The 144,179-nt window shown below is 40.8% G+C and overlaps 1 protein-coding gene and 2 pseudogenes across 1 annotated transcript; 1 reads left to right on the forward strand and 2 right to left on the reverse strand.

Moving 5' to 3' along the window:
- Positions 1–19,746: 19,746 nt before the first annotated feature.
- INTS6L (integrator complex subunit 6 like) lies at positions 19,747–82,024 on the forward strand. The gene is given in 19 exon segments (XM_033201634.1): positions 19,747–20,210; positions 20,346–20,423; positions 45,120–45,269; positions 46,079–46,168; positions 46,397–46,580; positions 46,839–46,967; positions 49,314–49,477; positions 51,648–51,800; positions 56,098–56,230; positions 69,766–69,860; positions 70,872–70,982; positions 73,205–73,423; positions 74,325–74,448; positions 75,455–75,597; positions 77,585–77,819; positions 80,180–80,239; positions 80,242–80,553; positions 81,423–81,516; positions 81,901–82,024. Coding segments are annotated over 19 exon segments (2,694 nt in total). The 5' UTR covers positions 19,747–20,099; the 3' UTR covers positions 82,010–82,024.
- Positions 82,025–84,061: 2,037 nt separating this feature from the next.
- On the reverse strand, positions 84,062–85,563 carry LOC117078458 (annotated as a pseudogene).
- Positions 85,564–97,763: 12,200 nt separating this feature from the next.
- LOC117078459 lies at positions 97,764–110,517 on the reverse strand (annotated as a pseudogene).
- Positions 110,518–144,179: the final 33,662 nt, after the last annotated feature.

Below are 144,179 nucleotides of genomic sequence, written 5' to 3' on the forward strand. Positions count from 1 at the left end.
TAAGGGATACTGGTTTATAGTTATGTGAATTTTTTTTGTTTTTGAACTTTGTCTGGCTTTGGTATCAGGGTAAAATTGCCCTCATAAACAGAGTTGAAAAAGCATTCCCCTCCCCTTTTCTGGAAGATATGTGGATAATTAGTGTGAATTGTTCATTAAACACTTGGTAAAATTCTCCAGTGAGACCACTGGACCAGGAGATATATTTTTAGGGAGATTTAAAATTATAAATTCAATCTCCTTCATATTATAGTACTATTCAAATTCTCTATCTTACATTTAGTGAGTTGGCAGTTGTGCTTTTCAAAGAATTGATACATTTTATCTAAGTTCTCAAATATATGCATGTACAGTTGTTTATCGTATTCTTTTATGTTCTTTTAATGGTTATAGAGTCAGTAGTGATACCTTGTTTCATTTCTGGTGTTAGTAATTTGTGTCACCTCTTTTTTTTTTCTTTTTCAGTATTGCTAGAGATTTGTTAATTTTATACATCTTTTCAAAGAAGCAAGTGTTTTTTTCATTGATCTTCTGTACTTTTTTTCTATTTTCAATTTCATTGATTTCTGCTCTTTGCTTTTTCTATTCTTTTCCTTGCTGGCTTTGTTTTGCCCTTCTTTTTCTAGATCCTTAAGGTGGAAGCTTAGATTATCGATTTGATCCTTTTTTCTAATGTAAGCATTTAGTTCAATACATTTTCTCTTTAACTCTACTTCAGTGGGGTGCCATAAATTATAGTATGTTGTATTTTCATTTTAACTTAGTTCAATGCATTTTTTATTTCTCTGAGGCTTCTGCTTTGATCCATGGATTATTTAGAAATGTGTTCTATAGTTTCTAAACGTTTGGACATTTCTGCTATCTTTCTCTTACTAATTCTAGTTAGATCTCATTGTATCAGGGAATAAACTCTGAGCACTTTTAATTCTTTTAAATTTGTTGAGGTTTGTTTCATGGCCCAGAGTATAGTGTATCTTGGTAGTATGTTCCATGGGTGCTTGAAAAGAACGTGCATTCTGCTGTTGCTGGATAGAGTATTCTATAAGTGTTGATAAGATCCTTTTGGTTGACGGTGTTATTGGGCTCTTTTGTGTCTTTGCTGATGTTCTGCATGGTCATTCTATGCTTGTTGACAGGGGTGTTGAAGTCTCAACTACAACTGTGGACGTGTTTTTCCTTTCAGTTCTATCAGTTTTCGGTTCACAAATTTTTCAGCTCTGCAGTTCAGTACATACATATTTAGGATTCTTAGTGGATTGGCTCTTTTATCATTATATAATGGTCCTCTCTGTTCCTGCCTTTCTGTAGATTATTTGAACATTGTTTTAGAATTCAATTTAATTTTCTACATTAGTTCTTAGTTTATCTCTTTGTACAACTTTTAAGTGGTTGTTCTAGGTATTACATTATATATACATACTTATCACAGTCTACTAATGTCATTATTTTACCAGCCTGGGGAAATAATAGAAACTTGATCTCTCTTTGTATTCCTTTACCTTCCCTCATTTATAATATAATTGTCTTGAATAGTCCCCTTGCCTGTATTGGCAATGAGTTCAGGGTAGTGTTATTGTTTTTGTTTCAACCATCAACAATAATTCAGAAAATTCAAGAGGAGACCAAAAATCTATAGTATTCACTTTTATTTTTATTCATTATTTTAATCTTTCTTTCTTCCTGATAATCTGAGACTCTTTTAGTTATTATTTCCTGTCTGTTTATAGACGTTCATGAACCATTTTTCCTCACTGGCATCATATTACCTTAATCTTCATGTGAAGATTCATGTCTTGAATTCACCTTCATTCTTGGAGGATATTTTTGCTTGATATACAATTTTGGATTGATAGTTCTTTCCTTTCAGCACTTAGGTCACTTTTTTCTGTCCTCTATGGTTTCTAATAAGAAAATCATAATTATTTGAATTGTCTTCCCCATCTGTAAAATGCCATTTCTCCCTTCATGATTTCAAATTTTCCCTTTTCTATTTAGTTTTCAGAATTTTTAGGGTGATTTGTCTAGGCCTGGATATCTTTTGGTTTATCTCATTTGGGTTAGCTCAACTTCTTGATTTTGTATGTTTATTTCTTTTGTCAAATTTTGGAAATTTTACCCATTTTTTTTAATACTTTTTTCAGCTCTTCGTTTGAGACTCAGGGGGAGTTGACATGAATGCTAGATCTTTTGTTACAGTCTCACATGTCTCTGAGGTTGTGTTCAATTTCCCTATCTATGTGCTCTCTGTTATACAAATTGGGAAGGTTTTATCGCTCTATTTTCAACTTCAACGATATTTCCTCTGTCTTGTCCATTCTGTTGTTAGGCCACCCATTAATATTTTAGATTAATTTTTGTATTTCTCGACTCTAAAATTTCAATTTTGTTTCCTCTTTACATCTTTTTTTTCTGATATTTTCTATTATTTTAAGTTTTAATTTAGGTTCAGGGGTACATGTGCAGGCCTGTTATATAGGTAAATTGCATATCACAGGAGTTTGGTGTACAGATTATTTTCTCACCCAGGTAATAAGCATAGCACCCAATAGGTAGTTTTTTGATCCTCTCCCTCCTACCACCCTGCACTCTCATGTAGGCCACAGTGTCTGTTGTTTCCTTCTTTGTGTTCATATGTTCTCAATGTTTAGCCCCCACTTATAAATAAGAACATACATTATTTGGTTTCTGTTCCTGTGGTAGTTGGCTTAAGATAATAGCCTCTATCTCCATCCTTGTTGCTATGAAGGACATGGTCTTCTTCTTTTTTATGGCTGCATAGTATTCCATGTTGTAAGTATGTATGTATGTATTTTAGAGACAGGATCTTGCTCTGTTACCCAGGCTGGAGTGCAGTGATGTGATCATGGCTCACTGCAGCCTTGAACTCCTGGGCTCAGGAAATCCTCCTGCTTCAGCCTCCCAAGTATCTTGGACAACAGGCTTATACCATCACAACCAGCTAATTTTTCAATAAAAATTTTTGTAGAGACAGAGTCTTGCTATATTGCCCAGGCTGGTCTTGAACTCCTGGGCTCAAGCGATTCTCCCACCTTAGCCTCCCAAAGTGCTGGGATTACAGGCATGAGTCACTATGCCTGGCCCTTCTAGAAGTATTTTTATAATAACCCCTTTAAAATGTTTTTTGGCTAATTCTAACATCTCTGTCATCAATAGTAGTTGGCATCTACTGATTGTCTTTCTTCATTGTTAGAGACCTTCCTGGTTCTTTGTGTAACAAGTGAGTTTTTAATTGAATCTTGGACATTCTTATATTATGTCAGAGACTTTGGCTCTTACTTAAACCTTTGGTTATAGCTGGTTTCCTATGACACTGTTTTAGCAGGGAAAGGGGAGACATTGCCTTCTTACTGAAAGATGGAAGAAATCCAGGCTTACCAGTTGGTCTCCATTGATACCAGTCGGGGGCAGTGGGGTCATTACTGCTGTGAAACGTTGGTAGTTCTAGGTTCTCATATGTCTCCTTTATACCCAACTGTCTGGGAGGGGTTAGAATGCCTTAGTACAGCTCTTCATCTGGAGTCACTGACACAGGCAGGCATAGGAGTGTGCAGTGGATTATTTTCCACTGGGTAGTGAAGAAGTCCTGACTCTCCACTAGGCCTCCTCTGCCACCACCCTAGAAGGTGCGCTGGAGCACCTTGTTACAGCCTGTTAAGGATGGAAGTCTAGACACCCCACTAGGAATTTACTTGCTTGTGCTCATTGATACCACAGTATTTTCTATGGGGTTTGGTTGGAGTAGAGCAGTTATTACCCAAAAGTTTCCACTCCTGCTAGATTGCCCCTTTCCTTGTCCTCTAGCTAAAGAGACCAGGCTTTCCTTGGGGCTTTTTTGCCTACATCTTTTGGCACTTGGGGTTGCCAGTTCCCCTAGTACTCAGTCTGGGATATATGAAGCAAAAAGGAAACTTACCACCAAGGTTCCTACCTTATTTGCCACCTTCTCTCCACTTTCCAGTGTCTTATGTTTGTTTTATTTATTTATTTTTTGAGACAGGGTCTCACTCTGTCACTCAGGCTGGAGTGCATTGGCATGATCATGGCTCACCGCAGTCTCAACCTCTGAGACCCAAGCGATCCTCCTACCTCAGTCTCCCACATACCCAGGACTACAGACATGTGCCACCACAACCAGCTATTTTTTTTTTTTTTTTTTGTAGAGATGGAATATCACTGTGTTGCCCAGGCTGGTCTCTAACTCCTGGACTCAAGTGATCCTCTCACCTTGGCCTCCGAAAGTGCTGGGATTACAGGGGTGAGCCACCGTGCCTGGCTTGTTCTATTTTTTAAAGTCCAAAGTTTTTAGCTGTACTTAGTGGGAAGAGTAGTGGTGATGGGGGGAGGAATATCTACTCTATCTTTCTGTAAATGGAAGTCTCCAAATTATTTTGAAATTCAGAATTTGGGGGATTTTAAGATGTTAATGTGATGCACAATGGTTCTCAAATGAGTGTGCATCAGAATTTCCTGGAGGGCTTGTTTAAACAGATTTCTGGGCTCATGTCCCAGATATTCTGATTGAGTAAATGTGGGTGGGGGTTGGGAATTTGTATTTCTAACAAATCCTATCCAATACTGCTGTTTAAGGATCACATTTTAAGACTACTGCCTTAAGATATTTAGCTCAATGATTCCCAACTTTGACTACTTATTAGAATCATTTGGTGAGCTTAATTTTTTTTAAAAAACAGAATGTCCAAGCACTACCTATTCCCTATCCCCCAGATATTTTGATTCTGTTGGTGGAGAGTGAGACCTGGGAATTCTGTAGTTTTAAAAGTTTCCCAGACATGAATGTTCATAGCAGAGTTATTTATAATAGCTAAAATGTGGAAATAACCTAAATATCCATCAATTAATGAATAGATAATAAAAATGTGTTATATTTAGACAATGGGATATTTAACCATAAAAATAAATGAAATATTATACATGCTACAACATGGACGAACCTTGACAACATATGTAAAGTGAAAGAAGTCAATCATGAAAGGTCACATAGTACGTGATTCCATTTACATGAAATGTCTAGAATAGGTAAATCCATAGAGCCCAACCTAGACTTGTGGTTGTCAGGGCTGGTAGTGTTGTATGTGTTGGGGGGGTGCTATGGTTTGAATGTCTTCTCTAAAACTCATGTTGAAACTTAACCTCAAAGTGGCAGTATTGAGAAATGGGGCCTTTCAGAGGCGATTGGATCATGCGGGCCCTCCTGCCATGTATAGATTAATATAATATGGATTAAATGGTAATGGATTAATGGGTTATCATGGGAGTGAGACTAGTGGCTCTATCTATCTATCTATCTATCTATCTATCATCTATCTATTTATTTACTTGTAGACACAGTATCTCACTCTGTCACCCAGGCTGGAATGCAGTGATGGGATCAGAGCTCACTGCAGCCACCAATTCCTGGACTCGAGTAATCCTTCCACTTCAGCCTTCCAAGTAGCCAGGACTACAAGTGCATGTCAACATGCCTGGCTCAGTTTTTATGTTTTGTAGTGATGGGGTCTCACTATGTTGCCCAGGCTGATCTCAAACTCCTGGCCTCAAGTGATCATCCCACCTCAGTCTCCCAAAGTGTTTGGGTTACAGGTGTGAGACACTATGCTCAGCCAAGACTAGTGGCTTTATAAGAAGAGGAAGAGAGACTCGAGCTAGCATGCTCAGTCACCTTGCCATGTTGGGACTCTAGAAAGTGCCCACCAGCAAGAAGGCTCTCACCAGATGCAGTCCCTCAACCTTGGACTTCTCAGCCTCCGTAACTGCAAGAAATGAATTCCTTTTTAAAATAAATTGCCTAGTTTCAGGTATTCTGTTATAAGCAACAGAAAACTGACTAAGATGAGGGAAATAGAAAGTGACTGCTAGTGGCCATGGAGTGGTTTCCTTTTGGAGGTGAAGAAATGTCCTGGGCTTAGAGTTGTGATGGTTATATGACCTTGTGAACATACTAGACACCATTGAATTGTATTGTTTAACAAGATGAATTTTATGGTATGTGAATTTTGTTGTGATTAAAAAAAATCCCTCTTGGGTGATATCCAATATATTCCAGAAACTGAAACAACATTATGCCTCACAAGAAGTTGCAAATGCTGACAGGAATGATTGAGACTTTTTAAAGTCCAGGTAAAGGATTTGTAATTATTTCTTTAAGTTAATGTTTTCTAAACTTTTCTGAGCAGAAGAATCACCTGAGAACTTGCTAAAAATATAGAGTTCCAGACCCCTCCAGTGAGGATTTAGATCTCGGATTATGATCAAATTTAGGTTAAGAGTGATACCTGTAATGTGTGTGTGTGTGTGTGTGTGTGTGTGTGTAACAATACCTAGAGTGAATTTCAATAGATTTAGGGCTACATGTGGTTTTTGGTTACATGAATGACTTGTACAGTGGTGAGGTCTGAAATTTTAGTGCACCTGTCACCTGAGTAGTATACACTGTACCTAATATGTAGTTTTTATCCCTCATCCCCCTTTTACCTCCCTGCTTCTGAGTCACCAATGTCCACTATACCACTCTGTATGCCTTTGTGTACTCATAAGTTAGCTCTCACTTGTATTTTGGTTTTTCATTCCTGAGTTACTTCACTTAGAATAATGGCCTCCAATTCCATCCAAGTTTCTGCAAAAGACATTATTTCATTATTTTTATGGCTGAGTAGTATTCCATAAATACACAATATATACGTATTTTATTTATCCACTCATTGGTTGATGGGCACTTAAGTTGGTTCCACATGTTTGCAATTGTGAATTGTGCTGCGATAAATAGATGTGTGCAGGTATCTTTTTCATATAATGACTTCTTTTCCTTTAGATAGATACCCAGTAGTGGGATTGCCAGATTAAATGCATGGTAGATCTACTTTCAGTCTTTGAGAAATCTCCATTCTATTTCCTGGAGTGATTTTGACGTTCAAGCAAATTTGGGTAACAGCCTTAAGTGATGAGAAGCCAATGAAAGCTTTTTCTCTTTTAATTGAAAATGTTATTTTCTCAAATAGCTCATTGTTTTGGTAGTTTATTAGACTAGAGTTAATTTATCCAGAATTTTAATTTACCACACATGTTTGTCAAGGAGCAATTAAGTGTATTTCTGTTGTGTTAAACATTGGGAAATGGTCTGTTTATTTGTAAAGTCCATTCGATTTTAAGTCTACTCATGTATCTGTAGTTAGTTCCCACAGATAACAGATGTGAATTTGTGTCAAGTGCAGATTTCTAACTGCTTTCTCATTGTTTCTCCCATGTTGTTCCTTCTTCAGGAAGGAATGTGTAGCACATTTCTAACATTTACATCATTTACCCAATGTTTTGCAAAATGGAAAATCTCCCTTCTGACAGCTTTTTAAAAAATTCAAACAACAAAGAAAAAAATTAAAGTTATTCACAGACTCTTGCACTTCCCAGAAATAACTTCTGTTAACACTGTGGTATATATACTTCCAGATATTTTATGCATATATACAAAAATGGAATCATACTATACCTTCTGTCTTTTTTGTTAATATGTTGAACATCTTTTTGTGTCAATGCTTTAAATATTTACCTTGTCTACCTTAATGATTGCATAGTATTATATTGTATGTATACAACTGTCCCTTGGTGTCTGTCCACTACAGGGGACTGGTTCCAGGACCCCCTCAGAAAACAAAGTTGGAGGATGCTCAAGTCCCTTATATAAAATGGCAGTATTTGCATATCATCTACGCTCATCCTCCCATATACTTTAAAGATGATTTAAAAATCTAGAGATGTCTAGATATTTACAAAATGAAAGCAATGTAAATGCTATATAAATGCTCTACTGTATTGTTTTAAAATTTGCATTATTTTTATTATTGTATTCTTATTTTAAAAATATTTTCCATTTGTGGTTGGTTGAATCAGTGGATGTGGAATCCATGGAAATGGATAGCCAATTGTATATTAAAACTTATGTAATCAGTATCCTTTTGAAAGACTTAAATGATGGTACAATACTATACCACTTCTTGGATGAATGAAGTAGATCTGCATGTGCTGCCATAAAAAGACATCCAGGAAGTAATATTAGGTTAAAAGAAAACCCTAAACTAAATTGCAGAACAGTATGTGAGCTATGGTCCTATTATTGTAAAAATGTTTGTGACATGTATGTATATAGACATATACCTACATACCTAGAATACACACATACTCACACCTGGAAGAATGCCTGGAATGTAACATATCAAATGTTAACAGTAATTACCTCTGATGAGTGAGACATTTATTTTTTTGGGTACACATCTATATTATCGCAAATCTGAATTTGTTACAATGAACAAGCAAAGTATGTTTTCTGTAGCTATATATATATTCAGAATATATATGTTTAGAATATATAAATTTGGAATCGATTTATGAAATTCCATGTGGAAGTTGTGTTTTTGTGAAAGTTGACAGTTTTAGAGCAGGAGTATGTAAACAAATAGAGCTGAGCCTTAGTTTAATCTGGAGAAAGGCATGTACCAAGGACAAGGATAGATGGCAGAGACACTATAGAAAGGAAAAACCATAGGACCTGACAACTAATTCTATGTAAGTGCAGAGATAAGGGTGAGTTAAAAAAAGCTCAGTCACTGAAAGAACTTTGGAGATAGCATTAACCTGAGTAGGGAAGCCAGAGGAGCTGATTTTAAAGGGGAAATCATGACTTCAGAGCCTAGAAAGATGTATTAGTTTGCCTACTGTTACAAAATACCCTGAAACTTAGTGGCTTAAAACACTAATAATCATCTATTATTTATATGGCTTCTGTAGATCAGGAATTCAGACTTAGGCTCAGCAAGGAAAAGTTGTTTCTGTCTCATGATGTCTGTGTCCTCAGCTGGAAGATCCAAAAGCTGAGAGCTGGAAATCATCTGATGGTTCTTTCACTCACATTGTCTCACAATTGATGTCAGGCTGGTGACTGGTGTCAGCTGGGGTCCTAGCTGGGACTGTCAGCCAGAACATCAACATGGAGCCTCTTCATGTGGTCTGGCTCCCTCACAACATGGTGGTTGGGTTCCAAAGGAGAGTATCCTGACAGAGCGAGAGAGAGATCCAGGTGGAAGCCATATTTCCTTTTAGAAGCTTGCCTTGGACATCACGCAGCATTGCCACCGCTGTACACCATTGACCAGTGTGGTTATAGGCCCCCTTCCCCATATTTAAGAGTGGGAAACACAGACCCCACCTCCCAGTGGGAAGAGTGTTAGTCACATTACATTATAAGGGCATGTGGGGTGGGATAAATGTATAGGTATGGCTAGCTTATAAAAATGAATCTGTCGCACTGCATTGTACTTTAAGGTGAATTTGACTATTCATGGCTTAATGAATTATCACTTTGAGAAAGATGGGCATTTGGCTAAGGAACCCAGCATCCCCCAGTGCCTTTACCTAAATGAACAACTCACTAAAGGTGGGGAAGCTACATTGTTAAAGGACCATGATTTGAGGAAGGGTGCTTTAATCTTTAAAAGGCCCAATATAAAAATTAAAAGGACTCAAAAAGTCTTTAATACGGCATACAAAGTCCTCTATGATCTGGCTTTTTGCCTAATTCTTGGATTTCATCTTCCAACTATTCCTTAACTCACACCTTAAGTACAAGGTATGCCAAATGTCTAGAAGTTGTTTGAACATACTATTTGAGGTCAGGTTCTCGTAATTTACTACAGGAGAGTTTCCGGAAGAAGGGGGTGAGGGAAGCAGGATAGGGCAGGGGAAGAACCTAAGCAAGAATGTGGACTCACTTGGAGAGAGGGTTTGGCTGCTTCCCCAAATCTGGGAATCACGAATGACACCACAAAGATGATCCCATCTTTGTTAGGCAGTTGTTGGGTGCAGGTTGTAGGGGATGGCGGGGGGGATGTGACTTGGTACCAAAGAGGCTCCCATTCTTGAGGACAACTTTACAAAAGTTGTCCTCAAGAAGAGGAGGGGGCAGCTGACATTCACAGCAGCTGTGGGATGGGTGCAGTGGCCAATAAAGAGCACTTGAGCGGACTACTAGCTGGGGCTACACACACATTAATCTGTTTCAAGGCTTCAGACCCTGGCTCCTACTAGTCCCTTTATTTTGGGAGACAACTGCTTCTCTTTTTCTTTTCATTTTTTTGAGACCAAGTCTCACTCTGTCACCCAGGCTGGAGGCCAGTGGCATGATCTCAACTCACTGCAGCCTCTGCCTCCCGGGTTCAAGTGATTCTCCTGCCTCCACACCCGGCTAATTTTTGTATTTTTCGTACAGACAAGGTTTCGCCATGTTGACCAGGCTGGTCTTGAACTCCTGACCTCAAGTGATCTGCCCACCTCGGCCTCTCAAAGTGTTGGGATTACAGGCGTGAGCCACCACACCCGGCCTCAACTGCCTCTCTTTTTCGTCATGAATTCTTCCTTTCAGGACAAGTTCAGCTACCACCTCCTCCAGGAGTCTTTCCCTGATGACTGGCTAAGTCTTACCCTTCTGTGCTCACATAGAACCTTGTGCATTTCTCTCTCTCTCTCCTCTCTTCTCTCTCTCTCAGAGCATTTCCCACACTCTATTGAAAATATTTGTTTCTATTCTGGCCTTCCCCAGTGGAATAGAAGCTCATCAAGGCAGAAGCCATGTCCTGTTTATCTTTTCACCTCAGGCATTTAGCAAAGTGTCAAGTAGAGCAGGTCTAAGTAAATATCTGATGAACTGAACGCTAAGTAAGTGATTTCTGTGGCTGTACAAGGCCAGTCAGCTCTGCTATCAATAATTCTTCGTTCTCCATTTGGCAGAAGGGAAACAGGCAAAACTGGGAAAATTAAGTGATTTATGACAAATAAGCTAGGTATAGGGGTTCTTACTACACCTAAGTAAAAATATGATCCTTCTATTGTTACATTTTAAAGGACATATTTACAAAAAAGGGAACAACAGACAGTGGGGCCTACTTGAAGGTGGAGGGTGGGAGGAGGGAGACGAGCAGAAAAAATAACCATTGGATCCTAGGCTTAGTTCAACAAATTCCCGGGACATGAGTTTGCTATATAACAAATCTTCACATGTGCTCCCAAACCTAAAATAAAAGTTAAAATAAAATAAGGACATGTTCAAACATAGTTTAAATGTTGTCATTTAGAAAACATAGCCTTAAGGAGAAGAGGGAAGAATGATGAAACTTATGCTTTAGCAAGAATCAAAATGTTTCTTTTTTGTTAGTGGAAATGTCTTGGTATAGAAGCTGTTTAAGGATTTTTCACAATACTAATCCTCCCCAGAAGTTAAAAGGGAAACTAAAGGCATGTAAGTACTATGGACTAAATAAGTTGCAAAGAACCCAGCCAGGAGAAAAGCAGTGAGGGGATGAATTTAAGTGATATAGAAGGTAGAAATTCAACAGTACTTGCTGGTCTGGTAGATGTGGAGGAGGAGAGAGAGAGAAGCATCTAGGTTTCTGGAGGCAAGAGAGGCTGAGGCTGGCTGTGGCAAGGTCCTCCCCACCTGAATGCTTAGAATTCACTCTCTGTGCACTGCGTACATCCCTGGTGTTCCACACACAGAATAATGACCCTCTTGCCTGTGAGTTCCACAGTGGGCATGGGCAGTGGCTTCAGGGTGGTGAGGTATGAGGAGAACACCACAGAAAATGTGAAGGGGAAAGACCAAGATTCCAGGGCCCCAGCCCAGAGGCTCCAACACCCTGACTTGTGAGAGGAAGTTACCCAAGTGGCAAGACTCGCTGGGGAGCTTTGTGTGGGCTGCCCTGGGTCAACTTTCATCACCAGCTATTTTTATTTTTAGCCTACACCACCTCTCAGAATAACCAAGTCTATAAATGTCCATATAACTTGCTGTGCCTGAGCCCTGGGCAGAAGGGAGCCACTAAGCCCTGGGCAGAAGGGAGCAGTAAGACTGTGCTAGGCATTTGGCTGCCCTTGATCAACAGATGTCTGGATCTCACCTCAGCTCTCTGGGCACCCCAACACTGCCACCACTCCTCACCCTTCACCAGCCCTTCTCCCATCAGGTTTCAGAAAGAGGATTTCCTGAGCATGGGTAGAACAACTGTCCATAGGCAGATCACAGCAAAATCAGGTCCCATACAGTCCTACAAGATGGGTTATCCAAGGCCAGTCTTTTGTGGGCTGAGGGAGGGCAGTCTTCATGCCTGGATGACTCACTCTCTCTGGCCCCTCTGCATCCTGCTGCACTGCAGGGCAGTGCCCAGGTTTCCTGTGCTTCCCTGCCAGTGAGCTGGTTCCATGCTGGGCTTCTTCTAATGTGTGTCTGGGCTCTTAGACACCCAGCACATACCTTCTCGTTCTGGTATTGTTCCTGCAGAGTGGAGAAAAAGAGCTTGAGCTTGGAGGTCAGGCAGTTGACCAGCGGAGGGACCCCAGTTTCCTCACGTTCACCTGGGAAAAATAGTAGGCCCTACCTCACAAGATTGGTGCCTTGAGATAAGATGTGCAAAGTGCCAAGGCCTTTACCTTATACGTAGTTTGTGCTTAAAAAAACAAGCACTCCTGCCGGGCGCGGTGGCTCACGCCTGTAATCCCAGCACTTTGGGAGGCCGAGGCGGGCGGATCACAAGGTCAGGAGATCGAGACCATGGTGAAACCCCATCTCTACTAAAAATACAAAAAAATTAGCCGGGCGCGGTTGCGGGCGCCTGTAGTCCCAGCTACTCAGGAGGCTGAGGCAGGAGAATGGCGTGAACCCGGGAGGCGGAGCTTGCAGTGAGCCGAGATCCGGCCACAGCACTCCAGCCTGGGCGGCAGAGCGAGACTCCGCCTCAAAAAAAAAAAAAAAAAAAAAAAAAAACAAGCACTCACAACTGTAGTGTATTCCCCCAAAATCTGTCTGGGAAGCTTCTCCCCTCTTTGAGGCTTATTTTTATACTTTGCTCAGCCAGCTTGCTTCCTAGTAATTTTTACATGGGTGGCCCACAGACAAGTCAACTCACCTTGCCCCTTGTACAAAGATTAGCTTTTTACCTGACTTTATTTCTTCCATGGTAGTTATCACCATCTGACATACTAGATATTTACTTGTTTATTTATTATAAATGTGCCAAGACAGAGAATCTTGGCCTATGTATCTAGATCTTGGAACAATGCCTGGCACTGCTTACAAAATATTTGTTGAATAGCCTCCACCTGCCCCAAAATGCATCTCTTCCTTTGTCTTCTGTCTCAGTGAGTAGCCCCACAATTTCCCTATTGCCCAAGCCAGAATGCTGATCACCCTTGACTCCTCCATTTTCCTACATCCCATGTTCAGTCAATGGCTAGGACTTGACTACCCTACCGTCTAAATGTACCTGGCATCTATACACTTCTCTCCACCCTCTTGTCACCACTACAATTCAGCCCACCTAAATTATAGAAATAGACTCCTCGCTTGTCTTCTGGATTCCATTTTTGTCCTCGTCTAACCCATTCTCTGTGCTGAAGATAGAAGGATATCACCGAAACCTGATCTGTTGAGAATCATTCAATGGTTCCTCGTTGTCTCCACGATAAAATTCAACTCCTTACAGAGCCGACTAGGCCCTGCATGATCTGGCTCCTGCTAACCTCTTCAAACTCATTTCTATCCACTTCTCCCCTCTACCTATTCCCCCACTCCAGCTCCTTTGCATTACAGTCATACAGAACTTCCTTTTTTTTTTCCAAGGGGTCTCTGTCAGTCTCTCTCACCATCTCATCCACATTCCCCATTTCCTGCCTGGGACACTCTTCCTCCTTCGGTGTGTTATTCCTCGCCCCCCACCAGCCTCCTTCACCAGGATAATTCTTAAGCAAAGTCAGATCCTATAAGAAATCTTCTCTGTATGCGCCCCTGACATCTCCACCCTCTCTAGAATATACTTTCCTTCTTGGTGCTTCCATAACACCCTGTATTTCCTCTCTTATAGCACTCAATATAATATCACATCTACTATTTTGACTATTTTCCTACTAGAATGTAAGCTCTACAAGGGCCAGAACTATATCTATTCTTGCTTTTATTTAACACAAATAGAGCTTACTCTGTGCTTAGCATGTCTCTGAGCTCTTCATGGGCTGGGCACGGTGGCTCATACTTGTAATCCCAACATTTGGGAGGCTGAAGTGGGAGGAATGGTTGAGCCCAGGAGTTTGAGACCAGCCTGGGCAACACAGCAAGACCGTGTCTCTACAAAAAAAAAAAAAAAAGTATTCATTCATTTAATCATCATTACAATCCAAAGAAATATATTATTATTACCGTTATACAGATGATGAAGCTGAGGCAGAAAGAGGTTAAGTAAACTTGTCCCAGGTCACATAGCTGGTAAATGGCAGAGCCGGAATTTGAACCCCCAGATCCAAGCTCGTAACCACTACAATATGCTGTTTCCCTTTTTCCCACATGCATACTCCTTGCCCATCATATAGAAGGTCCACCCAAGCAGTATTTGAATAAAAGAAAGAAAGAATGACTAAGTGAATAAAGACTGTGGAAATAACACAGTCCTTTGTGGAGACAGTGAGAGGAAAAGAGGTAGCCATGGAGTGAGACAAAGATTAACAGTCAGTGAAGGTGAAAACAAATGGTCCAAGGTGTAGGAAGACCCCAGGTGAAATTGCAGGAGATGAAAAACAAGGTAGTTGGGAGTGGGAGCTCAGGAAGGCATGTAACAAGTAGCTCTGCAATCAACAAAGGAAATACAGAACACACCATTGGACTTGGCCAGAAGTAGGCCACTGGGGACCTCTGAGCAGTTTCCATGGAGTGCAGGGAAAATAACCAGATTGCATGGGCTTGAGGAGACAGAGGGTGCTGAAGAAACCAGACAGGGAGATTTTACTTCCCTCTAAACCAAGAAAGGCGGGCTTTGGGAGGGGGTAGTCACCAGGTTAAGTAAGGTCTTTTTGTCAAGATGTAGTGATTACGGCCGGGCCTGGTGGCTTATGTCTATAATCCCAGCACTTTGGAGGCTGAGTTGGGATGATCAGTTGCATCCAGGAGTTCAAGACCAGTCTGGGCGACATAGTGAGACCCCATCTCTATAAAAAAAATTAAACATTAACCAGGTATCGTGGCAAGCACCTGTAGTCCCAACTACTCAGGAGGCTGAGGTGGAAGGATCACTTGAGCCAGGGAGGTTGAGGTTCTAGTAAGTTGTGGTCACACCACGGTACTCCAGCCTGGGTGACAGAGTGTGACCCTCTCAAAAATAAAAATGAAAATATAGTGATTAGGGACTGCTTAAAGACAAGAGGTAACAAATCTTGGAAGAGTGAAAAATCAAACTGACTCTCACCAAAACAAAGCATCAGCTGTATGGTGGTGGACCACACCACAACATAAAATGTAAACATGGGGCAAAGTCTGTGATCATTTGTATGAAGGGAATGAAGGCCAGGAGAGCAGTATATGAAGAGCAAGGACTTGAAGGGGAAAGAGGAAACTCTTTTCAAGAGCTCACAATTTCAAAAAATGTTAGAAAATCGAAAAGAAGACAGGATGGTTAATGCAGGTCATACAGCCTGAAATTTGGGAGCAGTTGGAAGAGGATTTGACTGAAGGAGACAAACAGTGAGCAGTGGCCCCAGAAAGAGCCATTTCATAAGGAAGCATGAGTAGAACAAAAGGGAAGTTGCCAGGGTTCTGGGTAAGCAGTGAGGACTGTCAGTTCAATGCCTTGGCCTGAAGGGGCCTTCTGGAGCCCAAATCCAAATGGCCCTGGATCCTCAGGGACAGGGGAGCTGAGTCTACCACCCTGCTCCCATGAGAGATGGCAGGCAGGGGGCAACATGGGAGGGCTGGGTAACCCTAGGAAAGGAGCTATAGGATAATACCCCAAGCACCTGGAAATATGATGAAAGAATGAAAACCACAGCACATTTGACAATTTCTTTCAATAACCATTTATGGAGCAAGTACTTTGCACCAGGCATTGGTTATAGGCTCTAGCTGCTCTCAAGGAGTTTACATTCTAGTACAAAAACAAACCCAAGGCAGAAAGAACCTACAACACGAAGAGGCTGATGTTCTGTAGCAGAGAAAGATGTAGAAAGGGCTTTGTATGGGCTAGTGTTGATGTATGCCAAAGAAACACAGTGGAGAAGTCTACACACTTTCCAGCATAATACAGAGCTTACTTTCCTCCAGGAAGTGATGAAGAGAAGGTTCTTGGTGATAGCTTGGGGTCTGGTTTAATCTGAATAAGCCCATAAATCCATTACATGGTTTTTTTTTTTGTATATTGCCATTTTTGTAGTTTATACTGAGACGCAAATATTTTTCAATTCTTTGTTACATCACTTCAATTCCATTTGCATTTATGCCAGAAAGAATCATAACATGTCTTGTTAGAAAAAAAAAATACGTTAAAAAGCATTCACCTGCATGGGGAGAATATCTTGTCCCTAGAAGGTCACTCTGTGGGACCATATATATGCTCGACCACAGGAGCATTGTGTGACTGAGACTATTTGTGCTTCACTAATGCTGGTAAGTCGTTTTTGAAAACTCCTCAGTAATATTCACATTGGAATAACTTTTACAATACTTTTATGTATTTTTTTAACATAGCCCCTTTTCTGATTATAAAAGTAAGGCATACTCATTGAAAAGTTGGGAGGAAAGTATAAAGGAGATTTTAAATGTCATCTTAAAATACCATTTGTAAACTGGGGTATATCATGGCACAGTAGTCCTTATTCTTCTCTCTCATACACACATACATACATAGATATTCACAAAATAAAATATAAACTCCTCATGGGAGATCTTATGATTCTTCAACCAAAGGGTAGTCTAAGCAACAAATCAACCCAATGCATTTATTTGGTGGGCTGAAAGTTTGTATAGTATTACTCAAAATTGACTTTAACAGGCTGGGCACGATGGCTCACACCTGTAAACCCAGCAATTTGGGAGGCCGAGGCGTGTGGATCACTTGAAGTCAGGAGTTTGAGACCAGCCTGGCCAACATGGTGAAACTTCATCTCTACTCAAAATACAAAAATTAGCTGAGCGTGGTAGCACATGCCTCTAGTACCAGCTACTCAGGAGGCTGAGGCAGGAGAATCACTTTAAGCTGGGAGGCAGAGGTTGCAGTGAGCCGAGATCACGCCACTGTACTGTAGTCTGGGCGACAGAGCACGACTCGATCTCACAAAAACTGTGAACTAGGCAAAGTTTCTTTCCACGAAATAATCACATCCCCATCTTAATAATCCCATCCTATCTAATGTTAGGCAGAATTCTTAGGTGACCCCATGATCTCCAACCCTTGGTGTTACATTTGTATAATATTCTTCCCTTGAGTGTGGGTGGGACCTGTGGCTTGCTTCTAGTCAATAGAATATGGCAAAAGTAATGGAGGTCACTCTCGAGATTATCTACATTATATAAGGCTCCATCTTGGAGTGACAGATTTCTCTGCTGGCCTTGAAGTAGCAGCTATGTTGTGAACAGCCAATGGAGAAAGCCATATGGCACAGACCTGCAACAGAAGGTGGACCTGAAGGTGATCTCTGGTCACCAGCATACAGCCCCAAGGAAATGAATTCTGCCAGAAATCTGAAGGAGCCTGGAAGCCAATTCTTTCCCAGTTGAACCTCCAGATGAAAACAGCCTGGCTGACACTTTGCAGACTTATGAGACTAAGTAGAGAACCCAGGTAAACTCAGACCCCTGACTCATGGAAACTGTGAGATAGTAAATGCTTGTGTCGTTTTAAGCCACCAAATTTGTGATCATTTGTTACACAGCGGTAGAAAACTAACACACTGCCCCCAACAGTCCTATATTTTTTGTACCCTAGCCCATGTAGGCATTGCCCTTCTACATTGACATTTGTATTGGAATGGAAATGGTGGCTTCTGGTATCTTTTTCATACTTATTTCTTCATTAATTCCCTACATTCCACCAGAATGGCCTGAAATGCACCATACATAGTACTATCTTTGGCTGAATTTTTGTTCATACCATTCCTTCCAACCAGATTCCCTCTCTTCCACCTTTGTGCCTTGTTCATGAAATCCTCTGAATTTCTAGACCACTGGACGATTGTTTCCATAGCACTTTTTAATTTGTATCCTTGTTTGTCCCTGATTCATATACTGCCATAGACTTATTTTAAAATCGTATTTCTCTGAGAATGTATTGAATGTGTATATATAATATATAAAAATATGTAATACACAGAATATATATATATAATGTGTACATAGAATATATAAAAGACTTTTTATTTTTTTTGAGACGGAATCTCATTCTGTCACCCAGGCTGGAGTGCAGTGGCATGATCTCAGTTCACTGCAACCTCCGTCTCCTGCGTTCAAGTGATTCTCCTGCCTCAGCCTCCCAAGTAGCTGGGACTACAGGCGCCTGCTGCCATGGCTGGCTAATTTTTGTATTTTTAGTAGAGACGGGAGTTTCACCATGTTGGCCAGGCTGGTCTCAAACTCCTGCCCTCAAATGATCCACTCACCTTGGCTTCCCAAAGTGCTGGATTACAGGCATGAGCCACCGCGCCCGACCAAAAGATATAAAATATTATATATGTGTATGTCATCATCTCTCCTCAATGAAATTGCAAACTCATTGGAGCCCTGGATTCCACATTGTGCATAGTAATTGCCAGGAATACACAAGTCCAAATTTTAAAACTGTGTCATATGAAGTAGTCAATCAAGTGTGGTTGGCCACTTATTGAATCTCTTCATAGAGCCAGACCTGAGAGTATCCGACATTGTTACTCTAACCTCAGGGAGCTGCATTTTCCTTTACTGAAATAAATATAATGCCATCTGCCATAATTAATTCAAAGATTAAACAAGGCTACCGTGGGTGCCTGGCTCTTCATAGGTGCTCAATAAATGTGAGTTGAGAGCCCGCCCCTGTGGTCCCAGCTACTTGGGAGGCCGAGATGGGAGGATCACTTGAGCCCAGGAGCCCGATGGTGCAGACTGCTATGATGGGGCCACTGCACTCCAGCCTAGGCGATCAAGCGAGATCTTCTTTATTTATATATATAAATAAATAAATAAATGTGTGAGTTGAATCACAATCTAGGTTTGCAAACCTCCTTGTGTAAAGGCTGCGCAGAGAGAACAGTGGTGGAATTATCACAGGCAGGCCAATGTTTCAAAGAGCTTAGTGAAACTGAAGAAGCTTGTGCATACAAAAGGCCAGTTTAGGTAACTGTGTTTAAGCTTTAGTTTCCTTTCTAAGTAGATATATGTGGAATGCAAGGCCAGCAACCGACTCACAAATACTGATCAAGACGGGGGAGGGATCTAAAGGAATGTGAGTACGTCCTGCCAGGAAAGAAGTTTGCTGCTTCTGAAATATTTTCGTCTTCGCCACTGGCAGGATTGATCGATTGCAGTTAGCAAAGCGTTTTCTGTGCAGACTGTTCAAGCATCTGCTTCTGCACTTCTGTACAACTGTTGCTCAAATTCACTCTTCCTTTCGAATCACCATCTTTGAAGAGAGACAGAAAAATCCATCTAAACCACCCGAACTAATTATTTGAACTGCTTCCAAGTCCTTTAAAGGAGAATCCTAGCGAGGGTCCTTAACACTTCCCCTTACCCTCTGCCTGGGTTCAAACTTCAACTCCCAGGGTTCGCCCAAGTCCCTCCCCCAGTCCTGTCATCTAATGAATATGCAAATACCACATAATTGGCAGCCAATGGCTTGGGTTCTGGTCACATGGTGCCGATGGTAGGTGAGCAGACAGAAGTTGTCAGTGAACAGAGACGGCGCTCAGTCTGGGGCGAGCGCTCTAGTGAGCGCGGACGGATGCTTAGGCAGTAGTCCTGGCAGCGGCAGTAGTGGTGGCAGCAGAAGAGAGGAAGGGGGAGGGCCCCGAGGGCTACACACGCTCACACTTTCAAGTTCCCTTGGAGGGAGAGGAGGTGGGGCTGCAGAAAGAGGAGGCCAGGAGCGGTCCCATCCGTCCCGTCCCGTCTCCCCCTCTTTCTCTTGCTCCTTGCCCCCCGGCTCTGCGAGAGTTGAGGGTTCGGGTGGCTGTACGCGGCAGTGAGGGCAAGAGGGCCAGGAGAGTGGGGAGCGGAGGCAGGAGTGCGGGAGAAGATGCCCATCCTGCTGTTCCTCATAGACACGTCCGCCTCTATGAACCAGCGCACTGACCTGGGCACCTCCTATTTGGACATTGCCAAAGGCGCTGTGGAGTTATTCTTGAAGGTAAAGGGAGGGGAGGGGAGAGATGGGGAGAGCTCCCGAGGGATTTCGGGGTGTGGATTGAGGTGCTTCTGTAACGTTTGTATCGCCCTCCCCCCCTTTCCTACGCGACCCCCTCCGTCATCCCTCGCCCCGCAGCTGCGCGCCCGGGACCCGGCCAGCCGCGGAGACAGGTACATGCTGGTCACCTACGACGAACCCCCGTACTGCATCAAGGTAAAGGGGCTACGGGTGGGGGGACAGGCGGGAAGCGGGAGCAAGTCGGCGGGGGCTGCTTACCCCCCTGCCCCCGCCCGAGGCGGTCCTGCGTCGCCCGGCGGGGCGGGCGGCGGGGGGGCGCAGAGGGCGGTCGGAGTGGTGCCGTCGGCGGCTTCGGAGTAGCTGTCGCACCTGGGGTCGGGGAGAGGGGACCGGGTAGGAGCAGCCCCAGGGAGAAACCGCAGGAGGGCCGAGCTCGTGGCGCGACAACCGCAGCTGCCTCGGAACATGGCGGACATTTTGCTTTTGTATGAGCCTGCGAGAGGGAGACTGAGGGCGCTGCTGAGATGGAAAGGAGGGAGGGGAGGGAGGAGCGGGGAAGGAGGGCCCGAAACCCGGAGGGAGGCTGCGAGGCGGTCCCGCCCCTTCGAGGCGCACCGCGCGAGGGTGCGGCCGCGGCCGGGGGGCCGGGCGGAGCCTGCGACTCCGCCCCGAGGTCCTGCGGGCTGGGCGCGCGGGCTTTCCCGGAGCCTGGGCTCCTCCTCCGGCCCCTCCTTCCTCCCCCGGTCTTCCTCCCCCTCCTTGGCTCTTCGCCGCTTCTCCTCCTTCTCCCCCTCTTCCTCCCGCTCCCCTCCCCTTCCTGCTGAGAGCGTGGCAGAGCCAGCCGCCGGCCTTCAAAGACCAGACAACCGCCTTTGCACTCGTTGGCCTCTCACCACCCCCGCCCAATCGGAAATCTGTCCGCGAAGCCAGCCTCCCCACCCCCAGACCCGGAGAAAGTCATTGCGTTTCTCCTCCGGAACTGGCCAGGTTCAGCCCCGCTCTCAGTTACCTTAGCTACTGTTACTGTTTCATTGGAAATTCCAGCGAAGCAGCGACACGGAGGGGGACGTGCCGAGTGCGAACCCACAGGGGCAGAGCTTTTTAGGGACCCGCTCTACCTATTAACATCGTAAATTAGGTTTGTGCCAGCCACGTAGGAATTAATCCAGGGACAAGAAAGAAAGGAAGGGGAGGACTCAAATGTGAGCATTTGTAATAGTCAAGTTCGATGATTTGATTCTGACCTACAGGAGAAAAGTAGGGAGGACGGCCTCTGTGGGGTAATTTATGTTCCTATGCTGAGGAGATAAAGAACTGCTGCTTTGCCTGCAGTGGCCAGATAAAATGGAATTTAAACTGTTAAACCAACCTGCATAAGAGTCCTGCTTGCATATTGAAAATTTTAAAATACTACCACAATCCTTGACGTTTTTTGTTAGGCTTTTTCTTTTTTCCTCAGAATAATCGTTAATAGTGGTAGGGAGACGCAGTCTGGATGTGTTGTGATCCGTTTCTGTAGAATGAGGTGTTTTAATGAATGGAACCTACCAAGCTGAATAGTTGGCCAAAGAGTGTTCCTTCAAGCATAGGGAAACCAAAGAGAAACTAATTTTGTAACTCGTAGCTTCGGTTAACAGTTTAATTAGTAGGTTCCCCTTAAAACTGTTCTTTTTTCGATACTTTGTTTTCAGTTTGTGATTCTATCCATTTAGAAAAGTGGAACAAGTAGACATCTTTCGAAATGCCATAAGCTTTTTAAAAATGTCAGTTTTCCCAAAAGGATGTGATCATTTTTTTCCACATAGAAAAGGAGATGTTTATACATCCTAGGTCTGAATATCTACACCCTTTGACTAGTAATATAGATAAGAACCGACCATTTGTAGTGTGGTCATTTGAAGACATGCTCCTTAATTGGAAGTAGTAAAAAAGATAAACCACAAAACAGTGTGCCTTCTTTTCCTTAAAGGAACAACTTATTGGCTGGGTGCGGTGGCTCACGCCTGTAATCCTAGCACTTTGGGAGGTCGAGATGGGCGGATTGCCTGAGCTCAGGCGTTTGAGACCAGCCTGGGCAACATGGTAAAACCCCGTCTTTACTAAAATACCAAAAAAAAAAAAAAAAAAAAAAAATCTGCCGGGTGTGGTGGTGGGCGCCTGTAATCCCAGCTACGCGGGAGACTGAGGCATGAGAATTGCTTGAACCCGGGAGGTGGAGGTTGCAGTGAGCCGATACCATGCCACTGCACTCCAGCCCGGGCAACAAAGTGAAACGCTGTCGTCAAAAAAAAAAAAAAAGGAACAACTTATTTATCATTTTTCTTTTCTTTTTTTTTTTTTTGAGACGGAGTCTCGCTCTGTCACCCGGACTGGAGTGCGGTGGCCGGATCTCAGCTCACTGCAAGCTCCGCCTCCCGGGTTTACGCCATTCTCCTGCCTCAGCCTCCCGAGTAGCTGGGACTACAGGCGCCAGCCACCTTGCCCGGCTAGCTTTTTGTATTTTTTAGTAGAGACGGGGTTTCACCGTGTTAGCCAGGATGGTCTCGAACTCCTGACCTCATGATCCGCCCGTCTCGGCCTCCCAAAGTGCTGGGATTACAGGCTTGAGCCACCGCGCCCGGCCTATTTATCATTTTTCCATATGCCAAGAAGGATTGTTTAAAGATAGTTTTCCATCTATAAAACTTAACAAAACAGTAGTTACAGAAACTTGGGAAAGGAAATAAACCTCATTCTTAATAACCATCATTACATCTTTTAACCTAGCATTGTGATTACAGTGCACATATTACTTTGTATTCTGCTTTTTCCACCGATTTTTATCCCATGAATTATTCCAGGTCGCCACATAGCCTTCATACTTAAAATTTTTAATGGCTGTGTAATTCATTCATGCTATTTTAAAGGCTCCAGATAGTCCTATAGAACAGACAGGAAAAGTTGGATTTTGTTTTTAGTGGAAATTTCATCAGATAGCTCTTTTTATCCTGCCATTTTTTTCCTAAAGCAAAAAGCACGTTTCCAAGTTGAGTTTGATTATTTTTTTCGTTATGTAGGTCAGATATATGGGAAGATACTTTTTGTAATATGTTTATTAATCGTTGGTTATCTTCTTCTTAGTCTATCTTTCCGAAGTTTTTCATTTTAGGTGGTAACTACATGTTCTAGGAAAGGTTAATGATCTTAACGATGTTCTTGTCATTTTGCTCTCTATACCTGAATTAATAATATGCCATATTTTGGTAACATTTTCTTTTTCTGAGTCTCTTTTCAATCACTCTCTTGCCAGCCTGCCTCCAGCCCTTCTCTCAGCATGTGGCAACTATTTGTTCTTTGCTTTTAGGATCTAACCAGCTTGGAAAGTCTGAAATTTTAGAACATCTGGTGATTTTTTTTTTTCTTAAAATTTAGTCTAGTCTCACTTGCTAATAGCTGGGAGCCATAAATGTCTGTTTTCTGTCACACTGATTATCAAATAGGTCTTTCTTTGATTGTCAGCGGGCACCTTAGTTCCTACTTAAAAACTTCACTCATAAGGAGTCTGAGGTCTTTTCAGCAAAGTGATGTTGGCTAGGAATTTATTGGTAGCTTATTCTTTTGCAGAATGTGAGTGTATTTTTTAAAAATTTCTCCAAGGTTTGAGGACCATTGTTTCTCTTTTTTCACAGTAACTGCTTATTTCTTAGGTCTTGGTTGTATCCAAGTCTAAACACTGTAAAATGAACTTTGTTTTCTACTCGAAGGTTTGTTTCTATTGGTGTTATAACAGACATGAGTTGTGCATTTGGTTGGAAGATTTTTTTTCTTAATAGGCGTACAACTCTTCCCAGTATATCCACTTACAAGCTCCGACAATAAATCTTGTGAAAAGTTACTGTGACTGAAAATGTTCACTAATGTATAATGTTGAATATGTGAATATAGTATTTCACCAAAGACTTCGGAACTTTTTACCGCATACCCCTTACTTTATAGCTGTGTGCTCTTTTAAAATTAGTCATACTTGTTACTTGCAGTCCAGGTTTGCATGGATGGAATTAAGTTTGACTTAAGTACCATATAAAAAGTGTATGAAATGTAAGCACCATGTTCTACGTCTGTTGTGTTGCTTTCTAGACAAGTTTTATGCATAGTGTTACAAGTGTTAACCCCACCTTTATACCGTGGTATCTTCAGTGTACACAGCTAGCATGAAACCCTGTTTAACATTTAAAAATGTCTAATGTATCCTTGTAAAACTAATATGTGGTTTTTAAAAGTGTTATGTTTTGGGATGTTTTGGTATAATTGTTCTTTTTAGTCTTGGCTGAGGTTCTGCTGTCTTGTATGTTTTGTTTTGCTATGAATAATAATTTCCTTTTATTCAGTGAATAGAAGAGGTAGGCTTGTCACTACTATTACTTCGAAAGAAAGTAAGCTATTAGAGTAGGGTATATACTAACAAAGGTATTCAAAATAGTTTTATGTTGGAAGCTACTTTCTTAAAATTATTTCTTTTTCGTTGAAGGACTTTTTTTTTAAAACATAAAATGGAGTTACTTTTCTAGAAATAGTTGAAACATATGTATAAAATACTGGCCAGAAGATTTTTATAATGGGAAATGATAATGTTTCAAAGAAATATTCTAAGTCTGTAATTTGAAAACATACATTTGAAAAAGTAAAATTTTCCCTGAGCGTTGCCTTTTCACATCCTGTAGCTAGCTTTGCTTACTGGTGTCTGCATGCCTTTGACAACATGTATCAGAAAATAGCAAAATTTTGGCTTACAGATTTAGGAAGTAATCTAAGCTTTTAAAATGATATGTGTCACAGGCATTTTTAAGAATTTTAGCTAAGACATAACTTTTTCATATGCCCATGAATATATTTTATAGACCTTATTTGCAAAAGGAGTGACTTTTACAGGAGCCTTTGATTGTGGTTAAGACTCTATGGAAGAGCTTGTCAGTGAAATAGTAGCAACATGGCCTGTGAGAGCAATCTTAGACAATGAAAGATGCTTTTAAAACTCAAAATGCCACACAGGCAGTGCATTGACTTTTACAGTGAATTGCCTCTCCCATGATCTTGCTTTCTTATCTACCTTCCTTTACTGGCCATTTGTGGCATGCAGCAATAATTATTTTGAAATAAGAAAAGGGGAGAGTCAATAGTAGAAGATGAGACCTCTGGGCAATACAATCTTCAGACTAGGGACCAGCTGGAAGATGACTAGGGAATATGCCTGACAAAATTGTGGAGGCCTGTCTGTTCTGGATCCCCAACCTCTCTTGTATCCATTCATTCTTATTTGCTCCTCGTTTCAACCTTCATCATTTCTCACTTGCAAGCAGTCACTCAATTGTTCTCCCTACTTCCAGTCTTGCTTTCCACTGATTCCTTCCCCTCATTGCCCTCAGATTGATCATTCTTTAAATAAAGTCATTCCCCTATGAAAAAAAAAATCCTTCAGTGGCACTCCATTACATTTCCCAATAATAGTAAATTTCTTGGCCTGGCCTCCATGGCCCTTCATGATTTGGCCCTATTTTACCATGTCTCTGCCCTCTCTTCTCTTCTCATGGACCTCAGGCTTCACTCACAATGAAAAATTAGGTCCTCTCCAAACACACTATGCCAGTTGCTTCTGTGCCATTGTAAATGTTATTCCCTCTGCCTGGGACACATTGGTTGGCCTGACATACCTCAGTTCTTTATTCTATGTTCTCGAAAGTCATTTTGTCCATCTGCCTTTTCCCTACTCCAAGCAGTGTAACAATTTCCTCTGTGATCCTTTAATGTGTTGTCCACACTTAACTATACAGCATTTAGCATGTTATACGGGGACTATTAGTGTTCACATTGACTTCCCTAATGTGAGCTCTTGAAGGGCAAATATTTGAACTTCTAGGTATTTGTATCCCTAGTACCTAAGGGGGTATGTAGATTTTTAATATGTACTCAACAAATGGAAAAAAGGTTTCAAGCACTATATAAGTGTCAAAGCTACTCATTTCTCTCATGTCAAAGCTTACCTCATTCTTGGAACTCTTCCCCATAGAGTAATCACTATTAACAATTTGATATATTTAATGTTTATTACAGCTAGCATTTTCATATAGGTTCAAGTTTATAATATGGTAGAATCTTATTGTATTTTTTACAAGATAATTGTACATATTTCCCTTTTTTCCTTTTTTATCGAAGTATAATTTATATACAGAAAATACATGAATCCTGATGACTTGATGCATTTTCATATTTATACATTCATGTAACCACCATCCCAGGCCAAGATATATAACATTTCCATCAACCAGGAAAATGCCTCTTGCATCTTTCTGTAATCCATCTCTCCCCTGCATGTAATTACTGTTCTGACTTTTATCACCATTGTAGTGATATGATCAAAATGGTGTTTCCAAAAGACAAGTCTAACAGTGGATCAACACTACGGCAGTCTAGGCATTCATTTACCATATACTTCTCGAGCATCTCCTCTGCACCAGGCTCTGTTATAGGGGCCTAAGGTGAAATCAGAAAGATCTGGCCTAAGGAGGGACCAGAATAGTAAAAGACATGGTCCTAGTCATTAAAGGTCTTGAGGATAGTCACTGGAAAAAGCTGACTAGAGAAGGTTGCTTAGGATATGGGAAATGTCAAGAGCAGTGGACTCTTAACCAGACAATTGGAGATGAGGGAGGAGGATGCACAGGAGTCGGAGAATCTGATGTGTCTCAAGACTATAACTAGTTAAGACTGGACCACAGAAAGGCTTTGAAACTTACAAGCTAGAGTATGTACATTTCTTCTGGGATGCAGAGCTCTTAGGTAGAACTGAAGAGAAATAGGACAAAACTTGTTGTCTGTATGCTTGTTTGGTTATAATTACCTTTTAAGTGAGCTAAAGGAGGGGAGAATAAAAGGCTAGGGAGATCCAGAAGTTGTAGTTGAAATTGCCTAGTTTTGTATTAGTGCTTGTTGCTTGAGAGCTTTTGGCCTTATGGTTGGGATTGGGGTGGGGGTAGGAAGATGGTGAAGGGCAGGGCACAGGTAAGGAAAGGGCAGATATTTTTTTCTTTTCAGTTTGCCTTTGCTTTGGGAAGATAATTATAATTTAGAACACAGGATTCTCAGTTTCACAGAGTGAAAAAATATGGCAGTGGTTCCACATCTCAGGAAGAAATGTGTTTTCTAGAGAAGGATAGGATTGAAGGACCCTCCTTATGGGAGTGAGAAGGGCAGTGAAGAAAGGAAACTACATGTTTCATTTAAGTCCTTAAATGAAAAACTCTGTAAACATGGCCTCCTCCCAGTTGCCTTTTACCAAAAGAGTGTAGATGAGAGACCCAGGCAGTCCCTTTGTAACTGTGTATTGGGAACTTGGAACACATTATCTCCTGGATACAATGTTGGAAGTGGTGATTACCTTCCCAGACCTTCCTCCCAGGAAAGCCTTTTTAACTCTTAATGTCATTTAGCCATAGACCTATTGTGTTTATCATTGTTTCTAATGGGAAATGGGTTTAAGTTTCCAACTTGATTTGTGGAAAACATGCCTTCTCTCTTCTTCCTCACAACTGGGTGTGGACTGTGGTTCCTTGAGGGGTGGGAACACTGTAAATGTTCCAGCAGAGAGGGTGAGGGGCTGAGGTGGCAGTGGAGGTAGGCGTGGCTCTTCACATATGCCAGTTACTCCTATTCATAGATTGGCTACATTTACAGGGTTCAGCACAGCATCCACTTAGCCACGTATGGTTATTGAGCACTTGAAAGGTAGCTAGTCTGTCAGTCGGTGCTGCAACAGTGTAAAATATAATATTTTGGATATATTGAGTTAAGTACATTATTAATCTAACTTGTTTCTTTTTACTGTTTTAATGTGGCGAGTTGAAAATTTGAAATTCCATATGTGGCTTGCACTATATTTCTATTAGACAGCAGTATTCGTCTATATTCTTTCTTAAGATATTTTATGATGTTCATATCCTAGAAATTGTTTCTGAAGGAGGATCCTTTCTCTGGAAGTTCCATTTAAAATGAACACCCCCCCCCACCCCGTGATAAAAGACTCATTTGTGCATGAAAGGTTATCATATAGTACAGAGTTGATGGCTTGATAACGCTTGCCCATGGGGCAAAATATGAAAGCATCCCATTCTTATTTGTATTGAAAGCCAGTTGGTTGCTTAGTCTTTTGGATGCAGTTGGTGATCCAACTGGTTGGGTTAGAAGTCTTTTCCTGGGCTAAGTATAATGGAATATGTATGTGAATGAATGTAACTGCAGTAATTCAGAATTCCATTTATAATATGTGCTCACCAGTAGTACTGAATGTTTCATGCTTTCAGTGTTATTAGAAATATGTGACATGTCCCTTGTTAGATTTACATAGCTACTTTGCCCAATAATTCTCAGGAGCAGCATTCTTTAGGAAGCTTAGAGGATAAAGTTTAGAGGATAAAGAATAAATACTCTAGTTTGGCATAGTGTAAAACTTAACAAGGGGGAATTTGTATCACTACTGTTTTTGAAAACTTTATTGATGTTCCCCAGCGGAGCCCTTGTCTTACATCATGGCAAGTCATCAGTAGCGTTAAAATGAGGGAGAGGCCACATGACTGGAGGGCTCCTAGGATTCTTACTTCTGACAGTCTTTAACTTTTTCAAAACTTAATCCTCCTAGTGGAGGTTACAGGAGTGGTTGTTATTTTTTGGTAACTATAATGGCTCCCATTTAAGGAAGAAGCACCAATGTCTCATTCTGAGGCTGGGTGGATGTATAGATATGCTGATGAATAGCATCTATAAGAGGTAGGACCACTTTATATCCCTAATTTTGGATCCTACTAAATCCCATCTTATGGTCGAAGGTGTTATCTAGCTTGTATAGCATATCCCTGTATTTCAGATATGATTTGACTTATATTTGCTTCCTTATAATAATGAACAGTCACAAAATAGCTTTCAAATAATAGCAGCTGACATTTATTGAGTAATGCTTAGGTACAGGGCAATGTGCCAATTAATGTAAAATGTTTATTTAGTTTCTCTTCCTAGTCAGCCTGTGTACTGGTATTACTAGGTACTATTATTATCCTCGTTTTATAGATGAGGGAACCAGGGCCCAGAGAGGTTAAGTAACATAGCCAGTAGTAACCCAGGTCTGTCTCTATTCCAGTCTATTCAGTGATTAACCTCTTCACTTTTCCTATGAATTTTGACACAACATTCCTTTGATAACTTCTCACTGGTATTTTCTCAGTATGATGCATGTCCTAGAGCCATCATTTTTTAAACATAATTATCATGCTGTTATTTATAGCTGCTTTTAATGTAATAGTGCTTGGTATTGTAGCAAGCACTCAGTGAATGAAAATTATTACTGCTAGTGTTATTATTTTTAATATTTCTCTGACTTGCTGGGTGAGTATTGTGGTACATTTGTTTGTAAAACATTTTTGCCTTTGATGTCCCACAGTTATGCCCCTACTGATGACAGATACAGAGTTGTTGAGACTCTCAGTTGATGGAGTATGAGATAGTTGAGGACTGGAGGATGTGAACTGGTGGCCTAGGCTGAGTAGGCCCTATAGGAATAGTGGTGGTTTTGTAAAAGCAGCAGGGTAGTCCTTGGCTATCTATTCATAATAGCCACTAGAAACTGATATGCCTTCTTCACTTTACCAATCTCCTGATAAATGCTTTTCTTATGAGGAAAAGAAAGATATTCAGTGTACTCCACAGTAGCCATTTGTTTTTTCTAATCCACAGCCTCTGGAGGAGGTAGACATGGTTTTTAAAAAGGTTTGGATTACCATCATGCCTTTGCAGAGTTTTGTGTATCAGCCTGAGCCTTATCTGCTGGTGTGGTCCTCATTTCAACCACTTCTCCCATTTTCCTCAAGCCACACCTGTCATAGTCAGATCGTTGGTTTTTTTCCTCCTGTTTAGTTAGATGGCCTGGGGTAGAAGAGGGATTTTAGAGAAGAAATAGAGATGTCAGTCAGTGGGGTCTTAACCAGAAAAACATTGCATGAAGACTTTTGGGTGGTGTGCCAGATGTTTATAGAAAAAGTAGAATTCTGTATCTTAAACCATTTCCCCCTGGTTATACTACTCATTAATGTCAGTTGCTCTTTCATTATCTATATCCTGCCCTGTAGCTCAAATAGTTCAGTGAACTTAGTACCAGGAGCCAAACACAGGATTTAAATGCAATTGAACAAAAAGTCTTGAAACATTTTTGTTTGTGCAACTGAAAAACAGTACTGTTAAGAAAAGTAAATATGATTATTAAGATCCTAAGATTTATTGTCAAGCTACTTGGGCATAATTACTAATATTCATCCTCTTTGTCCTTGACTACATTTGAAACTAACTACTTCTCCCTTCCACAACTTATTACTTCCTATATTCTGTTTCTCCACTTCTTTCTCTGATAATTATTTCTCTGTCTTCCAAAGTCTTTCCCTTGGGGAGTGTATCCTGCTTCATTTGTGGTTCCAAATATTCCGACACACACTGATGCTTCACCATCTTCAGCTCTCACTCAGGCATCTCAACTGACTGCATTACATCTCCACACATCTCCCGTGACTGTCTGTGCTGCTATCAGCTCACAGTCAGACCTCTGTCATTACTCATCTTTGTTTGGTTTGTTTGTTTGTTTGTTTTGCCTTCCATCTTCTCTGGCCTATCTGCCATCCCTTTGAAATTTCTTTTACGTGTGTTCCTTCGACTCAATTTCTGTTGCCATCACTTTAATCTAGGTTCTCATGTTTTTATGCTTTGACCACTGTACCAACCTTCTAACTGGACTCCCAAGTGCCTCCAAAATTCCTGTCTTCACTTACATCAACTGCTAACTTTTGAAAAAAGTTGGTTTTATCATATCACCCTCCCCACCAGCCTTCCAGTCTCCCCATGCCTATGGGGTCGAGTCTAAATTCCCCAGCATGCCATTCTGAGCTCTCTAGTATCTGTTAAAAACTTATTTCCCATCATTTCCCACAGAAGCTCTGCACTGTCTCTTCTACTCTCCCCATTCTTGATGCCAGCCCTTAGAGCATCAGTTAGTCAAAGGAAGAAGAGATATAGAGCCAGGAGAGCTGAAGGCCTGGGGGAGGAGAGGAAGTAAACTGAAAGCATTCCATTAAGGGTGTGACTTGAGGGTGAGGACATGACAGAACATGCTTTAAAATGCTATTATAATGATGAGAAGTTGCAGAAGGAAGGAGGGTGGGAGCTGGAGTATGACCGTTAGGGTTTGATTAGCCTGAACTCTAGACCAAGATGTTTTAATTTAAATTGACCTGAAGTTGCCCGGAGGCACTGCTGTTTAATCAGAAGGGCCAGTCCCTCTGCCAAAGACAGCCCACATAACTAGACAGGGGACAACAGGATTCCAGGGAGAATAGCCTTTAATATAGCCATGACATTGGAAAGTGGAGACCCCCTCCTGTTTTATTTCTTGAAGGAGGATGTTGACGATAAGCAGAGCAAAGCTCTGCACTTTTCTTAATAGCTTATGTAGGTTTGTAAACTCCATTTCATAGTGATGCCTTTGAGTTGTGTGTTAGAGGTAGAGTTAGGCTATAGCTAGGTACTTTTATAAAATCAGATTTTAAAAAGTGGACATAGTACATCCTGTCTAGTAGATCATACCATCTACTGTCACGTAGTATGGCAAACTGTGTCATTTTTCACTTCAGTAGCTCTGTCAAGAGTGCTGGACTGGAAGGCAAGAGATCCATGTTCTTAGCCTGAGTCTGTTACTAATTATACACATGACCCCAGGCAAGTAACTTAACCTTTTATGGTGTCAGTTTCCTTATCTATTAAATGAAGGGATTAGACTAGATTATTTCCAGGGCTCCTTCCAAAAAAGTACAGGAGAGAGTTGTATAACTGAAAGACAGGAAGTGGAATAATTGAGGCTTGGAATTCAGGGTGACTTAAAAATTACTTTAGGCCGGACATAGTGGCTCACACCTCTAATCACAGCACTTTGGAAGGCTGAGGTGGGAGGACCACTTGAGCCCAGGAGTTTGAGACAGCCTAGGAAACATGGCAAGACCCTGTCTCTACAAAAAATAATTAAAAAAAGAAAATTAGTCTGGTAGAGTGGCACATGCCTGCAGCCCCAGCTACTCAGGAGGCTGAGGTGGGAAGATCACTTGAGCCCAGGATTACAAGACTGCAGTTAGCTATGTTCACACCAGTGCACTCCAGCCTGTGCCACAAAGCGAGATTCTGTCTCAAAAAAACAAACAACAACAACAACAAACTTTAAATTTTAGAAAAGAGGTCCTGGATGTGTTTAATGTGCTATATCACACACTTAGTGGTTAAATTGGTAAATGCCACTCCATCTTATTGATGTCAATTCTGTTTGCTGTAAACAATTTAATAATGTTCATGACAGAGTCCTATCAATACTTTGGAAGAGTGAGAGTGAGGGTTTGGTGAACAGACAGACTAACTAACTTGTATTTTGTTGGGATTTTTAGCAATGAATGCATGTTACTTTTACCATGTAAAAAGTAGCTCATAACAATTTTTGAAATTATTTATTTTCATCAACTTTTAAGTTCTAGGTACATGTGCAAGATATGCAGGTTTTTTAACATGTGCCATGGTGGTTTGCTGCATAGATCATCCCATTACCTAGGTGTTAAGCCCAGCATCCATTAGCTATTCTTCCTGATGCTTTTCCTTCCCCAACCCCCTTTCACAGACCCCACCCAGTGTGTGTGGTTCCTCCCATGTGTCCATGTGTTCTCATGGAAGAATTTTTCCTAAAAGAATTAGTGCTGGGGAAAGAGGTGCTGTGTAATCTTCAGAAAGTAATAAATGGCCATTCTGCTATCTCATATGTTCAACACTTTCTGCAATGCTTAGGTGGCTTAGTCTCACTCCTGTCCATGTATGTTTTTTCCAAGGCCAAACATTTTTATTATTTTGTGTATTGGTCCATAAAATGAACCAAAATGTAACCAACTGAACGTGTGATATGCGCAATAGTAGTTTTTTTCCCCCTGATAATAGGTATTAGTTGATAGCTGCAGTTGAAGTGGTCTGAGACTGGGAAAGGAAACTTTTCACATTTACATATGACCAAGTTTAGTAAGTTCTAAGATGTTTCTGCTTCAGTGGCAGTGCAATTGACTTTTGGAGGGAGGAGAAAAGCTTCTAAAATTATTAGTTTCTACATGTTACTGTCTACTGGTGAAGGTCAGATTTCTTTTGATATTATCATGTTTTCCAGTAAACTTTGAGAAGTGTGCTGCTTCACGATTTTATCGTAATTCCCTGGGGTAAGAATTGAAAACTTCATAAACATATTTTGTAAATTTTCTAGACCCTTATGATTGTTTGTATGCTTAAAAAACTTCATACTAAGTATTACTTTAAAGAGGTCAGTAACACAAAATGGTGAACTATGTGTCAGTGGAACCAAACTGTGAGTCATTTCTTTGCCCAGTTTCATTAAAATATATGATCACCTGAGTCTTTAACTGTCTGCTGAAGATCAGTGCAGCAGGCCACAGACTGTTAAATACATTTCTGCAATATACTGGGGGAGGTAAATTTCTTAATATCTTTGTTAAAAAGTAGAAGACACAAGTAAGCTAGATTTCATATATGTAGTCTTGGTTGGTAGTATCTCCTGAAGTGTGTGGAGGAAAATTGGTAGATCAAAACACAGAATGATAGCATTCAGAATTCTCAGGGAGAGAACCGATTTAATCAAATAAAATGAACTTTACACATTTTGGCAAGTTCAGGACACTAAGAAAAGCCCTTGGGGAAGTAACTTTTATAAAACTGAATCCAAGAGAGCTGGTTATTCTTTTTTTTTTTTTAAAGATAAGGTCTTGCTCTGACACCCAGGCTGGGGTGTAGTGTGTTATCATAGTTCACTGTAGCCTCAAACTCCTGGGTTCAAGCGATTACCACTTGGGACTAAAACACATGCCACTATGGTTGGCTAATTTGTATGTTAATTTTTTGTAGAGAGAGGGGTCTTGCTATGTTGCCCAGGCTGATCTTGAACTCTTGGGCTCAAGTGATCCTCTCTCCTCAGCCTCCCAAAGTGTGTTGGGATTACAGGCATGAGCCATTGCACCCAGCCTTGGATATTCTTTAAAAAGTAATTTTAAAGCTACACTATACATTTAAAACACACAACAGTAAAATACCTCCTTTGAGCGTTGAAGTATATTAGTACCTTGAGTCAAGTGAGTAAAGCACAAAAAAGTGAAATCCAGCCAACTTGCTAGAGTATCAGGAAAAAGTTGTGTCAGGGTCAGAAAATATAAGCAAGAAGGAAGCTTTTAGGGAGGTACAAGAAGGAAGACAGTTCTATTCTTGTAATGATATAGTGTATTCTTAGTGTGTACTTCATAATGTAACAACCTCCTTTATAGGTGTGCTAGCTGTAAAAATCATTTTACAAAGATATTTTAAACAGTTTAAAGTGATTAAGCTATCACAGTGTTCTGTTACTTAAGACAGCAAGTAAACCTTGTCTTTGTTATCAAAATTGAAGTCCATTGTAATTGTGAGAAGAAGATTCTTGAAGTTGAGAAGTTTTAACTTGCCCAAATATTCAGGGCAAAGACCAAGAGAAAAGTCATTTGTCTCCTCGGGAGACAGAGATGATTGGAAAAGCAGGGCTTCTTATTTTTCATGTCATTCCATCTCACTGGTGAGTTTACCAATGCAGGAACAGTTTGTGATGACAAAGATGACAGAATGCTAAATGAAGAAGAAAGTAGTTGGTTGAAAAACTGTTGGAATTGATTTATGCAAATTTTCTGGGTTGTTTCAGAGCAAGTTTTCCCCAAACTTATGGAGAGCAGATGGAAAAGGAAAATAGTTTATCTTTCAACAAGATAAATGATGGCCCTGCTAAATTTAGACTCTTTGGCTTTAACTTGTGACATCTGGGAAAAATACTCAATCTGTTAATCAGTTAGTTTGTATAACCACCTAGAAGAGCCCAATGTCCAGGATAGACCTCTAACATGGGCTTACAAATGGCAGATATTACCAGGCTGATTTAATTTCCTTTAATAAAAGATAAAAAGTCTTGTCAAGGAGAGGAAAGCAACATGCATTGGCTTTCTGGATGTCAACAAGGTTTTCATTCATTCATTGTGAAGGGCTTGCTAACAAGCTAGGAAGATTTGGACTGGACTGCGCTGCTCAGGGGAATGTCCAGATAGGCTGCGGGATGTATGTGCCTAAAACAAGTCAGTGCAGTGGCTCAGCACCAAGTCAGGGGGACACAACAAGTGGAGCCTCCCAGCAAGAAGTTCTGTCACTGCTGTGTGAAGGAGCCTGGCTTGTGAAAATTCATAATGTACAAAGATTCTTTTTACTGTTTGGAAAGATTCACTGCCAGTCCCTTTAAATAGCTACCATCCTAGAGAATATTAATCATTCAACTATTTTTTTGATTTATAAATAGTCAATTCACATACCGTTTGTAAGGTTTCTTTTCTTGTGGAAATTTAGGTACAGCTGCCCTAAATATTTTTATCAGTTACCTTGGCTGGGGAAATTAACAGCATGTTTATTGAACTTGTACATTATACTGTGTTATAACATTATACCATTTTCCAAATGTTAGTAAGGTTGCTAACATTTTGGAAAAGGATTACAGTGACCTTTAGAGATAGAACAGGAGTTTTCAGAAAGGCCTCTGACACCACTCCCACATCCCCTTCAAGGACAGTTGATCTGCTTTTATCTCTTTTACTTGTTCTTAGTCCTGGCAAGATTTCAATGGAGGAAAAGGCTTCTCTATTTAAAAAAAAATAAAAATCAATGAAAATCAATGAATCAGAGAAGTGGCCTGGCTAAAATGGGATGAAGTTCAGGAAGGACAAGTATTAGGATAGAGATACTGAGGGATACTGAAGTTTAGGGGAGCCGCTAAATAACACTCCTTCATTTCCCTCCTCCACTTGAAATCTATTGAGAAATAAGACCCAGAAGCCAACCAGAGTTCCAGATTACAGCTTTATTCCTGATCAAAGCTGGAGGAAAGGATCTAGCCTACATGTGTATTCATGAAAAGCTTCCAAGTAGTTCACATATTGACAGACCTACCCTATGGGTCTGTTGTAGGGGTGGAACCTACCCCTTAAGCACCACATGTCAGAGAACATACCAGAGTATTCAAAAGAGCTTCAGCAACAGGCCTGCAGAGAGCATGCCAGTTTCCTGTTTGCAAACCAACTAGTCAGATGAGAAGGTGGAAATGTGGGTGCAGAGGGTAATAGAAAAGAAAATATTGCTTTTAGGCTTTGCCCTTCTGAGGAGAAAAGTGCAAATTCTCTCCTTCCTGTGGTGATGTAAGTGGAGAATAAATAGCTAGTGGCTAGTCAGATCAAGCTGGGACAAGAACCCAGGTCACTTTCTGTCAGTGACAGAAAGGCCCATGTTTTTCTGTTGGTATGAAAAGACATTTTTAGTTGACTATGGAAACTTAACCCAACCTGAATTAACATATTTACTGAGACAGGAGGTGTTCTCTTTCTGTAAGTCAGATTTACATAAAGGATTGTTACAGGGTGTAGAATTATAAGATATATGTCTGATTTATATTAAAGGAAGGTATAGAATTATAGGATATAAAAACTGCAAGGGACCTTAGAGTTGGTTTTTCAGCCCTTTCATTCCTTGGGTGAGGAAACAGCCCCAGTGGGATTAAGTGACTTACTCTAGACCACTTGCCAAGCGAGTTTGAGACAGCTAGGAATAGACCAGGCCCTTCTAATTCTTAATTCACTGTTCCCCATACCTAATTGTTCTGTACTTAGATGTCAGGGAAAGTAGGCTTAAAGTGAAATTTGAAAATTTTATTAAACGTCTAAACTAATCTAACAAGACATATCTGTGAAGTGAATATAGGCTTACCATGAAGATAGTGCAGGTTCAATTCCCAGACCACCACAATGAAGTGAGTCACAAGAATTTTTTGCTTTCCCAGTTTACACGATACTGTAGTCTATTAAGTGTGCAATAGCATTATGTCCAAAAAACAATGTATACACCTTAATTGAAAATACTTTATTGCTAAAAAAAATTGTTAATGATCACCTGAGCCTTCAGCCAGTCATAATCTTTTTGCTGGTGGAGACTCTTGCCTCGATGTTGATGGCTGCTGAGTGATCAGGGTAGTTGTTGCTGAAGGATGGGGTGGCTGTGGCAATTTCTTAAAATAAGACAACTACAAATTTTGCCGCATTGGTGGACACTTCCTTTCAGGAAAGTTTTCTCTGAAGCATGCAGTGCTTTTTGATAACATTTTATCCACAGTAGAACTTCTTTCTATTTTCTTTAATTGGAGTCTGTCCTCTCAAACTCTGCCACTGATGTATAAACTCAGTTTATATAATATTGTAAATCCTTTGTTGTCATTTCAACAATGTTCACAACATCTTCACCATGAGTAGATTCCATCTCAGGAAACCACTTTCTTTGCTTATTCATAGGAAACAACTCAATCATTAAAGTTTTATTATGAGATTGAAGCAATTCAGTCACATCCTTAGGCTTCACTTCTAAATCTAGTTCTCATGCTCTTTCTACCACTTATGCAGTTACTTCCTCAACTAGACTTTTGAACTCCTTAAAGTCATCCATGAAGGTTGGAATCACCTTCTTCCAAACTCCTGCTAATGTTGATCTTTTGACCTCCTCCCACGAATCATGAATGTTCTTAATGTCATCTAGAATGTTGAATCCTTCCCAGAAGGTTTTCAACTTCGCCCAGATGCATCACAGGGATCACTATCTATGGCAGCTGTAGCCCTACAAAATGTACTTCTTAATAGCCTTACAAAATGTATTTTTTAAATAATAAGACTTGAAAGTCAAAATGACTCCTTCATCCATGGGCTGCAAAATGGATGTTGTGTTAGCAGGCATGACAATAACATTGATTTCCTTGTACATCTACATCAGGGCTCTTGGGTGGCCAGGTGCATTGACAATGATCAACAGTATTTTGAAAGGAATCTTTTTTTCTGAGCATTAGGTCTCAAGAGTGGGCTTAAAATATTCAGTAAACCATGCTGTAAACAGATATGCTGTCATCCAGGTTTTGTTGTTCCATTGCTAAAGCACAGGCAAAGTAGATGTAGCATATTTCTTAAGGGCCCTTGGATTTTCAGGATGGCAAATGAATGTTGGCTTCAGCTTAAAGTTGCCAGCTGCATTAGCCCCTAACAAAAAGTCAGTCTGTCCTTTGAGGCTTTGAAGTCAGGCATTGACTTCTCTTTCAAGTTATGGAAGTCCTAGATTGTGTCTTCTTCCTATAGAAGTCCGTTTCATCTACATTGAAAATCTGTTCTTCAGTGTAGCCACTCTCATCAGTGATCTTAGCTAGATCTTCTGGATAACTTGCTACAGCTTCTATATCAACACCTGCTGCTTCACCTTGCACTTTTATGACATGGAAGTGGCTGCTTCTTCTAGCTTCAAAGTTTTCTTCTGCAGCTTTCTTACCTCTCTCAGCCTTCATAGAGTTGAAGATTCATTCTGTCAACTCTAGGAAGAGTTAGAGCCTTGCTCTGGATTAGGCTTTGGTTTAAGGGAATGTTGTAGCTGGTTTGATCTTCTCTGCAGACCACTAAAACTTTCTCCATATCAGCAATGTGGCTATTTTTCTTCTTATTCCTGTGTTTCCTGAAGTAGCATTTTAAATTTTCTTCAAGAGCTTCCTTTGTATTAACAACATGGCTGTTTGGTGCAAGAGGCCTACTATCTCAGCTTTCGACATGCCTTCCTCACTAAGTTTAATCATTTCTAGCTTCGATTTAAAGTGAGAGAAGTGCAACTGTTCCTTTCACTCGAACACTTAAGAGTCCATTGTAGGGTTACTCATTGGCCTGATTTCAATGTTGTTGTGTCTCAAGGAATAGGGAGGCCTGAGGAGAGGGAAAGAGATAGGGAACAGCCGGTCAGTGGAGCAGTTAGGACACATACAACATTTATCGATTAAGTTCACTGCCATCTTATATGGGTATGGTTCATGGTGCCCCAAAATAATTACAATAGTAACATCAAAGCTCACTGATCACAGATCACCATAAAAGATATAATAATAGTGAAAAAGTTAGAAATATTGCAAAAATTACCAAAATGTAACAGAGAAACACAAAGTGAGCACATGCTGTTGGAAAAATGGCACTGATAATACAGGGCTGCCACAAACATTCAATTTGTAAAAAATGCAATATCTGTGAGGTGCAATAAAGCAAAGCAAAATAAAATGAGGTATGCCGATATCCATAATGTGTGGAAGAGTGGTTTAAATTGGTGAGCTCTGAAGTTAGGTTATCTGGATTCAAATCTTGGCTGTGCCATTTCCTAGTTGTTTGGCCTGGACAAGTTGCTTCGCTTTCCCAAGCCTCAGTATGCTCATGTATAAAGTGGAGATAATAACAGCACCTACCCAGAGAGTGGCTGTGAGGTTCATGTAAGAAGGATGTATATTACATGCTATGCTTAGTATAAGTGAGTTCCTAACGTGTAAGCACTGATAAATATTAGCTATCCTTAGTCATCATCATGATTATTTTACCTCGGAGAGACTTTTAAAATTTGACCTGTGAAGATAATAAACCCTTAGCTTAGGATTTACCCATCCCAAGTTACTCCTTTGTCCTAAACCTCCATTCTTTAGGCCTCTTGTAATCATCTTTTACTGTCTGTCCTTTGGCCCCATGCTCTATCACCAAGTCCTGTCCTATTTGTTTCACATGTTTCTCATTTAACTCTTTCATCTGTGTTTCCATACTAATTCAGGTCTTTTTTTTTTTTTTTTTTTTTTTTTTTTGAGACGGAGTCTCACTCTGTCGCCCAGGCTGGAGTGCAGTGGCCGGATCTCAGCTCACTGCAAGCTCCACCTCCGGGTTCACGCCATTCTCCTGTCTCAGCCTCCCGAGTAGCTGGGACTACAGGCGCCCGCCTCGTCGCCCGGCTAGTTTTTTGTATTTTTTTAGTAGAGACGGGTTTCACCGTATTAGCCAGGATGGTCTCGATCTCCTGACCTCGTGATCCGCCTCTCGGCCTCCCAAAGTGCTGGGATTACAGGCTTGAGCCACCGCGCCCGGCCCTAATTCAGGTCTTGATTCCCCAGGTGTGACTTACTATTCACACCTCTTAGCTGCTGCTCCTTCTCCTCTTCCTCGTCTTCCTCCTCCTCCTCCTCTGCCCCCGTCATCCTCCCCGTCCTTTTTTTTTTTTTTGAGACAGGCCCTGGTTCTGTCACCCAGGCTGGAGTGCAGTGGCATGATCATGGCACACTGCAGCCTCCACCTCCTGGGATCAAGTGATCCTCCTGCCTCAGCTTTCTGAGTAGCTGGGACCACAGGTGCGCACCACCATACCCGGCTATATTTTTGTGTGTGTATTTTTGGTAGAGACAGGGCCTTGTCATGTTGCCCAGGCTGGTCTCGAACTCCTGAGCTTAAGCAATCTGCCAACCTCGGCCTCCCAAAGTGTTGGGATTACAGGTGTGAGCCTTCGCGCCTGGCCTCAAACCTCCTAGCTTCTTCTGACTACAGCTTCACCTTCCTCCAGGCTGTCCTGTATGTAACTATCAGACTGATTTTCTGTTTACCCCTGCCTTGGATTCTGTAGTGTGTCTACTGTCTGCTGCTTTTAAGGCCAGGCTCTCATACCTCAACTTCAGGTCTTTTAGGAACATCAGTGTTCAATAGAAATATAATGCCAGTCATACACATAATTTTAAAAACTCTACTAGCCACATTAAAGAGTAAAAACAGGTAAAATTAATTTTACTAAAATATTTTATGTAACCAAAAATATCTAGGACATTATCATTTCAACATGTAATCAGTACAAAAATAATGAGATTTTGGCATTTCTTGTTCTGCATCCTCAAAATGCCAAATGCATTCTATACTTACATCACATCTCAATCCGAACTAACCACACATCAAGTGTTAAATAACCACATGTAGCTAAAAGCTACTGTATCAGATAGTGCAGCTGTAGAATGTGACTTGCCACCACATAAACAAGACATAACTATGTTTCACTTCTTCCTTGTCTGTTAAAATAGGGATGTTAATGCCATGCCTATTTTATAGGGTTGTCCTAAGCCAATGTGAAGTGGGAAAGTGCTTTGTAAGCAGTAAAGTTCTGTAAGAATGTATAGAAGTTATTATCAGGAGTGAAGGTTTTTACTAACATAAGAATACAATATCTTTGGAGTAAAGTAATTTAAAAGAAAAAACCATATTAAGGAGGCAAATTAGCTGTCCTGAATTCATTTGTGAAAAAAAATTAAGCAATGAACGGAGAGTATAAATGTATACTCACTATCTCTTTATAATTATCTTTTTGGAAGAAATTTATCACATTAATAAGATTCTCTAAATACTTAAGTAAATCTGTGGGCCTTTTTTCCTTCAGCATGTTGAGCAATGGACGTAGAGACATTTGGTTCTTCTCTTGATATAGGGAGCTGGACCCCTACCAAAGAGTTAATTGCTCTTGGTAGTAAATGTAGCCTACATACTTTGTAGTACTGAGGTAGGAGTGGCATTAAAAATTTCCCATATCATCCAGTTCATTGCAAAGAATAGGAATTAACCTAAAAACAATGTCAGAGATTTAGATACAGAAACTATTAATATTTGGGCCGGGCACAGTGGCTCACTCCTGTAATCACAGCACTATAGGAGGCCAAGGCAAGTGGATCACCTGAGCTCAGGAGTTCAAGACTACCCTGGGCAACATGGTGAAACCCCGAATATACTAAAATACAAAAAGTTAGCCAGGCATGGTGGCATACGCCTGTAGTACCAGCTACTCAGGAGGCTGAGATGCAAGAATCGCTTGAGCCTGGGAGGTGGAGGTTGCAGTGAGCCGAGATCGTGCCACTGCACCCCAGCTTGGGCTACAGAGTGAGACTCCATCTCAAAAAAAAAGGAAAGAAAAAGAGAGAGAGAGAGAGGGAGGGAGAGAAGGAGAGAAGGGAGGGAGGGGAAGGAAGGAAGGAGGGAAGGAAGGAAACTTAATATTTGTAAAATGCTTTCATTCCATATTCTAAAGGAAAATTTGAAGACAGATTGATGAATAACACCACTAACAATCAGGACACATTATTTTAAATCATGATGAGTCATGAAGTGGTACCCAAATCTTATCCTAGCCCTTTACCAAACCAAACAGTCCACTAGTTTTTAAAAATTATACCTTGAACTACCACATGGCCCTTCAGGAGTTCAAATTTGATATATAACCGTTGTTTCCAGTGTGGAAATAAGATTGCTAAACGAATTAACTCCAAAAACAAGAATCAATTTTATAGAATGGCTTCAGGGTAAAGGACCCCCGCCACCATTACAAGTTTGTGAAAGCCAGAAACTTCAACATAATGCATGACCCTTTCTCTCTCACCTGTCCCTCTAATTAGCTACTAAATCCTTAGGACTCCTCCTCTGAAATACTTCTTTAATCTGCAACATCCTCTCCATCTCCACTGCCCTAACTCAGGCTTTCATCACTTTTCTCATAATGAAGCTCTTTCAGCAGTCTCCAAACCAGTTTCCCTGCCTCAAGCTTCAGCCTCCCTTCCACCCCACAATTTATTCTCCAACTGCCAGCAGAGATCTTAGTGAAATACAGATCTGATCATACCACTCCCCGGATTTAAAACCTTGAGTTCTTCCCAGGGCCAGCAGATAAAATCCAATCTGCTGAGCATGGTGTACAAAGCACTTTATAGTCAGAACCCAAATTATCTTAATCAGCCTTGCCTCCTGCCATGTGCCCAGAGCAATGATAATCAGATTACTGGTGGTTCTCAAGTAAGTCCTATCCTTTTATCTGTTCTCTTCTCTTACACAGTCCCCTCCACCCCTCACATCAGTGAGTCTCATGATCTTCACTTCATCCCATCAGGCTTTCTCAAATGTCCCATTTTCAGTGAGAAGCTTTCCCTCACTCTCAGGTCACTTGTTCTTTCAGTCTCCATAAAAGCATTTCTTATTCCTTTGTGGCAGGAACCCCTCAAGAGCTCATTCCTCTCTATATCCCCAGCATGTAGCATTCTGCCAAGTATAGCATAGTTTGTCAGTAAAAAAATTGTTGAATAATACAAGAAAGAATTGATCCTCTCCTCCACCCAAATGTACACCTTTCTCTTCTACCCCAAAGAAGAAATCTCATTTCCTAATTCTGCATGATTTATAATCAACTACTGATAGTTCCAGGTATTTGAAAAGACACTTTAAACCATAATGCTTCCTTTTCACTATCTAGTCCAATAAGATTTTCCTTGGGCCATAAAGAGTTATTCTCATTCCCTATATTCCCAGTGCTAAAAGTCATATATATACAAATTGGCCAAAAGAGCACCTGGAAAGTTTTAACCTTTAAGTGCTTCGACCTATAGGATATGTTAGGAATATTAAAATAAAAGACAACAAGCTAAGCACATCTTTAATTTCACAAGAATCGCCAGCTATTGGGCCTGGAGTGAATCTTAACCAAGATCACCCTCACCTTGTAGGGTTATGCAGGTTGTGTTCTGTTTAACTCTAGGGGGCGCCACTCTCACAGATTACGATGTGAATGACTCTGCGAGGTGGTATTCTCAGCCTTAGGACAGTGTCCCTGCTTATCAGATCATCCTCCTTTTCAACTTAGGTCCTAATAAGCCGACTGGTTTGCTCAAGGTCACACAGGTATTTCATAACAGGGTTCATAGCCAATAACCTGACCCCTTTCTTACTTCTCAGTCATTCTACTAATCCAAATTGCTCTGAAAGACCATGAAACCAGAAAAGAGTGTTTGATGTAGTTGCATGGATAATGGACTATATGCCTTCAGCTAAATGTGAAATTCAAATGGTTTGGTATATCTCGGTACCATTTGCTCTTGTTTTCCACCTCCCGCTGTACTGGCCTGGTTGGCATAACTTCAGCATTTAGCATATCACACTGCTGCTCTCAGGCTCTCCGAGGCTCAAGTGGCTGTTCCACTCTGTTGCCAAGCTGTGCTGTCTTCTCTCTTTCTTGCTGGCCCATTCCTCTGTGACTTCCTGTTAGCTGCCACCTTCTTTTAGCTTCTCTTCTCAGCATTTTTTGCTGCTTTGTTTTTATACCCATCTCAGACCAGTCAGCACGATCCTTTCCTTCCTTCTATTCTACAGAGCAATCAATCACAGCATGTTGGCTGTTGACCTTGGATCTTTGGTTGTTTGCTGCTGTTCATAGCTGCTGGGCGTGGCTAGGGGACGCTGCTTCTTTGCCAAAACTTTTTGTTTCTTTTTCTTTCTCCTCTTATTCTAGATCTTGGGCTTTCTGAATGCTTGAAGATGCCAGAAGGGTTATATCCAAATCAGTGTGGCTCTATTCCTATTATTCCCTCTTTACTCTTGCTTAAAAGTGAAAATATTGCTTGGGTGGAAGAATCTTGGTTAGAAGAATTAATGTAGCTCAGACAGTCAATATAGCTAATTGTTTGTCTCTACCAAGGACAATGCATTTAAAAAATAACTACTCCTTCCTCTGCCCCTTACTCCATGCTTACCATCAATGTCAAGCTAGGGTAACAGGTGTGTTGGCAGGTTTGGTTGAGCCTGAACAGAAAACTGGACCTCTTGAGCCACAGTCCTTCAGCCATAACGGACGAAGTATTTTTGACTTCAGTTCTTTGCAGTTGATCATTAGAGCTAGCAGGTCTTTCCGAAACTGCTTGCTTTAGTTCTACCTGATCAGTGAAGATATGGAATAGAATTAGGTTAAGGAGTGGTTAATTTCTTAGAGTTTTGATACTTGCTGTTTATGTTCGTGCTTTATATATTTTTCATTGTGTAATTGAGAAATTCTTTGTAAATGTTTGGTTTGCAGGCTGGTTGGAAGGAAAATCATGCAACATTCATGAGCGAACTAAAAAATCTTCAGGCTTCTGGACTGACTACTCTTGGTCAGGCTCTAAGATCCTCATTTGATTTGTTAAATCTCAATAGATTAATATCTGGAATAGACAATTATGGACAGGTAAAAAAAAATTGGAGTGAGTACAGCTAATTTATTTTGGTGGCTTGGGGTAAGAATTTAAAATTGGGCATGGTTACTGAGTTTTCTGCTACTTTTCATAACCTCCAAAAATGAGATTCATATTACCTTTTAAATATATGCTTTTAAAAAATCCCTCTTCTTTTGGTTCTTGCATATGGCTTGATAATAGAATAGCTAAAATTGTCTACTATGAGATAATCAGATGTTTGAGAATGATGTGAATAAACGGCTGAGAAATATCGGAACAAGACAATTGGAAAGAAACCTTCAGTGTCCTTAACTCCTCTGCCCCTCCCAATTTGATGAAAAAGCTCTAGGATAAGAAGGCAGAGTAGCATTTGCTGTTGCTCCCATTGTCCTTTCCTCCTCTAAAGTCTGTGCTCACAGTAACCAGAGTCACTCTCCAGGTTGCAGCACGTAAGTCACTAGTGTCCTATCTGTGCCAGGATTTTGACTCAAGTGAATGATTCATGAGGGTGGATGGTAATGCCAGTATAATCTTGTAATATTATTTTATGATTACTTGGAAAGCACAGTGAGAGAGGTATTTAAATGTTAATGGTTTGGGGAGTTCCTGAATTATAAGAATTTCTCAGTTTATACTGAATGTTACCTCTTCAATGGTTGTTATTTTGATTCCCACCTATTTCGTTCCCTGATCATTTCTTCCTTATTTATCCAGACAAATTTTATCATATTCTTGAGAGATCACTGGCAAGGCAAATGTAAAAGTTTAAATACACTTCTATTACTTTACATGGCTCTAATGCTTTTTAAATGTATTTTAGGGGAGAAATCCATTTTTTTTAGAACCATCTATTTTAATTACCATCACAGATGGAAACAAGTTAACAAGTACTGCTGGTGTTCAAGAAGAGGTGAGATTTTTTTTTTTAATTTTGTTTAAATGGCAGGGAACATGTAGCTATTTCTGTGGGAGGCATTTCCAGTTAAGAATAAATTTGGTCAAATCACCCATCTTGGTAATCCTTGAAAGATTGCTTAATTTTATTGAGTTACATGAAAGAAAAAGTCAACCCTTTAATTCTTTCTTCATTTTTATGTGGGTTGTTATGATGAACCTTTTCACATTTTTGCCTTATCAGCTCCATCTTCCTTTGAATTCCCCTCTGCCTGGAAGTGAACTAACCAAAGAACCTTTTCGTTGGGATCAAAGGTTATTTGCCCTGGTGTTGCGTTTGCCTGGAGTGGCTTCTACCGAACCAGAGCAACTAGGGAGCGTACCAACTGATGAATCTGCCATCACACAGATGTGTGAAGTCACAGGAGGTATTGGCAATATTTACCGTTTCTGAAGGAAAATTCAGAGCATAGAGTATGTTTTTCATTAAATGCCATATCCAATCTTTACTTGTTTTCCTTCAAAGCCTTTTAACTCTGTTGCTTAAAGTCATCATTGGTATGATACTTGCTGCCAATGTAGTTATGATTATTTCAAACCCTATTTTAGGATTTTAAAATGCTTATATTATGAAATTATATTTTATTTGATCAAACTTGTGCTGTTTATTTTTCCTTCTGGGATAGGTCGCTCCTACTGTGTGAGAACACAAAGAATGTTGAATCAATGTTTAGAATCTCTAGTTCAAAAAGTTCAGAGTGGTGTAGTTATTAATTTTGAAAAAACAGGACCAGATCCACTTCCTATTGGAGAAGGTATAGTAGATAAACTTTTTTAACCCTAAAGTGTATATAGGAGAATGAGAAGACATTAAATAAATTATTATAGACACAGTCTTCACTGTCCACATGCATTTGAGTGGTTACAAACATCCATCCAAACAACTACCATACGTTCACTGCCTATGTGTATGTGTCAGGTAGCCAAATTCTAACAACTTTAATTTCATGTTGGATGTTCCTAAGAATGTGTTATCCTTTTCCTGGTGCATTTTATATTCTCTGGTCCCAGTCTTTGGATTGCACTGACTCATTCACTTCTCTATTCACAAAATGTCTGGAGATTCACTATGGTATGTACTTAAATAATAATCTGGTTTTTGTTTTGTGAGTGCCAAATATGCTAAGCCATCTTTATGAAATATGTGTCAGTTTCTGCACCTCAGCAAGAAATTATGAATGTTTATCCAGGAACTGCTCATCTTCTCTAAGATCCTACACTAGTATTTTACCGTCACTTTTTCACTTTGAAGTTAAGGGTTGAGCAACCTTTTCTCCAAATGAGATTTCACAGAAAGTTTGACATCCAAGAATTGATGAAAGTAGGGTGACTTTTGCATAGGGAAAGTTAAATTGTAGTGAATCTCCAGATAGTTTGTGAATGGATGTTTGTGATCACTTGAATGCAGATGGATTTCAAAGGGATCAGGGAACTAAACAAGCACCATGGTAATGCATTGCAAGACTTCCATGGTAATGCATTGCACGAACAGAGCTCCTAAGAAGTCCGTGTGTGTGTGTGTGTGTGTGTGTGTGTGTGTGTATTTTCCATTATTATTACCACAGTGCTTGTCTAGCCTGATTTATATGTTTTAATTGCCTTGACCAAGAACAAAGGAGTCAAATGCATAAGGGCAGAAAGCTATACATTTCTGTCTGAAGCAGTGGATCCTGTGGCTCCTGTTCTTTTGTTGTTGTTGTTATTGTTGTTGTTTTGCTCTTTAGTTCCTCATCCTTTTGAGAAGCTGTTGGAAAAAATATAGACCGCTTTCCCTATAAATACAGACATAAGTAACACATCCACAATTTTGTATATAATCTCAGGGATTTTTTGGACCTCCAAGTTAAGAACATCTGCCATAAAAGACTGAGGCTCCACAGCCTATTTTAAATTAACTGTGTAGGAAGGGCATGTTATACTGCTAGCAATCCAAAATTTCGTGCTCACTATCTTAGCATAAACTGGGAACTTACATATTGAAATCCTAGTGGGATCTGGTGTCATGTAAATGGCTCAGATTTTTTTTCTAGCTCCAGTTCTCCTTTGTCAGAGTTACTAACCTTTCAGGTTCTGATGAAAGTTAAGAACCCTTTCCTCAGAAAAATATACATTGTCAGAATTGTGAGCTCAACCTAAGGGGGGTCCTCCAAAGCCATTACATGTCTTTTTCCCTAGTGCACAGTGGACCCATTAAATCTCCTAGTCTAAAGAAATTACTTGTTTAAAGTAATGCTTAAATAAGTTATTCAAATGACTGGTAATTTAAGAAAAATGAGACTCAAATCATTAAAACATATCTTTTACAAATATTACCATTAAAAGGTCATATAGCTCTACCTTGCCCTGATTTGGGGTGGGGGGAAAAGGAGGAAGGAAATGAAATATGCTAGTTTAAATTATTAAAATGCATTCAGGATACATTATTCAGCATTATGCAACACCTATTGTCCATGGAATTTTGATGGTGGAAACCATAGTGAATTAGCCCATGATAAACTTGATGTGTTTGCTTTGTGCTCCCCTCAACTATATACACATTGTCTGCATTTCTTATATCTTTAAGTGAATTTGGGTAGTTTTTATTTTGCCTCTGTGGTCATTCGGTCTAATTGTTTGACAACACTTTTTTTCCATGTATTTGGAAATAGAAAGATTATATAAATGGAATTTATGATCTATTTTTGTCAATTCCAGAAATGTGAAAACTATACCAGGGAGTGAACAATTTCATTTGCCTAATTTAGTAATTGAATTCTTGAAAAATAACTGTACTGTTTTGATGTTTTTAATTTATGTGTACGAGTCTCAGAAAATTTAAAACCAGTTTTACCATAGTTTTCTGCATAACTGCATATTCTCTTACTAGGTTAAGAATGGTGGGGGGTGGGTTGTTGGGTTAGAAGAGATAGATTAGATGAAAAGAGTTGCTAGAGAGAACATTTAGAAATCCTAGTAGAGTTACTTTTTTTTTCTTTCATTTTTCATGAATCATTGTTCTTGTTTTATTTTGGACTTTGCTTTCAGCTGGAAAATTTGAACAAGAAGATCAGCAGCTGTAAAAAGAAATTCACACCTTAGTTTGTCTTTTGTTTAACTTTTAGATGGACTTATGGATTCATCTAGGCCAAGCAATTCATTTGCTGCTCAGCCATGGCATAGTTGTCATAAACTCATTTATGTACGACCTAACTCTAAAACTGGTGTTCCTGTTGGACATTGGCCAATTCCAGAATCTTTTTGGCCAGATCAGAATTTACCTTCACTAGTAAGTGTCATAAAACAAAAAGGTAAACATCATTCTGGATTTTCAATTTTCTAATTACAGTGAACCTTTTAAAATAGCTTTGAGGCCACGCCACAGGCAAGTAAGTCTTCCCTCCTTTGCCTTCTGTCTCTTACTGGAAGTCTAGCTTTGTGCCTAAAATCAAAGGAGGACTTCCTTTATTTTCTGATACTTGTCATTCTTCAGTTGCCTTTACCACTTGAGCTGCCCTTTTTGGATGTTAAAACATTGCTGTTTTTGATGCTGTTATAATCTGTTACTTGGTTTTCATTTCAGAGCAGCTGACTTGATTTATGTGGCAAACACAATGTCTAAACTGTACTGGCCTTGGTTTTCATGCACAGCCTCAGGAAGTCTGAACATAGTTTGCACCTTGGATAGGTTCTGGGAACATATTAAAAGCATATTCAAAATTCTACTTCTTCCTACTTGTCATCTTTTTGTAATCAATGGACTTTTGTAGCAATATACCTTTCAATGATGGGTAATTAAACAATATTTAAAAAATAATCTCTAGGCAAGAACTTGTCTTTTTGGTCACTGCATTTGGTAGGAGAGGCTTTGCTATTATAGTTGCTCCTAGTGCCAAATCAATTGGCTTTTCTTTTGGAGGGAGGGCAGTGTCTAGTAATAAGGGAGATGGTGTGAAACCCACTCTCTCTTTTCTCTTCTTTCCCCTTCCCCAAATTGTAAGAAGGCCTGAGTAATCTCCCTAGTGTGGGCTCAGGAGGGGACACAAACAAATCACTACTTCTATTTAACATCTTCCTGGTTCAGTTAATCTATATTCTGTCTCAGTTTTAGAAATTTCTGACAGTGAATTGCATTTTCTCCTGGATTACTGCTTTTAGGCTTCTGCGCTTTTTTCAGAAGTGGCCATGAAAGACCTGAATGTAAGACTGAAGAATCCTTTCGGCCCCTGCTGTGGGTGAGGGTAAATGTCCCACTCCTCTCCTCAGGGCTTCAAGGTGTTACGCCTGTGAAACGTCAGCCCTTCCAAACTCCAGAGTATAGGCTTTATGGCAAATTTACTTCATTTTGCTAGCAACAAGTCATCACTTTTGTCTTTATTACATTTTTGCCTGTTCAAATCTAAGGAGTCAGTAACCTTTCACGAGGTTAATTAAAACTAAGTCAGGAAAAAACAAAATAGAATAAAAGACATTACAAGTAATTCACACATAGCTCATGTTACCATTCCTCCATCTTTAAAAGTTCATTTAAGAGCTATTTTTCTCAACCCCTAAACAACTTAAAATTGTAAATTATAAAGGCAAATGAATATGTTTTTCTTTTTATAAAGGAAGCAGAGGTATTTTATCATATTCATATCAGCCTTACAGATTTCTCAACAAGAATAGGCTGACCCACTTCTTACTTTGTCTCTGGGACTTGTCCTGTGTCCCTCTCTCTCCATGTTGCCCTTGCTGTTCGCCTTTATTTCTCTGGTGCTCTCCAATCACACAAGCTAAACCTGTTACTTAAATGGCTTCTCCATTAATCTGCTCCAGTACCCCAGGTACACAGGCCTTCGAAGCCCAGCGCAAAGCATCCCCAGCTCCAGCTATTCAAGGCAAACACGTTGGTGTTAGCAATGCTGCAAAAATCCATCTGGGCCCTGGCATTGTGACTGGCTCTTTATCAGTCTCTATCTTGCCCTTTCCATCCCTCTACTATTTTTCATCTTGCTTGTTCATGGCTTTAGCCTTCTCATTACCTTATTAGAAAGTTGCATGGATTTCTTCATTCCCAGTGTATCTGGACTATCTGTAACCTCATGGTACAAAGGAATGAAGGGCAGGGAATTCTTGGAGGTCATAAAAGAGATCTGAAATTCAACATTCATCCTACGACTCATAATAACTTCTTAAACATATTCAAAACAGTTTTTTTCAATTCATTGAAATTTTGGATATGAGTGTTGTAATTTACCTTTCCTCTTTCTAATGTCAAGTAGATAGTAAAGAATCTGAGCCCTCCCATGGAAGCCACTGGTGGTTCCTAGAGGTCTAGTAATCTTCTTTCTCAAAATGGTAGTCTGTATCTCAGTGATAATGTAACAAAATATAAAAGGACTTGCAGAATTGTCAGAAATATAAGCTTGTTTTGAGACCTAACCATTTTTTCTGCTTTTTTTAAAAAATTGTTTTAGCCTCCACGAACATCTCATCCTGTTGTGAGGTTCTCCTGTATAGATTGTGAGCCAATGGTAATAGACAAACTTCCTTTTGACAAATATGAACTTGAACCTTCGCCCTTAACCCAGTATATCTTGGAACGAAAGTCTCCCCATACCTGCTGGCAGGTACTTATCCTTACCTATTAGCCGAATGTCTGTAACCACTCTAGGGTCTGGGAATTGTTTTAAGAAGCTTCAAAGGTTAATCTCAAAATAATTGGACTGTCTCTGTTAATAATGTTTCTCATGAATGCTGTCAAATAAGCAACAGGGCCAGGCAAATAATTTCAGACTAATATGAATCATTAGTCTACTGTACATTGCCATTTAAAGCAATAGAGTCTGATGAAACATATATATTTGAGGATTTGGGGGACCCCTTGAAGTCTACCCATGGACCCCAGCTTAAGAATCCCTAATCTAAAGGATGTAATTCACTTCAGGTATGGCATCTGCAGCTGAAACAAGGTGTGTAGCCCTTACTTTGAACTTGACAGATTGGGAGTACAGAATAGTTTAGCCAGAGAACCATAAGCCTTGAAACTAATTTCTGTATCAGTGTAATATAATAAAAGTCTTCATCCTGTAGTACAAACCACACTAATGTGTGTAGTGTGGATTTTGCAACTTGGATGAGACAAATGCATAGAGATATCATACACTGGCTCTTCCAAGTGTTACACTTAAGCTAGAAGGATTTGCTAATTGGTTAATAGAGTCACCTATGGAATTTAATTTGTAAAAATTCAGAGATGGCAGTCACAGCCTTTTTATGTGGATACAACAAAAAAGCCCTACACTGTAAAGATGTACGTTCTATTTCTAAACTGTAAAGATATATGTTCTACTTCTATTAATATATAGGACTCTATAGCAATCAGTAACTGTTAGGCTCTATTTATGCAAGGAACACTTTCAGACTGCCATCTGTTTTATCTTAAAATGTGAGATTATTGCTACAAGTTGTCTGTAAGCTACTTAAATTCTCTCAAGATGCTACAACTAGTTAGAAAAAAAGGAGCAGGCTTAAAGCAAGAATGTAAAAGCACAAGAAACAGAATAATCTCACAAACATAATACTGAGCAGAGAAGCCAGACATAAAAGATTACGTATTGTGTGATTCTATGTTATATACTTTCAGAGAGAGGTAAAACTAACTTACTCTGTTAGAAGTCGGGATAGTGGTTTCTCTTGGGGGGATACAAGGTAGTGGATAGAAGACGACACAAGGAGATGTCTGGTTTTGTTCTGTTTCTTTCTTTCATTCTTTTCTTTTTTGTTTTTTGTTTTGTTTTGAGAAGCGTCCAGCCTGTTGCCCAGGGTGGAGTGCAGTAACACAATCGTGGCTCACTGTAGTCTCGACCTCCTTGGCTCAAACAAAGTGATCCTCCCACCTCAGCCCCCCGCAAAGGAGCTAGGACTACAGGCATACACCGCAATTCCTGGCTAATTTTTAAATTTTTTTAAAAATAGAGACAGAGTCTCACTGTGTCACCCAGGCTGGTCTCAAACTCCTGGGCTCAAGCAATCCTCCCACCTCGGCTTCCCAGAGTGCTGGGATGATGGCATCAACCATTGTGCCTGGCCATGTTCTGTTTTTTGACTCGTGTGCTGTTTACACATGTGCTTTCACTTTGTGAGCATTCATTGAGCTATATACTTACAGTTTACCCCAAAAGTGCTAGAAATGTAGAAATATGGATAATAGATTGCTAATTTAAAATAAAGATATGACCTTTGAATTTATGGGTTGAAAAACATTTTTACAATGAAAGCAAATAAAATTATAAATTATAGCTTTTCCCTAAAATAACCCCTCTTTTCTATATAGCACATTTCTTGGAAACCTTCTTCCAAGAAACTTAAGAAATACTGTCCTTGCTCCTGCACAACCCCTTAAATATGTCATTTGCCTCTTTCCTGTACTTCATGTTACTTTGTTTTAGAGTATTCTTAATGTGATGAATTAGCGGTAGTGAAAAAGAGTAAAATGAACCAGTAGCCAGGAAATATGGCAAAACCACAAAGGAGACCAGAGCCTAACCCTAGCTCTGTCACCAACTATGTGGCCTTGCACTAGGCACTTATTTTGTCTGAACTAGCTCTAAAGATCCTTTGGAACCCTAAAAATCTATGAATCTGTGGCTGATGAGGAATTTGGAAAAACTCAAGGGGCCAAGGAAGGTAGGAAAGAGAAAGAGAGAAAGAAACAAAATACAGTGCTTTTCCTTTCATGGGAATCATAGAGCTGACCCTTGATTGCCTTGTGCATGTGATTTTTTTTTTTTGTGAGGCGGAGTCTCGCTCTGTCACCCGGGCTGGAATGCAGTGGCCGAATCTCAGCTCACTGCAAGCTCCGCCTCCCGGATTTACGCCATTCTCCTGCCTCAGCCTCCCGAGTAGCTGGGACTACAGGCGCCCGCCACCTCGCCCGGCTAGTTTTTGTATTTTTAGTAGAGACGAGGTTTCACCGTGTTAGCCAGGATGGTCTCGATCTCCTGACCTCGTGATCCGCCCGTCTCGGCCTCCCAAAGTGCTGGGATTACAGGCTTGAGCCACCGCGCCCGGCCTGTGCATGTGATTTTTTAAATCTTTCTTTTTTCCTCTGAATTTTTCCTCTCTTCTAATATACACACTTAGGAAATAAAATCCAGCATGGTTTATTGCAGTTATCTGTTTCTATTATCGTTCAAATTATGACACAATATCTAGTAGACTCATGTTTTAGTACAACTCATGTTCTGTGGGGTCATAAATTACATTACATAAATTATAACAACTTATTCTTAGTGATAACTTAGTATTATAAGAAGGTAGTGAATTGGTAGGTGATATTGGTGGTAGCGAGAACTAGCAAGGTAAATGGATTCTGTTAAATGTCAGGGTTTGACTTTTATTGTAAACAATTCTGCCAAAGGACTTTGGAAAAGTAAAGGTCCAGGTCTCCAAAAGTATATATTGGTGGTTTGGACTAAAAACTGAAAATGGAACAGAGAAAACATGGCAGCTAGGGGACCCCAGCACAACGTATCAACTGTATGGGGGCTGATGATACAGGAATCACATCAGGAAATCAATAAGGAGTAAGAAAATAGTCACATGGAATGAAGATCAATGTTTTAATCTTCACTGAATGTTTACCAGCGTAACTTTTTTTTTTTTTTTTGAGATGGAGTCCTGCTGTGTTGCCCAGGCTAGAGTGCAGTGGCACAATCTCAGCTCACTGCAACTCCACCTCCCAGGTTCAAGTGATTCTCCTGCCCAGCCTCCCGAGTAGCTGGGATTACAAGCGCGCCACCACGCCTGGCTAATTTTTGCAATTTTTAGTAGAGATGGGGTTTTGCCATGTTGGCCAGGCTGGTCTAGAACTCCTGACGTCAGGTGATCCACCTGCCTCAGCCTCCCGAAGTGCTAGGATTACAGGCGTGAGCCACCGCACTTGGCCACTACCAGCATAATTTATAAGAGAAATGCCTTCCAGGTTGACCCAAAGTATCTCTTTGCTGCCTCAAAATAATTAGCACCAGTGCCTGGCTTATTATAATACGTAACTCCGTAAATATTTATTGAAAGAAAAATGAATAAATGGGTAGGGGAAGGAGGCAGCAAAGAGCATAGAACAAAGACTTAATAATAGTACAATGAAGACTGTTTACATAATCCTTTAAGTAGGCTTTGTTTTTGTAATTTCATGCTTCAGGCATGGGACTATGTTCTATTTTCCTCGCAGTCTGCATTGGTTACCACTTGTTCTTTTGAGAAGTTAATTTGTTTTAGTGGCTCGTTTCCTCTTAGCAGTATTTCAGCTTTTTTTTTTCATTTTGCTAAGTAAGTAAATATTTGGGTACCGTTGATGTGGCCTGTGATCTCTGAATGGTTGTTGCATAGTATAGTTTCATTTCTTAATATAACTTATAGACGAATTGCAATCTGAACATTCGTATTTAGTATGATTTTTTTGAGACAGGGTCTCCCTCTGTCACCCAGGGTGGAGTGTAGTGGCACAGTCATGACTCACTGCAGCCTCAAGCTCCCAGGCTCAAGCCATCCTCCTGCCTCAGCCTCCCAAGCATCTGGGACCATAGGCGCGTGCCACCACACTTGGCTAATTTTTTAAATTTGTTGTAGAGATAAGGTCTCCCTTTGTCGCCCAGGCTGGTCTCAAACTCCTGGCCTCAAGCAGTCTTTCCACCTCAGTCTCCCAAAGTGCCAGGATTGTAAGTGTGAGCCACCTGTAATCCTAGTACATGAGCCTGGCCTAGTATAATATATTTTGACATAACCATAGGCTAAAAACACTATTGCTATTTTAAAATTACAATCAAATTGTGCCATAGATGCTGCTATGGAATGTTACTGTGGGTTTGGTTTGACATAAAATCCTTATTGTCATCACTGTGCATTACTTCATGTTCTTCTCAGGTGTTTGTTACTAGCAGTGGAAAGTACAATGAACTTGGATATCCATTTGGTTATTTAAAAGCCAGTACGACTTTAACTTGTGTAAACCTCTTTGTGATGCCTTACAACTACCCAGTTTTACTTCCTCTTTTAGGTAAGTAAAACATGTGCCATTGAATCATCTTTAAAATACATCGGAAATGAGAAATCCATAATGGACTAAGCATTTTAAATGTAGATGACAGTAAAAAACCCATTTGAAAGGATAGCATTTGCATACTGTTTTCTGTGTTGTTTGTCTTCTTTTTGTTGTTTTTACATCAAACAGAAGAGAAGCTTGACCTTCAGTGTGTGATTCTTATGCTGTTCTTCAGGTTGCAACTTCCAATGCACGCCCCACCCCCAGTCCCCAGTTTGAAGTGCACTTGGCTTTTTTGTATAGTTTGGGCCAAAAAATACCAAAACAGAGCTAACATGGGGTGGGAGTAATGGCTTATGCTTGTTTCTCCTCAAAAGATAAATGCTCTTGAGGCATCTGTTTTAGGCAGAGTAGCGAGTTAAGGCAATAGGTACCAGAGCAAATTCTGCAAGGACTGTGGTTGTAGAAGCTGTGGTTTCCATAGCAAGATTCTAAAAGGAACAATTCAAGAAGCTGTCACTCAGATACTAATGAAAATGTGTGTGGAGATATTTTCCCCTTATTTGAAGAGCCACATCTGTTTAGAGTAATGTAGTACTTACTGCACAGTATCCTTCTAGTTGTAAAGTTGTAAATGTTTTTATTTCGTGGAGTTTCTTAATTTTTGCAAAAACGGTCAAATCTTTACTAAGTTTTCATATGATCACTAAAACTATGAGACTTTTAGTGCTATAAATACAACATACATTGAATATACTGAAATTGCAATACTTTTAAATGTTGAGTTAAGAAGTTTAAGAGTGAATCATTATAATGTATTAGCATGATTATTTATATAACCTATCTACTTTCTTTCGTAGTCCAACCTAAGAGGGATGTTCTCTTTCTAAGAGCTGATTATGATTAACATATAATATAGGTTATATCTTTCAGATTAATAAGACTGCCAGTAAAAAAGTATCTGTATTTTGCAGATTTATTTATCCCTTTTCTTAAATATGTCTTTATGACTTCAGTTTCCACAACTATAAAGTGAAGAGATTAGACTGTGTAATCTTCACTTACACTGTTAATGGTATTATTTTTCTATTTTTAAGTACACTTTTTTGATCTACTTGATCTATTGACATACAAAAAGCTGTACATACTTGATGTATACAACTTGATGAGTTTGGAGATAAGTATATACTCATTAAACCATCACCTCAATCTATGCCATAAACCTATCAGTCATCTCCAGAAGTTTCCTCCTGCCCTGATAAGATCTACCCTCTTACTGATCTTTCAAGTACACAATCTTTATTGTTAACTGTAGGTACTATGCTAGAAAACATTATGCTGAGTGAAATAAGCCAGACACAGAAGAACAGATACTGCATACCACTTACACACTTTTTATTTTGAGATAATTGTAGATTCACATGCATTTGTAAGAAATAATATAAAAAGAGATGACCTCAAAAGCACAGGCTACAAAAATAAAACTAGGCACATGGGACTGTATCAAACTTAAAAGCTTGTGCATCAAGGAACATGATCAACAGAGTGAAAAGGCAACCTATGGAATAGGAGAAAATACTTGCGAATCATATATCTTATAAGGGCTTAAATTCCAAAAATAGAAGGAGGTCTTACATTTCAATAGCAAAACAAAAACAAAACCCTAAATAGCCTGCTTAAAAAATGGGCAAAGGACTTGAATAGATATTTCTCCAAGGGAGAGGTACAAATTGTCAACAAGCATATCAAAAGATGCTCAGCATCACTAATCATTACAGAAATGCAAATCAAAACTACAGTAAGGCATTACATTACACCCCTCAGGATGGTCACTATCACAAAAACAGAAAATGAGAAGTGTTAGTAAAGATGTGGAGAAATTGGAATTCTTGTGCACTCTTGGGAATGTAAAATGGTGCAACCAATATGGAAAACAGAAGTACCTCAAAAAATTAAAAATAGAATTACCCTATGATCCAGCAATCCCATTTCTGAGTATATATCCAAAGGAATTGAATCCAGAATCTTGAAGATATATTTGCACACCCATATTCACTGCAGCATTATTTACAATAGCCAAAAAAAAAAAAAAAGTGCCATTGTTGGATAAATGAATAAGAACATGTGTATATATACATGCAATGGAATATTATTTAGCCTTAAGAAGGAAATTTTGTGACATGCTACAATATGGATGAACCTAGTGGACTTATGCTAAGTGAAATAAGCCAAATGACAAATATTATATGATTCCACTTATATGAGGTATTAAAAGTAGTCAAACTCATAGACACAGAGGCTGGGTGAGGGGGAAATGGGGACTTGCTCTTCAGTGCGTAACAGAGTTTCAGTTTTGTAAGGTGAAAAAACCTCTAGAGATATGTGACACAGCAATATGCATACAGTTAACACTATTGGACTGTACAGTTGAAAATGGTTAAGATGGTAAGTATTACGTTTTTTTAATCACAATTTCTTTCTTTTTCTTTTCTTTTCTTTTCTGTTTTTTTTTTTTTTTTTTTTTTTTGAGATAGAGTCTGTCTCTGTCACCCAAGCCAGAGTGTAAGGGTATGTATGATCTTGGCTCACTGCAACCTCCGCCTCCTGGGTTCAAGTGATTATCCTGCCTCAGCCTCCCACGTAGCTGGGTTTACAGGCGCACACCACCACGCCCAGCTGCTTTTTGTATTTTTAGCAGAGACAAGGTTTCACCATGTTTTCCAGGCTGGTCTTAAACTCCTGACCTCAAGTGATTGGCCCACCTCGGCCTCCCAAAGTGCTGGGATTGCAGGCATGAGCCACTGCACCCAGCCTAAACACAATTTTTAATAATATTTTTTAAAAAGAAACACAGAAAGATCCTATGTACTCTTCACTCAGTTTTCTCAAATGGAAATCTTGCAAAACTACAGTACAGTATCACAATTGTGATGTTAACATTGATGCAGTGAAGATACAGAACATTTTCATCACCATAAAGATCCCTTATGAGGCCCTATTATAGCCACATCTACCTGCCTCCTGTACCCATCCCCTCCTTAACCACTGCCAACCACTAATCTGTTCTACATGTCTACAATTTTATTATATCAAGAATGTTATATAAATGGAACCATTCAGTATGTAACCTTTTGGGATTGGCTTTTTTCACTCAGTGTAATTCTCTAGAGATTCCTTCAGGTTGTTGCAAGTATCAATAGTTTGTTCCTCTTCACTGCTGAGTTTACAAACTATGACATGAATATACTACAGATTCTCCACCTGTTCACCTGTTGAAGGACATCTGTGTTGTTTATGCTTTTTGGCTATTGTGAATAAAGCTACTGTAAACATTTGCTTCCAGATTTGAACATAAGTCTTCACTTCTCTGAGATAAATGCCCAGGAGTGCAATTGCTAGATCCTATGGTAGTTGCATGTTTAGTTATTTAAGAAACAGCTTAAGTGTTTTCCAGAGTAGCTATACTATTTTACATTCCCACCATTAGTGTATGAGTGAACCAGTTTCTCTGCATCTTCATCAGCCTTTGGTGGTGTTAGTATTTTTTTAATGTTAGCCATTTTGATAGGTGTATAGTGATACAGTACTGTGGTTTTAATTTGTATTTCCCTAATGGCTAACAATATTGACCATCTTTCTATGTGCTCATGTGCCGTTGTATATGTTCTTTGGTGAACTGACTTTCCCCTATATTTTAATTAGATTGTTTGCTTTTGTTACTGTTGAGTTTTGAAAGTTCTTTATATATTGTAGATACTAGCCCTCTGACAGATAGGTGACTTGCAAATACTTATTTAGATCTTTTCTGATCTTTCATTGGTGTTATGCAGTTTTCCGCATACAAATACGGTGCATATTTTGTTATATTTACACCTACTTCATTTTTTGAGTGATTGCAAATGGTATTATATTTTTGATGTTGGTATCTACATGTTCACTGCTAGTAAATACAAATACGGTTGATTTTTTTTTTTTTTTTTTTTTTTTTTTGAGACGGAGTCTCGCTCTATCGCCCAGGCTGGAGTGCAGTGGCCGGATCTCGGCTCACTGCAAGCTCCGCCTCCCGGGTTTACGCCATTCTCCTGCCTCAGCTTCCCAAGTAGCTGGGACTACAAGCGCCCGCCACCTCGCCCGGCTAGTTTTTTGTATTTTTTAGTAGAGACGGGGTTTCACCGTGTTAGCCAGGATGGTCTCGATCTCCTGACCTCGTGATCCGCCCCTCTCGGCCTCCCAAAGTGCTGGGATTACAGGCTTGAGCCACCGCGCCCGGCAAATACGGTTGATTTTTATGTTAATATTGTATCCTGCAACTTTACTGAGCTCACTTATTAGTTGTAGGAGAGTTTTGTAGATTCCCTGAAATTTTTAATGTAGACAATTATGTCACCTGCAAATAGAGACAGTTTTACCTTTTGTATTCTTATCTTTATGCTTTTTATTTTCTTTTCTTGCCTTACTGTACTGTAGAGAACTTCCAGCACTGTGTTGAGTGGCAGTGGTAAGATGTATGTTCCATCAGTGCTTGACTATGCACTATTCATTCTTCAATTAAGCATAATGCTTTTGTAGATTTTCTTTATTAATTGAAGAGTTCTGGCTGGGTGCGGTGGCTCACGCCTGTAATCTCAGCACTTTGGGAAGCCAAGGCAGTCTGATCACCTGAGGTCAGGAGTTCGAGACCAGCCTGACCAACATGGCAAAACCCCATCTCTACTAAATAATACAAAAATTAGCTGGGCATGGTGGCACACACCTGTAGTCCCAGCTACTTGGGAGGCTGAGGCAGGAGAATTGCTCGAACCCCGGAGGTGGAGGTTGCAATCAGCCAAGATCATGCCACTGCTCTCCAGCCTGGGAGACGGTGCAAAACTCCATCTCACAAAAAAACAAAAACAAAAGTTAAAGAGTTCCGCTTCTATTTGTATTTTTCCGAGTTTTTAAAAATCATAAATAGGTGTTAGAGCTTCTCAAATGCTCGCTCTTTTTTTTGAAATAGAGTCTAGCTCAGTTGCCTAGGCTGGAGTGGAGTGGCGCGATCTCGGCTCACTGCAAGCTCCACCTTTTAGGTTCACGCCATTCTCCTGCCTCAGCCTTCCAAGTAGCTGGGACTACAGGCGCCCACCACCACGTCTGGCTAATTTTTTGTATTTTTAGTAGAGATGGGGTTTCACCATGTTAGCCAGGATGGTCTCTATATCCTGACCTCGTGATCCACCCGCCTCAGCCTCCCAAAGTGCTGGGATTACAGGCGCGAGCCACCGCGCCCGGCCTCTTTTTTTTTTTTTTTTTAAGATAGAATCTTGCTGTGTTGCCCAGGCTGGGGTGCAATGGCACGATCTCAGTTCACTGCCACCTCCGCCTCCCGTGTTCAGGCAATTCTCCTGCCTCAGCCTCCCAAGTAGCTGGATTACAGGCATGTACCACCATGATTTGCTAATTTTTATATTTTCAGTCAGAGACGGGGTTTCACCACATTGGGCAAGATGGTCTTGAACTCCTGACCTCAGGTGATCCATCCGCCTTGGCCCCCCAGAGTGCTGAGATTACAGGCGCGAGCCACTGGGCCCGGCCTCAAATGTTCTTTCTGCATCATTTGATATGACCATATGATTTTTCTTCTTTAGTCTGTAAGTATGATGGTTTACACTAATTTTCAAATATTGAACCAGCTTTCTGTCCCTGAAATAAATCTCACTTGGTCATGGCATATAATTCTTTTCATATATGTTACTGAGTTCTATGTGCTAATATTTTGTTGAGTAATTTTGTGTCTATATTCATGAAAGATATTGGCCTGTAGTTGTCTTTTTTGTTGTTGTTTTTGGTTTTAGTATCAAGGTAATACAAGCTCTTCATAAAATGAATTGGGAAGTGCTTCTCCTATTCTGTTTTCTGGAAAAGATTGTGTATAATTGGTATTAATCATTCTGTAAACATTTGATAGAATTCCTGAGTGAAACTATCTAGTTCTAAACATTCCTATTGGGAGTTTTAAAGTTATTAATTCAATTTATTTCATGGTTATAGGATTATTCAAATTATGTGCTTCGTTGAGTGAAATGTGGTTATGTGTCCTTTTGAGGAATCAGTCCATTTGTCCATTTCATCTAAGTTGTGAAATTTGTGTGTGTAGAGTCATTCTGGCAATCCCTTATTGTCCTTTTGATGTGTACAGTCTTTAGTGATATCACCTATATTGTTCCTGGTATTGATAACATGGATCTTATGTCTTCTTTGTCTTTGTCAGCCTTGCTAGATGTTTGTTACTTTTATTAATCTCATCAAAGAACCAGCTGTTTCATTAATCTTATCAATTTTTTTCTTTTTAAAATTTCATTGATTTCTTTATTTCCTTTCTTCTCCTTACTTTAAGTTTGTTTTGCTTTTCTTTTTTGATTCTTGATATGGGATCTTAGATTATTGGTTTGATACTTTTCCTCTTTTCTGTTGTAAGTAGTACTTAGCCTTAAATTTCTCTCAGCACTAATTTAGCTGCTTTCCACAAATTTTACATGTTGTCCTTCATTTTCATTCACTTTACTTTGTCTTTTGATTTCTCCTGAGACTTATTTGACCCATAGATTATTTAGAAGTGTATTGTTCGATTTCCAAGTGTTTTGAAATTTACCTATTATCTTTTTGTTACTAGTTTCTAGATTGAATTCCATCATGGTCAGAGGACACATCTGTATTTGATATCTACTCTTATAAATATGTTGCCGTTTGCTTTATGGCAAATGATATTTTCTGTCTTAATATATATTCCAGCGGTGCTTGAGAATAATATACGGTCTCATGTTGTTTGGTAGGATATTCTAGAAGGGTTAAATTATTCCTGTTGGTTGATGGTGTTCTGCTATATCCTTGTTGATTTTCTGTCTATTTGCTCTATCAGTTTTTGAGAGAGGGGTATTGAAGTCTCCAACTATAATTGTAGATTTGTCTGTTTCTTTTTCAGTTTCGTCAATTTTTGCTTCAACTATTTTGCAGCTTTTACTTGGTTCATATACATTTAGAATCATGGTGTATTCTTCCTTGATGGATCATTATGTAATGTATCTTTGCTAATTTTCTTTGCTCTTAAGTCTGCTTTATCTGCTACTAATGTATCCACTTCTGTTTTTCTTTGACGTTTGCATTATATATCTTTTTCCATCATTTTACTTTGAACTTGCCTGTAACTTTTGTTTAAGTGAGTTTCTTATGGACAGCACATTTTTGGGTCATGTTTTTTAATCCACTCTGCCAATCTTTGTTTTCTAATTGATGTATTTAGATATCTGCATTTAATGTGATTATTGTTATGTTAGGGCTTAAGTATGCCATCTTATAGTATTGTTTTCTCTTTGTTCTATTTTTCTTTTCTCTGTTTTCATTTTACTGGCATCTTTTGGGTTATTTAAACGTTTTTTAGAATTCTATTTTCTTTTACCTATAGTACTTTCAAGTATATTTGTTTGGATAGCTTTTTTACTGATTGCTCCAGGTGTTATATATGCATAAATTACCAAAGTCTACTCGTTCTCATTATTTTACTAATTTGAGTGGAATATAGAAACTTTATCTCTCATTATATTTCCTTACCCTCCTCCATTTATACTAAAATTATCTGAACTATTTTATGTATAATTAGAAACACATGCGGCCTTGTTCTAACTTTCGCGTCAACTGTCAAACATAATTTAGAAAACTCAGGATGAAAGTCTATTGTTTTAAACCATATTTTGGCATATCCTGTTCTTTCTTCCTGATAATTCAAGATTTGTTCTTTTATATTTAATTTCTGTTTAAAGAACATCCTTTAGCTGTTTATTTATTATTTATTTTATTATACTTTAAGTTCGAGGGTACATGTGCATAACGTGCAAGTTTGTTACATATGTATACTTGTGCCATGTTGGTGAAGGATAGGTCTGCTAGTGACAAATTCTCTTAGTTTCTCTTCATCTGAGAATATCTTGATTTTCCCTTCATTCTTGAAATATATATATATATATTTGTGTGTGTGTGTGTGTGTATATATATATATATTTTTTTTTTGCTATGTATAGGATTCTTGGTTGACAGTACTGTTATTTCAGCACTAGAAAAATGCTGTGTAACTGCCTTCTGTTCTTTTGGTTTCTAATAAGAAATCTACTTTAATTCTAATTGTTTTTCCTCTGTAAGTGAGGTATTGTTTTTCTTTGGTTTCAAGATTTATTTCTGCCTTTAGTTTTCGGAAGTTTGGTTATGATGTATCTTGGCATGCATTTCTCTGAGATTATTTTGTTTGAGGTTCACTGAGCTTCTTGAATCTGTAGGTTTATTTCTCCTTCCAAATTTGGCCACTTTTCAGCCATTATTACCTTGAGTACTTTTCATCCCCACTTTCTTGCTCTTCTCCTTCCAGGATTCTGTTGACATGAATGTTAGATCCTTTCTTTAGGCTCCGTTCATTGTTTTCATTCTATTTTCTCTGTTATTCAGATTGGGTAATTTACATTGTTCTATTTTCTAGTTCATTGATTATTTGCTCTGTCCCCTGCATTCTGTTGTTGAGCCTATCTACTGAGCTTTTTATTTTGGTTATTGTATTTTTTTAATCCTAAAATTTCCATTTAGTTATTCTTTATATCTTCTATTCTTATTTTCTATTTCTTTGCATGTGTTTTCATTTGTTTCGAGCCTGCTCATATTATTTTTTGAAACATGTTTTATGATGGCTGCTTTAAATTGGATATTTTTAACATCTCTATTATCTTGGTGTCATCATCCCTTAATTGTCTTTTTAAATTAATTTTGAGGCCAGGCGCGGTGGCTCACACCTTAATCACAGCACTTTGGGAGGCCAAGGCAGGTGGATCACTTGAGGTTAGGAGTTCCAGACCAGACTAGCCTGGCCAACATGGTGCAACCCCGTCCTTACTAAAAATACAAAAATTAGCCAGGCATGGTGGCACACACCTGTAATTCCCGCTACTCAGGGGTCTGAGGCATGACACTCACTTGCATTTGGGAGGCAAAGGTTGTAGTAAGCCCAAATCACGCCACTGCACTCCAGCCTGGGTGATGGAGTGATACTCTGTCTCAAAAATAATAATAACAATAATAATTTTGAGATCTTCCTGGTTCTTGGTATGATAAGTGATTTTTTTCCTGTACATTTTCAGTATTTTCTTATGAGTCTCTGGATCTTACTTAAACCTTCTGTTTTAACTTACTTCCTCTCACACTCTTTTGGAGAAATTAGGAGGTGTTGCCTCATTCATGCCAGGTAGAAGTTCAGGCTCGCCACTTGGTCTTCATTGACACCAAAAGGGAGGGGTCTCCTTGTTATTGTTGTGTGCTGGTGGGAGTTCTGGGTCCCCCCTAGAATGATACCTTCCTGGCTGGAAGAGGTAGGAATGCTTCATTGTCTTCCACACTTGACCTCCACTGACACTATATGGGTAGAGGTGACCTCATTACTACTGAGCAGTGGTGAAAGTCCTATGCAACTATTATGGGCTGAGCTATAGGGTCCCATCTTTCGTCTAAATCCAGCCTGCCTTCCAGATTATTCCCTGAAAATTCCTTTAACTAGAGCAGCTGGTCTTCCAGTAGCTATCAGGATGTAGAGCACTTTACAATAGCAAGACCCATCCTCTCATCTTTGCCTTTGCTCGTCTTTCAGGTAATGGAGGTCAGATGAAGGCATGACATAATGGTTAAGAGGAATGATTATAGTGTGATCAAGCATTCAGTTCTTCTTTGCCTAAAACCTTCTTTGCTTAAGTTGCCACGTGGTGCCCATCCCCAAACTCCTCAGCACTCTGCCAAGTCAAATCCTGACACTGTCTTCCTGGCCACCTTTTAGTTTGTATCACTGTATTCCTCAAATGTCACGTGTTTCTTGATTTGAAGTGTCTTCTGTCACCAGTAAGATATGTGTGGCATCTGTGCCTGGTCTTCCTTAGCCTATAACACTGAGACTCCAACCTTGCCTAGAGCATGATGACCTCAATATTTCGGTTGCCCAACAGCCTTCTGGATGTTTCAAGAGTGTCTTCAAGCCAAGCTGAACTCTTTTTTTTTTTTTTTTTTTTTTTTTTTTTGAGACGGAGTCTCGCTCTGTTGCCCAGGCTGGAGTGCAGTGGCCGGATCTCAGCTCACTGCAAACTCCGCCTCCCGGGTTTACGCCATTCTCTCGCCTCAGCCTCCCGAGTAGCTGGGACTACAGGCGCCCGCCATCTCGCCCGGCTAATTTTTTGTATATTTTAGTAGAGACGGGGTTTCACCGTGTTAGCCAGGATGGTCTCGATCTCCTGACCTCGTGATCCGCCCGTCTCGGCCTCCCAAAGTGCTGGGATTACAGGCTTGAGCCACCGCGCCCGGCCTAAGCTGAACTCTTAACTTACCATGCTCTTCCTCCTCTCTCCACAGTTTAGTTAGTGGCATCACCATGTCTATGCAGACATCCCACACCAGAAACTCTGGAGGCATCTTTGACTCTTCCCCTGTTCCCTAATCCCATACATTCAGCTAGGGTCCATGCCGATCTTGACTCAGTTCCCATTCTGCCCCCAGGCTTCAAATAGCCATCTGCAGACCTTTCTGTAACCTGTGTTTTCTGAGGAATATAGGGTTTTTAACACCCTTTGAAGCTGGAGGTCCTTGAGCTCCTGAAGTCCAAACTTGGGATTCCTTGTGAGTTTCTGAAATAAACAAAAACTCAACATTTCCATAATTACTTAATTCTCTGGGTAGTTTAACATCTATAGTGGTTAAGAGTTTGGGCTAGAGGTCATAGCTGCCCAGGTATGAATCTTGCTAGTTTCATGACCTTGGGCAAGATACTTAACCTCTCTATGCCTCAGTTTCCTCATTAGTGAAATGGGGATAATGATAGTACTTACCTCAAAGGGATTTAGTTGGAATTAAATGAGTTAATACAGTTAAATTGTTTAGAACTTGTCTGGCAAATAGTAAGTGTTCAATAAATGCTGTTATTATTATTTTCGTTATTAATATCTATATTATCTTAGTAGCTCTTGAAGGCACTGCTTTCTTATACTAAGAATATACTGTACGGTTATTGTATAATTTTGCAGTTTTAGTGGAGAGGGACAGTTAGTAAAAGGGCAAGTTAAGTTACACAGACTTCGTAAGTCCAGAAGCATCACTATATTACTGCATAGTACAGTAATTGTTCATAATAGTGTCCCTTGTTTTCTTTTTATTAATACCAGATTTCAATCAAATTAAGGTCATGAAAGTTTAATTACTTATGCACTAAAACTTACTAGAAAATATAAAACATCTCATTTTCTGGAATAGATAAATGAGGCTTAATTGTATCAATGAGCTACCAGAATCATGTCATTAAGGAGGTCACCAGATTGTTGTAGTTAGCAAAGGACTCTTTCCCAATTAGGAAATTAATTTTTCTATTGAGACTTAATAACTGTGGAAATTAGAGCATTTGTAACAAGTTTTTTTTCCTTTTCTTAAATATACCACATTCAATCCACCTGTTCTTTTAAATTCGGAACTGAGGGCTTGTGTAAAAAATAAAATGTAGTTCCATATTAAAACCAGTTATGATCAGGAGGAAGAAAGGGAGAGGTACGAGGATAGAGAATAGAAGCAGGATATTTTGATGTGTAGCAGTCACTATGTATCTGGTACTTAACAGCTTACACTGGTTTGTTTGTTTTTCATTTTGTATGGGGCTTTTACACATGTATTATGTAGTTCCTTAGAATAGTCTTGTGGTAAGGCAATTATCATCTGACCCATTTTATAGATGAAATGGAGGCTTACAAAGGCGATTTCTCCAGACTCACTGAGCTAAGGATGTGGCTGAGCTTGAACTCAAACCCAGGTCTTCCCTCTCTTTGAAGAAAGAAATGGGGAGAAAGGAACTGGAAGAGAAAATACCAGTCATTTTTGAGGTGTTGGCAGTATCATTTTACTTTCATTCATTCTACACTCTCATCACCTCTTCTTTCAAATGTTGATCAGCTAATTGTTCATATGACACCTTTACTGTACCATCCTAGAGAGTCCATGTGAATGGGTATTTAATCCTATGGAAATAATTTGCTGAGCTACAGAGGTAGTAACTAAGGCAGTGTCACACTAGAAGCTCTCTACTCTTAATCTAGACTGCAGAAGATTATCTTTCTTCTCCTGACCCCCATTTTAAAACTCTGGCAGAAAATAATTAGCCTAAACAATCTCCTTGGTGGAATCATTGCACTTGGCATTGTTAGAAATACAAAGAGTATTATATATCTAAAAGTTTCTCCAGTATTTACGTTTTTCTGTTAGTTTCCAAAATCTGCCTAATTCCCGACAGACTCCACATAAAGACATGGTATAACAGGATACATCCATGGTCTCTCATTCCTTTCTGTCAAGATATGAATGGTCTTTAAAGGCTCCACTTGCTGCAGTGAACCAGAAATATCTTCAAATCTTTAACAAAAGACCTACGTTTTATGACTTTGTAAATTCATTTAAATTTGTTTCAGCAGTAGTGAATAATTTATTATAGCTGTAAAAGGAAGGAAATATGTCACTTTTCTTAACTAAAGTAATTCAGAATTTCAAAGAATGGCCCTATTTGTAAATAAATTATGCATGTGGGATAGGGATGGTTTTGTCTCTGTAAGTAAAGCATTTTTTAAAAAAAATAGTAATAAAACCTTAAGACACAAAATAAAGGATGAATTTATAGTGTCTTTGGTACCTATAGTATGTGTGGCAGATTCACGTTGATGTCTGGGGATTCCAATTTTTATATTTTTATTATATTAGAAAAAATATTTTTTTCTTACACTTGGAAATAATGAGATGTGAAGGAAATTTTCATGCAGTATATAAAAATGTATTTAGATTATTAAAATAATTAAATTTAAGTGTGAAAAGATAGGGAATGTCTACTTAGGTAAATATTTTTGGTTTTTTTTTTTTTTATAGAGATGGGGGTCTCATTGTGTTGCCCAGGCTGGTCTCAAACTTCTGGGCTCAAGTGATTCATCCACCTGAGCCTCTCAAAGTGTTAGAATTACAGGTGTGAGCCACTACGCCTGGCCCAAAATATAGTTTTAGAGCTTGCTCATCACTGCCTAGAAATTATAGGCTTAGCTTTTGTTCGTATATACTTTGTAAAGTCTCTTACCTTGACCTTTCAGCAAAATGTATAACACCCTCTGTTTAAATGAAATAAATGTTATTCCATCAACCAGTGACCATGGATTGCCCTTGAGGTGAAAATTACTAGAGTTACCAATATGTAAGAGGTTGGGAAAATATTTCAAGTGGATCAAAATCATTGTTTTAATATTGTATTTCATGTAGCATTGCAGATGAAAGAGGAATATGTAACTTAAGAATTTATTCATTTTTTAGAAAAAATACTATATATAATTTTGGTAAATAATACAACCACTAAAAAGATAATCAAATAAATGCCAGTGAAATTTTCATCTACATTAAAAGCTGAAATTTCTAGATGTGGGTTGCTTGATTATATCTTAGAGCTCAGGACTAGAATGATGTGATATTTTATTTTTCTATTACAGATGACTTGTTTAAAGTTCACAAGCTTAAGCCAAATCTGAAGTGGCGACAGGCTTTTGACAGCTACTTAAAAACTCTGCCTCCGTACTACCTATTAGTATGTATTTGTGTGTATATATGTATTAACTGTATCAATGATGATTCTTGTCACAAAAAATGTTAGTGATCAAAAGCTTTTACTGTTGCAATAAGAGAGATATCTTTTTATTTTACAGATATTTGTGTCGTCACTGTCTTCTCAAATCATGTGTAAGAGTTTGGAGATGTCATGGCGGCACAAAAGAGAACTGTTTTCTCTATTTTATTCCTTTAACTGCCATGGTTATTTTTATAAAACACATCTATGTTTCTCTTATTAAAAAAGTAACCTTATGAAATTATAATATTGGAATTAAGAATAATAGATCTGGATTCATATATTACATCAACTTCCCTTTTTAACTCTAGAAATTCTCAGTATGGGGTTTCCCTCTGGAAAAAGAAAATCTGAAGACATTACAGTTGCCTATTGCCTCTTAAATGTGTCCTAGACACAGCATGAAGTTGGGGCACTGGTGGTGGGAGGTGGAATCTAAACAGATTAAGAAATGACTTGACCTCATTTTGGTTTTTATAATGTGAGGTATTCATGATTTTGAACTGGTGATATAACCTAAATCAAGATTACCAAAATCATTTCAGAGGTTGATGTGACAAACTTTAAGCCAAGTTTCTAGAGGTGAAAAGGCAGAATCTTAAATGGTACCATTGGTGTCACTGGGAGGAGAAATTGGGGTGTGTTACTGTTTACCATGGCAGTAATGGGGCAAACAATAAAATGCAATGTGAAATGATTTGATGATTTGGGAAATAAGATTGAATGCAATTTACTTGTTTGAATTTGCTGTTACTTGCTCTTCTTATCCCACTCTCTCCTGATTTTTTTTTACTTTCTGCTCCTTACTTCTCTGCTATTTTCATTGCCACTTTTTAATGTTCCATGTTTGGTTTTATGTGCAGCACCTTGACTTCTAAGAAATGAATCATGTCCCTTTGCCCCTTATAACTGAACTTTGAGTATTTTAAGATTTATTCTATTCTTACTGTTGTGTATTTTGTTTCCTTATAGCCATTAAAGAAAGCACTAAGGATGATGGGAGCTCCAAATCTGATATCAGATAATTTAGATTGTGGACTTAGTTACAGTGTTATCTCTTACCTTAAAAAACTCAGCCAACAGGTAGTATTGGTAAAAACAAACAAACAAAAATCCTTTGCCCTCAGAAGTGCATTTCCTTATTCTTTAGTGTAACTGTAATTTTTCAAATTAAATGTGTATATATCTCTACACTTTATGGATTAGTAATAATGTGATTCTCTATGGCTTCTAGCTTCACCATTAAGCTGCAGTTAAGGGTCTGTCAGTATCATTTGATGCTGTGCCATTTCTCCTTTTGCCTGCCAGTTTGTCCTACCCACAAGCTGGTTGATATGGGGCAGAGGCTTAATAGACTTCTCTCATGGGTCACATTTTGTCTATCTTCAACCTAGTTCCTCCTCAGATCACTCTGGGCTACAGCATCCCTCCTGTTTAGATCAGCACACTGAGGCATGGTGTGATTGAATGACTTGTCTGAGATTAGTTTTCAGGCATGTGAGGACTTATACTCACATGCTAGCCCTTGGATAAAGAACTATATGCTTTCCCCTGGAGAGTGGGGAGATGAGACCAGTGTTCCTCACACTGGAGGGTGATAGACCCCAAGGGGAACTGAAGAGTGGAGCTCAGTTTCCTCTCTTCTCACCCTCCACCTGTTCCTCATTTGCCATTATTCACCTTGTCCCTTGCCTGCCCCTCTCTATTAGTACCTCATCCTCCACTCACCGTTCCTTATCATACTTCTCACCTCTACTTAGCCCATTCTTGTAGGATGGAAATATTTGAGAACTACTGAGTTAGAGCTTCACTTCCATATGATTGTGTTACGTTATATGACAAACTAATGCAGCAGTTTTACTTACCTTATGCACAAAGGTATTCCGAGGTAGGGGACAATAGTAGCATTCGCAGTGGTGATAATGCTTCAAGGTGGATGTGTTTGGAAGTTTGGCCTTTAGGAAATGGAGAGTAGTGAGAAAAACATCAGATTTCACCAAAGAACCAAAGTGACTCCACAATTGGGATGCCGACACACCTTGCTAGGAACTGACAACTTAAGTATGGTCTGGAGCTTACCAGCTCCTACCAGTCCAGTGTGCTTATAAGTGCAAAAGAAAGTAAGGGCAACCCCAGATTTCTAATCTACCAAGTATCCCCCTAACCTCCTTACCTCTCTGCTAATAGATTTTTTTGTGGTGGTTGTAAATGTTTTGGTTTGGTTATTTATTTATTTATCTATTGATCTATCGATATTTAAAAAATTTGATGTTTACCTAAGCCTTTAAGGCTGTGTCACCAAGGTATGGCCACAAGGAAGAATAGTGTACAGAGATTTTAATTAATGCAAGTTCTGGGACCTTTTGGGGCACATGTATCATTTTATGCATGAGCTTTCAAGACCATTTAAGGAAACAGACACTTCATTTTCTCTTATCTCATATTTCATGACTTAAGAATTTTTTAGCGATAATAAGCATAGACTTAATTCCAATAATTAGGGAAAATTAATAAGTATCTCTGACCAAACCACAAGAAATCCAAAATTATTTTAGGTTTACCAAACATTGGTGGAATTCCATGTTTTTGAGAAAAAGAGAAGATCATAGCTGATTTATAATAGCTCAAATTACTAATTTAATAACTAGGTCACCGGTGTTTCTTGAGCCATTTCAGATTTATGTAAAACTCAAAATATGCCAAATATATATTACTAGAATACGCTCACGCAATATTAATCAATATGGTATCACAATGCCTATTAAGAGGCTTTTTACAAATTATTTACTTGGTAATATCTGTTAAGCATTATCTTCTAAGATCTTTTTTGGATAGTCCAATATTAGAGATAAATAGCTCAATTTTTTCAGATATAATGCCAATCGATGAATTTTAGCACTAGTTTACATACATAAATACAGAGTCTTAAACCTTTATGTCTGAGTCTGAAATGAACCTGTTCACTTAGACTAGATTTTATAGTAACAAAATGTGCTTTTAAATGTCTGTGAATGCAATTCTTATTCATGGTTTTTATTCTCTCCATGATTTTATTATAATTTTGACACTAGACGAGAAAGAAAAAAACAAAAACAAACAAAAGCCATATTATTTGTCTTTCCCGCCCCCTATCTGTTTGCTGTGGTAGTGCAGAGAAGCACAGGAAAATGTTTAATTATCCATTTTTCTGTGATTTGTAACTGAAAATTGTTCTGTGGGGTTCTGAAAGTATTATCTTTCTTAAGTAGTAAAAATGACAGTGGTAATGTAGATTTTTTATAACACATTGTGTACTTTCATTTTAGACCAAACTAGAGTCAGAACGAATACTAGCATCAGTGGGGAAGAAACCTCCCCAGGAAATTGGAATTAGAGTGAAAAATCATTCTGGAGGTGGCATGTCCTTGACTCACAATAAAAATTTTAGAAAACTATTGAAAGAAATCACAGGGGAAACTGCGCTTAGGCTGACAGAATTGAACACCAAAGAATTTGCTGGCTTCCAAATTGGGCTCTTAAACAAGGTAATTGTGACATAAATAGTTTGTATTTGTTTGAACTTGTCTGATACATTTATGTCTTTCATATTCCTTTAATTTTGAAATAATGGACAATCCTATTTTGGATTTAGTAGTTAATAATGGACCAGTTTAGGAATTGTCAGCAGATATCAATATGGAATTAAATGGACAAGATTTATTTTGTGGATAACGCCCATGAAAGATAAAGGGGAGATGAAGCTGGAGTAGGCAGGGAGAGCTTCCAAGCCACAAAGCTGACCCATCACCTATGAGAGGAATGAGAAATGAAGAAGAATTGGGTGTGAAGAAGCTCAGACATTGGTGTAGCTTGGAGAAAGTCTTGGCCAGCCCAGTGGGGACCTCTAGCACCAAGATTTCCCATAGAGGAGGACCATACTGGGCAGAGCTGGCCAGGCCCTAACACCCTGCCATTCTCTGTTACTGGCCATGGGCAGCCTGGGAAGGGCATGGCCTCAGCTCAGTGCTGCGGCACCGTATGGTACCACAGCAGCAGGAGGCTCTGTGCTAACTGCACTCCTTGCAGGATCAGCCATTACTTTCCTGAGGGGAGATCCCAGCAGCTCACCTCCCCTCCATGGCTGCCAGATGAATACATCTAGAGTACGAGCAGTGGTCCTGCAAGGCGGCCACAGGTATCAGTCTGGGGATTTGGTGTTTTAAATGAAATATTTGAAAAGGGGTAGTCCCAGTGGCTTTAATACCCTGTAGGTGTGTTACAACGCAGAACAAGGCTAGCAAGTGAAATTTTGCCACTGGGAAAATTCTGCTGTAGTCAGTTGTATTGATATAATGCTCTTCAATAACATTTTAAGAGAGATAAGTATTACATTTCTATATTAAAAGCCTCAGGAATAGCTGAAATTATTTGTTTCATTTCAAATAGGATTTGAAACCTCAGACATACAGAAATGCTTATGATATTCCCCGTAGAGATCTTTTAGACCAGCTGACCAGAATGAGATCCAATCTGCTGAAAACGCACAAGTTTATTGTTGGACAAGATGAAGGTAAAAGAACTGTGAAATACTTTTTTTTTGGAAAATGCCACGCATGACTTACAGGAAGGTGTTTATTGCATAATGAGTATTTTATAGTATTTTAATGTATAAAATACCTGTTTTCACTGAATCCCTATGTCTGTTTACCAGGCACATTTTTTTTTTTCAAGTTTAAGGGCAAGTGTGCATTAATCAGCATGTACACTACACTTGCCATGCTTTAGCTATTGTAAGCTTCCAACAACCCCAGGAAATAGATACTGTTTTTATGTCCACTTCATGGACATGGAAACTGAGAGTGAGCATTTTAGTAGTTTGCCCAAGTTTGGCCAGTTGGAAAGCGGCAGAAGCTAGATCTATGAGATTTCCCAATCTGCACACCCAAACACTATAACACCCAGCCTACTGTGATAAACTCAGTAGAGAATACCTCATTTAAATGAAAGTAATCAACCTAATGGTATCCAGGATAATTGTGACTATTTACAAATTCCATTTACTCCATTTTGTTTATTTTAAAAAGGCTCACTTGTTTACTAAAATGAGCAAATATTATTCTGGCCAATTCCCTGAAATTGTACACAAAGTTTTGTGTGTAAGAGGGCTTTTCTAGGAAGAGAACCTACAGATTTCATCAAATTCTCAGTGATTAAGACCTACTAACCGAGATTCTCTGGATGATAAGAGAATGCCGTAGAGCCTAGACTCTTTGAAATGCAGAAAATATGTGGTGATTTGAGTTGGGATGGTGGTGTAGGGTCAGCCCATTCTCAAACCTGGTTTGAAGGCAAGGGAGTTGTTCTAACCCTAGCGATGTGAGCCTGTAGGCAGTAGTAATGGTGGACTAAGTTACGATTGGGGGAAAAGAGATGATTCTAGATCCTAGAATGCTAGATTCGAGACTTTAAATACTATTTGATGCCAAGACACACTGCTAAACTAAACTATGATGTCTTCTCAAAAGGACCATATGCTTCAGCTATAAGCATCAATTCCTTTTCCTGTGATTTTGCAGATTCCCTTCATAGTGTTCCAGTTGCACAAATGGGTAACTATCAGGAATATCTGAAGACATTGGCTTCTCCACTACGAGAGATTGATCCAGACCAACCCAAAAGACTGCATACTTTTGGCAATCCATTTAAACAAGATAAGAAGGTAGGATACCTATGCCTATGTCTGCCTAAATTGGGATATTCTTGCTATATAATTATTTTCTTTTTGGCAAGATGAATACAAATCAGAGGTTCTCCATTTGTTTGTTTAAACAATAAAATATGACACCAAGGCTCTTGGTGGGAGCCTCCTGATGCAAGAGTGTGTTGGTTGAATAAAGTCAGAGTTGCCATGTATTGGGTACTAGTAGGAGCTGGTGTTTTAAATGATCTCATTTAATGCTCACAACTGTTCTGTAAGACGAATGCTACTGTTTGTCCTTTAAAAGGGAGAAATCAAGGGCTGCAGTGGTCAAATGCCTTACCTGTAACACAGCACATAAGAGCAAGGATTAGAATCCATGTCTTTCTCACTCCAGAGTATATATTCATCCCACCACACACTAATTTCTTTAATATCGAAATCACAATTTATTTCCTGTTCCCATGGTTCATATTTGTAGTGCTTGATCTAGAAAACGACGAATGCGTCCCTTGAAGTATGAAGTACTAAGTGATGTTGTTTTACTTGAATGGTCCTACTAAAAATCTAAATGTGGGATGTGTGTGTGTGTGTGTGTGTGTGAGTGTGAGAGAGATATACTGACTTGCCCATTAAAGCATGAAAACAGATGGGATTATAGCTGTACTCATGGAGGAGACCATTGGTATTAAGGCTCAGACCACACAATAATCTCTTTTGTGACAAGACTAGATTCAGAGGTATTCCACCTCACCTCAATCCTCAATTAATGGTAGTCCACCTCACCTAAATCCTCAGTTTATTTTTCTGTGCTTCGCTTTCCTCATTTTGTAGCACTGGGGATAATAATTACACCTAACTAGGCTGGACGAGGTGGCTCACGCCTGTAATCCCAGCACTTTGGGAGGCCGAGGTAGGCAGATCATTTGAGGTCGGGAGTTCGAGACCAGCCTGGCTAACATGGCGAAACCCTGTCTCTACTAAAAATACAAAAATTAACCAGGCATGCTGGTGGGTGCCTGTAATCCCAGCTACTGTAGAAGGCTTAGACAGGCGAATCACTTGAACCTGGGAGGCAGAGATTGCAGAGAACCAAGATCGTACCATTGCATTCCAGCCTCGGTGACAGAGTGAGACTCCATCTCAAAAATAAATAAATAAATAAATTACACTTAACTAATAGAACTCTGCATGATATTAAATGAGTACATGTACACTGTTTACAGCATGAACAGGCATATAGTAAATTCTCAGTGAAAATGTTTTCCCCTTTCTGTATTGTTGATGAATAAAAAAATCCTTTGGAAAAGTCATTTAATATGATTTTATTCAAATAATGAGGGCACATGTTCTTGGATTGTTCTTGGACAAGAACAGCTCTTGGCTAAACTTCTACACTGCTGTCTCTCATCTTTTATCTACCCCCAAGAGTGAAAAGCCTCCTCACTGCCTGCCCAGCATCAAAGTGGGCATATTTGAATCCCTGTGAGGCTGCAGACGGGGGAGTTACATTTTCCACCTGCCTGCCTTTCAACATCTACATGTAGCATATACTGTACAGTGATAATCAATGTTATTGAATGATATGAGTTTGAAGCACAAAAAAGGAAAGTATTTCCCTTATGAAGGGTTGATGCAAAGTGGTTTGTACTTCTCTCATTTTGATTGAATAATGCTGCTTATTTGCATACTTTCTGTTTAATCATTATTGTAGTATGTTTTGCTTGGAACAACATCCTGTATGTTAGTTTCCTCCTTGTTCCGTTTAAATTGGATTAAAATTGAGTTGCATTTTTCTAAGAACAAAGTTGGGGTAGAGTAAGGTAAATCTTCGGCCCATGATTAATATTTATATTAGTTAATCTCGCATGGGATTTAAAAAAATGAAAGAAAAAAAGACAGTGATACAATGCAAGATTGATTATGTATGCATATTAAGAGTGCTTGCAGTTTTATAATAGTTGCATTTTGGTCTTTAATGAAATACGTTCATTTATGTGTTTTTCAGGGAATGATGATTGATGAAGCAGATGAGTTTGTAGCAGGGCCACAAAACAAAGTGAAACGTCCAGGGGAACCCAGCAGTCCTATGTCATCTAAGAGAAGGCGGAGTATGTCCCTGCTGTTGAGGAAACCACAAACACCACCTACTGTAACTAACCATGTGGGCGGAAAGGGACCACCCTCAACCTCGTGGTTCCCATCTAATCCAAACCTCATAAAACCCACCCTTGTACATACAGGTATAGAGTAGTGGTTGTGATTTCCTTATGGCTCCTAGAGGACTAAGACGCTAAACAATTTTATTTTCCTGTTTGTATTCCTTCCTTTATGTTCAGTTTGTGTTCATTAAGTAAGCCATTACTAAATCATCTATGTGGTAGGTACAATAAACCCCACAGGGAGCAGAGACCCTGTTTCAAGGATCTCAATCTACATAAGGTGAAAAAATTATATAGTAATTAACAGTAATGAATACATTGCTTAGCAAGTAAATACCACAGTAATTAATGGAGAAATAATGGAAAGAGGTGAGCATGTTTGCTGCAACCTTTTGTAGTGGCTGCAAGGGTGAGGAGGATAAAGCAGGTTTCCCTGGCATTAGGAGCAAGAGTGGATCTGCACTTGCTCTTTGTGTTATCACCACCTATGCATGCTCTAACCCAGTGCAGTCTGGTATCTGCCTCCTTGACCCCACTGAAACATTCTCATCAAGGTTACTAGTATCTGCAGCACATTGCCATTCCTTCTCTGCAGCATTTGACACAGTTATTCACTCCCTCCTCCATGGGTACGTTGGGTTCTCAGACACCATAAGCTCATAGCTTTCTTTTCCCTCTAATAGCAACTCCCTTTCATCCTCTTTTTCTGGTTTTGCCTTTTCTTTCCACCTCTAAATATCATAGGGCCTCAAAGCTCAATCCTGGGACCTCTCCTGTTCTTCACTGCACTCTCTTCCTAGGTGACCCCATGCAGTCTTGGGGCTCTAAATTTGATCTATGTTTCAACAACTCTGATATTTATATCTCTAGAATATTACTTGCTCCTCAATTTCAGACTCAGACTTACTTGTGGACATACATCTCCACTTAGGTGTCTAATAGACAAATAAAACTCAGTAGGTTTCATGAGTTTCAACTGAACTCTTGAACTTGCCCCTCTCCAAAACAGCTCTACTTATAGCCTTCCACATTGCAGATAATGGCACCATCCAGATATGTGCCAGTAAAGCTTTAACATCTGTCAGGGTTGAGGAGCGTAGAAAAGCTCTAGATTGTAGTGTTTGCAGATTTCCTTCATGTAAATAATGCTAATATTTATCAATGTCAAGCTATCAACCTGAGATCATTGAACCAGAGTCAGGAAGAATGCTGTGGAGGACAGTTGTGCCCTGACTCCTGCCACACTTCAGCACTATTTACCCAGTGGTTCAGGTGACAAACCATAGAGTCATCATGATTTTTCTCTTATTCTTCCCTCGCTTTGATACCTTTCACAAGTTCAGGAAACTTGATGTTCAACATCCCTAAATCCCACTGTTTCTCTCTATCCCTCCAGTGCACACTGCTGTGACCTCTCACCATGCTACTACAATACCTTCTTATCTCAGCTTCATGTTTCTAAACTAGCCCCCATCTATCATATACTCTCTAACCCTGTGGCCAGATAATTATTTCCACATGTATATCACATCATGCCATGTTGCTCCTGAAAACACATCCTCAACTCTCCTAAGCACTCAGAAGGGACCCTGAACCAGCTTTAGTCTGCAAGACTGCACAGCCTGGCCTCTGTCACCCTCTCCTAACACGGGAGCCCATGGGGCTCCCTCTGCTGCTGTCTCCCAAAGGCCTGTAGATGGCTTCCCCAACACCAGCCCAATGCTGCTTCTTTCATTTGCTCATTCTGCATGTACTGTCTGACTGCCCCATGAGGATGTGAGCTCCACAAGGGCAAGGGAACGTTGCTCTCGGGCTGTTTACTGCTGATCCCCAGCTCCCAGCACACTGCCTGCCACAGACGATGAATAAATGAAAGAGGTGTCAGATCTGGAGTGAAAAGAAAGGCACTTTTCTGACACAGAAAAGAAGAATTAGGAAGATAATACACTAAAAGGGATTTTTGGTGATGGAGTGCGTTATAGAACTTTTAGCACTAATGGCCGCCTCTATTTTCTCAGAATGTATTTGATGTAAAGAGGAGGCAACTTGTGGTGTATCCAAGTTGTCTGGCTTCCAGCTCAGTAAAGCATGGCAGGTTGTATGTGAATTTGAGAAGTCATGAAATAAAGTGAGACTTGCTGTTTTCAACTTGTAAAGCATAACAAGCTGACACTAACGCATGAGTACCAGGGATCTGTGAATGTGTGTTTAGAGTTGTACTGTCTTACTTGGTTTCCATATGTATTCATAGGGCCAGAAAATAAGAGGTGGTTTTATTGTATTATGTGTCCTGGCCTCAATTTGAGGGGTCTCAGATCGCCACCTGGTATATCCTCCTGCTTTATGAGATAATTTCCTAGAAACTGAGCACCAGAGGGATATACCTGTGAGTTGGCATAGTGCACTTACCTCACAGCTCAACCTCTTCCTTTGGTTTCCAGATGCTACAGTCATTCACAATGGCCGTGAACAGAAGATGGAAAATGGTCAGATCACACCTGATGGTTCCTGTCAAAATCTGCTCCATCAGAGCTTATAAATATGACAGGAGATCTTATGCCACCCAACCAATTGGATTCTCTATCTGATGACTTCACAAGTCTCAGCAGAGATGGGCTGATTCAAAAACCTGGTATTAACGCATTTGTAGGAGGAGCCAAAAACTGCAATCTCTCTGTTGATGACCAAAAAGACCCAGTAGCATCTACTTTGGGAACTATGCCAAATACATTACAAATCACTCCTGCTATGGCACAAGGAATCAATGCTGATATAAAACATCAATTAATGAAGGAAGTTCGAAAGTTTGGACGAAGTAAGTAGTGAAAGAACGTCTATCAATAATGCACCAGGAGGTCTCTCTCATTCAAGCTACCCCTTGAGGTACACTGGGGGCAATATTGGGCTTTCACATAGTTTAAGGCAATTCCTCTTGCTTTAGCTAAAAAGGTACAGTATATATTTTCCTGTTTTTTCCCCTTATTTCTTGTAATGTTTCCTTTTGCTGCCATAACATGTTACCAAAAGATTCCTAGCTTAAAACAATACAAATTATTATCTTACAGTTCTGGAAGTCAGAATTCTGAAATTATTTTTGCTGGGCCAAAATAGTGTTGGCAGACCAGCATTCCTTCTGCTAGTTCTAGAGAGAATTTCTTTCTTTGCCTTTTCGAGCTTCTAAGGGCCATCTGTATTCTTTGGCCCATGGCCCCTTCCTCCATTTTCATGAAAACACCCTTAGCACTTTTTCTCCTCTCTGACCTCTGCTCCTGTCTTTACATGTTTTCTCTCTGACCTTAACTCTACTGTTTCATCTTATAAGGACACTTGTGCTTACATTGGGCCCACATGCATAAACTTGGATAATCTCCCCATCTCAAGATCCTTAACTTAATTACACCGGCAAAGTAAAGTCTTTTTTGCCATATAAGGTAACATATTCACAGGTTCCAGGGATTAAAATGTGGACAATTTTAAGCAGCTGCTATTCAGCCTGCTATGTTTGGTTAGTGTTAACAAGAGTTCCCCTAGTAGATGCATGCAGATATTTTGATCCGAATGTTTAAAATACAAACTACATCTAACTTTCCACTCACAAAGAACAATTACTAAGGATGTACAATAGTTAAATTTTATTTCCCATTCATCTTTATAAAAATACTGAAGTTTTTTAAATATCTTCAGAATATGAAAGAATTTTCATTTTGCTTGAAGAAGTGCAAGGACCTCTGGAGATGAAGAAACAGTTTGTTGAATTTACCATCAAGGAAGCTGCAAGGTGGGTAAAAACAGGAACTCTTCAGTTTTTCATTTTTGTTTTTAGAGCAGTAGGGCCCAGTGCAGGACAAAGAGAGGAATAGGCTCTGCCTTGCTTTTTTCTGAAACCCTGGCCCTCACTCATAGTTAAGGTTGTCTCCAGAAATATTTGGATTTATATTATCTGAACTCAACTCATTCATCCTTCTAGTTTTATCATAGTCTCAGGTAGGCTTGGGCCCTCAATTGCCACTATTGGTACTTGCTCTAAACCATATCTTTCCATGAGGACAATCTTTATATTCCTATGTAGATTGTAAGCTTCACTTTGTATCCCACACAGTGCCTTGAACATCATGAGTACTTTAAGTATCTTTTGGTTAATAAAATTTCTCTTTATTTTCAGGTTTAAAAGACGAGTCCTAATTCAGTACCTCGAGAAGGTACTAGAAAAAATAGATTCCCACCACCTTCTCAGCAACATTAATCACATCAACAGCAGATCGTCATGTTAGTGCAAAGACCAATGAGAAAAAAATGACAAGTTTTCTGTGCTGTAGGATGGAATGGGATATTGTTGAAGCCTCCAGAAATGTTTGAGTCAAGGGAATTGCCTTCCAGATGCTAAGAAGCAGCAGTGGGGCTTTTGAATTTTATGATTATCTGGCAGTGAAAGCTGGGCTTTTGCCTTAATAATTTTTTTAAGTATGAATTGTTTTGTTTTTCTCAGTTGAGGAAGGTGATGTTATTAATTCAGCAGGCTAAATTCAGTAAACACCGCTGCCCCTACCGCAGGTAATGAGAGGTCACTCTTTTGAACTTTGCCATTCCAGGCATTCTCAGAGTGGCTAGGGGCCACCTGCAAGTGGAGTGCAACTTGGTGCTCTTACTGTGTCCTTCAGAAAGAATAGGTGTACAGAAAAGAAATGGCAATCTTATGTGTGCTGAACAAAGTTTTCAACAATGCCTAGTTGTGCCTTTTAAACCATGCAATATTCAGGATAGTTTGAATCAAAGAAGTAAGAAGCTGCTATTCGGGTAACTTATTTCTCTGTGGAAGGGGCAGGGAGAGTCACCAAACAATCTACCTCCAACTCTCTTCTCTTTTGTCTAGAGACATTACAAAGTGCACTTGAGGCTGCCCCCAACCTCTGACATTTTTCTTGCATGTGATGATAGAAAGTCTTCAGATGGACTTATACATTCTGTGCTTTGGAAGCACAAGAAGAACAAAAAAAGTGTATATTTCCTTTAATGTTTATACAAAGTTTATATGGAGCAGTATTGTTATGTTTGTATGAATTTGCAAAAATTAAAGTGTACAAAGAGATTTTGACTTTGCATATATAAAATAAATCATTTTATTGATTTTCACAAGTTCATTAATGCTGGATAAATTTCTAGTTATATGTTTCTTGTGATTTGTTATTCCTTTCAGAAAAAGAGCGTATGCTGTTAAAAAAGATGTTAACAAGGATTTAAACTTCAAAACATCACTCACAGAATTGAGTGACGTTAGTGAAAATGGCAGAGTAGAGTACCCTGGGGACTAGTCACTTTCAAGAAACATGGAAAACACTGGAAAGAAAAAACCTGTCAGAATCAAGTTTTATTGGAACTCTAGAATACAGTAAAAGGTTTACAGCAATCAAGTCAATCCTGAATTAGGAGAGAAGTCATTGAAACATGGTAGGAGAGCTTTTTGGCATTTCAACCCACCCTTGGAATGGTCCAGTACAAAAGAAATTTGAGGCCAGGTGCAGTGGCCTACATCTGTAATCCCAGCACTTTCGGAAGCCAAGGTGGGAGGACCACTTGAGCCCAGGAGTTCAAGACCAGCTTGGGCAACATGGTGAGACCCCGTCTCTCCAAATATATGTATTTTTCATTAGCTGGACATGGTTGTACGCAACTGTGGTCCCAGCTACTCGGGAGGCTGAGGTGGAAGGGCTGTTTGAGCTCAGAAGGTGGAGGCTGCAGTGAACTATGATCACACCATTGAACTCCAGCCTGGACAACATAGCAAGACCCTATATATAATAATAATATATAATAATATATTATTATTATATAATTATATATTATTATATAATAATAATAATATATACAGACTGACTTCTGAATGGCATGGCTGTTTACTTCCCACCTTCCTACCCATCTCAAGCAAAGAGGGAGTTTTTGCATTTTCTGTTCCTGGTTGCAAAACACAAAAGTAAATGGAAAAATAATTTGTGTGCATTTATGATATGCTTGCTCCTTTGAGACTCTCAAACAGCCAGCACCATCCCTTCCCATAGCCTGCTAGGAGCCAGGATGGCTTCCCAGTTCCTGTTTCTTGACCATTTTCATTTAAAAGCACTGTGAGTAGTATTAGCTTTGCCTTCTCTGCCACAAGAGAAAAAGCCTGGTCAAGAGGTGTGGTTTTGGATGCAATAAGTCCACTGCTTCTTGGAGACGTTCCTGGACATATTCAATCGTGTCTTTCCTGGGTCCTTGGAGTAGTTGGTCAGGATGAACTTCCACTCAGTCCACAGACCTTGGCCTGATTCATGGTGGTCCCAGAGACCTCAGCCCTCTGTGTTGGGCTGGAAGCCCAGAATGGTGTACAGTTCCTCAGGCATGAACCCCAGCAAGTTTTGGAGGTCACACAAAAAGCAGCACATATAGCTCTTTCCTGACATCTTATGGAGGATGTTCTTGTCATAATAGTAGTGTAAACCCAGGCTTAGCTTCTAGTAGTTCATCTTGGGCTTATTTTTCCTGATTCCCCACTGGCAGGAAACACTGTCAGATTGGCAAGTTTAAACTCCTTCCTGTCCCTATTCCAGCTGATGAAATGACTGGCAAGACTGTCTAACAAAAATTCCAGGAGAAACTGCCGCAGGTGAACAGGTCCACTTTCTGTGAAGCCGGACAGCACAGCCACAGGTATAACAGGTTTGCCTTGCTCCACCGGGTTGCTCCTCTCTTGGATGTAATCCTTGAAATGCACGGTCAATTTTTTGAGGCAGAGAGACTGGCTGCAGTTTTCTTTGAAGCTCTCGAAAAAAGGAACCTGCTGCGCATCCAGTAAGGATGACTGGCTGTTCCAGGTGCCTGAGCTCTCAAAGCTGTCTGCTTCGTGATTTAAACATTAAAAAAAGCAGACAGCTTTAAATGTCTGCACCATTCTCAGGGGATTTGTGGTCTTTAGGCTTCCCAGAATTGTTGGTGAACAAATTCAGGACTAAAAAGTCCTGACTGATGGAGCATATTTGAGGCTGACAGAGCTGAGCTGAGACGGAGAACATCTGAAACTCCTGTTCAGAGCTGGGCATGCTGGTTGCAGAAGCTGGACACATGCCATCCAGGAGGCTGCCTTCGGGGTAATTGTGTGTTTGCATACCATAGGGTGCCTGCTTTATGCCAAAACCTAACGTATTGTTAAACCAGTGAGGAATTGGGTTCAGGCATGAATTTTCTTTATATTGATCTTTTGTCTTTTCTTGGTTTTCTTCGGTCATCTGGTCCAGATGTTCCCAGAAAATGTCATCCACAAAGTCAAGTACCAGCTCCAGAAAGTACTCCTTGCCAAGGTTATACAATACCTGGCCACTCATGTTAAGCCTCTGGAGATTCACGTTCACCAGACTGAACTTGTTGGTAGTGCAGAGAAGCCACTGGCATACTTGCTGCTCACTCCACAGCCAGGGTTTCTTTGGAATGCCAAAGCACTTTTTCTCCTTTTTGAAGCCACTGAAGGTAGCTTTTAAAGCTTGATTCATCACAGCCTTGCTATACAGAGTTAACAAGGGCAATGCACAGTTGGCAAGTCATGAGAAATTGAGTCCAAGCCTGTTGGCACTTCTTACAGTGTTTGCTCTTTATTTAGAGAGTGAAAAATAGCAAACAGAGACCCATAAAAAGTGTCAAAACCTGGCTGGTGCCTCAGTGTCCCTCCGTAACTGTTAGCCACAGGGGCTATGTGGTCCATATTCTTGATTCTAAAATCATTCATTGTGCTACTGCAGGCAAGTCCGGTGCATGATCGGGGTGGTGGCTGCTCAGGGCCCATGGCTGCTCAGTGTGCAATGTGTTAGAGCACACAGGTGCAGGCATGGGACTGGAAAAGAGGCAATCAGGGAGGCTGGATGCAGGCCAGATGGCTCCCAGCACTCAGGGCTGGGGTGACACCATGCTTATCCGCCACTGGAGCAAGTAACTAGCCCGTCCCCCATGTGGCATGCTCTTCAGCAGTGGGGGAAGGAGGGAGGATGGATGGCTGAGGGAAAAGGAAAGGAGGGAGAGGAAGGAAGAGGGGAGGAGAGAGAGAGAAGAGAAGAAGGGAGGAAGGCAGGAGGAGGGGCCAATAGCAACTTTGATCAGGCAAAATAAACAATCAGTGAACTTGAAGATAAGTTGATTGAAATTATCCTGTCTGAGGAGTAGAAAGAAAGGAGAATTAAGAAGAATGAACATAAGAGACTTATGGGATATCATCAAGCCTAACAACATACATACAATAGGATACCCAGAAGGAGAGGAGGGAAAGTAGCATAAAGAATATTTAAAGAAACATTGGCCCCAAACTCCCAGATTTAATAATAGACATGAATCTACACATGCAACAAGCTCAAGGAATTCTAAGGGAGATAAACAGATCCACACTGAAAAGCATTATATCAAACTGTTCAAAGACAAAGAGAATCTTGAAAGCAGTGAGAGAGAAATTACCTGTCAGAAAAGATCCTTACTGAGATTAACAACCAATTTCTCATTAGAAGCAATGAAAGCCAGAAGGCCATGCAATTACATATTTAAAGTGTTACCAGGAGAAAATGCTGCTATCTGCAAAGAATGGGGTCTTTAAATGCAAGGGATTCCCCCATTGAACATGGAACAGAAATACTGCAGCTTTTAGAGGCTGTGCATGATCTTAGGCAAGAGGATCAAGACATCAAAAAGGAAAAACAATCAGAGATATCAAAAAGGAAACTCCTCAGTCTCATTGGACAATGCAAGGGCTGGCAGGGAAGATAGGATGGCAACTATGGAAGCTGTAGCCCAGCTGGCCTTATTCCTCTCTGCCCATTCTCTTCATTTTATTTTATTTTTTATCTTTTTGAGACGGAGTCTCACTCTGTCACCCAGGCTGATCTGCGGTGGCCTGATTTCGACTCACTGCACCCTCCTGGGCTCAAGTAATTCTTCTGCCTCAGCCACATGAGTAGCTGGGACTACAATCACATGCTATCATGCTGCTAATTTTTGTACTTTCAATAGAGAAGGGGTTTGCCATGCTGTCCAAGCTGATCTCGAACTCCTGGCCTCAATTGATCTGCCCGCCTTGGCACCCCAAAATGCTGGATAACAGGCATGAGACAGCATGCCCATCCCATTCTTTTGGTATAAATTCATCCTACACTATACTATACTAAGAAATAGCATGGGCTAAAGAAAATCAGGGGAGCCTAACTCTTCAGGGTTGGTGGCTTGTAGGCCAAAAGCTCTTGCTTCCTCAGTCCCATAGTGGTAAATTGTCAAAAATGTACATAATTCCATCCATATGGGCAGGATGCTACGACCACCTGGATGTACCATAACTTTACAGGTACAGGCCTGGCAGCCACAATAAAAAAGGTCATTCTGGCCTGTGAACTTTGCTCTCAAAATTACCTTAGGGGAAAACGAACAACAACAACCAAAGAAACAAGGGCCGGGCGAAGTGGCTCACGCCTGTAATCCCAGCACTTTGGGAGTCCGAGGCGGGAGGATCATGAGGTCAGGAGTTTGAGACCAGCCTGGCCAACATGGTGAAACTCTGTCTCTACTAAAAATACAAAAGTTAGCGGGGCATGGTGGCGCATGCCTGTAATCCCAGCTACTCGGGAAGCTGAGGCACGAGAATAGCTTGAACCTGGGGAGGCGGAGGTTGCAGTGAGCTGAGATCACGCCATTGCACTCCAGCCCGGGTGACAGAGTGAAACTCCATCTCTGGAAAAAGAAACAAACAACAATAACAAAAAAACAAGGGTCCCCTGCTTTATTAACTTCAGTACAGTGGCAAGGAACCTATCCTGATGAGTACTGGCAAATTCAGTGCACCCAAATACCCACCTTTCAGGTTTTTAAATATCTTTTAGTTTTGTAGACACCATTCTCGAATGGATAGAAGCTTTCCCCACCAGAACAGAGAAAGCTACAGAAGTGGCCAATGCACTGCCAAAAGTGATCATACCAGGATTTGACCTCCCCTGCTCCCTGCAAAGCGACAAAGGACCCTGTTTTCCTGCAACTACAACCCAATAGATAGCCCAAGCTTCGGAAATTAAATATCATCTCCACTTCTCCTGGAGGCCACAATCCACCAGCAAGGTTAATAGGACTAATCAAACTTTAAGGCAGACCCTGGCAAAACTATGCCAGGAAACTTCTGAGTCTTGGTACACTCTGTTGCCTATAGCCCTCATGAGAATATGAGTGGCATCCAAAGAAAAGACAAAACTTAGTCCTTTGGCAATAACTTCTGAGAGAACCTTCCTTACCTTAGACCTGTTTATCAAACTGGAAACCCAATCTACTATACAGTATAATCAAAATCTAAGCCAGGGACCAGGCGTGGTGATTCATGGCTGTACTGTCATCACTTTGGGAAACTGCAGGGGGCGGATCACTTGAGGTCAGGAAATCGAGACCGCATGGTGAAACCCCCGAAATACAAAAATGAGCCAGGCAAGGTGGTGGGCCTGTAATTGCAGCTACTCAGGTGGCTGAGGCAGGAGAATCTCTTGAACCTGGGAGGTGGAGATTGCAGTGAGCCAAGATTGCACCACTGCACTCTATCCTGGGAGATAGATTGACACTCTGCTATCCAAATAAATAAATAAATAAATAAATAAATAAATAAACAAAATTTAAAAATCTAAGCCCAGTACATCAGGCTATCCAGGAATATAGCAATACAATGCTGCCCTCACTGGACAAATGAAAAACATCCCGCAAGTCCTCCCTGGAGATTGGGTCCTATTAAAAACTTGGAAGGAAGGCCACCTGGGCAATCGACTTCTTCCTAAATGGAAGGGTCTTAGCAAGTACTACCAACCACCGCAATGGCTGTCAAGTTTCAAGAAATAGCAAGTCCGGCTCATATGACCAGAATTTAACTATGCAATAAACCTTTACAGGAACCAGAGTAGCTACTAATTACACCTGCCAACCCATAGAGGCTCTAAAATTTCTATTTAAAAACACAATTCCACATAAAGCCAATCTGAAAGAAAAGTAACATCTGCATTTTCTTGGTACTTGCCTGCCATACACTAAGGGCTTTTAGAGACACTGGCCTGTCTGCTGGGGAAGTAATTAACCATACTGTTAGACTATTAAACTTAACTCAGGCCTGGGCGCCATGGCTCCCACCTGTAATCCCAACACTTTGGGAGGCCGAGGCAAGCGGGTCTCTTGAGGTCAGGAGTTCAACACCAGCTGGACCAACATGGGAAAACCCCATCTCTACTAAAAATACAAAATTAGTGGAGCGTGGTGGCGCCTGCCTGTAATCCCAGCTACTTGGGAGGCTGAGGCAGGAGAATAGCTTGAACCCAGGAGGTGGAGGTTGCAGTGCACTGAGTTTGTGCCATTGCACTCCAACCTAGGCTGCAAGAGTGAAACACCATTTCAAAACAAAAACAAACGAACAAACAAAAACTTAACTCAACCTTGTTGACTTTGCATAAATACCAAAAATTGGGGATATGCCAGACGTGGGCCGTTGTAAGACTGGCCTGGCATCCTAGCACATCTCCAGGGACAAACTCACTGGCCCACAGAATGGGGATATCAGGCCCAACAGTCAATACACGTTATTAACTTCCATGGGAATCTGGAAGCATTAGCTATTGTCTGCCTTGCTCCCTTTAAAAATGCCAGTCATTAACATATTTTAAGCTTTAACTTCTGGTCCGATTTTGTTTAAAATGCTGATTTCTTACTCTCTTCCTTACAGCAATTTCAGGTCCACATGATGGTTTTGAAAGGCTTTCAACCTTGGTCTCCTATGAGCTATCTCACTTCTTGCCCACCAGTCCCGTGAACTACATGGTTCACACAGCGTTAGATCAGGCAGGAAGAGACTTTAGGGCCCAGGCTAGGTAGGGACAACGCCCCACTCAGCAGGATGCAGCTTCAGAAGAAATGACCTAGCCCTCCACCCCCCATATGATTATAGCCCTAAGATCTCTTAGAGGGGAATTGAAGCAGGGTAGGCAGTCAAGGAAGTGACCATGGCCTTGGCACACAGCAACTGTAGGGACCGTACAGCCAACACAATAAGCCTCAGCATTCACATTGTACTTAAGCTCATTCAAGCAAAGCTATCTTCAGTAGAGAATGTCCTCTGTAGAGAGCATGTGCACTTTGATTTTACCTGTCCTCAAACTGACCCTTTGCTCATTGTAAATAGTAAAAAACACACCCCTGGGTAGAGATTTAAAACGCTAATGAGACATGTGATGTATGACCAAGCATGGATGGGCATGTGCACCCAGAGGACTACCCAGAACATGTTTACTAGTAACACATCTTCCCACCTCCTTATGAATAATCATGTAAGACTCCCATAAGGGGAGTTTCCCCAGTAATAATCAATGCTGTCTCATCCTTACGAGCAGCCAGCCCTGAATCCTCTCTGTCACTCTCAGGGTGTATTCTGCAGCTAACTTTCAAAATATTCTTCTTTCCTTTGCAATAAATTACACTATGCTACATCTCCTCTCCTGTGTGCCTCTTGTTTAAATTCATTTAAACTAAGAAAGCAAGAACCAATGTATCAGAACAGCCGTCAACAACACCCCAAAATATTCTACCACTTTTGCTGATTTCATCACCTTCTGCAAACCATCATCTATTAAGCTATGAGTCTGCATATATATACCATAATACACCTCCATTTTGGAAAAGCATTATGCTGGAACAGGAAATTCTCATATTTCCAAATTCTATTTCAATTCTTCCAATCTGTGAACCCCTTTTTTGAGTTTCATACATCAGATTCTGTCACATTACTGCTAAAATTATTCACAGAGAACCAGATAAAGACACATATTATTTGGAGTAAACTTTTTTTTTTTTTTTTAGACAGGGCCTCGCTTGTTGCCCAGTCTGGAGTGCACTTTTGGGATCACAGCTCACTGCAGGCTCGATCTCCTGAGCTCAAACGATCCTCCTACCTCTGCCTCCTGAGTAGCTGGGACTACAGGTGTGCACCACCACACCCAGCTAATTTTTGTATGTTTTGCAGAGATGTGGTCTCGCCATGGTGTCCAGGCTGGTCTCATACTCCTGGGCTCAAGTGATCCTCCCGCCTCAGCTCCCCAAAGTGCTGGGATTAGAGGTGTGAGACACCGTGCCTGGCCACACACCTGTCTTTTAAAAATTCTCCAGTCATTATATGAATACATTAGAATCTGCATGTTGTTCTTGGTCTTCTCCATATTCTATCTAGTAAACCCCTTTTGTTTCATTAGCTCAATCTCAAGTCCACGTGTTTCTGAAATATCTAACACTCCTCTTCAATTTCTTCTCACAATTTCAAAAAGTTTCCTTAGTTTTCAGTGGATTTGAGGGGAACTGTATTCTAATAATGTCAAAGATAGGAAAACATTTATTTTCATTAGCTGCAATACTTTTTTCTAGTCATCCTCATAACTGAGTGACTCCCATAATTTTGATGGATTTCCACATGCATTGTACTTCATTATTGAACATTACACCACTTACCTTTGGTGCCTTAACTGTCTAAGTAATTTTAGCATAATTTACAAAAATATTTACTTTTAAATGATATAGTCCATGTAGAGTAAATGTGCTCTCTCACACATAATCAAGTAATTTATATTAATTATGGATACTTGTGTGATTTAAAATATTTAGTTATTACACCGATGTACATAAAAATTTATATAAAGATAAAAAATAAATAGTTATAAAGAGTAAAAAAATTCACACCAGGCTTCTGAACAAATCTGACTTTTAAAAACTCTTGAAAATTAATTGTTTAAAAATGAAATGAACACCAGTGTAATTTTCATAACTGCCTCAGTGAATAAAGTACAAAGTTTCTTGATAATTGCTATTTTCCGAAGAAAGAACACTTTTTTAGAAAATGTTTGATATTTGACAAAATTCCATTTCTGAAAAGTCAATATTTTAATGAATAAAATTTGCATGACCCACTTGAATGTTCTTAGAATATTGTCAAAAATTGCACAGACATGTTTGTAATTAAATCAAACTATTTTTTTTCCACCCTGTGGCACTATGGATTGCATGAGCATAGAAAGGGAACAATTGCCAGCTTCCCTCAGAAGGAAGCAGTGGCCTTCTCAGAAAATTGCAAATGAGACGTTTTCAAGTAATAGGCCTGTGGCACCCATGTGTCCCCTCCATGTGCACGACGCTCAGGGCTTTGCAGGTGCAAGGTCAAATCCTGCCTTTATTTTAAATTTTGATATATTGGTCATCGTGGATATTTGTATTAATTTTGATTTTTGAAAAATTATGGCAAACTGCTCCTCATCTTGATTACCAAGTGCCTTGTTTTCCCCTAAAATTTTATATCATTCGTCTGAAACTAGTCCTGGCCCTACCCTGCCTGCTTCCCTGCAGGCTTCTCACTGTGTGACGCCCTGGGCCACTCCCACAGGCGCCCTCCCACTCCACAGGGAGATTCTCTGCTCATTGCAACCAGAGGCACCCTGATGCATAAGATGCTGAAATGCCAGTCATGTGACCTTTTCACCATCATCTCCCCAACGTCTAGGAGAGAACCAGCACTAGAAAACCCTCAAGGAACATTTGTTGAATGAGGGAAACATCATAACGAGTGTCTGACGACTGCTTTAAGCTCCTGATGGGAAATGACTGGTGTTCCAACAAAGTGGCTTTCAAAAGTCTTTAGAATAAAGGAATTCCAGAAACACACCGCTCTTGTGGCCAGGGAAAGCAATCTCCCCAGACACAACTGTCAAGGCCACAAGGAACGTCAGACATCAGTTATCCTGGGATTGCCATTTTCCAGAGATATTACAAATGAGGCCCTAAGAAGGGAAAGACAAATCCCAGGTCATAGGCAGCTAGGGCTGGAACAGAGTCTAAGAAGCCAAATGTCCAGCTTGCCTGCTGCACAGAGCTGTTCCTTGACCAGATCCAGGAGCCTCAAGTATTTGGGGTGAGAGCCTCTATGCTTACTGAGGGAAGTATTTCGGCAAACGCACCCTCACCAGGTGCTTCCACTCTATTCTTCTAGCACAAAATACGGTTTAGCAAGTCCAGAAATGTTTTCCCCCTTGTCCAGTATTATACCGAGATAACAATCTTATACAGACAGCATAGTCCTGTAAAAATACTATATCAGGCCAATTTTACATAACAACTCCCTTTTATGTAGACAGACAGATGTTTAACATTAGATAGATATTTAACATTATATATGCATTTATACTCACACATAAGTTTGTGTGTGTGTGTGCGTGTGTGAGATCATGTGAATGCCTTTTTCTCTATACATGTGTTTTAAAGATCGTGAGAAACTGTTTGCTTTCAGCTGGCAAGGCCAGGAAAACCCTTTTCCTTCCTACCTCAGTCTTATACCAACTCTCTAAGTGATACAGGTAGGAAGCAGAGAAACTCCAGGCAGACAAGGGTGGGTCCTTGGTGAACCCACCTTCAAGCTGAAAAGCCTGAAGTGACAACTTCCATCCTATCTTGGCCACGCCCTGCCAATTGGTTCTTTCTGAATAATGTCTTTTTACCAATTGAATGTTGCCTTTTCCAAAACTACCTACGGCCCACCCTACCCCCGTCCCATGTTTGTGAAGACCCCAGATTCATCCAGTAGAGAGGAGAAGCAGCTGGACATCAGGGAGAGGTGACTTGACTTCTGACTTGATGGCTAGACGTCGGGGAGAAGCAACTTGACCTCAGAGGAGAGAGGCAGAGAGGTGATTTGACTTCAGGGGAGAGTGACCTGCCCTTCCCCTCCCCTTTTCCGCTGCCTTCTCTGCTGAGAGCTACTTTCATCGCACAATAAAATTCTCTGCACTCACCATCCTTCCATTAGTCTGCGTGACCTCATTCTTCTTGGGTACCAGACAAGAATTTGGGACCCACCGAGTATGGGTACCCAAAAAGGCTGTCGCACTGGCCCTTTGCCTTTGCTGACAGAGGACAGCCACCCCCGCAATGAGGCAAAGGTCCCACTAAGCTGATAATACACTGCTGTCCGTGGATGGCGGAGCTAAGAGAGCATTGTAACACGCACTCTCAGGCCTTGGGGTTGCAGGCAGTCCACCAGGATGGTGCCATAGCGCCTGCATGGAGTTTGCTCCTGCCAGTGCCAAAGCAGCTGGCCAGTTGCCACACTCACTTGCCTATGTGCTGCCTCCCATGAGGGTTGGGGTGCAGCGGACCCAAGGAAAAGGTGTTTGCTCCTGCTGGTGCCAAAGTGGCTGGGCACCCCTGTCATGAGTCCTGTGAAGGAGTCAGGAAAGTATCCTGCATCATAAACTTATGTCCCAAACTAGTCCTTACGGATCTTGAGCTCCTTTCCTTCCCACCATGTGACACCATTACTTTGCATTGATGACATTATGCTGATTGGGCAGGACCTAGCAAATACTCTAGACACACTGGTAACATACTAACATGACAATCTAAGTATCAATTCGCACAAAAAAATCAGGGGCCTTTTACTTAGTAAAATATTTAGTGGACAAGTGCTCAGAGGCATGTCAGCATAGTATTTATCAGGTGAACGGCAAGTTGGTACATCTCACCCTTCCTGCCACTCAAAGGGGACAGGCAAAATAGTGGGCCTCCTTAGGTTCTGATTATGGTAACATGTACCTCATTGAGGTGTGCTGCTGTCACTTACCTGCTAATGACTGGAAAATCTGCTACTTCTGAGTTTGGTCTAGTACAAGAAAAAGCTCTTTGAACCCACACCTATGGCTCCGAGGGGGGTTCCTTATGAACAGAGTTGTCTCAAAACAAACAATAAAAAAATCTCTAGGCCTGGCTTACTTACTATTTTTTCTTTATAATGGGCTGGCAGCACCTGTATTCGTTTTCTATTGCCACATAACAAATTACCCCAAATTGGGCAGCCTAAAACAACACACATTTATTACCCACAGCTCTGCAGATCAAGACCGGGAAGGCTCAACTGGCCTCTCTGCTGAGTGTCTCCCAAGGCCAACTCAAAATGTCAGGCCAACTGGGTGCTGATGTGGAGACTGCGGAATAATCCATTTCTAAACTTATTCAGGTTACTGCCCATTTAGATCTAGTTCCTTAAGGTGGTAGGAATGTGGTTCCCATTTCTTTGCTGGCTGTCATCCAGAAACTGCACTAAATACCTAGAGCCACTCTATACCTTCTTGGGAGCATGGCTTTACCCTCAAAGCAGGCCTGCTGTGTCACATCCTTCTTGTGCTTTGACTCTCTTACCTCTTCTTCTGCTCCTTGGTAAGGAAAATGCTGTACTTCTCAAGGATTACCCTGCCAGGTCTGGCCCACCCGCACCACATTCACGTCTCAGGGTCAACTGACTTGAGACATTAATTATCCAGCAAAATCCAACCATAGCAATACTTGGATTAGTGCTTGATCGAGTACATAGGAGAGGGGAGTCTGGGGAATCAGACTACAGCTGTCTCAGCTCGAGCTGCTATCACAGAATACCACAGACTGGATGGCTTCATCACCAGACATTTCTTTCTCACCGATCTGGAGGCTAGAAGTCCAAGATCAGGGTGCCGGCATGCTCAAATTCTGGTGAGGTTCCTCTTCCTGGCTTGCAGTCAGCCACCTTGCTGCATCCTCACCTGTTGAAGAGGCATGGAAGAACAAATTCCCTTTTCTCTAATTATAAGGGCACTAATCTCATCATAGGGACCCAAACATCATGATCACATCTAAACCTAATTACCTCCGAAAGGCTCCACCTCCAAATATCGTCCCATTGGGAGTCAGGGTTTCAACATATGAATTCTCAGAGGACACAAATATTCAGTCTGTTCATAATGCCTGCCTACCACAAAAGCCAGAAGTGGACAGCTGTGTAGTCCTGAAGGACAGTGGTGAAGGGAAATCCTCCCAGAGGGAAGAACGTTGAGCAGTGCTCCTGTGTGGAGGAGAGATGGCCAGGCCTATGAGATATCTGGGTCTCATGAGAGTTCTCAGTAAAGGGTAACCTCAGCAAAGCAGAATTTTAATAATTTGAAGGATAAGGTACTTATTATCTAGATATTAATCAGCCTCTTTCCCCAACATTTGTGTCATAACCTCATGGGCTCACAAAGTGGCCAAGGTGACAGGGATAGAGATTATGCTTCAGTAGCATGGACTTCCATTCACCAAGGCCAACCTGGCTACAGTTGATAGAGACATGAGACAGTCAAGGATTCCTGGTGAAACCTGCCTTCAAGCCTAAAACGGCCTGAAGGTTGAAAAACCAGACTGCTGGTCCCAAATGTAACCCGCGGTCCACAGGGAGAATCGCCACTGTTTGCTTGCCCTTTTCCAACTGATTCTTTCTTAATAATGGTGACACGTGTACTGGGGGAAGGATGTGGAGCCACAGGAAGTTTGCACCTAGTGCAGGGGTGGTGGTGGGGAGCCTGGTCTCTTCGGTTCCTGTGTGGTGGCCCAGAATCAATCTGTGAGATGGAGGCCTGTTAGCAGGACTCCCTCCCACTTTGCTGAGAGTCCTTTTTCCCTTCCTATTTTTCCTTTTCAACCAATAAATTCAGCTCCTCACCCTTCAATGTGTCCCCGAACCTAGTCTTCCCTGTTCGTGTGACAAGAACTCAGTTTTAGCTGAACTAAGGAGCAAAATTCTGCAACATAGTCATTGCTGAGAGTACAATCTTCTAGAACAGAGGGCAACACCGAGTCTCTTATATGGCACCTATCTCCAGCGTGATTAGCCAGTTACCGGATGGCAGGTGATTACACTGGACCACTACGGAAGGGACAGGACTGTGTTCTGCTCAAATAGACACTTATTCTGAATATGGATCTTCCTTCCCATCCACAGTAATTTCAGAAAATAAACATTTGTGCACCTAGAAAATGCTTTATTTACCATCATGGTATCCCACACAGCATCACCTCCAAACAAGGCACTCACTTTCCAGAAAATAAAGTGCAGTTATGGCCCCATGCTCATGGGAAATCACTGGTCTTATTATTTATATCTCCCTATCCCCCATCATCTTTTTAAAGACATGATACTGCCTTGGCCTCATAGTTCTTTGATTCCAAATCAGCCTCCCAAATTGTCCCCCATTATGTTAAAGTGACTGGATCAACAGAAACGTGGAATGACCTTGTACAACTCAGTTACACTGCTAACTAGGTGGCAATACCTTGCAGGTCTAAGAAATTACTTTTAGGAAGCAGTGTTTGCTGTATATCTGCATCCAACATAGCCTGCTTTTTCTCCAGTTGTCAGGATTCATTAGTCTTAGAATGAAGGGGTATAACTGGGAGTGTCCTACTCTCTATTTACCTCAGTGATCCACTGGAATAAATGCTTCCTGTCCTTCCTACTTTAGGCTCTCCTGAACTAGAAGTCTTAGTTCCAAAGGAAGAAATGCTTTCGACAAGGGACACAACAGTGACTCCACTGAAAACAGATTGATGCTGCCACCTGGCCATTTTGGTCTCTTTAGCATCTTCTATCTAGAGGCAAAGGAGGGGGTCATCTACTGGCTGGGGTGACAAACCTGATGACCAAAGGGGGATTAATTGTACTACACCAGGGGCTAAAAAAGAGTATGTCTGATACATCTAGAGAGCTTCTTAGTCCTCCCATGTTTATTACACTTAACGGAAAATTACAGCAACCCAATCCAGGCAGGATATCTAATGGTCCAGACTGTTCAGTAATGAAGGTTTGAACCATCCTGCCAGACCAAGCATCATGACCAGCTGACATGCTATCTCAGGGCAAAAGGAATGAGAAATGGAGAGAAATACCAGCTACAACAATGTGAGCTGCTGCAGAAATCAGGACTGTAATACTAAATACCTTGGTGAGTTATTAACTCATGCCCCTCCTCAAGCAAAAGAACAAACAAACAACAAAAGTGCGGCTTTTATTAACAGAGATTTATTAAATATAAAAAGCTCCCTCCTTTTTTCTTAGCTTTTGGAAGGCAATTCTCTTCACTTCAAAATTATAGGAAGTTTCGGCAAGAACCTATTCCATCCTACAGCATTTCCTTGGTCTTTGCACTAACACAATTATTTTTTTCTCATGTGCTTAACTTTTCTGAGATGGCAGTGGGAATCTATTTCTTTAAGTGCCTTCTCGAGTTGGTGAATTAAGACAACTTTTTAAAACCTGAAATGAAAGAGGTATTCCATTAACCAGAGGATATCTACAGCATCTATGAGATGTAAGAGGTAGAGTGGATACAAAATAGAATTTACCATCTACATGCAAATAGAAAATGCATCCTCATGGAAAGATACAAACTAGAAAAATACAAAGTGAGTCAACTGAGGGCCCACATCCACTCCCAGATTATGATAAATTTGGAAGGCTCCATGGCATTGGAAGAAAGTGTGAGAATAAGATAATACCAACTTAAATGCCTGCGGAAATAGCCTGAAGTATGATCTAGGGCCGGCCCTGAAGTAAGTGCCTTATTTCAACCCACAGGTATATCCCACTGATGCTCAGCTTCTAAGAAATTATTGCATAGAGCAAGAGGACATGACAGGTGGTATTCTGAGCTTAAGAAATATCTCAAATAGAGCTTAAGAAATATGATACAACAAAACCACCTTCTTCCCTTGATGACACTATGCATGCATATGGAAATCAAGGAGGACGATATAAGTAAAAAACACACATACACCACAGATCCCTGGAACTCATTGCTGGAATACTAGCTCCTGCCACATTATTAAGCCCAGATAGAACATTTGACAAGACGTTATCCTGTTGTGGTTGGCCATTTTCCATCCTCGCTTCATGGACATGGTGATTGACAGTAGCATCTGGAAACCAAATAAAGAGGTTGAGCTGTGAGGTAAGTGCATTATGCCAACCACACATGTATATATCCCTCTGATGCTCAGTTTTTAGGAATTTATCAAAGAAAGCAGGGAGGATAAGCCAGGTGGCTAACGACACCTCCCAAATTGAGGCTAGGAAAGAATATACAACAAAATTACCTTCTACCATTCATGAAAATATGCCTGCTTAGAGAAACCAAGTAGGCCAGTACAACTAATAAGCAGACATACACAGATCCCTAGTACTCGTGGATGAAATTCTAGCTGCTGCCATATTACCAAGCCATGGTGGAGCAGTTGATGAGACGTTATCAGGGGCTGGTTGATCGTTATTTATCTTCTCTTCACAGATGTTGTGAATGACTGCAACATCTGGAAACCAAATGAAGTGGTTGAGCTGTGAGGTAAGTGCATTATATCAACCAAAGAGGCATACCTCTCTGATGCTCAGTGTCTAGGGAATTATCTCATAAAGAAGGAGGATATACCAGTTAGCAATCTGAGAAAACCAAGTAGGACAGTACAACTGAATAAGCAAACATACGCTGATCCCTGGTACTCATGGCTGGAATACCAGCTGTTGCCAAATAAGTAAGTCCCGGTAGAAGAGTTGACAAGACGTTATTAGGTAATGGTTGGTTATTTTCCATCCTCTCTTCATGGACACTTTGAGTGACGGTAGCATCTGAAAGCCAAAGGAATAGGTCGAGCTGTGAGGTAACTGCATTATGTCAACGCCACAGGTATATATATCCCTCTGAGACTCAGTTTTTAAGAAATTGTTCCATAATACAGGTGGTGATCTGAGACCCCTCAAATTTAGGCTAGAAAATATAATATGACAAAACCACCATCTTCCCTGCATGACACTGCATGTGTATGGAAACCAAGTAGGACAGTACAACTACTAAACAAACATGCGCTGATCCCTGGTACTCTTGGGTGGAATGCCAGCTCCTGCGAAATTCATAAGCCCTGATGTAACAGTTGACAAGAATGTATCAGGTGCTGTTTGGTCATTTTTTGTCTTTTCTCCACAGACATTGTGAGTGATGGTAAAATCTGAAAACCACATGAAGAGGTTGAGCTGTGAGGTAAGTGCATTTTGTCAGCCCTACAGGTATATACCTCTGATGTTCAGTTTCTAGGAAGTTATCTAAGAAAGCAGGGGAGGCTATGCCAGGTGGCCAACTGAGATCCCTCAAATGGAGGCTAGGAAAGAATACTACAAAACCACCTTCTACCCTTCATGAAAATATGTATGCATATGGAAATCAAGTGTGACAGTACAACTAATTAATAGACATACAGAGATCCCTGCTACTCATGGATGGAATACCAGCTGCTGCCATATGAACAAGCTGCGGTGGAACAGTTGACTCAACATTATCAGTTTGGCATTGGCCATTTTCCGTCGCCTCTTCATGGACATTGTGTGTGATGGTAGCATCTGGAAACAAAAGGAAGAGGTCAAGCTGTGATGTAAGTGCATTATGTCAGTCCCACTGGTATATCCCACTGATGATCAGTTTCTAGAAAATTATCCCATAAAGCAGGATAATACATCATATGATGATCTGAGGCCCCTCAAGTTGAGGTCAGGAAAGATAATTCACAAAACAATCTTCTTCCCTTCATGACACTATGCATGCATATGGAAACCAAGAAGGACAGTGCAAGAAAAAAACATACCTACACAGATCCCGGTTACTCACTGCAGGAATACCAGTTCCTGCCATATTAATAAGCCCAGACAGAACATTTGACAAGACATTATCCTGTTGCAGTTGGCCATTTTGCATCCTTTCTCCGTGGACATCGTGATTGACGGTGGCAACTGAAAACCAAATGAAGAGGTCGAGTTGTAAGGTAAGTGCATTTTGCCAACCCGACAGGTATACACCTCTGAGGCTCAGTTTCTAGGAAATTATCACATAAAGCAGGAGGATACACCAGGTGGTGATCTGAGCCCCCACAAATTCAGCTCATGAAAGACAATACAATAAAACTACATTCTTCCATTTATGACACTGCATGCATATGGAAACGAAGTAGGATAGTACAACTAGTAAACAAACATACACTGATCCCTGGCACTCAGGGGTGGAATACCAGCTCCTGCCAAATTAATAAGAGTTGACAAGACGTTATCAGGACTGGTTGGCTGTTACTTATCTCCTCTTCACGGACATTGTGAGTGACGCTAGCATCTGGAAAACAAACATAGTGGATGAGCTCTGAGGTAAGTGCAGTATGTCAATCCCACAGGGATACCCCTCTGATGCTCAGTATCTAGGAATTTATCTCATAAAGAACTAGGATATACTAGGGAGCCCTCTGAGAACCCTCAAATTGAGGCCAGAAAACATAATATGACAATACCACCTTCTTCCCTTGATGACAATATGCATGAATATAGAAACCAAGTAGGACACTACAACTAGTAAACAAACATACACTGATCCCTGGTACTCATGCCCAGAATACCAGCTGCTGCCAAGTAATAACCACTGGTTGAACAGTTGACAACACGTTATTAGGTTGGGGTTGGTCATTTTCCATCTTCTCTTCATGGAAATTGTGAGTGACTTCATTGGAAAACAAATGAAGAGAGTGAGCTGTGAGGAAGTGCATTATGTCAACCCCACAGGTATATCCTTGTGATGCTCAGCTTCTAAGAAATTACTGCATAAAGCCGGAGGACATCACAGTTGGTGATGTGACATCCCTCAAATTGAGCGCACGAAAGATAATACAACAAAACCTCCATCTCCTTTTCATGGCACTATGTATGCATATGAAAACCAAGTAGGACAGCACAACTTATAAGTGGACATACAGAGATCTCTGGCACTCATGGCTGGAATAGGAGCTCCTGCCATATTAATAAGCCCTGTGGGACCAGTTGACAAGACGTTATCAGGTTGGGGTTGGCCATTTTCCATCTTCTCTTCAGGGACATTGTAAGTGACGGTAGCATCTGGAAGCCAAATGAAGAGGCTGAGCTGTTAGTTAAGTGTGTTATGGTAACCACACAGGTATATCTCTCTGATGCTCACTTTCTAGGAAATTATCTAAGTAAGGAGGGAGGATATGCCAGGTGGCCATCTGAGACCCATCAAATTGAGACTAGTAAAGAATATACAACAATATCACCTTCTTCCCCTCAGTACAATCTGGAAACCAAACGAAGAGGTTGAGCTGTAAGGTAAGCGCATTATCAGCCCCACAGGTATATCCCTCTGATGCTCAGTTTCTAGGAAATTATCAAGAAAAGCAGGGGAGGACATGCCAGGTGACCATCTGAGACCTCTCAAATTGAGCATAGGAAAGAATATACAACAAAACTGACTTCTACCCTTCACGAAAATATGCATGCTTATTGAAAACAACTATGACAGTACAACTAATTAGCAGACGTACACAGATCCCTGATACTCGTGGATGGAGCTGCAGCCATATGACCCAGCTGTGGTGGAACAGTTGACAAGACATTATCAGTTTGGGGTTGATAGTTTTCCATCCTCTCTTCACGGACATTGTGAGTGATGGTAACATCTGGAAACCAATGGAACAGGTTAAGCTGTGAGGTAAGTGCATTATGAAAACCTCACAGGTATATCCCACTGATGCTCAGTTTCCAGGAAATTATCCAATAAAGCAGGAAAATATATCATGTAATGATCTGAGGCCCCTAAATTTGGGGCCAGGAAAAATAATTCAACAAAACAACCTTCTTCCCTTCATGACACTACGCTTGCATATGGAAGCCAAGGAGGACACTACAACTAATAAACAAACATGCACAGATCCCTGGTACTCATCGCTGGAATACCAGCTTCTGCCATATTAATCAGCCCTGATAGAACATTTGACAAGATGTTATCCGTTTACAGTTGACCATTTTCCTTCCTCTCTTCATGGACATTAGGATTGACGGTAGCACGCGGAAACCAAGTGAAGAGGTTGAGCTGTAAGGTAAGCGCATTATGTCAGTCCACAGGCCTATCTGTCTGATGCCCAGTTTCTAGGAAATTATCTAAAAAAGCAGGGAAGGATATGCCGGGTGGCCATCTGATACCCCTCAAATTGAGGCTAGGAAAGAATATACTACAAAACCACCTACCACAATTCATGAAAATATGCCTGCTTATGGAAACCAAGTAGGACAGTACAATTAATAAGCAGACATACACAGATCTCTCGTACTCATGGACGAAATTCCTGCTGCTGCCATAGCACCAAGCCATGGTGGAGCAGTTGACAAGATGTTATCAGTTGCTGGTTGGCTGTTATTTATCTTCTCTTCATGGATGTTGTGAGTGACTGCAGCATCTGGAAACCAAATGAAGTGGTTGAGCTGTGAGGTAAGTGCATTATGTCAGCTGCACAGGCATACCCCCCTGATGCTCAGTATCTAGGAAATCATCTCATAAAGAAAGAGGATACACCAGTTAGCAATCTGCAATCTGAGAACCCTAAAATTGAGGCCAGAAAAGATAAAACAACAAAATTACCTTCTTCCCTCATGACACTATGCATATAGTGCATAGTGGAAACCAAGTAGAACAGTATAACATGTGAGCAAAGTTACACTGATCCCTGATACTCATGTATTGAAATATCAACTGTTGCCATATTAATAAACGCTGGTGGAACTGTTGTCGCGACATTACCGGGTGCTGGTTGGCCATTTTTTATCTTCTCTTCATGGACATTGTGAGTGACGCTAGCATCTGGAAACCAAATGAAGAGGTTGAGCTGCAAGATAGGCGTGTTTTGTCCCATCCTCCCCCAGAGGGACAGCTATGTATTCATCAGTTTCTAGGGAATTATTTATTTCATGAAACAGAAGGATTTACCACGTGGAAATCTCAGATCTTGCAAATAGAGATCAGGTAGGTAATACAATAAAACTAACTTCTTACCTCTTGGCATAATGAATACGTGCAGTAAAGAAGTGCGACAGCAGAATAAACATTCACAGGTTTTTGTACTCATCATTTTGTGTCACCTTGCTGTCCTTTACATTTCTCATTTGATATTATTTGTATAGTTCACCTATAAATGCCATGCTGTGTGCAGCAGGAAGCCAGACTAAGTGACCCTCCTTAACTTGCCTCCTTTCTACTTCAAATATTCTGAGAAAATAGACGTGGCTATTGGAGTTGAACACTCTTATCTCCACTCAATCATCACACATCTGTGTTTTTATATGATTCTATAGATCCTGACCTTTTGTCTAGAAAAAGTGACTTTCTTTTCACTCCAGGTCTGATGCCTCTTTCATTTATTCATCATCTGTGGCAGGCAGCATGCCAGGAGCTGGGGATCAGCAGTAAACAGCCCAGAGAGCAATGTTCCCTGCCCGTGTGGAGCTCACATCCTCATGGGGCAGTCAGACAGTACATGCACAATGAGGAAATGAAACAAGCAGCATTGGGCTGGTTTGGAAAAGCAGTCCACAGGTCCGTGGGAGAGAGCAGCAGAGGGAGCCTCAGGGGAGACTGCTGGTTTGACAGTGCCTTCTGAAGAGGTGCCGTTGGGCAGGGCTTGGAGGAAGAAGCAGAGCTTCCTGTGTAGAGGCAGAGGGAGAGTTCCAGGTTGCGGTGAGGCCAAAGGTAGGGGATGGAGTGGGGATGGACCGGGCACTACAGAGCTGAAGGACAGAGGCAGAGAGAGCCAGGAGGAAATGGATGGGACCTGTGTTAGGAGAGGGTGATAGAGGCCAGGCCGTGCAGAGGCTTGCAGACCAAAGCCAGTTCAGGGTCTGTTCTGAGTGCTTAGGAGAGTTGAGGATGGGTTTTCAGGAGGGACATGGCGTGATGTGATCTACACACTGACATAATTATCTAGCCACAGGGTTAGAGAGTATGTGATAGATGAGTGAAGATTAGAAAAACAGAACTAAGAAGGTATTCTACTAGCTTGGAGAGAGATCATGGCAGTGTGCATTGGAGGGATAGACAGAAATGGTTGGAGGCAGAATTTATACTGGGCATTGACTGCTGGACTTGCTAAGAGATGGGAAATGAGAGAGTAATAAAAGAATCATAAGATAACTCATAAGTGACTTTAAGTATTTTGACGTGAACTACTAAGTAAAAGTACATCAGGGGTGTTCAGGAGGTGTTAGGAAACTGACTATGAGAGCCGAGTGCTGCCAACTCTTCCTGAATCTGCTTCAGTGACCTTATGTTGAGAGTTTGAACTAGGCCATGGTGGGATTATATGCACTATGGATAGCTGCAAACTCTAAAAACCAGGACTTCTAAATCCCCTATACCTGTGAACATCTGGTTGTTACACTTTTGTGGATGTTTCACTTAATGGACAGTATCTTTAACTGAAATCGTGAAGACTAAAAGTAGAGTATTTTTGGAGAGAGGGAGGTCAGAAATTTGAACATGTAGGGCCAGTTGAATTTTAGATGCCTATTAGACACCCAGTAGAGATACCACGTGTGTAGTTGCATTTGAGTCTGGATTTCAGGAGCAAGTTGTAGTCTAGAAGTATAATGGTGAGAGCTTTTTTAGTGTGAATCATTTAAAATTTTAAGACAGCATGGCATCACCTAAGGATATAGTACATTGAAGGGAAGAGAGCCTAGGATCATGCTAAATATCTGAAATATTAGAGGTGGGAAGGCAGGGGAGAAAAAAAAAAAGGAGAAGAAAAATGAGTCTCAAGTAACATGGTAAGAAATCCAGGTATCTGGGGACCCAAGAAGCTTTCCGTGCAGGAGGAAGTAAACAACTGTGTCACATGTTGCTGAGACATTAATGCCAAAATGCAACAAACACTGGTGACCTTGATGATAGTAGTTTCATGGAGTACACTAAGAAGCCAGACTGCATTGGGTTAGAGCAGAGTGTGAGGACAGACAGAAAGTGAGCAGACACATCCTCTTGTTGAGCCCACCATCTCCTTCTGCCCCAGGAACCTGCTTCATTCATCTAACACAGCAACTCCAAATTGTTGCACCTAATTAGAACCTTGCCCTTCCACTTGCAAATGGGCTCATATCTGTTCATCCCTCAAGGACATGACTACAAATGTCCTTTGACATGGTTGAGGCCCAGAGACTGCATTCCCCTACACCTTCCTGTTTGTCTAGTCACAGGGACATACTCTTCCTTCTCTTAGATGAAGAGTGTCTCTTGGATTTTCTGGAATGTTTCTTTTTGCTTTGAAGCCCTGTTGCAACTTGATTTACTTCATCACCCCTCATTTGCTGAAAAAAATCAGTGAAAATATTCCATTAAGGTCAAATCCAACCATTGCAAAGTCACAGTCTTCATATGCATACACAGCCATCCATTTATATAGTTAATATAAAGTTTTAGTCACAGGTCAAAGATTTATCATCACTCAACACACGAGATGCTCTCAGAAGAGGCAAGCTAATTTTAATCTAGTCTCAGTGAAACAAGGAAAGGTAAAATACAAGGTGTTATCCAAAGTCAAACATGGTACAGTCATGATTAATCAGAATGCTTGGGGAATGAGTGGTTTTCATCAACCAAAGGAATAAACACATGATTAGCTCTCTAATGAAGTAGGCATCATTTTGTCTCAGCCCTGTTAGGGGACAAAAAAAAGTCTTTCTTATCTTTCAGTGCTTTAAAGCTACATATTAACAAATACTGATTAATACTTTATTAGATGATACATATAGATAGTGAAGGGTAGGATAGATCGATCTATCCTACCCTTCACTATCTATATGTATCATTAGGTATATCATATAGATATATACAGATATCATTATATCTATATGCATCACTGTCTGTATTTATCTATATGCTTAATCCCCAAGCATTCTGATTAATCATGAGTGTGCCATGTGTGACTTTGGATAAAACTTATATTTTACCTTCCCTTGTTTCACTGAGACTAGATTAAAATTAACTTGCCTTTTCTGAGAGCATCATGTGTGTTGAGTAATGATAAACCTTTTTTTCCAATATGTTGATGTAGGAGTCAGGCAGGGGTAGGGCATGCTTTGCAATGTTGATGGTAGATAAAACATGAAATTCAAGGGTATTGTAGGTTAACTAAAAGCTGTTTTCAACAAAGGATAACCCAAGAATATGCTCCTGACTACCAGAAGTACCAAGAAGAGCTGGTACTACTTCTACTGAAAGTATTCCAAAAAATTGAAAAGGAGGGACTCCTACCTAACTCATTTTATGAGGCTAGCATCATCTTGATACCAAAATCTGGCAGAGATACAACAAAAAAAGAAAACTTCAGGCCAGTATTCCTCATGAACATCGATGCAAAAATCCTCAATAAAATACTGGAAAACTGAATCAACAGCACATCAAAAAGCTTATTCACCATGATCAAGTTGGCTTCATCCCCAGGATGCAGGGTCGTTTCAGAATAGGCAAATCAATGAATGTAATTCATTACATAAACAGAACTAATGATAAAAATCACATGATTATCTCAATAGATGCAGAAAAGGCCTTTGATAAAATTCAACATCCCTTTATATTAAAAGCTCTCAATAAACCAGGTACTGAAAAAAATACCTCAAAATAATAAGAACCATATATGACAAACCCACAGCCAATATCATGCTGAATGGGAAAAAGCTGGAAGTATTCCCCATGAAACTTCCACAAGACAAGGATGCCCTCCCTCACCATTCCTATTTAACATAGTATCAGATGTTCTGGCCACGGCAATCAGGCAAGACAAAGAAATAAGAGTATTCGAATAGGGAGAGAGGACGTCAAATTATCTTTGTTTGCAGATGACATGACCCTATATCTAGAAAATCCATCATCTCAGCCCAAAAGTTTCTTAAGCTGATAAACAACTTCAGCAAAGTCTCAGGATACAAAATCCATGTGCAAAACTGCTAGCATTCCTATACACCAAAAACAGGCAAGCAGAGAGACAAATCATGAATGAACTCCCATTCACAATTACTACAAAAAGAATAAAGTACCTAGGAATACACTAAGAAGGGAAGTGAAGTACCTCTTCAGAGAGAACTACAAACCACTGCTCAAGGAAATCAGAGAGGACACAAATAAGTGGAAAAACATTCCATGCTCGTGGATAGGAAGAAACAATATCGTGAAAATGGCCATACTGCCTAAAGTAATTTAGAGAGTCCATGCTATTCCCATTAAACTACCATTGACATTCTTCACAGAGTGAGAAGAAGCTATTTTAAAATTCATATGCAACCAAAAAAGAGCCAGAATAGGCAAGACAATCCTAAGCAAAAAGAACAAAGCTAGAGACATCACACTACCTAACTTCAAACTATACTACAGGGCTGCAGTAACTGAAACAGCATTTTCCTGGTACAAAAACAGATACATAGACTAATGGAACAGAATAGAGAACTCAGAAATAAGACCGCACAGTGATAACCATCTGTTCTTCGACAAACCTGACAAAAAAAAAGCAATGAGGACAGGATTCCCTATATAATTAATGGTGCTGTGAGAACTGGCTAGCCATATGCAAAAATTGAAAGTGGACCCCTTACACCTTATACAAAATACAAAATCCTTACACCTTATACAAAAATTAACTCAAGATGGATGAAAGACTTAAATGTAAAACCCAAAACTATAAAAACCCTAGAAAAAATATAGGCAATACTATTCAGGACATAGGCACGGGCAAAGATTTCATGACAAAAATGTCAAAAGCAATGGCAACAAAAGCAAAAATTGACAAACAGGATCTAATTAAACTAAAGAGCTTATGCATAGCAAAATGAACTATAATCAGAGTGTACAGACAACCTACAGAATGGGAGAAAACTTTTGCAATCTGTCCATCTGACAAAGGTCTACTATCCAGACTCTACAAGAAACTTAAACAAATTTACAAAAGAAAAGCAACCCCATTAAAAAGTGGACAAAGGACGTGAGCAGACAGTTCTCAAAAGAAGACATTCACGCAGCCAAAAAACATATGAAAAAGAAAGCTCAACATCACTGATCATTATAGAAATGCAAATCAAAACCACAACCACATAATATCTCTTGCCAGTCAGAATGGCGATTATTAAAACATCAAGAAACAACAGATGCTGGCAAGGTTGTGGAGAAAAAGGAATGCTTTTACACTGTTGGTGGGAGTGTAAATTACTTCAACCATGTGGAAGACAGTGTGGTGATTCCCCAAAGATCCACAGGCAGAAATATAATTTGATCCAGCAATCCTATTCCTGGGTATATACCCAAAGAAATATAAATCATTCTATTATAAAGACACATGCACGCATATGTTCATTGCAGCACTATTCACAATAGCAAAGACGTGGAATCAACCCAAATGTCCATCAATGATAGACTGGATAAAGAAAATGTAGTACATATACACCATAAAATAACATGCAGCCATAAAAAGGAATGAGATCATGTCTTTGTAGAAACATGAATAGAGCTGGAAGCCTTTAACCTCAGAAAAGTAATGCAGGAATAGAAAACCAAACAGTGCATGTTCTCACTTATAAGTGGGAGCTGAATGATGAGAACACATGGACACTTGGGTGGGTGGGGGGCAACACACACTGGGGCCTGTTGCAGGGAGGGGTAGTGGTAGGGAGACCATCAGGAAGAATAGCTAATGGATGTTGGGCTTAATACCAGGTGATGGGTTGATAGATCCAGCAAAACCACGATGGCACACATTTACCTATGTAACAACTGCACATCATGCATATGTACCTTACAACATAAAAGCTGAAAAACAAAGAATATGCTCCTGCATTAAATTTTAATAAAATTTATATTTTATATTAATAATAAATGTATTATATTTATTATACAAATTTATTGTTTAAAAATTTTACATTATTTATTAATAATAAATATAACAACAAACACATTTGTATTTATTATATAAATTTTATTACATATAGTATTTAATAAAAATGTTTACATATAATGTTGATTTAAAAATTTTCCGAACTATTTTCATTCCTATAAAATAGGGGCTTAGAATCTGTGAAAACATTTTTACCAGACATTTACTACCCTCCAGGTACTGTTCTAAATGCTTTACATGTATTAACTCAATCCTTGGCCAATCCCTATGAGTGAGGTGTGATTCTTATCTCTATTGTTAAAAAAGAGAAAATAAAGGCACAGAAAATTGAGGAAAAGTTTAATTAATTGAGGAGTTTTGGGAATGTGGTGGAATAAGTTTAGTCTGGTTTTGTTACAGAAGAGATTATTGCCTATCTGTGTCCTTATGCCAATGGTCTCATCCACAACTGCAGATACAATCTATTTTGTCTTCATGTTTTAATTGTGGAGTTAGTATGTCTCTCTCATACACAATACAAAACTCATATTAAGATCTCCTTTAGGACAGTCCAATTATGGCAACAGCACCTAGTGCTTCATATTCCATGAGGAATACTTAGTCATTTTTTAGATAGAGCACTAGAGACTTGGATAACAGAAACAGAGACTGTAGACTGTAATCTCAATATGAAAGGAGTTATTTTGGGGAGTGGGAAAAAATACAGACTCTGGAATCAGAAAGGTATGCGTTCAAACCCTGGCTCTATCTCCTATCATGTGTCACTTGGGGCAAGCCATTTGATCATTGTCAGCCTTGATTTCTTACTAAAGGGATATAGTAATACATATCTGCAGAACAATTATGAGCATTAAATGTGATAATTAAAAACATCAGTTCCTTGCACAATGAATCCACTCTTGGATCAAAAAATTCCCATTTTATGTTCACATAAGAATTCCTGTGTCATGTTTTTTTCATTAAATCAAGAGAATTAACACATATAGTTCATATTTCTTTTCAATGAGAAAATAATTATATTAAGAACGTCACAATTAGGGCAGAAATAGAAAGAGTTATCTTACCTGCCCATCATTTGTAACACATAGCCAACAGTATGAAGTTCTTCAGGTGGAGTTGGTTGACTCGTTTAAAGTGGAGAAGCCTGCATCTGCAAATAGTCCTCATAATTAACTATGTGTGTTACTAGAACACTTTGATTTATAACTGGAACATAACTGGCACATGAATCGGTACTATACAGCTGAAATATATGATCCTCTTGAGAGTACATGATCACAGACTGTCTTAGCAAAGTGTGCCTTGGTACCAGACTTTAGAATCTCATATCCAGAATATATATCATGTTCCGTGATCCAGATTCATCTCCCTCTATCTAGGTCATGACTCAGTCCACCATCACTACTTCCTATAAGTTCACACCACTAGGTTAAACAATTTCCTTATGCCTCCAGCTCAGTTTGAGAATGGGCTGACCCTCCTTATACCACCATCCCAACTAAAAATTTAATTCTAAATATTAATACTTTAATATTTAGAATGCCAATTTTCACTGAATTCTACAAGTTCATTTTTTAAAATTTAAAGAGAATATGTATTAATGAGCACATACACTGTCCTAGATATCCTACCTGCCCATCATTTATAAACACACAGTCAAAAGTATAAAGTTCTTCAGGTGGAGTTGGCAGATTTGTTTGAAGTGGAGGAACCAGCATCTGCAGATAGTCCTGATAGCTAACTATGTGTGTGTGACTAGAACACTCGGATTAAAAACTAGAACAAAACTGGCAAAGAAATTGACACTATTCTCCCCATTGAAAGAGTGTAGGCTCTGTGGCATTCTCTTATCATCCAGAGAACGTTGAGTAGTGGGCCTAACTCCCTTTGGATAACTTGCTGAAATCTATAGATATTTTTCCCTGTTTGAAAAGTACCCTTACACACAAACTTGGTGTACAATTTCAGAAGTGTGACCAGCCTAAGATCTGATTAATTTAGTGGACAGATGACCCCACTTAAAATCACCAAAACTGGGGTACAGAGGGTTTGTGGATGGATGCCAATTATCCTGGACACTGTCGGCTTTGTTATTTCCATATAAACAAGGAATTCTCTGCTGAACTCACAGCGGTAAGCAGTGTCATATAGTATTTGTGTGTGCAATCTCTGAAATCTGACAGACCTAGGTTCTGTCACTTTTCCAACTGGTTAAACCTCTGAGAGCTGCTTAATGTGCACTCCACGATTCTATTTCCATAAAATGGCATAAAACAGTATCTAACTCATGGTGCTCTTATAAGGATTACCAGAGAAAGCACGAAGAGGATAGTGTATGTGCTGGTTAATACTACTTTCCTTTAAGCTTGAAAAAAAATAAACTTGTGGGATTCAGTGAAAGTGGGCATTCTAAATATTAAAATATTCAAAGATAAACTACTCGTGCAATAAACACCTTCCTACAAACTAGACTTGATATTTTCAAAATCAACAAAGGCCAACACAAAAAACTTGTCTGGTTTCAGCATATCAAATTTCCTACTAGTTAACTTGTCTAAATGACTGCTACTTGCAATATCATAAGCATTTCTATATGTCTAAGTCCTCCTTTATGAAACAAGTAATTTGTTATTCCTGAAGTTTGAAATTGATATATTTAATACAGGCAAGCAGAAGGAGAGGAATGATGGAAATTAGAGTAGAAGAAAATCAATAAAATAAAATAAAATAAACAGAAAAATCAATGAAATCCAAAGTTGGTTCACTGAAAAAGTGAAATAAACCTAACAATCTTTTAGCTTGACTGACCAAGAAAAAAAGAAAGGACACACAGATTATCAAAATCAAAAATGAAAGGGGGTGTTATTAATACGGACCTTATAGAAATTAAAAGGAATATATTATGAACAACTTTATGCCAACAAACTAAACAACTTAGATAAAACAGAAAAATTTCTTGAAGACAAATTACTGACTCAAGAAGATACAGAAAATTGAAATAGGACTAAAGAAAGAAAAAGGATTTAATTAGTAAATTAAAATCTCTCCACAAATACAAACCAAGCCATGGTGGCTTTGCGTGTAAATTCTGTAAACATTTAATGAAGAAATAATACCAATACTTAGCAATATCTTAAAAAAAATAACGGAGGAAGAAACACTGCTTCATTTTATGAAGCCAGTATTACCCCGCTATCAAAGCCAGACAAATATATCACAAGATATACTTGCCTGTCAGCTCCAAATTCACCCTTTTATCCCTCTGTGTGAGAAGGTTCTGTGTTCCTCTGCCTACGTCCGCTGTACAGTTGTTACCGAAGGCCGCCTTTAGAGGGCGCCAGAGTCAGCGAAGGGGAGGGCTGCACTTCCTAGTTCTCTAGGCTGGCACCCGCTGAGCGAGGGGCTTCTCCTAGGGACTCTGGCGCCCCACTCAGGTCCCAGTGTTCTGTTGGAGTAGGGCACGAAGTGGCCTGCGGCTTCCCTTCCTTCCATCGCCCTTGGACCGTACACGATCGGTGCTTGTAGTGAGACGCCTCCCCATGTGCATCACTCCCAGGGGCCCTAGAGGGTACAGTTCCCACAACTCCCAGAGCGCAGGTTTCTAGAAAGTTTCAGCAGTGGTGAGGCACCACAACAACTTTATTGCCGTTTTGTGGGGTGCTGCCACACTCCTCTGGCAAGATCAGGATTTTTAAATTTTTTATTATTTATTTATTTTTTATGTTTGAGACAGAGTCTTGCTTTGTCTCTCAGGCTGGAGTGCAGTGGTGGTGAACAGGGCTCACTGCAGCCTCCACCTCCTGGGCTCAAGCAATCCTCCCACCTCAGCCTCCAGAGTAGCTGGGACCGCAGGCATGCACCATCATACCTATTTTTTTGTAGAGATGGAGTCTCACTATGTTGCCCAGGCTGGTCTCAAACTCCTGGGCTTAAGCAATCCGCCCACCTCAGCCTTCCAAAGTGCTGGCATTATAGGTGTGAGCAACCACGCCCAGCAAGGTCAGGATATCAATATTGGTGATAAGATGAATGGGATGGAATTTCAACATTGGGGGGTTGGGGGAGGTTATTTGAGTATTCCATTTAAGATCTGTAGTGGAGAGCTCTTTCCAAGGCACTGTATCTCAGCAGTGTTTCAGGATAAACTTTTTGGAAGGTAATCTATCTTAGCTCTGGGCTAAAGGGATCCTTCCCTGGATACTACACCTCAAATTCCCGAAGGTAGATTTCCAATGACTTCTGCCAATGTGGCACCCCAACAAGTTATCTGGCATACATTGAGTAACAGCTGGGTCTATCCCATTTGTGGGCTTCAACCCTTGGTTGTGGTGGTGGTGGTGGTGTGAGTGTTTTCTCATATGCTGTCTTCAAGCTCTACAGAGGACTTTCATGGGTTCTTCTATCTCAGCACGGAGGTGATGAATCTTCCTCTGGGCTTTAACTTACTCCTGGGAGAAAGCTCTTAGCTTCCCTGGGTGACCTACCTCAACCCTACGTGAATGTTTCCTTGTGGGCTCTGTCTCATCCCTTTTGGATGGGGCTGTTTCGGAGGTGCTGTATCTTAGCCCCGGAAAGGATTTTCCATAATTCTTTATCTCAGTCCACAGGGGTGACTCTTAGGGGCTCTCTCTCAGCCCTTGGGAAGGAGACTTTTCCTTGGTTGTTTCATAACTGCAGTTGGAAGGCTCTTCCCTGGGTTCTCATCATAATTATGTTAGGGGATGCCTTCCTTGGTTGCTCTATGTCAGCCATGAAGTGAAGGAACTTCCTTGGATACTGTGTTTCCCACCTCAGGCAGGGGAGGACCATCCCTTGGATGCTATATCTCAGACCTGCAGGGGACTCTTCCTCATATGCTCATCACAGCTGTGTGTGTGTGTGTGGCACTTTCCTTTGATATTCGATCTCGTCCTCGGGTGCTGTATATCAGCTCTGGGGTTGAGGTTTTTCCTTGGATGCTCTATCTCAAGCCTACAGTGGTGCATCCTTAATGTTCTAACGCACCATTGCTGGAATTTTTCTTAACTTTGGGGTGTAGAACTTTCCCTTGCGTGCTCTATCCTCTAGTTGGGGAGTTATTCTTTGTGGTATTTTACCTCCACCACCAAGAGGTTCATACTTGTGTGCTCTGTTTCCACTCTAGGGGAGGGAGAGTACTTGTATTTTGGGTGCTCTATCACTCCTATGAGAGGGCTAAGGTCTTTTTTAGGTTCTCTAATTCATTTATGGAGAGGACTCTTCGGTGAGCCTCTGACTCAGCCCTGTGGGGAAGACTCTTCCCAGGAGCTCTAGCTCAGCTCTGCCATGTTGCGGGGGCGTGGGAAGGGGAGGGACTTGGTCTTGGATGCTCTATCTCAGCCTAAGCAGGATTTGTCCTTGGGTGCGCCTTCTCAGCTTTGAGCAGGAAAATCTTCCTTATGGGATCAAACTCAATCCTTGGGCGATTCTGCCTCAGGTGCTTTCACTCAGCCAAGGAGGTGGGTTGGCTTTTTCTTAACTGTTCTATCTCAGCAATGTCTGGGAGGTGGGGGGTGGAGTGGGGAGGACTTCTTTGGGTGCACTATCTCAGTTGGGGATACTGACCACTTCTTATATCTGCTCTTTCTGTATTTAGAGTTCTCTTTATTTCTTACTAGTCAATTTCTTGTTACTCTGTTCCCCTGTTATCGTTAGTAATTCTCTATATTCAACTTTCACTGTTTGAATTACTGTGTGGTTTCTCTCTCTTGATTTGATGAAATCTGAAACATAATGAGTACTGTGGATAGTCCTGGGCTAGACCCTTTAGCTGAGACTAGGGAATTTATCTGGTCGTGCCTTTGGGCTAAAACACAGCGCCCTGCTTCTTGCCAAAGGGAAATGATACGAAAGTATAATCCATGGCATGCATAGACTTCACAATTTGTCAAGCTACCACCACGAATGATTGTGATGAAGCACCAACTGAAGTGCTGGGGAGCCAGTGTATCATTCTGGCATTCTGGAGCCGGGGTATCAATCTGGTTCCAACTGCATAGGAGTTGCAGTTGCACCATATTCACACAAAACATGGTATAGACTACCGTTAGTTTTAGCTATTCTGCTGGGTGTTTAGCCGTATCTCATATGGCTTTCATTTGCCGTTCTCTGATGTGAATGAGTTGGAGCAACTATTAACATATTTAGTAGCCAGCCATTTGTATATGTCCTTATGAAGTAACTTTTCAGGCCCTTTTGCCCATATTTTATCTGGTTATCTTTTTCTTAGTGATTTGTAGGAGCTCTAAATTCAACTCCTTTTTCAGACATAATATATAATATATAATGTGTATATATAAAATGAATATCTTCTATGACTCTCTTGTTTGCCTTTTCATTCTCTTAATAATATCTTTTGATGATTAGAAGTTCTTAATTTAATTAATTCCAATTAATCTTTATTTTTTATGCCCTTAAAAACCTTGCCAACCCCAAAGTCATGAAGATGATGTCTCAAGTTTTCTTCTAGATTTCTGACACATCTCAATGAATTTTGGTATATGTAATGAAGTAAATGTCAAGGTTCATTTTTCCCCTGTGCTTACTTAGTGGACTTATTTAAAAGACTCATTTCCACCAGACATGCAGTTATTTTTCTGTAAATGTGTATTTCTTTTTTTACTTTTTAAAATTTTTTTTCAACTTTTTAAATCTTTCCCCTTTTTATTTGCTGTGGAGTGGTCACAATGCTCCATGGAACAGAAATGTGAAGACCATCCCCAAACCAGGTCCAGGCATCTTCTCTGCAGGAGGCCCTAGAGACATTGCCATTGATTGGCCAAGTTTCCAAGTATAAGGGAAAGCCAGGGGAAATGACCACTTTCTTTTTACCTCTCGGTTATGATGCCTTTCTGCCTCTGCCAAGCCCTGGCTCTCTGAGGTCCAGTGTTAAAAAATAAATTAGGCTTCCCTGGAATGGAACTAACATGGGTCTGGTCTGTGTCCTGTGCATTGTTCTCCTCTCTCCGATGGGCAGCCATGCAGATTGGATCCAGACCCTAATACCATTGTCATCATCATCATCATTGTCTGTCATCAGTGTCAACAGTCAGGAATCAGTAAGTCCTGTAAGTCAGGCTAAGGGAGCTGGAGGCTGATGGACAGACTTGGAAAGCATGTGCACCCCAAAAGCAACTGCAAGCTGCAGTGCACAAACCGGAGGCAGTAGCCAGCACAGAGTCCACTATCCCCTTCCGGGGAAGAGATGATGGTGGTTTGGGGAAGGAGGAAGAGGAGAGAAAGCTCCAGGACTGAGAGCTACTGGGAGCAGCACAGATTAACTGAGGTAATGTGAGGAAAACACCCAGCGAGACACGGGCATGTATCAATTCCTCTGTGAACAACAGAAGTTTCTTTTTTTTGTTAGTGTTGTTTGTTTTAAATAAACTGCTGCAGCTGTTGAGAAGCCCCTGCCAGTCTTAGACTATGTGCAGAGGGCCTGGTTCCCTTCATGCACATACCTGGGCCCCTGGGAGGGATGAAAGAATAGAAGATTCACCTCCAAACCTGAGGCCTGAGTCACGAACTTTAAAGGAGAAGGGGGAAATCCACAGAAAGGTGGAGGCAGCAGCCTCCCCTGCACGGCTATGTGGGACTCACCACCCAAGGCACAGTTTGCTTCCCATCCCAGGGCACCAGGTGCCACCGTGGCTGGAGCCCTCATTCTACACATGAATCAAACAGGAACTATGACAGCTTCTGGTTGATTAATATGTGTTCATTCTGAGAGGTGATAATGTGCTAGCAGCCCTCACTCTCAGCGCCTCCTCAGCCTCGGCGTCCAGTCTGGCGGCACTTGAGGAGCCCTTCAGCCCGCCACTGCACTGTGGGAGGCCCTTTCTGGGCTGGCCGAGGCCGGAGCCCGCTCTCTCTGCTTGTGGGGAGGTGTGGAGGGAGAGGCGAGGGCGGGAACTGGGGCTGCGCGCGGCGCTCACAGGCCAGTGCGAGTTCCGGCAGGCCTGGGCACGGGCTCGGCGGGCCCCACACTCGGAATGGCCGGTCGGCGCCGCCAGCCCAGGGCAGTGAGGGGCTTAGCACCCAGGCCAGCAGCTGCAGTGGGTGCACCAGGTCCCCCAGCAGTGTTGGCCTGCCAGCCCCCCGCGGTGGGCTCCCGCGCAGCCGGAGCCTCCCGGAGGAGCACTGCACCTTGCTCCGCAGCGCTCGGTCCCACAAAGGGATGAAAGAAGTCCACAGAGGACTACGGGAATGGGCTGAGGAGTGCAGGTACGGCTTGGGACTGGCGGGCAGCTCTGCCTGCAGCCCCGGCACAGGATCCACTAGGTGAAGCCAGCTAGGCTCCTGAATCTAGTGAGGACTTGGAGAAATTTTATGTCTAGCTAAGGGATCGTAAACGCACCAGTCAGCACTCTGTGTCTAGCTTAGGGATCATAAACGCACCAATCAGCACTCTGTGTCTAGCTCAGGGTTTGTAAATACACCAATTAGTACTCTGTGTCTAGCTCAAGGCTTGTAAATACACCGATTGGTACTCTGTATCTAGCTAACCTAGTGGGGACTTGGAGAGCTTTTCCCTCTAGCACTCTGTGTCTAGCTCAAGGATTGTAAATGCACAAATCAGCACTCTATGTCTAGCTCAGGGTTTGTAAATACACCAATCAGTACTCTGTATCTAGCTAACCTAGTGGGGACTTGGAGAACTTTTCTGTCTAGCACTCTGTGTCTAGCTCAGGGATTGTAAAGTCACCAATCAGCACCCTGTCAGAATGGTCCAATCAGCTCTCTGTAAAATGGACCAATCAGCTCTCTGTAAGATGGACCAATCAGCAGGATGCGGGTGGGGCCAGATAAGGGAATAAAAGCAGGCTGCCCCAGCCAGCCACCGGCAACCTGCTCGGGTACCCTTCTGCGCGGTGAAAGCTTTATTCTTTTGCTCTTTACAGTAAATCTTGCTGCTGCTCACTGTTTGGTTCCATACTGCCTTTAAGAGCTGTAATACTCACGGGGAAGGTTTGCAGCTTCCCTCCTGACAGCAAGACCACGAACCCACCAGAAGGAAGAAGCTCCAGACACATCTGAACATCTGAAGGAACAAACCATGGACACACAATCTTTAAGAAGTGTAACACTCACTGCGAGGGTCCGCAGCTTCATTCCTGAAGTCAGTGAGACCAAGAACCCACCAATTCCGGACACAATTCTATGTCCCCAGCTGGGCAGGATCAGAAAGTGTTCTAAATGTTGTTTCAAAAAGAGGGAGGATTTTCCTAGATCAGGCCCAGTGAGATGTTGTTTTTATTTTTTAAAACACTTTTTATATTGAAGAAATTTCACACTTACCAAAGAGTTTCTCAGGGATAGCATGAAGCTCCTATAAATCCTTCACCTGTGTCCCTCAACTTTTATTTTGTGTTCAGGGGTACATGTGCAGGATGTGGATGTGCAGACTTGTTACGTAGGTAAATGTGTGCCTTGGTGATTTGCCGCACAGAGCATGCCATAAGCTAGATACTAAGCCCAGTGTCAATTACCTATTCTCCCTATGCTCTCCCTTCCCCCACACTCCCTCTGACAGGTCCCAGTGTGTGCTGTTCCCCCACCCGCCAACGTGTCTTTGTGTTCTCATCATTCGGCTCCCACTTGTAAATGAGAACATGCAGTGTTTGGTTTTCTGTTCCTGTGTTAGTTTGCTGAGGATAACGACTTCCAACTCCATCTATATCCCTCCAAAGGACATGATCTATTTCCTTTTTATGGTTGCATAGTATTTCATGGTGTGTATGTACCACATTTTCTTTATCCAATCTATTATTGATGGGCATTTAGGTTGATTCCATGTCTTTGCTGTTTGAATAGTGCTGCAATGAACATACCAGTGCATGTATATATATATATATATAAGTGAATGCCTTATATTCTTTTGGGTATATACCTAGTAATGGGATTGCTGGGTCAAATGGTATTTCTGCCTCTTGATCTTTGAGGAATTACCATGCTGTCTCCCACAATGGTTGAAGTAATTTACATTCCCACCAATAGTGTAAAAGTAGTCCTTTTTCTGTGCAACCTCAGCAGCATCTGTTGTTTTTTATTTTAGATGGAGTCTTGCTCCTGTCACATGGCCTGGAGTTCAGTGGATCGATCTCAGCTCACTGCAACCTCCACCTCCCGGGTTCAAGTGATTCTCCTTCCTCAGCCCCTGACTGGCATGAGATGGTATCTTATCGTGGTTTTGATTTGCATTTCTCTAATAATCCGTGATGTTGAGCTTTTTATATATGTTTCTTGGCCTCATGTATATCTTCTTTTGAGAAGTAAATGTGTATTTCATTTAAGTTTTCGAATTTAATATAAAGTTGCTCATGGGAGTTTCACTTCCCTTTTCAGAATTTTTGCTGCATCCATAGTTATGCCATTTTTCATTCCTAATGTTATGTATTTGTGGATTATTTTTTCTTTATCAATCTTCCGAAAGGTTTGTCTATGCTATTAGTTTTCAAAGGACCAACTTTTGGATTTATTTTCTCTATTGCAATTTCTCTTCTATTTCATTAATTTCTGCTTTGTTTATTAGCACCTTCTTTCTACTTCCTTTGAGTATATTCTACTGTTCCTCATCCAGTTTCTTATGTTAGAACTCAATTTTCAGACTTTTTTTCCTTTTCTAATGTAAGCACATAAGACTATTGCCTCTAAGGTCTACTTTCACTGCATCCAAAAGGTTTTTGTATGCAATATATTCCTTATCATTCATATCTAAGTACTTATTAGAAGACTTTTAAAATTTCTGAATACATTTTGTTGTTGTTGTTGCTATTGACTTTTAGTTCAATTTCGTTTTGTTTAAAGAGTATGTTTGAAACCAGTTATTTGAACATTGTTGAGACCTTGGCCCGTTTTTGCATGTATGCTTGAGAATAATTTATATTTCGATTGTTGGGTACAGGTTTCTATAAATGGCCACAAGTTGACTTTGTTTATTGTATTGTTCACATTTCTGTGTTTCTTATGTTTTTCTGTTTAACTTAACAGTAATTGAGGTAAATACGTTTAAAAATCTTCCACAATAATGGTGGGGTTTTCAATTTCTCTCAACAGTTCTACTTATTATTGCTTTACATATTTTCGAGACTATTTTATTACCTGCATACAACTGTACAGTTGTTAAATATTTCTGGAGAAATGAATTCTGACCATTATATAGGGACTATTTAAGCTCAAATAGTGAATTTATTGGTCTCCTTTATCTGATATCAATATAACTTTCTCATCTTTCTTTCTTTTCTGATATTTGATATTTTAATCCAAACACATTGCTATTTGCATTAAAATTACAGGATACATGAACGCGTAGAAGGTAGTATGTGGTAAAAAAAAATGCTGAGCTTCACGTGAGCTCACATTTAGCTCTGGTCCTGCCCCTGACCCCTCAAAGGACCTTGGCAATTCATATTTCCTCATCAGAAAACTGGGAGAATTTGATTGGATGAATGCCAGACTTTTAAAAACCTTTTAAGTTCAAGGGTACAAGTACAGGTTTGTTACACAGGTAAACTTGTGTCACTGGAGTTTGTTGTACAGATTATTTCATCACCCAGGTGTTAAACCTAGTCCCCATTACTTTTCCTGATACTTTCCCTCCTCTCATCCTCCATCCCCAGGTAGGTTCCAGTGTCTGTTGCTCCCATATTTGTGTCCATGTGTTCTCATCATTTAGCTCCCACTTATGAGTGAGAACATGCAGTATTTGGTTTTCTGTTCCTGTGTTAGTTTGCTTAGGATAATGGACTTCAGCTTCATCCATGTTTCTGCAAAGGACATGATCTCATTCTTTTTTATGGCTCCATTGTATTCCATGGTGTATATGTACCACCTTTTCTTTATTCAGTCTGCCATTGATGATCACTTAGGTTGATTCCATGTCTTTGCTATTGTGAATAGTGTTGCAGTGAACATTTGTGTGCATATGTGTTTATGTTAGCGTGAGTTCTATTTCTCAGGGCATATGCTCAGTAATGGCATTGCTGGGTCAAATGTTAGTTCTGCTTTCAACTCTTTGAGGAATCACCATACTGCTTTCCACAATGGTTGAACTATTAGGTTGGTGCAAAAGTAATTGCTGATTTTGCCATTAATTGTAATGTCAAAACTGCAATTACTTTTGCACCAACCTAATAATTTACGCTCCCACCAACAGTGTATTATGTGTTCGCTATTCTCCACAACGTCACCAGCCATCTGTTATTTCTTGTCTTTTTAATAATAGCCACGTTGACTGGTGTGAGATGGTATCTCATTGTGGTTTCGATTTGCAATTTGTGTTTCTCTAATGATCAATGATATTGAATGCTCTGCTTTTAAAGGGCTTCTGTGTGTAAGTCAGTCCCACTTGGAGAATCTCCTTATAGGAAGATCAAGTGAATAGTGAGCTTAATTACATATGCAAAATTATTTTTTCCTGTAATGTAATCATGAGAGTAACACCAGAGGGTAAAGGTCATGGGGACCATCTCAGAATTCTTCCGAAGAAAGAGAGAAAAGCTAAACATAGCAAGAGTTGAAGCCATGAGCTTTGGGCCACTTTCTCTTGCAAAGTACTTATCGTTCCAGGACCTGAGTGTGATCTTTATGTATCCCTTCAATTTGATAATAGGATACTTCTGTACCTGCACATCACTATGATTTGGGGGTTCAGAAAACACGCTGGTTAGGATGGGTAGCTCAGCTGGCATGGTAATGTGCTGTTTCAGTGAAATTCTGGGGAAAAAAATTTTAAGTCACTTATATTCTTTATGTGAATATATGTGCTGCTCTCCTTTCGGCTGCGACTTCTGCACTATTCACTATTCATAATTATACTAACCCTGTGGGTGGGTCTCAATATTCAATATTCAGGCTATTTTGCTGCTTAGTGTTGCATCCTTCTGGCCACATTTCAGACTCAGTGTTTGTTGTCCCTCTGACAATACTTGACTGCCACTTAGTGGCTATTGTGATTTATTTTCTAATCTGGATTTCTGTTGACAAAACTTTCTGTTTAGGGCACATTAAGAGTCCCTATTGCTCTAGGCTTGCTTCATTTTCATAATCCTTCAGATTGCCCTTCAGCAAACTTTCTATTCAGAAGAAAAAAAGATGTGCAGTCATGTAGATGTATGGTCGCAGGGAATGCATCCAGGTATTCTAGGTGAGGTAGGGAAAGTCTTGTCAGTGAGACATCTGGGCCCCCAGCTGGCAGCGGGGGCCACCTTGGTTGAGCCTGGAGACGTCCAGTACTGGTGAGATCTAGGATGGTGCATGGCAATCACCAGTGACCTCCTAGGGCCCCGGTCTCATGGGGATTCAAGTGAGTGCCCTGTACCACTTCATGGTCTAGGTTAGCTCATAGGAACACCCACAACCTCCTGGACATTGGTATATGTGTCTGTCATTGCAGGATTCTCTTGGCTCCATGGGACCCATCTCTTCTACTCTCACTAAAACAACCCTGGGATGTATATTTTAAAAACTGGAATACTATTTGGTTAGATGAGCTAAAGAAGAAAAACAAAAACTTACCTTGTTTTGTAACACTGTTTGACCTGGATACAATTCAGCTAAGAATGAAAAATGGACGGAGAAAGAAATGTGAACTTTAACACCATCTTATAGCTAGATCTTTTCTGTACAAATGAGGGAAAGCGGTCTGAGGTTCCCTATGTGCAGACCTTTATAGCCTTACAACAGAATCCAGCTCTATGCAGCACCTGTGGGCTTAAACCCAGTAAGACAGAAAACCACACAGATGCACTAGAAGATTATCTTCTATTAAGGGGAAGGGCTCTCAGGGCCCACAGTACAGCATCAGCTCCACATAGGGGCTCTCAGGGGCCTGCATCTCCTTCCAAGTCCCCAGCACACCCTACCCGATCAAAGTCTTCTGTAGAATTTAATCCCATTTCAACTCCTGCTTATGCTCCTCTTTATTCTCTTTTGCCTTGTACAGTAGGGACTAGCCCAGCTGGAATAACTCACAGTGGGACTTCATATCATCCAGGACCAGTGAAACTGCTTCCTTTACTGGAAGTCCAAATGCAAAAGGGATCATTAGAATACATGTTCCTTTCTCAATAAATGATCTAATCCAGTGCAAGCAAAACCTCAGGCAGTTCTCAGAGGAACCCAATGCATTTACCAACGCAGTCCAGGCTCTAAATTTGGCCATTGACTTAACTTGGAAAGGTATATGCAAGTTGTCCTTTCCCTTGCTGTACTCCACAGGAACAACAGAGAATCTGAGTAGCCAGTCGGGGATACATAAATAGCAGGGCAGCTGACTGGCCTGCCACCCATGAAGTAGCAGCTATTGCTGATCTCTCCCACGACCCAGGTTGGAATTACAACAGGTCTGGAGGAATAAAGAATAGGGACGGCCTACATGGTCCAATGCCTCCTGGCAGGGATCAGACCATGTATTACAAAAAAAAAACTGTTAACTATGAGAAAATCAAAGTAGTCACACAGGGAAAACCCTGCCCTCTTTCAGGGGTGTTTAAAGGGCGCCTTCCAAAAGTACACCAACATAGACCCTATGTCTGCTGAAGGCCAAGTGTTACCAGGACAAAACTTTATTAGCCAGTCTACCCCAGATATCAGGAGAAAACCACAGAAATTATAATTAGGGCCACAAACATCTATGTCTCAACTAATAGAAATGGCTTTTGAAGTATTGCATAATAGGAATCTGGCTGAGGAGGAAGGCAGAGTCCAGTGCAAGAACAGGTGAGATAAGGCTCAGGCTAAAAGCATAGCTCTTTCTGTTAGTAGTGTCCTGCAACCTCTAAGTCACCCATAGGAATCTTGAAGCTTCGAAACTGGTCACCAACAGGGTAACAGCCATCAAGGAGCCTGCTTTCAATGCAAGCAATCAGAGCGCCAGGGCAGAAAGTGCACACAGCTTCCCCTTGGCCATGCCCAGTCTGTAAACCAGATAGCCACTGGGGAATGGATTTTCCTCAGTCCTGAAGGGGAAAGTGGACACTAACTCAAGACTGAGGAGGCTCAGGGATCCAGACGGCCCCTCTGAAAAGAACATTCCAGTCACCAATCTGGAATTCTAGCTGACCCTTGATGTGGTAGGTAAGACTATTGATTTTTTAATTGATAATGGGGCCTCCTACTGTGTATTAACTTCTCAGGTTGGGCCACTTACTTCCAAAAGTTGTACCATAACTGGGTTCAATAATCAACCCCATTTTTACTATTTTACTTCGTTACTCACATGTCAGTATACACATCAGTTTATGTCACACTCTTTCTTGTTAATTTCTGAGTGTCCTACCCTGTTCTTGGGCAGAGATTTATTAAATAACACGGGTGCCAACATACAACTCAAAGGCACCAGCCCCTACCAAATGGTCCTCACTGAAGGGCCAGCAGATCATCTCCCTATATCTGTCAATCTTAGAACAAGTAAATCCAGCATGGGGGATGACAGGGTGCTCAGAAGAGCCCTTTGGGCTCAACCTATGTTCATTAAACTACAGGATCCCAATAGGTACCCCAATTAAAAGCAATATCCTTTAATGTAAGAAGCAAAAAAAGCACTGGAGCCCTTAATTTCTAGATTCTTACAGCATGGTTTACTAGTATCCTTCCAATCACCTTGTAATACTCCTATTCTGACCAGTGGTAAAACCAAATGGGGAATATCAACTGGCACAAAACTTGAGAATCATAAACGAGGCAGGAACCCTCTTCCTCACTTGGTAGAGAACCCTTATATCTTGTTAACCCAAATTCTAGGGCATTGCCAATGGTTTAGTGTACTAGACCTTAAAGATGTCATGTTTTTAATCCCAGTGCACCTGTCCTTTCAGTTTCTATTTACCTTTGAATGGACAGATCCAAATATGGGGAACACCCACCAACACACCTGCATGTTATAGCTCCTGGGCTTTCAAGATAGCCCTCACCTGTTTGCACTAGCCCTAGACAAAGACCTTTGAGAGTTACCACTTAGGGAATGCAGTGTCCTACGCTATGTAGATACCATCTTGATACCTAGCTCTACCAGGGAAACATCTGACAAGAATACCATCACAGTCTTAAATTCCCTTGGAGCAAGTAGATATAAATTTTCAAATAAAAGGGCACAATTAACCAAACAGAGAGTAACTTACTTAGGGTACATTATAATCCCTGGAATAAGGCAGCTATCAGGAAAAAGAAAACAGGTCATACTAGAGTTGCCCAAACCAAGAGACAACACAGAACTTTTCTTGGAATGTACAGGTTCTGTAGAATCCTGATTCCTAGATCTCTCTCAAGAGGAAGACTCACCAAACATCAGGCTCTCCTCCTGGACTCCCCCAAGGTTACTATAAAAACTTGTGATACCCTTAATCCAGCTCTGCTCATGCCAGTCAATTCCTCAGAGAACCCAACTCATTCCTCTATTAAAACCATAGAACAGGTCTTCTTGGATAGAATAGATCTCAGAGATACATTTCTCAAGAATCCTGATGATGAATGTAGTTTTCTACATTCTGATGGAAGTAGTTTTCTAAAAAATGGAAAAAGAAGGGTAGGATGTACTGTGGTTAGTCTATACCAAACAATAGACACCCAAACACTGCCACCTAATACCTCAACACAAAAAGCAGGGCTAATCGCCCTCACCCTGGATCCTGGTTCCTCTCCCTAGGACCCTGGATCTAGGTCAGGGAAAGGCACTTAACATATACACTGACTCCAAGAACGCCTTCTTTGTGCTTCAACCACATGCAGCTATCTGAAAAGAGCGGGGTCTTCTAAATGCCCGGAATTCCCCCATTAAACTTGCAAAGGAAGTACTGCAGCTTTACGAGGCTGTGCATGATCCTAATCAACTGGCCATCATTCACTGTCAAGAACATCAAAAAGGAAACTCCTCAGTTGCATTGGGCGATGCAAGGGCTGGCAGGGAAGCTAGGACGTCAGCTACGGAAGCTGTAGCCCAGATGACCTTATTCTTCTCAGCCCATTCTCTTTATTTCTTATTTTTTATTTTTTTTGAGATGGAGTTTTGCTCTGTTGCTGAGGATGGAGTGCAGTGGTGCGATCTCAGCTCACTGCAGTCTGCACCTCTCTCACTTGAGCAGTTCTCCTGCCTCAGCTTCCCGAGTAGCTGGGATTACAGGCACATGCCACCACACCTGGCTAATTTTTGTATTTTCAGTAAAGATGAGATTTTGCCATGTTGGCCAGGCTAGTCTTGAACTTCTGATGTCAAGTGATCTGCCAACCTCAGCCTCCCAAAGTGGTGAATTTCATATGGATGTGAGCCACCGTGCTCGGCCCCATTCTTTTCATATAAATCTGTCCTATACTATAGAAAACAAGCATAGGCTAAAGAAAATCAGAAGACCCTAAATCCTGAGGGTTGGAGACTCATAGGTTTAAACTCTTGCTAGTCCCACCCATGAAAATTTGATAAAAATTTGCATAATTCCCTCCATATGGGGCAGGATGCTATGACCACCTGCATGGACCATGTGTTTACAGGTAAAGGCCTGACAACCACAATAAAAATGTCACGCTGGCCTGTAAACTTTGCTCTCAAAATTACCATGGGGCAAACAAAACAAGGGTCTCCTCCTTTATTAACCTCAGTCCAGTGGCAAGGAACCTGTTCTGATGAGGACTGGCACACTGACTGCACCCAAAGGCCCTCCCTCCTTTTGAGTTTTTAAATACCTTTTAGTTTTCATAGACACCATTCTCGAATGGGTGGAAGCTTTCCCCACCAGAACAGAGAAAGCTACAGAAGTGGCCAATGCACTGCCAAAAGTGATCATACCAGGATTTGGCCTCCCCTGCTCCTTGCAGAGTAACAAAGGCTCCTGTTTTCTTGGAACTATAACCCAAGACGTAGCTGAAGCTTTGAAAATTAAATTTCATCTCCACTCCTCACGGAGGCCACAATCCTCCAGCAAGGTTAGTAGGACTAATCAAACTTTAAGGCAGACCCTGGCGAAACTGTGCCAGGAAACGTTTGAGTCTTGGTGCATTCTGTTGCCTATAGCCCTCGTGAGAATATGAGTGGCACCCAAAGAAAAGACAAAACTTAGTCCTTTTGAACGGATTTCTTGGAGACCCTTCCTTACCCTATACCTGTTAATCAAACCAGAAACCCAGTCTACTATACAATATATTCAAAATCTAAGCCAAGGACCAGGCACTGTTATTCACGGCTGTAGCTGTACTCTCATCAATTTGGGAGACCAAGGTGGGCGGATCAGTTGAGGTCAGTAGTTCCATACCAGCCTGAGCAACATGGAGAAACCCCCAAAATACAAAAATGAGCCAGGCATGGAGGCCTCAGCCTCCCAAGTAGCTGGGATTACAAGTGCATCACAGGTGCCGTTACAGGTGCCATCACGCTGCTAATTTTTGTATTTTTAGTAGAGATGGGGTTTTGCCATGTTGGCCAGGCTGGTCTCAAAGTGATCCACCCATCCCAGCCTCCCAAATTGCTGGGATTACAGGTGTGAGCCACCACACCTGGTCCTTTCTATGCTTTTAAATCACAAAAAGAGCAAAATACTGTGTGGATTTTCCTTAACATTTTACAAATGCTTACATTGATTAGTAATGTTATGTTTTTTATTAATTTGCAAACATTTTGTATAAAAAAAGATTTCAACTTGTCATATATACAAATAAAACATTTTATATTTTTCACAAGTCCATTAATGCTGGAGAAATTTCTAGTTGTCTTTTCTCTCTCTCTCTTTCTTTTCTCTTTCTTTCTCTTTCTTTCCTTCCTTCCTTCCTTCCTTCTTTCTTTCCTTCCTTCTTTATTTCTTTCCTTCTTTCTTTTCTTTCTTTTTGACAGAATTTTGCCCTGTTGCCTATGCTGGAGTGCAGCATCAGGATATTGGCTCACTGCTGCCTTGGCCTCCCAGGCTCAGGCAATCCTTCCACCTCAGCCTCCCAAGTAGCTGGGCCTACTGGTGCACACCACCATGTCTGGCTAATTTTTGTATTATTATTTTTATTTTTATTTTGTAGAGCTGGGGTCTTGCCGTATTGCCCAGTCTGGTCTCTAACTCCTGGGCTCAAGCAGTCCTCCTACCTCAGTCTCTCAAAGGGCTGGGACTACAGGCATGAGCCACCACGCCCAGTCTAGCTGTCTTTCTTGTGCTTTGTTATTCCTTCATAGGAAAGTAAATTGTACTTTTTTTTTTTAAGAATATTAAGATAAGAACATAAGAATTTAGACTTCAAAACTGCACTCACTGTCAACAGTGGCATTTGTTCATGCTTAATTAAGAAATATTGACCTTAACAGCAATGATATTTTTAGAAATGGATTTCAAGACAGGCTGTGTGTACTAGTTATCAGCATAGAGTAAAACTATGCAACTCGATAAGCAGGTGATACAATGAAGCTTAATAAAGGCAGTGGATAGATACACAGACTGAATGATTGATTTGTTAAAAAGGATTGGTCTTACGCAATTGTGAAAGGTGGTAACGCAGTCTCTAAAAGGCTTTTGTCATCTCTACTGAGGATGGTGGCGTAACAAACAGGCTGAAACCCACAAACATGATCTGGAACATTATGAGGGCAGGTGGAGGTACATGTTCATTTTTGTTGCCTCTGATCTTGGTGACGAAAAGTCAAGAAGGGCTCTTTGTAATGGAGCTAAACACATACACCTGGCCCAGAGTATAGAGAAGGTGAAAGAGCATCCAGGGGAAGGAAGAGAAATTGCAGGTCTGGCTGCAGCTTCATACCAATAAGGTGAATCCAGAGAGCAGCAACGATCTGTGTGAGCTACAAATGACTGCTGCCTCCTATCCACTGCCCTGCAGAATTTTCAAAGAACCTCCAGGGGGAACACCAGATACTTCCCAGAAAGAGAACCATGGCTAATATAATTTGGCAGAACCAAGTTGACAAATTGCAAGTGATACCCTTGTCACTTTGGTATCCATGCACGTCTCCTTATGCCGTTCTTAATCTCTAAGTAGAGACAATAACAAATCACAGTTCTCCCTAATGTGGTACAACTCTCCTAGCTGCAACCAAGAAAACATGAACTCTTCTCCAAAAGAGGGCACTAAAGCCCCACATTTTTCTTAAATCTTGTTCAATCTGCTGCTACCTAATTCATACTGTGCCTTTAATATCCTATATCTTTAATGTTGAAAAATAAAGTTAATAATACATCTTGTGCTAGGAGATCAGGGGATGTCAGGAGGTAAAAACCAAAAATATTTATTATATATATACACACACATATAAACGTATATATGACACATATAATATTAATATATATGCAAATGAATTCATATCAAAATAAGGAATTGATACTCTTTATTCTGAAACAGAAACAGAAACAAGGACTTATGATAGTCTTTGTATAGGCCTATGGTCACGTAGTCACTTCTCCCACTACCCATTTCATAGTCCCTTTGTCCTCAGCAAGCACCTTCCCTGGTGACAGACCTTTTCCTAGTGGGGTGACTCAAACTTCCAATCTTGAGGTTCATGGCCATAAGCAGTCCTGATTGAATTAGGCTGTTTTAGTTTTCATCGACTTTCATCACTGGACACAGGAGTACTAAGAGGTGCTCTGTAGGATCTCCTGAATTTCAGACATATCCCTCCTTAACCCCGTGATGACTGAAGGGTTGTGCCTCAATCAACTTGCAGACTTGACTAGTTTATAGACCTAAAACCTCATGAATTAAGACAAGGCCTCTTGAGGAGGGACCTTTCTAGAATGAAAAAGTTTATACCATCACTCTTTCTCCCATTCTTACTCAAAGAAGTCCTGTAGCCCTTCACTAAGGTGAAAGTACATGCGGAAGAGAAATTATTAGATTTCTCAATGACTACATGACCCCAGTTCTGAATTGAGATGAATTTCTTGAAGACACAAACATCATGCCGATCCTTTTGAAAAATATGTGATTTGTTACTGAGCCTTGGGTGACATTCAATGCTTGACTTTGGACGGCAAATTATAATGCTGCTTAGACATGCCTGTCTTATCCTAGGTGCTTTCTGACTCACCAAGTTACAGCAATGGGTATACATAGAAGCACCCCATTATTAAATGGAAGTGGTATGTACAAGATCAAGCATGTCCTGAAGGCCAAAGTAAGTTCCACGATGAAGCGGCCAAAATATGCATGGATCCTATTCCTGCTACACAACTTTCTCCATCCATGATTGGCAGAATACTAAAATAGTCCCCATGAATTTCACCCCCTGATTACGTTACACAACATGACAAAAGCGATTTTGCAGATGCAATTAAGGTTACTAATCTGTTAACCTAAATATAGAGGAATTCTCCAGGTGGGCCTAACCTATACACATGAGTCTTTAAAAGCAGAGTCTTTTCTCCAGCTGGAACCACAAGAGGATGAGAAAGTTACGAAGAATAAGAAGAATTTGACATGCTGATGCTGGCTTGAAGATAGGGAAGGGACCTCATGAAAAGACCAGGCAAGCCCCTTTATGAGTTGAGAGTGAGCCCCAGCTCATAGCCAGCCAGAATCAAGGATTTCAGTTCCGCACGGCAAGGAGTTGGATTCTGCCAATAATCTGAATGAATTGGAATTGCATTCCACCTCAAACTTTTTAGATGAGAACACTGCTTGCATACAATTTTTATTTTGGCCTTTTGAGACTCCAAGTAGAGAACCAAGTCAAGACCTCCCAGATTTCTGAACTGCAGAATGGTGAGATAATAAATAATAATTTGGTGTTGCTTTTAGCCGTTTAATTTGGAGTAGTTTGTTACAGGGCAATAAAACGAATACATTCTTTCAATCTGTACCTGTATCCCTGTGGGGAGTACACTATAATCAGTTGAATGAAGAAGCAGTACCTCAGGGCTAGCTTACCAATACAGGTGAATGATATGCAGGCACCATCCATATTAGTTTTCATACAGGAAAAAGAGAGAGTATAAATTGATTAAAATCTCATTTGTTGTATTTATAGTTAGGTTAAAATGTAACATATAGGAGAAGACTCTGGGAATCACAGAGGAAAGTCCAGTGAAAATCCACGCCTTTAGTTTTAAAAAGTGGCAAATATTGCCAACATAAAGATTCTTGGAATTCTGGGAATTCAACAGTCCGAAGAATATTTATTCAAGAAAAATGGCTAAATCACACCACAAACCGTAAGCTTTGTGGTGTTTTAACTTGTATTCCCCCACGCCCCTCCTCCGCTCCATGTTAGCCTTTAAACTTACACCCTCACAACTCTGGTAGCTGTGAATACCAGCAAATTATCAGCCACTGTGGGGAGCTACTGGTTGGAGCTCCCCTAAAATCTCTATTTCCAGAAAATCACCACTATTAATACTAATATTATTATTATGCTTCAGACAGGATCTCACTCTCTTTGCTAGAATGGATGGCAGTGGCACAATTATGGCTCACTGCAGCCTCGACCTCCTGGGTTCAAGCGATACTTCTGCCTCAGCCTCCCGAGTAGCTGAAACTACAGGCATGAGCCACCTAATCACCACTATTTAGCATGTCACAAAACTCCCTGAGAAGCACCATTCTCAGAGCTTGTGTTTAATTAAACTGTCTGATAGCTGACTTTGTGTGAATACCCCATCCACTATCTTCAGGTGTAAGCTAGGAATTCCTGTAGGGCTGTGTTGCACAGAAGTGATGGCAGTGGGCAATTCTGTCCTGTTTTGGTTTTACAAGGCATGCATCTAAGATTTCTCCCCTAGGAATAATGTGTGCAGTGGATTTCTGATAGACCCACAGCTAGTATCATACTGAATGATAGAGACCTGAATGATAGAGACCTGAATGATAGAGACCAAAATGCTTTTACTTTTTTGGCCGGGCGCGGTGGCTCAAGCCTGTAATCCCAGCACTTTGGGAGGCCGAGACGGGTGGATCACGAGGTCAGGAGATCGAGACCATCCTGGCTAACACGGTGAAACCCCGTCTCTACTAAAAATACAAAAACTAGCGGGCGAGGTGGCGGGCGCCTGTAGTCCCAGCTACTCAGGAGGCTGAGGCAGGAGAATGGCGTAAACCCGGGAGGCGGAGCTTGCAGTGAGCTGAGATCTGGCCACTGCACTCCAGTCCGGGCGACAGAGTGAGACTCCGCCTCAAAAAAAAAAAAAAAAAAAAAAAAAAAAAATGCTTTTACTTTTTTTTCCATGAATGGGTTGTTGCATTTTTAACATGGTTTATGCTTTAAATGCGATGGTAACATACATTTCTCTCCTCCTCCTCCTCCTCCTCTCCTCTTCCTCTTCCTTTTCTTTTTGTTAATATAGTGTGCCAGCCATGAACTTACTGGCTGTCAGGTACAAATTCACTCTATTGTTTTTGAGACAAGGCTTGGCTCTGTCGCCCAAAGTGGAGTACAGTGGCACGATCTCAGCTCATGGCAACCTCTGCCTCCCAGGTTCAAGTGATCCTCCCACGTCAACTTTCCGAGTAGTTGGGGCCACAGATGCGCGCCACCACTCCCAGCCAATTTACGTGTTTTTCTTTTTGTTTTTGGTTGATTGGCTGTTTTGTACAGCCAGGAACTATGTTACCCAGGCGATTTCATCCAGCTGTGTGAGAAAGTTCTGTGTTCCTCTCCCTATGTAGCTGTGCAGTTGTTACTGAAGGCCGACTGTAGAGGGCGGCAGAGTCAGCGAATGGGAGGACTGTGATTCCTGGTTCTCCTGGCTGGTGCCAGCCGTCCTACAAAGTACAAGGCTTGGAGGGCGGAGCAAGATGGCCGAATAGGAACAGCTCCAGTCTCCAACTCCCAGCGCGAGCGACACAGAAGACCGGTGATTTCTGCATTTTCAACTGAGGTACTGGGGTCATCTCTCTAGGGAGTGCCGGACAATCGGTGCGGGTCAGCTGCTGCAGCCTGACCAGCGTGAGCTGAAGCAGGGCGAGGCATCGCCTCACCTGGAAGCGCAAGGGGGAAGGAAATCCCTTTTCCTAGCCAGGGGAACTGAGACACACAACACCTGGAAAATCGGGTAACTCCCACCCCAATACTGCGCTTTAAGGAAACAGGCACACCAGGAGAATATATCCCACACCTGGCGGGAGGGTCCCACGCCCACGGAGCCTCCCTCACAGCTAACACAGCCGTCTGCGGCGATCTATCCGCAAGGCAGCAGCGAGGCTGGGGGAGGGGCGCCCGCCATTGCTGAGGCTTAAGTAGGTAAACAAAGCCGCTGGGAAGCTCGAACTGGGTGGAGCTCACAGCAGCTCAAGGAAGCCTGCCTGTCTCTGTAGACTCTACCGCTGCGGACAGCGCACAGCTGCAGTCCATTAGGGGAAAGAGCGGGGCCGCTGCAGACCCGAAGGACTCTGTCTGACAGCTTGGGGGAGAGCCGTGGATCTCCTAACGCGGAGGTTGAGATCTGAGAACGGACAGACTGCCTGCTCAGGTGGGTCCCTGACCCCGAGTAGCCTAGCTGGGAGACATCCCCCACTAGGGGCAGTCTGACACCCCACACCTCACAGGGTGGCGTCACCCCTGAGAGGAAACTTCCAAAGAAAGAATCAGACAGGTACACTCGCTGTTCAGCAATATTCTATCTTCGGCAACCTCTGCTGCTGATACCCAGGCAAACAGGGTCTGGAGTGGACCTCAAGCAATCTCTAACAGACCAACAGACAGTCCTTCTGACTGTCAGACGGAAAACTATCAAACAGGAAGGACACCTATACCAAAACCCCATCAGTACGTCACCATCATCAAAGTCCAGAGACAGATAAAACCACAAAGAGGGAAGAAGCAGGGCAGAAAAGCTGGAAATTCAAAAAATAAGAGCGCATCTCCCCCTGCAAAGGAGCGCAGCCCATCGCCAGCAACGGATCAAAGCTGGTCAGAGAATGACTTTGACGAGATGAGAGAAGAAGGCTTCAGTCCATCAAACCTCTCAGAGCTAAAGGAGGAATTATGTACCCAGCGCAAAGAAACTAAAAATCTTGAAAAAAAAGTGGAAGAATTGACAGCTAGACTAATTAATGCAGAGAAGATCATAAACGAAATGACAGAGATGAAAACCATGACACGAGAAATACGTGACAAATGCACAAGCTTCGGTAACCGACTCGATCAACTGGAGGAAAGAGTATCAGCGATTGAGGATCAAATGAATGAAATGAAGCGAGAAGAGAGAAACCAAAAGAAAAAAGAAGAAAAAGAAATGAACAAAGCCTGCAAGAAGTATGGGATTATGTAAAAAGACCAAATCTCGTCTGATGGGGTGCTGCTGAAAGTGAGGGGGAAAATGGAACCAAGTTGGAAAACACTCTTCAGGATATCATCCAGGAGAACTTCCCCAACCTAGTAGGGCAGGCCAACATTCAAATTCAGGAAATACAGAGAACGCCACAAAGATACTCCTCCAGAAGAGCAACTCCAAGACACATAATTGCCAGATTCACCAAAGTTGAAATGAAGGAAAAAATCTTAAGGGCAGCCAGAGAGAAAGGTCGGGTTACCCACAAAGGGAAGCCCATCAGAATAACAGCAGACCTCTCGGCAGAAACTCTACAAGCCAGAAGAGAGTGGGGGCAATATTCAACGTTCTTAAAAGAAAGAATTTTCAACCAGAATTTCATATCCAGCCAAACTAAGCTTCATCAGTGAAGGAGAAATAAATCCTTTACAGATAAGCAAATGCTTAGAGATTTTGTCACCACCAGGCCTGCCTTACAAGAGACCCTGAAGGAAGCCTAAACATGGAAAGGAACAACCGGTACCAGCCATTGCAAAAACATGCCAAAATGTAAAGACCATCGAGGCTAGGAAGAAGAAACGCATCAACTAACGAGCAAAATAACCAGTTAATATCATAATGACAGGATCAAGTTCACACATAACAATATTAACCTTAAATGTCAATGGACTAAATGCTCCAATTAAAAGACACAGACTGGCAAACTGGATAAAGAGTCAAGACCCATCAGTCTGCTGTATTCAGGAGACCCATCTCACATGCAGAGACATACATAGGCTCAAAATAAAGGGATGGAGGAAGATCTACCAAGCAAATGGAGAACAAAAAAAGCAGGGGTTGCAATCCTACCTCTGATAAAACAGACTTTAAACCATCAAAGATCAAAAGAGACAAAGAAGGCCATTACATAATGGTAAAGGGATCAATTCAACAGGAAGAGCTAACTCTCCTAAATATATGCACCCAATACAGGAGCACCCAGATTCATAAAGCAAGTCCTTAGAGACCTACAAAGAGACTTAGACTCCCATACAATAATAATGGGAGACTTCAACACTCCACTGTCAACATTAGACAGATCAACGAGACAGAAAGTTAACAAGGATATCCAGGAATTGAACTCATCTCTGCACCAAGCGGACCTAATAGACATCTATAGAACTCTCCACCCCAAATCAACAGAATATACATTCTTCTCAGCACCACATCGCACTTATTCCAAAATTGACCACATAATTGGAAGTAAAGCACTCCTCAGCAAATGTACAAGAACTGAAATTATAAAAACTGTCTCTCAGACCACAGTGCAATCAAACTAGAACTCAGGACTAAGAAACTCAATCAAAACCGCTCAACTACATGGAAACTGAACAACCTGCTCCTGAATGACTACTGGGTACATAACGAAATGAAAGCAGAAATAAAGATGTTCTTTGAAACCAATGAGAACAAAGATACAACATACCAGAATCTCTGGGACACATTTAAAGCAGTGTGTAGAGGGAAATTTATAGCACTAAATGCCCACAAGAGAAAGCAGGAGAGATCTAAATTGACACTCTAACATCACAATTAAAAGAACTAGAGAGGCAAGAGCAAACACATTCAAAAGCTAGCAGAAGGCAAGAAATAACTAAGATCAGAGCAGAACTGAAGGAGATAGAGACACAAAAAACCCTCCAAAAAATCAATGAATCCAGGAGTTGGTTTTTTGAAAAGATACACAAATTGACAGACCGCTAGCTAGACTAATAAAGAAGAAAAGAGAGAAGAATCAAATAGACGCAATAAAAAATGATAAAGGGGATATCACCACCGACCCCACAGAAATACAAACAACCATCAGAGAATACTATAAATGCCTCTACGCAAATCAACTAGAAAATCTAGAAGAAATGGATAATTTCCTGGACACTTACACTCTCCCAAGACTAAACCAGGAAGAAGTTGAATCCCTGAATAGACAATAGCAGGCTCTGAAATTGAGGCAACAATTAATAGCCTACCCACCAAAAAAAGTCCAGGACCAGATGGATTCACAGCTGAATTCTACCAGAGGTACAAGGAGGAGCTGGTACCATTCCTTCTGAAACTATTTCAATCAATAGAAAAAGAGGGAATCCTCCCTAACTCTTTTTATGAGGCCAACATCATCCTGATACCAAAGCCTGGCAGAGACACAACAAAAAAAGAGAATTTTAGACCAATATCCCTGATGAACATCGATGCAAAATCCTCAATAAAATACTGGCAAACCGGATTCAGCAGCACATCAAAAAGCTTATCCACCATGATCAAGTGGGCTTCATCCCTGGGATGCAAGGCTGGTTCAACATTCGCAAATCAATAAACGTAATCCAGCATATAAACAGAACCAAAGACAAGAACCACATGATTATCTCAATAGATGCAGAAAAGGCTTTTGACAAAATTCAACAGCCCTTTATGCTAAAAACGCTCAATAAATTGGTATTGATGGAACGTACCTCAAAATAATAAGAGCTATTTATGACAAACCCACAGCTAATATCATACTGAATGAAAATGGCAAAAACTGGAAAAATTCCCTTTGAAAACTGGCACAAGACAGGGATGCCCTCTCTCACCACTCCTATTCAACATAGTGTTGGAAGTTCTGGCTAGGGCAATCAGGCAGAGAAAGAAATCAAGGGTATCCAGTTAGGAAAAGAAGAAGTCAAATTGTCCCTGTTTGCAGATGACATGATGTATATTTAGAAAACCCCATTGTCTCAGCCCAAAATCTCCTTAAGCTGATAAGCAACTTCAGCAAAGTCTCAGGATACAAAATTAATGTGCAAAAATCACAAGCATTCTTATACACCAGTAACAGACAAGCAGAGAGCCAATCAGGAATGAACTTCCATTCACAATTGCTTCAAAGAGAATAAAATACCTAGGAATCCAGCTTACAAGGGATGTAAAGGACCTCTTCAAGGAGAACTACAAACCACTGCTCAGTGAAATCAAAGAGGACACAAACAAATGGAAGAACATACCATGCTCATGGATAGGAAGAATCAATATCGTGAAAATGGCCATACTGCCCAAGGTGATTTATAGATTCAATGCCATCCCCATCAAGCTACCAATGACTTTCTTCACAGAATTGGAAAAAACTGCTTTAAAGTTCATATGGAACCAAAAAAGAGCCCGCATTGCCAAGACAATCCTAAGTCAAAAGGACAAAGCTGGAGGCGTCACGCTACCTGACTTCAAACTATACTACAAGGCTACAGTAACCAAAACAGCATGGTACTGGTACCACAACAGAGATATAGACCAATGGAACAGAACAGAGTCCTCAGAAATAATACCACACATCTACAGCCATCTGATCTTTGACAAACCTGAGAGAAACAAGAAATGGGAAAGGATTCCCTATTAATAAATGGTGCTGGGAAAATTGGCTAGCCATAAGTAGAAAGCTGAAACTGGATCCTTTCCTTACCCCTTATACGAAAATTAATTCAAGATGGATTAGAGACTTAAATGTTAGACCTAATACCATAAAAACCCTAGAAGAAAATCTAGGTAGTACCATTCAGGACATAGGCATGGGCAAGGACTTCATGTCTAAAACACCAAAAGCAACGGCAGCAAAAGCAAAAATTGACACATGGATCTCATTAAACTAAAGAGCTTTTGCACAGCTAAAGAAACTACCATCAGAGTGAACAGGCAACCTACAGAATGGGAAAAAATTTTTGCAACCTACTCATCTGACAAAGGGCTAATATCCAGAATCTACAAAGAACTCAAACAAATATACAAGAAAAAAACAAACAACCCCATCAAAAGTGGGGAAAGGATATGAACAGACATTTCTCAAAAGAAGACATCATACAGCCAACAGACACATGAAAAATGCTCATCATCACTGGCCATCAGAGAAATGCAAATCAAAACCACAATGAGATACCATCTCACACCAGTTAGAATGGCAATCATTAAGAAGTCAGGAAACAACAGGTGTTGGAGAGGATGTGGAGAAATAGGAACACTTTACACTGTTGGTGGGATTGTAAACTAGTTCAACCATTATGGAAAACAGTATGGCGATTCCTCAAGGATCTAGATAGATGTACCATATGACCCAGCCATCCCACTACTGGGTATATACCCAAAGGATTATAAATTACTCTACTACAAAGACACATGCACACGTATGTTTATTGCGGCACTATTCACAATAGCAAAGACTTGGAATCAACCCAAATGTCCATCTGTGACAGACTGGATTAAGAAAATGTGGCACATATACACCATGGAATACTATGCAGCCATAAAAAAGGATGAGTTTGCATCCTTTGTAGGGACATGGATGCAGCTGGAAACCATCATTCTTAGCAAACTATCACAAGAAGAGAAAACCAAACACCGCATGTTCTCACTCATAGGTGGGAACTGAACAATGAGATCACTTGGACTCGGGAAGGGGAACATCACACACTGGGGCCTATCATGGGGAGGGGGGAGGAGGGAGGGATTGCATTGGGGAGTTATACATGATATAAACGTCATGCACATGTACCCTAGAACTTAAAGTATAAAAAAAAAAAAAAAAAAAAAAAAAAAAAACAAAGTACAAGGCTTCACCTCCGGACTCTGGCGCCACCAATATGTTCCCAGTGGTCAGATGGGGCAGTCAAAGTGGTACGGCAGCTGCCCTTTCCTCCCCTTGGGCTGTAAGGGATGGGTTACTTCTGGGACACGTGTCCCATGCACATCATTACAGGTGCCTAGGGGGCACATTTCCCACAACTCTCCAGGTTTCTAGAAAGGTCTGCCAGTGGTGGAATTTCGCTGCCATTTTGTGAGATGTCACAGCTGCTCCTCCGGCAAGGTCGGGGGACAGGACTGTGCGTGGAGTTTTCCCTGGAGTTTTAATGTTGCCCTGAAAGTGTCTTTCTGGGGGTTGACTGTTATCGGGTTGTCAGGTGTGTGGTACGGCTCCCTGCCTGATTGTGGTTCAGCCTCGAGACACCACCGCGGGGTGCCGTGTCAGCGTGGGGGAGCGTTTCCTTGGGCACCTTGTCTCGGATATGTTGTGGGGCCATGTGGCGTTTCTGGGCTACTCTCGGTGATGTGAGGACATTTCTGCTGAAATGACCTGAGCACGGGTATGGGGAAAATGCCTTGGTTGCTGTGTCAGACTCGGGTTCAGGGGGTTTCTTCCCATTGGGTCACAGCTCTGAGTGGGGACTCTGCATTGGGGAATCTGGTCAGGAGCTGGGTGGGGGGGCTGTTCTACGGATGCAGATCATCGCCATGGGGGTTACCTCCGTCCGGGCTTTATCTCAGACCGCGAGGGAGTCTTCATTGGGTGCTGAGTCGGCAGTGGCGCATTTGTCCTTGGATGTCGCTCGTTCTCAACTAGGATGTGTCGCTTTCTTTGGATCTGTTAACCCCTGATGTGGACGCTTACGGATGGTTTCTCTTGGTGCTGGCTTTTAAAATAATATTTCTGGGTTCTCTCTCCCGGTGCCACAGGAGGGTGTGGGGTGTCAGTTCTTGGATTCTCTAAGCCATGGTGGGACTCGGGGAGCTCTGTGTCAGCCATGAGGGAGGCCACCGACCTGGGAGTTCTGTCATCCCTAGAGTGGGGTGCTTTCCTGGGTGGTTGATCTCAGTCCCGAAGGAACTCTTCGGGGTTCTGTCTGACCTTTGGGCCGTGGCCTTGGGTGTCTGTGTGGAAATCGGGGTCCAGAAATATTTGAAGGTTCCAGCTGTGCCACTTTCGCTCAATCCCTGTACAGTTACTCTTTCATTCCAGCCACTCTGATGGGTGTGCTGTGATCTCTCTTTATGTCTACACTTGCATTTCTCTGCTGATTAATGAGATTGGGCACCATTTTTTAAAAAAAATTGTTTTTATTTATTGATTTTTGTCTTTTGAGACGGGGTCTCACTCTGTCACCCAGGCTGGAGTGCAGTGGCATGATCTCGGCTCACTGCACGTGATCCCGGGACTCAATTGATTGTCTTCCCTCAGTCTCCCCAGTAGCTGGGACTACAAGTGCATGCCACCAAGCCCGGCTAATCTTTTGTGTTTTTGGTAGAGATGGGGTTTCACCAAGTTGCCCAGGCTGTTCTCCAACTCCTGGGCTCAAGTGATCCACCCCCTTGGTCTCCCAAAGTGCTGGGATCACAGGCGTGAGCCATCTCACCCAGCTATTATTGATTTTTTTTTTTGGAGTACCTTTTATGTGTTTATGGTCATTTAACTACAGCTTTCGGAAGTTCCTTTCAGGTCTTTTCTCCCAAGTTTTATGCAGAGTTTGTATTTTAAAAATGGATTTGTGGTTTACATATATTCTGGATTTCAGTTATACACAGGCATATATGTACATATATTCAAATATGTATACAATTTTAGTATCTTCTACAAATCTTTTTTGCTTTTACACAATCTTAATAATGTGTTGTAGATGAACAGATTCTCTAATTTTATTAAACAGTGCATTATTTATGCCTGGTCCTTTTCATTATTTTAAGAAACATCTTTGCCTCACCCAATGCCATGATGATAATATTCTAAGTATTCTTCTAGATCTCCATTCATCTCAAATAATTTTCATGGAATGGAGTAAAGTCAGAGACCAGGTATATTTGAGGTGTTTATTAGCTATTTGAGTATGACTCTTATGAAGTGCATATTCAGCTTTCCCCCAGATTTTTTGAGATGTTTGCTTTTTAAAAATTGATTTATAGTTCTGGATATATTCTGGATTCCACTCAGTTGTTGTCAGATGTATATACAGATGTATATATATGTTTGTGTGTGCAATTATATATAATTATATGTGTAACCTATACATACATTACTATGTAATATACAATCTACAAATATACTCATTATTTCATTGTCTTAACAGTGTCTTTTGAGGAACAGAAGTTTTCCATTTAATTATGTGTAATTCAAAGATTCATTCTTATTATTTATTTAATTGTTTATTTATTTTTTGAGATAGAGTTTTGCCTCTGTTGCCCATGCTGGAGCCTTCCCAGCCTCTGGTAACCGTCATTCTACTCTTTATCTGCATTAGTTCAGTTATTTTATTTTTACCCCTCAAATAAGTGAGAACATGTGAAGTTTGTCTTTTTGTGCCTGGCTATTTCCTTAATATAATGACCTTCACTTAGGTTGCGTCCATGTTGTTGCAAATGACTGAATTTCATTCTTTTTTTATGGTTGAACAGTACTCTATTGTGTACATGTATCACATTTTCTTTATCAATTCATCTGTTAGTGGACACTTAGGTTTCTTCCAATCTTGGCTGCTGTGAATGGTGCTGCAACAAATATGGGAGTGCAGATATCTTTTCAGTACACTGACTTCCCTTCTCTTGGGTAATACCAGCAGTGGGATTGCTGGATATGATAGCTCCTTTTTAGTTTTTTGAGGAACCTCCAAACTGTTCTTCATAGTTGTTATAGTAATTTATATTCCCACCAACAGTGGGTGAAGGTTCCCTTTTCTCCACACCCTTCCCAGCATTTGTTATTGTCGACTAGACTACCTCTTACCATGCAGATACATTTCTGTTTCCATGCTTTACTTCATCTTTCTATTGCTCACAGTGCTTCCTACAGCATAGAGTCCTTGGTTATCTATTGATTAATGACGTGTCTCTTTCTTTTCAGGTGTATGAATTGAGACTTTTTTCAGCACCTTGAGGAGAAACTGGAACATATGATTTGGGAGTACTTGTCCAAGAAGGATTATCACACCACAAATGCATAATCTCGTTAATGATTGAGGAGAGAAAGGGATCAGAGTACTGTTTTCTACAATGGAACAGGATATTGCTGAAGTCTCCTGGCATATGTTACTGACTCAAATGGCCTCCCAGAGCCTGAGAAATTTCTGTTAGTAAAAGTTGTTCTTTTTCCCTAAGCGTTTCATTTGAAAGGATAACTTATTTTTTGGTTGTTTTGTAGTCCCACTTGTGCTGGTAGATATTATTAACCCATTAGGTAAATACTATTACAGTCGTGGTTTCTGCAGCAGCTCACATTGTTGTAGCTGGTATTTATAACTGCCTTCTTTCACTACCCGTTTCTCATTTCATTTGCCATGAGATAGCATGTCAGCTGGCCATTGTGCTTGGCCTGTCAGGATGACTCAAACCTTCATTACAGAAGAGTCTGAACCATTAGATGTCCTTCCTGGATAGGGTTGCTGTGGTTTTCCATTAACTCTAATCGCAAAACACAGGAGGACTAAGAAGCTCTCTAATCATATCAGACATACTTTTGCTTAGCCCGTGGTGTAGTGGGAACCCGATCTCCCCCCTTTTTTTTTTTCAGGTTCCATCACCCAAGTCAGTAGTGGATCCCCACTTTGTCTCTTGGTTGAGAGGAATGAAGAGTTCAAAGTGGTCAGCTCTCAGACACAATTTTCACTTCAATGGAACCATTTTGCTTTCCCTGTTGAAAAAATTTCTCAATTTGTAACTAAGACCTCTAGTCCAGCAGAGCCAAAAGATTGCTTCTTGAGAGCGAAGTCTGCTTCTTGAGCACAAGAAGAAAAATTTTGCTACTACATACCCAGGAGTAATAGTGAGAGGACACCCGCATCTTGCTTCTTTCATTCTTGAGGACATAGATATGGCTATGGGAGAAAAATTTCCATATACTTGATGCTAGGATACAGCATTGCCACCTCCTGTATTGTCAGCCACATCCCTCTAGGCACTGTCACAAAGCTAGAACTACAATTCAGGCTTTAAGAATCACTCCACTGTTCTATTGAGCCCGCCACTTCAAGACGGTGAAGAACATCAGAAGACTAGTGAAATCCATCAGCACAAGCCCATTGCCATACTTCATTTCCTGTAAGTGAGTTTCATGTTTAAAACTGGTGCAGTGTGGGATACCATGATGGTGGATACATCCTTTCCTACTACCACAGTGTTGGATTTCTTGAAGTACAGTGGGTGGGAATGAAAATCCGTATCCAGAATAAATGTCTGTTTGAGCAAGATCAAAGTGATGCCCCTTTAATTGTGGAAGCAGACCCAAGTAATCACAGTGCTACCTGGAAGCTGATTGACCACTCTGGGACATGGTGGCATATTGGTGAATCAGTGTTGGTCTCTGCTGCTGGCAGCGTCAATAGTTACCAGTTGCTGTAGTGAAATGGACCTGGTCAATGACAGTTCATATTGCCAAACCCATGAATAATCTTTATCCCAGCCACGATAATCATGATTCAGCATTATTGCTTAGAAGATAGAGTGGTGCACCTAAGGTGGTTTGGATGTGACTCTCAAGTAGTCTAGAGTGGCCTCGGCCAAGATCGCAAGGACATGGGTACCTCCGTTCTACAACTTGAAGAAGTTGGACCTGCCAGTAACCCAGATGAGCTTGAAAACAGTTTCTCTCTGTGTCTTCAGTTAGTCACCAGCGTGGTTGGTATCTTAACTTTGATTTTGTGAGATCTTAAGCAGAGAAACGAATCCAGGTTTCCTGGATTTCTGATCTACAGAACTGCTTATATAATTGTGTTGTTTTAGTCTGCTAAATTGGGGATAATTTCTTTTGCAGTAGTAACAAACTTAATAGATGTGGTGCCTGTGTATTCTGAAG

The sequence above is a fragment of the Trachypithecus francoisi genome, unplaced genomic scaffold (genome assembly GCF_009764315.1).
Source record: "Trachypithecus francoisi isolate TF-2019V2 unplaced genomic scaffold, Tfra_2.0 Lachesis_group6, whole genome shotgun sequence".
Lineage (NCBI taxonomy): Eukaryota > Metazoa > Chordata > Mammalia > Primates > Cercopithecidae > Trachypithecus > Trachypithecus francoisi.